Consider the following 144,179-nt stretch of genomic DNA (forward strand, 5'->3'; position numbering starts at 1 on the left):
TTGACGTCCAAAACACCTGGATTGAAGTTTGCCCATCCCTGCTCTAATGGTTCTGCTGCTCTCTTGCATTTGGTTTTGGACAGGTGCAAGTCCCATCAGCACCAGATTTGCCAGGGTTTCAACTCCCATCAGCCCCAGATCTGGCTGACTGCAATATACGGCTGTCCTCCTAACTAGTCAGATGCATCAGCTTTCTTGGGCTGCAACTCCCATCATCACCAGCTTACCTAGGAAAGGATAAGGATGTTGGGAGATGTATTCTGGGAAGTAGGTTGAGTCATCTGACTGGTTTAGAGGAGAGCTGCACTCTCAGTCATGGGTGGGAATGATGCAACTTTCTGAATGTGGGTGGACTACAACTCCCATATTCCTCTACCATGGCCCTTAAGGTGGGTTATGATGCGTATTTCTGCCAAATTCAATTTAGATCCATCATTGGTGAGATTCAGATAGCTCCCTGAATGTGGGTAGACTACAACTCCCATAATTCTTTGTCAATTCCTCCCACACCCTGCAGTATTTTTGTTGTACCAAATTTGGTCTAGATCCATTGTTTGTGGGGTTGACATGATTCTCCAGATGTAGGTGGATGCAGCTCCCATCATCTTCTGTCAATCCCCTTGAAATCCCATGAGTATTTAAAGTTGGTCATGATGGATATGTGTACCAAGTTTGGTCCAGATCCATCAAAACATGTAGGAACATTTGTGGTTCTAATATAAAAAGAATATAGAAACATATACATTTTTGACTTTTTATATATAAATGTACAAATTGACTGGTATAAATTTAAATTTTATGTACATATTTTTCTACATGCATTAGGATGCTCATGTTAGATATCTTGAATATTTGTTCACAAGATCAGCCAGTTCTTGTATGTATTGATGTATGTTTTAAGCTAATAATGGAGCATCCCAGAGAATTGTGAAGTTGGAAAGGATCTCAAGGACTCTAGTCTAATCCCCTCCTACCTAGAAATCCATCAGTGCCATATAATCCAGATTATCAAAGCAGGTACTCTCAAGGAGGGGAATTTTCCATCTTGTTTAAAAGAAGCAGTAATTAGATCATAGCTGACATTAATAATTACAGACTGATATCTAACCTCTCTTTTTTGGGCAAGGTGATTGAGAAGGCAGTTGCTCTCCAGCTCCAGGCAGTCTTGGATGACACACACTTCCTTAACTCATTTCAAACTGGCTTTAGAGCAGGATATGGAGTTGAGATGCTATGGTCGCCTTAGTGGATGATCTCTGTCCCAACACTGACAAGGGGTTTGTGTCCCTATTTGTGCTTCCCGACCTCTCAACAGCCTTCGATACCAATTAGTGTCTAGGCAAAGTATAAGATGTTGATTTTGACCTTTAAAACCCTACATGGTTTGGGTCCAGTTTACCTAAAGGATCGTCTTCTCCCACACAATGTGCCCTGAACACTTAGGTCCTCTGGTGGCATCTGCTGCAGCCTGCCAGAACCTGGCTGGCAACCATCACCCAGAGGACCTTTTCATCAACCACCCCACAACTGTGGAATGACCTGCCAGATCAGCTGTCAGAATTTAAGACACGAGTGAAGGCCTACCAGCAGGCCTACCCAGAGAGTTTTAATGATGAATTTTTAACTTCCACTCTATGTCTAACTTTTGTTTTGTGTATTTTAATATATATTTTATGGAAATATGTCTTAATATGTGTATTTTATGAAGTGTTTGAAATGATTATGTGTTTTGATTATGTGTTTTAGCAGTGTTGTAACCTGCCTCGAGCTGCGAGGAGAGGTGGGTGAGATATAAAATTATTATTATTATTATTATTATTATTATTATTATTAGAAGGGGCCTAAAGCATCCCTGAGAGATAACCATTTGACTTCTGTTTAAAACCACAAGTGAAGGAAAATCTGCCACTTTCCAATGAAGTTTATTCTACTACATTTTACTTGTGTGTGAATGTGAAACATTACTATTGAGTTAATCTAATTAGTTGTGATTCGTTCCCAATGAATTCCGGGGTATTAAAATCTTAGCTCATGTCTGTATCCAAGTTCAGCAAATGTAGTCTGGATCCAACTCTATGGATTCTGTTTTTTACTGATGATGGGAAATAAGTGAAGTTTGCATTAATTTGCTCAGTGCTTCAAAATGCTACACAAACTTTGTAGTGCCTTAGTGTTTCATTTCTGTATCACACGTGCACATAGTACCTATGCATATATAGTGCTTAATAGTGCCATGGATGTATCTTAGACTGCGGTTCCATAAAACCTGGCATTATGAGTCAGGAACTGGCAGGCAGACACAACAGATACTGCTCTTGCCCAGGCAAGTCCCATCCATACTTTGAAACATTTACAAGTTTTAAAGTTCTGAGAGGCAGTTGCTGGCTTGGATGTGTAGGGCCATCTTGAGGCTAAAAGAGTTTGGCAACACAAAAGCAAAACTGGATTGCTCTCAGCATAAGGCAACTGTGCTGTAAAGCACCACAGCTTCCAAGATTCCAGCAGCTCATTAAAATACTTCAAGTTTATCAATACATTGGGAATACAAACTGCACATAATCTATATTGCATTAAGGTAGCTTAAATGTTAAATATATTATGTCTGGTTAACAGCTTCATTCATCCAGACAGACTCCCATTGTTTCCCTTATGGGTCCATTGCCACCAATGAACATATATGTCAGAAAATACTTTTTATTATTTTGGGCATGGAATTATTTTCACATGTGGAAGGTGGTCTACATTAGGTAGGATAATATGGAGAAGCCTGGCTGAGTGTCAAAGTGTTTCTCCATACTCCGGCAAAACACAGGCTATTTTCCTTCCAACTATGGTGGTCCCCAAACTTTTGCATTTTTTGGGAGTGGTTGGTTGGCTTTGAAAAAAAAAGAGAAGCTTAAATTGTATGCAAAACATTGTGCACTTGGACATCTGGCCAAGAAATGAAAGTCAGGAATGTTTGGTTATATGTACTGTCAGATAATGCTGTGATCTTATGGCAAGTTATAACAGCTTCAGTCAAATAATAATAATAATAATAATAATAATAATAATAATAATAATAAAAATTGTATTTATATTCTACCCTATCTCCCCAAAGGGACTCAGGGTGGATTCCAAACACAAAAGGCAAAGATTCAATACCTGAACACAACAAAAATACACCCATAATAATGAAAATTGACAACCCAACATATAAAAGCAAATTATGACTTAACTAAAATTAAATAAAAACACAACCTGTTATATCAGATATAAAACAAATAATCAAACATCGAACAGAAGCACCAATTTCTCAGTTCCTTGGGAGCAAATAGATTGATCATTGCTCAAGATGTCTATTGAGCTGGTGGGGGCGAACAGGGCATGGATATGAGTAGTAGCTATTAAAGATATAATGGTAGTATTAACATCTACTACTACTCCTCCTCGTAAGCCAGTGAACAGAGGTACATCTTCAGCTGTTTCTTGAAGTCAGGGAGGGAGGGGGCCATATTTAACTCCTTAGGCTGGGAATTCCAGAGGTGGAGTGCAGACACGGAGAAGACCCTTTCTGTCGTTCCCACCAGCTACGTTTTGGACAGGGGTGGGATCGAGAGCAGGGCCTCCTCGGGTGACCGCAGTGTCTGAGTTGGTCTGTAGGGGGAGATGCAGTTCGTCAAATAGTCTGGATTGACTGCTGTTAATGCTTATAGCCAAGTAGAAAGGGGTGGTGGGGGATGGAAGCTTTATTGTTTTGGGAAATTTAGTCAAAGAAATGCAGAGGAATTTATCCTAGACTTGGGGTGCATCCACACTGCAGAATTAACACCACTTTATCTTTCATGACTCAATGCTATGGAATCCTGGGAGCTGTAGTTTGGTAAGGCAACTGCACTGTTAGCAAAGAAGGCTAAAGATCTTGTAAAACAACACTTTCCTTGATTCTATAGGATTGAACCATGGCAGTTAAAGTGGTGTTGAAGTGTATTCATGCTACAGTTTTCTCTAGCTGGGAAAAGAAGATGCAGGAAGGGGCATAAAAGAAAAGAAGTAGGAAGTAAAACCCAAGTTTAGCAACTACAAATTGATCTGGAAATCAAAATACAAAAGATTAGCTGTCTGGCTCTTACCTCTTTCACCTTTTTCTATCTCCCAGTATGAACTACAGCAGGGGTCCTCAAGCTTTTAAAGCAGAGAGCTGGTTCATGGTCCCTCATACTTTTAGCCGGGGTGGGGGGTGGGGGTATAGTTTGAAAAAAAAATGAACAAATTCCTATGCACACTGCACATGTGTTATTTATAGTGCAAAAACATGAAAAACAATATGATATTTAAAATGAAGAACAATGCTAACCCACATAAGCTTACCTGTATTTCAATGGAAAGTATGGGCCTGCTTTTGGCTGATGAGATAGTCAAGTTAATTAGGATTGTTGTCGTTGTGTGCCTTCAAATTATTTCAGACTTAGGGCAACCCTAAGACTAAAATTTATGGTTGGGCCTGGGTAAATGACATTGGAGGGCTGCATTTGGCCCACGGGCCTTAGTTTGGAGACCCCTGAACTACAGCATTAGTGTTTCAATTTCCAATATGGGAACATCAAGAAACATAATTTTATACACATTTTCATAATAGATAATGTTCTGTTTTAAAACACAATCTTGAAAATATTTTCCCTGCAGCCATTTTTACTAGTATTTAATTAATTCTGAATGGCCTTCTGGGTTATATGAGTGCGTTATATTAAAACTATTTATTTTGTAGCATTTCTTTTCACTCTCCAGAAAATCAAACAACCACTTTTCTATTCTCTTTTTATGACTGACAAGAGCCCAATAGTAACACATTTTATTCTGTTTGTTTTTGCTTAGAGTTATCACAAGCCTTGAGGCAATGATGCTGGTTTAAATAATATAACAATAAGGAAAGGCTTTGTGAATGTTTACAGCATTAAGTTATATTTGTAGTACTGACTAAGGAGTTGCTTGAATCTGAATCAATTCCTTTTTATGGATACTATTTTTGGGGGAAAGGCACCACTGACTAAAATATTTTGTGAATCCCAAATGCCTTTTGGCAGTTTAATACCGAAATGATTTTCTTTCTGGGCATTAGTCCATTTTTGCTGTTTTGTTTAAATAATATCATTGATCCCCAAAGAGAAGAATAACCAGAAAGAAATTATAAAGCAGAGACAGAAAATACCAGATAGCAACTGAAAATCAATATACCTCTCCATTTGCTTTCATGATTGGAAATGTCTGTTTTTCCAAACCACCTACCAAATTCACACAGTTGGATAGCCTTAAGTTCACTTCCACATTCTACTCAAAAAAGGAAAAAAAGTCTTTGCAGTCAACAAATAAGATTGATAGTAGCTGTGAAGATTTTTGATGGGACATTGTGGTTTCAAAACTAGACTTAAATTTAATTGTTAGTCTCAATTATAGTAGATTCACTGGATCAATTTATGTTAGATAACTATTGATTAACCAAGGGAGTTGCACCCACCTACACCATCTTAACACTGACCTTAACCAATATATCATGTTGGTCCTCATTTGGTAAGGTGTTTACTATTCTTGGTATCTATGCTATCTATAAATATCGAGTTTCCTCCTTCCTAATTTACTTATTTAAGCACCATTGTTCCTTTACTTGGTTCTTTTCTTTCTTGAGTTCATGAAATCATAGCATTACAGAGCTAAAAGAAATCTCAAGGGCATCTGGTGTATTTAGTTGCTGACCCAGTAATTGACCGCTATATCATACCAATGATAGCTGACAGCTATCGTCAGTAAGGTAATAAATCCACTTTAGCATTTGGCCAATAATTATAGAACAGTGGTTCTCAAGCTGGGGTCCTCAGATGTTATGGCCTACAACTCCCAGAAATCCCAGCCAGTTTACCAGCTGTTAGGATTTTTGGGCATTGAAGGCCAAAACATCTGGGGACCCACAGGTTGAGAACCACTGCCCTATACAATTGGGACTAAACCCTATAGTAGATTCATCAGAAACTGCTATTCTTACAGATGGCCATCCAACCTCAGTCTGATAAAATTTTCATATTTTCCTTAAGCTTAGTCAAATCTTGCAACTTGAATCCATTTCTATGTATTCTACTCTACAGAGCAAAAAGCACTGTAGCCCTTTTTAGTGCCAATCTTTAAGTGCTTATAGTAATCAGCTGCTTTGAAGACTGGGATAGAAAATCTGTGGAGAAAATGCTTTTAGTTCATAATGCAGCTGAGCACTGAGCTGTACATACTTGAAAATAGGACAGAATATTTCCTCAACACTTTCCAAGGTCACAATTTGTTTAACTACAAGGTGATCTTTTCACTGATATAGTTGGCCTTGACATACTAAAATATGCTAATGATTATCGCCCCCACATTATACAAAATAACATAAGTCAAGGGTTTCCAATTACTTCTGTATTTACTTTTTGGACAAATATTGTTGTTGTTTCATTACTTTATCCATTAAATGGAAAATGGAAAAGTAACCCCACTATACTTTAATGTAGGCCATTTGGTTTATTATGTTTTTCACTTCTAAATCCATGCTCAAGCAATTTCCCTTTACAAAATATAAAATATTTTCCTTTTTAGCTGCCCAGAATAATAAAGGATGCAAGTCTTTATCAGCTTTCAAAACTTAAAAAAAGTTTTATTACAGAATAAAGCTTGTTATGGGAAGTTTAGCCAAGTTGAGGGGTCAACTCATGCCATTTGCTTAAAAATTGTGGGCCCTCGCCATACTTGATACTTACACAAACCTCCATTACATGCCAGTGGATATTCTACTTGGTTTTGTGAAATTGCCAATTCCCATAGATTTTATTAGCCAAGCAAACCTCACTAGTGTTGTTCATCCCAACAAGAGATTCTTCTGGGCTGTGTGGCCAGCACCACATTTCTATTTCTTCTAAATGAGAGAAGGAGAATACTTGGCCAGACACAGTGTGAGAGCTTGCTATACTTAGAATGGCTTAGCCTGAAATATCAGAGGTTTAGACTCTGTTTTCTTTCCTCAGTATAGGAATGCACAGATATCTAATACAGACTCTAATTTCAATAAGAAAAAGCAATACATACATACACATTTGGAGCCATCATGGTTCCGTGATTTTAGTGTTTGATTAGGATCCTGTGCCACCAGGGTTCAAATCTCAATTCAGCCAGGGAAATTTATTTGATGACAGTGGGCAAATCACTTGAGGAAGGCTATGTCAAACATCTCCGGAATATATATTTGCCAAGGAACCCCTTCAATAGAGTTTATGTTGGTTGGAGACACACAATAATGACCCAAGAAGTTCTTAGGGTGCAACAGGGGTTCGTAACACTTTTTGTTCTACAGATCTCTTTTCTAGTCAGGTGAGAACCATGGACTACTTCTCAGAATGTAGCAGCAGATAGTTTTTATGAAACTCAACATTGTCATATCTTTAAATGAAATTTTAGGATTATTCAAAATTATGTTTTACAACTTTCCCACAATTTCAAAACCTGATAACCTAATACAGTGAAATGTCTGTTCAAATAATTTTTGAGAAATGCAACAATTGTAATGTGATATGAAAATATTACTATTGTAATTTATTGCATACATTGATAAGTAAAGGAAATCCTAGATTTCAGTTAGAGGTCAGACAAAATAAAGATAATAAGTTGATTTTCTGAAGTTCAAGGTCATGGAACCCCTGAAATCTTTCCATGGATCCTCAAGGTCTGTGGAAAGATTTTGGGGGTCCGTGAACTTGAATTGGAAAAAAAAATCATGCACAGACACACATCAAATTTAAAAACTAATGAACTTCCTATACTCAAGCAGCAGAGGGGGCTCCAAGTTAAGTGGTGTCATTTTTCTGTGAGCATTGAGTAAGCGGTGCCTCTCTCAACATGAGTCTCACACCAAGTTGACTTAACTATTATTTTCACTGTATGCCTAATTTTTATTTTGTGGAAATATGTTTTAATATATGTATTTTATTGAGTGTTTTAAAATGATTGTGTGTTTGTTTATGTTTTAGTAATGCTGTAACTTGCAATCCCGGCATGCAAGACACCCACACGCACATATTCTACACATTTCCCCCCATATTTTGTAACATCCTTTATTTTTCCCCTTTTTGTATTATATTTTTAAAAAATCATTTGAAATGAATTTTGAAAGGGATATATGGGCAACTGTGAGGAAATAGTGTTTCTCTTACTGAACAATAAGCCAGAGTACTTCAGATAGGACATTTTCATGCACAAATATACCTGTCATTGTTGCATATTGAGCAAGTCTTCAAACAGCTTTGTTCATAAATATGTTTCACATTATGTCCCAGGGAAGGGACAGTATAACATTCACAATGGAGAAGACAACAGTGTCAGTGAAGCTGTGCTATGTACTCAAATTTGGTTATAGCTGGAAATTAGAATGAAAGGATTCAGCAAACTATGGATCTGAGCAAGAAAGAATTGACAGAAAGGTGGCATCACACACATGTACATATGTAGAACTACCCATCCAGATTTGATCATGATTTTAAACTCACTGTATTTTAATCTTTGTTCTGTGCCTTTTAATATATGTATTTTACAGAAATACATTTTAATATGTGTATTTTATATAATAATTATGTGTTTTTATCTATGTTCTAACCTGCCTCGAGCCATGAGGAGAGGAGAGTAGGAAATAAAATAATAAATTTTTGATACACAACAAGATTAGTACACGGCAAACAAGATCACTATGATGGCTGTTGTATTGGATCACACGTCGAACACTTCTCAAGTGTCTAGAACTATGTGATGTATGAGCGAATAATGCATGCAGATCCAAGCAGGGAGGCCTTTTGCAGCTGACAGATGGTAATTTTGTTAGCACCAATTGTTTTTAAGTGCTGGCCAAGGCACTATACCTAGTGTGCCGATAACCACTGGTGCCACCTTTATTGGCTTGTGCCAGAATCTTTGCAGTTCGATCTTTAAATCCTTGTATCGTGTAAGCTTTTCCAGTTGCTTCTCGTTGATTCTGCTATCACCTGCAATAATAAGAATAAGAATAAGTTTGGCTATGCCTCAACAAAGTGCAAGCCCCAACATATATGCATGTTTCTGTGTAAAAATGTGTATTTGATCATTTATTTATTTCAGCAATTTCTATGCCACCTTTCTCCAGGTGGACCCAAGGCAGCTTACAATATCTTAAAATATACATCATGGATAAAACGGTTATCTAAAACGAATGGTAAAAGATCCATGAATGCTCCACAGCATCCAAATTATAAACAATAAAAGTATAAAATCAGAATTAAAATTCCTGTATGACCATAAAGTGCTGGATTCAGTTAAAGGCTCTTTCAAATAGGAAAGCCTTTACAGTTTTTCTAAATGATATCAGCATGGCTGCCAATTTGACTTCTTCTGGAGTGCATTCCATAACTTCGGAGCTACCCCCAAAAATGTGCCTTCTCTAGTGGCTTTAAGGTGCCAGTTGACCCTGAATTGAGTGGAGATGAGGGTCTCCTTCCTGAATCAGAAAAACTGCTAGTAGAAGAAGAGATATATGTGGGCTCCTCAATGAACTCTTGTGCAACCGTTAGCAAAATAAAAATAAAAAAATCCTCATTATATATTTTAAAACAGAAGGTATATGTTGAGAGGACAGTACCAGTAATAGCTTCCTACTATGTAAATAACCAGAAAAATAGGCATGCCTTGCACAAAGGATTGTGTACATATTTTGTACATACTTTTTCCTATATTGCAGTGATATTTGTGCTGGGATTAAAAATGCCACATGTGCAGCAATTCATTCAAGTTAGCTTCATACTCTTGGCTTGTTCAGAAACCAGCCACTATATTTCCTGGCTCATATATAGCAGACAGCTAGAGTTCAATTTACATCTTCCTGCTTTCTTTACTTCTATGCAAAAAGAGGAGTGAATTGGCAGCCAGATTCTTACTGTCCAAACGAGGTGTGTCATGGTGTTATTTAGCTGTGCTGTGAGATAATTGAATTTTAAATACAATCCAGTAAATTAATTTGAAGGATGATAAAATAGCAGTCGATAAATGAGGAAGACATAAAACATCTTGGAAATTGAAATCCAGAAGGCATTGCCAGTGAATGTAATTCAAATAAAGATTTTTCAGTATAACAAGACATTGTAGACATTTCCCTGAATGAAATTGTTTTCTTCTTACAACTGCACCACAGCTAGGGAATAATACATGAGTCAATTTTTTCACCTGTCAAGAATTGCTACGCATTCGCAATAGTGAAATGGCTCAAGCACAAGGATGTGGAAAATGCACCTCATTGGCCCCACGTAGTCTATGAAATCACTTTTGTAGCTACCAGACTCTGCTGATCATTGTACAAAGCCTCTCAATCACTTTTGGTGCATTTTGGGTGCCTGAAAACTTCCCAGTCCTATGCATAGATGCCCTTCCTCCCCTTGTTCAAAAACCTTTCTTTGCTGATATTTCAGCTGAAAATGGCACCAGAAAGTAACAGATTTCCACTGAACTGCTCCCAGGAACAAGAGAAGCAGAAATGTTGACCCTCTTTCTCGCCAGTAGTCAGGGATTCTGGGAGCTGAAGTCCAAAACACCTAGAAGACCAATTTCTGAAATAACTATCCCCTCAAATTATTAGATCTTATTCCATAAAACCAAGGAGCCCCTGGTGGCACAGTGTGTTAAAGCACTGAGCTGCTGAACTTGTGGACTGAAAGCGGAGTGAGCACCCACTTTTAGCCCCAGCTTCTGCCAACCTAGTAGTTCAAAAACATGCAAATGTGAGTAGATCAATAGGTACCACTCTGGCGGGAAGGTAATGGCACTCCATGCAGTCATGCTGGCCACATGACCTTGGAGACCTATGGACAACGCTAAATCTTTGGCTTAGAAATGGAGATGAGCACTAACCCCCAGAGTCGGACACGACTAGACTTAATGTCAGGGGAAAACCTTTACCTAACCTTTGATAAAACCATATTTCAGCAGTCTCCTCATTCCCTAGTATAATTGCCCTTAAAATAGTTTTTTTTCCTGATTTTTTACACTGTGTTCCTTGTTCTTATTTATTATAGTAAATGTTAATAACAAGGGCTAATACACAACTACTCATTTATTGAAAAACAGAATCTGCTGTATATTTTTCATATTCTGGAGCAAAGTAAATTATAAACATAGACAAAACACCTCTAACCCAAAAAGAATTAAAGAAAGAGGGAGAAGATTAGAACTCCAAAACTTCCTCCATCATCTCTAGTTAGCAGAAGTAAATACAAAAACCTTCAGAAAATCATTATTTATTTATGTCTGTTCAGTGTGAACTCATAACTGGATTACATAAATCACTTTATGATTACCATGTCTAAATCTTATGTTTGCTCTGTGTTTAGGGTGTTTCCAGAAGAAGGAGGTGGTTCATAACTGAACGGTCATTCCACTTTGTAACACTGTGATGTGAAAGTCCACACTGATATATGCTGCTGCTGCTCAGTCGTTTAGTCGTCTCCGACTCTTCGTAACCTCATGGACCAATCCACGCCAAAGCTCCCTGTCGGCTGTCACCACCCCCAGTTCCTTCAAGGTCAAGCCAGTCACTTCAAGGATACCGTCCATCCATCTTGCCCTTGGTCGGCCTCTCTTCCTTTTTCCTTCCATTTTCCCCAGCATCGTGATCTTTTCCAAGCTTTCCTGTTTCCTCATGATGTGGCCAAAATACTTCAGCTTTGCCTCTAATATCCTTCCCTCCAGTGAGCAGCCGGGCATTATTTCCTGGAGGATGGACTGGTTGGACCTTCTTGCGGTCCAAGGCACTCTCAGGATTTTCCTCCAGCACCAGAGTTCAAAAGCGTCTATTTTCCTTCGCTCAGCCTTCCTTATGGTCCAGCTCTTGCATCCATAGGTTACTATGGGAATACCATTGCTTTGACTAACACTGATATATACCCTGCTGTAAAACAACTTTTAAAGGAGTAGGGCAAATGTATCCCCCTTCTTTTGGCTTTGCACTTCCAACAACCATAGACAGCATACAAAATGGGGATGGCTGGTGGGAGCCATTGTTTAGTACTGTATATGGGTGTACAGCTTACTAATAAATGCATATATAGTGCTTGGGTGGAAAAGCAGTGCCATACCCCTTCGACATCAAAAGGCCAGAATGGGACCCCAGAAGAGCTTGATTTAGCCCCAAGGCTTAGGGTTTTCCATTTTTGGTCTAAAGTATAAGGATGGAGTAGGAACCAATCATTTATATCAATTAATATAGGGGGCCATGTAATATTCCATAAACATTTAATCCAACATTATTAGGAATGGTTATTTAAGGACTCAAGAAAGTAGTGATTTTCCACCAACTACTCATTGAATCTTTTAAATGGAGATGTTATCCAACATATTCTGTAATCATTGCAATAGCTTCTGTCTATGGAATCCTGGGGTTTGAAACTTCATGATGTATATGGAACTCTGTCCTATTCAGTTCTATTGCTGTAGTTCAAGGGAGTACATTAGAGAACTCTGGGTACTACACCAGACAACAAATCATAGGATTCCTTAAGAATGAGCCATTGCAATTAAAGAAGCATCAAATTGTTATAATTTGCAGTGTGGATACACACTATGTCACACCCAAATTCCTTTAGAGATTTCCTCCTGATTACTGCTGTTCCACCTTGGTAGCTGGATAAATGTACAGGCTTACTGAACTTGGGGGGGGGGGGTAGCTTTATTGCAGAAAGAAATATTGATTCTTAAAACTAACATTGAAATCCTTAAAACCCAGTGGGTGAAAACTCATGAAATTTTTTAATAAAAGCTACAGAGGAACTTTACTACATGTCATGAATCTCCCTGCATCCTATCAAGGACCTAATGGAGCCTCCAAATGAAAAAAACATAGCAGTTATTGCTTCTAAACCAATAGGTTTGTAAAAAAAAAAATTCAAACCTCACTGAAAATGTTCAAATCCAGTAAGAACATTCTGACTCATGGTGGTTAGATTAAAAGATTAATTACCCAGAGCTGGATTTTGGCAAACATGACTGATTACGTGGCTTCCAAAATAATTGCATTTAAAAAATATCTTTACACGTCCCTAAAGTTATTAATTTTAAAACTTGTGTTTGAATTATAAGACTCCTAAATGTGTGGAGTTGGGAAGTCACTGTTCAGTGCTCGAGAGAAGAACACTTGACATATGCCCAGAGACACGTGTTTTAGGTCATACAGTTGGAAATGAAAACAGATTCCAAATCCTTTATGACCCTTGGCACTAATTATGCCAAAAGCCTGGGGAAATTATTTTGGGGACTCTAGCATCTGAAACAACCTAGCCACATAGGCCTTTGGCATAATTAGATTAGAGGGCTGGGAATGAATGTTCCAAGCTTTGATTGTACCTCATTTTTAAAAAGTTGGCTTTTGCCTGCATATTAACACTTGTTAGCTATTTTCCATAACAGATCAGTGATATATTTTGAAGTTCAGACAGCGATCATGACAGCTGCATAGCAATGACCCAAAGGAGATCCAAAGAATGTGGGTAGCTGTGTTGATTCATGACAGCTAACCAGTTCTAATAGTTTTATGTCCATTGGGAACAGGGCATTTGTAAAGCTAATGATGCTTCAACTTTGCAAGTCCTAACCTGGCTTTTAAAAAGAGTGAAGACTCTAGTCTTCTCTAACTAATGAAATTGACCTTTTAAGCAAAGTTTAGAAAACACAAACAGAGCAATCTGTTGTGCCTATTCCTTGTTCATTTTCAATTGATCACACACATGGCATTTACTGAAATGAATGTTTCCTCAATGTAATTTAAATGCAGGCTTCAAAATTACTCCAGCATGACACATCAGCCTTACATGGTTATGGAAATGATGGAGTCAAGTAATGAACATTTGTTATATGAAATTTACTTGTAACAGAATATTTGTGAGATTTTTCTCTTTGGTGAAATGTGCAAGACGACAGCCATCTTAGTCCTCAGTGAATATGGAAATGTCATGATATTCATTTAAAAGTGTTCCTATTCTGGAGTTTTAGCAGTTTTGATGTTTGTTGTTATTACAAATAATCCCACCCCCTCCAACAATGCTTATCTGCTATGGACCAGTACTATATCTTATAGGGTTTTTGTTCCCTAAATACAAATTCTCTTTTGATGCTATAATTTTATATATTGTGAGATGGGTGGAGGGAAGAAATAGTAGATGTGTCATGTTTTTCCTTGCTGGCTTTTTCAACAATCACGTATTCAAGGGTAAAGTATCAGGAATTCCGTAGAAGCAAAATCTGCTTAAAAGGAGAGATGATGTAGGATGGAATAGCCATAGGCAAAGAGATGGGGACAGCAGATCAAAAGCTAGAGGGAAACTACATCCATCTTTGGCTTGTATCCTGGTCCCCTCCAAGGATTAATCCACAACATTTTGCTTTTTGACAAGTGAATCTTACCTTAACAACCAATGACATAACACCCTTCACCACACTCAAGGACTGCAGGCCAGTTTAGTTGGTGCACCTGAAGCCAAGTGATATATTTAGCCTTGTCTCCCAAAAGATTACAATACCCAAGGGCTTCAGGTATGCAAATTGTAATATGAAAGGACCCAATCCTATTTGCATAATTATTTGTGAATGTTCAGTTATTTTCAAGCAATGCTGAGCATTACATATTTAACATTAATATTCCTTGTAAATTCTTTGTTCAGCATTTGTATCATAATTTCATGCCAATCTTCATATCAGCATGCCTGCATCTGTCTCAAAAGAAATAATCAAATCACAAGAAAAATAATTACATTTAGCTTTTCCCTAAAGAAATAACTCCCCAAGAAGCATTTGCTGGCAGGACTGTACTGTTTTTCATTATCTGGCTATAGGACATAATGGCTATGTTTGATCAGAACATAAAGGGATGTTGTCCAGCTTTTTGATCCCAGCAAGTGTCCAAAGAAACAGATTATCTTGAGAAAAGCAGCTACAGAGAAGTCAGTCCAGTAGTGGAAATCCAAGTAAATAAAGAAAGGTTTGGGGATAAGGTCTCAGGCAGTCCAGAGGTCCTTGCTCTGAGGCTGAGAGAGTGTGACTTCATAGCTGTTCATAAGAGGCTGGATCTTATGCCTTTTAGGTGTAGTAAAGACTTTCTGTATATATTTCAGATTTCAATATGAATGTCAAAAATATGTAGTTTGATTTTACATAGGATTTGTGTTACATTAGAAAAGTAACAACAAATATCACTTAAGTAAAATAAACATTAAATATTAAATAACCCCAAAAATAAAATAAGGTGTATATAACCTGAGCAGGCAAAATCTGGAGGGACTCACAGAAACAATAGACAATCTAACCTCTTGTAAGAGCAGGCCTCCATTAGAAAGGGCCCAGCATAAGGGGAAAAAACATTATGGACCCAGCCCGGACTTCAACACCAGTTAAGATTTAGTGGAAACTAAAAATGATGGTCTCTTCAAATAGACTTTGAGGCTTCTTGTGGTAATATTACACGTTAAATCAGAGTGACTTGCAGTGTAATGAAAACTAGGCTCTGCTATATTTTGCAAGTTCCTCTCCCCCCCTCCCCAAAGTATGGTTGTTTGATCAAATCCAGATTCATCTGAGACATATTTATATACTTACAATTCAATGCAAGTAAATTGAATGTTTTATTGTTTTCCCATATCCATATGTGAACCCACATTTGCATGCATGTTTTTTTTAAAAAAGTAAAAAGCCTTTTTTATAGATTTTAAAATGTTCCAGATTGAGGCTTAGAAAAATAGATTTTAAAATATAGCTAAACAAAAACAAAACAGAAGAAAATGCCAAAGCTAATTACAAAATAAGATAAAAGGAAATGTCAGAGTTCAAACCTGCGTAGATTTGCCTTTAGTCCCTAATTTTAGATATGTATGCACAATGACCTGTATGGTACAATGAACTTTTATATCCCTACTAGCTGTGCTTGGCCGCACGTTGCTGTGGCTTATGGGAATCATTTGTTGACCAGATGGAATAGCAGTGAATAGCCTTGCAGCCTCAAAACCTGGCAGTTTTCTTCTTATGTGAATCCTTGTTTGGTGAGCTGGAATACAATGGAATAGGCTTGTTGCTTGGAAGACCGGGTACTTGCGTTCTAGAGGAATGTTTTTTTGGCCAATTTGAATTGCAAAGAATAGCCTCGCTGCTTCAAAGCCTGTCCGCTTTCTATATAGAGGCATCCTTCCTTGGGCAGGTTGAATGGAACGGAGTAGCTTTGATTTGTAAATAAGACACAGTGGGACACTCAAATTATTGCCATAAAAATAAACTATTTTATTAGATATATAAATAAAATGTTTAGCGTAGAGTTCTCTATGTTTGACTCTTCTCCCTGTTTCTTAAACATACATGAATTTTCTTCTGTAATAAAACCTGAGTGACTATAGAACCAAATAATCACTTTGGAGGCAAACACATAGTGGGAGAGAATAATTCTTCCTTTTACAGTTCTTGTTTGGATTTTACAGTACTTTGAGATAGCTACATAAAACACCATTCTTTTTGCCATAACAATGGACTAACGAACAGAAGCCACAGGAATAAAACATTCTTGGCATTCTATGACTTAAAATAAATTACAACATATGTTTATACAAGATGACCTCCTACTCTCTGTAATTAGTGTCTTCTTCAGTTGGGCATCCATTGCTCAAATGTCTTCAAAATGAGGAGTACTCAACGGAATTCAATAGATATTGATGCTATATGTGAATTAAGAAGTATTGGGAATGGGCCCAATCCCCTCCTTGCCATGTAATGGTCCTGCAGCAGCAGCCGCCAAAATGGCAAACTGTTGTTTTACTGAGACCCCTTCTGCACTGCCATACAAAATCCAAATTATCTGTTTTGAACTGGATTATATGGCAGTATAGATTCGGATAATCCAGTTCAAAGCATCTACTTTGGATTATCTACTTTTATAATCTGGATTATATGGCAGTGTAGAAGAGGCCTGAGATTAAGGACAAAATGCCCCCTTCTTACACAGGCAAACTAACTGGATTCACAGCAGAATGTTTTGTGCTCCTAGGACCTGACCAGAGGCAACAATGGGACTAGGCTACATGCCTGGTTCATTGGATTTTTGTCTTTGGCCTGATAACACTCCTGTTTTGTTAAGTCAACAGATTTCCTTTATGTATGTTCTTTTCTTAACCTCTACCTTTTAGTGGAAGAGTGGACCAAGTGTATCCCTGAGGCTACAAGAACCCCCAGGAATTTTTTTGCAACTCTTGACTCACCTCCTTTTTTCTGGATAAAAATAGTTTCTCTTGGAATTCACTTTTTAAACAAAAATTCTCTTTTAAACTAGACATAGCACAGTTCAACACAAAAAAGTCAAAGCTGACTTCAAGCTTCATCTGATGGGAGGCATTTGGGCAATTTGTATGGCTCCTGGAGGCCATAGGCAGAAAATTGTCCACTGAATATTTCATAGTTTACCAACTCTATGTTAGGATACAAAGACTTTCACATTCACCTAGAATCTCTCCTTTTTCATGTTAATGAAAATGAGATTCTGCCTAAACAACTAGGCAGGCAGACACAACTCGGGGCCCTTCCACACAGTCATATAACCCAGAATATCAAGGCAGAAAATCTCATAATATCTGCTTTGAAGTGGGTGATCTGCGGCCACACTGCCAGTTTAAAGCAGAAAATGTGGGATTTTATTCAGCTGTGTGGAAGAGGCCTAGGAAAAAACAGAGACCCGTGGGTCTGGAAAACATAGAAATCTCAAGCTACTCTCTGTATGGCTGTTCAATCTTTCAGTACTGGCAATGGAATGACCTTTGCAGTATGTGAAAGCATCATACTAATGTAGGGGTTCAGGGATCCCATTAATATGGCTGATTCTGCCTATAGCAAGGTTGTCCCTGCTGTTACATATTACAGGTATTACAGCTGTTCAGTTCCCCTTCTGGATGCTGGAATGAACAGAGTAGCAGTGCTTGGTGAATATCATTATATGGCTGCACTCTTTGCAGTTACATGTGGATAGAGTATGAATTTCAGAGAGATTGTGCACACATAGACTAGCACAGTATTTCAGGCTACAGCTTTCTATAATTATAGCGGTGTACTAGCCCTTTTGTGTGTGTGTGTGTGTATAGCTTGCTTTTATTGGAAGAGATTGTAGCCTGGCACATTCTGGGAAGGGGGATAAATCCTTTCCAGCTGAAAGCAAGGCAACATTTAATTAGAAACAGCTTTTTCACAACTAATTCAAGATATTCTAGTAGCCTAATAGTTGACTATGCTTCACTAAAACAGCTTGAGAGGCAGCTCAAGATCATGGTAACATTTTGTCCCGTTTTGTTTCTGTTTTCTTTGAAACATTTACCAATATATTTTTTCAATTCTCACCCTAAAATGCACCATCTTTTGTATAGTGTTTTAAGCACTGGTACAGTAGAGCCCTGCTTATCAGTGCCCCGCTTATCCGAGCGTCTGTATCATCTGAGGCATGGGGGCTTGCCAGGGCCACAGGGAAGATGCCTCAAGGGAGGAAGGCAGGCTCCAGAGGAAGTTTTAATGGAGCTGGTGGGAGCCTCTAAGCTCCTCAAAGGTGAAAAGGAAGGCGTGGGGAGAAGAAATACAGCATTAGAAATTTCTCCAGAGCCTGCCTCCCTCCCTCGAGGCACCTTCCCTGCGCTTGGATAATAGGTGCCCCCTATTATCCGAGATTTCTGGTATCCGAGATTGCGCCCGCCCGTTTAACTCGGATGAGCGGGGCTCTACTGTAATATGGTATATTTCCTCCACATGAAAAAGAAGGTGGTTCAGCCATAGAGTTACCCAGAAAGGAAGCAATGTGTACTGTACCTTAGACACCTTTCTGAACATGACAAGTGCTGTACTGGCAGTTCTACTGTACTGGTAATCTGAAAATTATGAATTTTGGGGAATATTTTTAGTTCAGCAATGACAAGCTATGCCTAAGCACATTTACCTGAACATTTGACTGCCACTGAAGTTTTTTTTGAGAGAGGACCAGAGACAATCTTTCTAGAAATATTGCAGCAAACGTCATGAACCAAAATTAGCCACCCATAAAGCAGCTCAAAGAATGTCCCTTTCTTTTGTTTGATTTCTTTCTGGATTTATTTTTCTTTTGTTTATTTTCTGCTTTGTTTTTATTTGATTTTTTCTTCTTTTTCTCCTCTTCCTTGAACCATGGCCCCCAGACTCCTCCATTAAAGTTGGGGTTACTCCTTGGGTCTTTAGGTGGATATCGAACCGGGACAGCTGTCTTATTGAATTGGGAAAGTCTTCGCAGCAACTGCTTTACTACATCAGGATATTTACTAGAAAGGTCCACTCGCTCATAGGGGTCAGCAGTGATGTTGAACAGCCAAACCGTTTTACCAGCGGTCCATGAAACCCGCTCATTGTGCCAACGGCTAGGACCTACATTGCTAAATGACTGAGGAGGGACCCAGTCACTGTACCCTGGATTTCCTGTCAGTAGTTTCCAGTGGTTCACACGGATGGCTGACTGAATTGCTGTGTTCCATATCCCAAATCCAGCTGCCCATGAACCATTTTTGGCCTTGGTATAGATGGGATCAATGTTGTGTAAAATATCCATTCTGGGAGAACGTCTACTCTCACTGATGGTCTCCCACACATCATAGCCATCCAATAGGGTGTCCTCATCAATCTGTCCTTCTGCTAAGGTGATCAAAGTAGGAAACCAATCCGTTATATGTATAAGCTCCTTGCATACACAACCCTTGTTTTTGAGTAGGGGACTATGAACAAAGCCAACCGCTCGTATCCCTCCTTCCCAGTAAGTTCCTTTGCTTCCTCGGAGAGGCCAGTTATTTCCTCCAGCTGTTGGCTGCCCTCCATTATCTGAAGAGTAAATGATAACACTGTTGTTATAATAACCATATCTCTTTAATGCAAGAGTCACATTGTTGATAGCTTCATCCAAGCATGCCAGCATAGCAGCATACCTGCGCCGGTTTATATTATTTATTGATCTGTAACGTTCATAATACATGCCTGGAGCCTGAAGTGGTGAGTGGACAGCTTGGTATGCAATGTATAAAAATATGGGTTTTCTGGGGTTATGGGAGGCTAAGATTTGTTGCACTTTTTGAGTGTACATCTGTGTGGAGTATATGCCATTGTCATGATCCCAAGCAGCATTGTCATTCTCATACAAGTCGTAGCCACACATTCGAGGGCTGTCACATTTGTAATGGGTATAATAATCGCCGCTGCCCAAGAGAGAGCCAAAAAAGGTATCAAACCCCCGTTGTGTGGGCATACATTCTTTGCGGTAAAAGCCCAAGTGCCATTTGCCAACCATGTGGGTTGAGTAGCCAGCTTCCTTCAGCTTCTGAGGTAGTGTTGCATTATCCAAAGGTAAACAGTTAGGCTGTGTGGGCCTTATGACAGAATGCTGAAGCCCTGTATGAATTTGGTATCTGGAAGAGACAAGGACAAAAAGAAAAAAGAAATCACATATTAGACATAAGGAGCAATATATTCAAGACAAGAAAAAAAGGAGAAAGTACATTTTACATCAAGAAGAAAGTGAAAGGAAAGAAAAATCTTTCAGGGCATAAATGCATAGTATATCATACAGCACAATCTCATATATGTTTAGGAATAAGGCTACTACTTTCAAAACGACCTGTTCATAGGTCTGCATCTTGAAGCTGATGGCCCTAAGCAACCTAGCCAAAAATCAACCACAATGCTGGGAAGGAAGCATCCTTCTAATAATAGATTAAAATAAATTGCATTTAATATTTTAAACTCCCAGAAAATTCTTAAGTTAGGTTTGTTTGCTGTTCTGGGCAACTAGAGAGCTTCTTTCTGTGGAGTTCTTTCATCACATATTTCCTTAAATTCTGCAATAACCCAAGGAAGCAAAGTCATCTCTCCACATTTGCGGTTTTGGCTTTTGATTATTCACAGATTTGATTAAAAATCTTCTCTTTAGGAATTTCTAGGTCCTCCAATGTGATTCTATGTGTAGCTTCTAATAGAAGCTGTCCATACAGACATGCTAGAAAACTTAGACATTCCTAAAGGTGTTCTTTCAGGTGATATACATAGCAATTTCTTTGTGGATTTGCACTTTCAACGGGGGGGGGGGGACTGTATACATCAGCAAATTTTGTCTGCCTTCCCTATTTACAAAAGCACAACTGTGGAAAAAGTGTTAGTGTTTGTATCAACCAATTTCTAGTTTCTCTATCTCAGTGTTTGAGAATGCTTGCCAAAAAGTCTGGTCCCTAACCTTACTCAACTAGTTTTTGATCAAATATATTTAGCATCTTAATTTACACACTACTGTTTCCAATCTTCCTGTCTAGAAACACACTGCAAGTATCTACAGTTTACAGAATGCCTTGCAATATAATCACGTATTTAAATTGCAAAATAAGAATGTCTGTTTCAAAAACATATGGTACCAACATGACAATAAAACAGATCCAGTATGGTATTAATAAGTAGTATTATGAAAGCCCTTAGTAAACAGCTTTTGGCTCAGAATATTAGTGATAAACATAGGACAATGAACTATGTAATAACATTAATTCTTATGACTATCCTGGATTTTGACTCTATTTTTGCACTAAATTCTTGATGTTTATCTTTTAAAATATCTTTGTTGCTAAGGAGATTTAAAAACCTCTCATGGATTCTTATAACAGCAATCACAAGGACATTAAGATATGTATCCGCTACTTCAAAGCTTCCATTTTATTCCAAACAGGGCTTTAAAAAATTGAGTATATCAAAAGATTCCTCTCTGACAGGTAATATTTGAATCCACTAACTCATCTGATGTGACATGAAGTGGTATAGTTTCCACGATAGAATAGCTGTCCCGCAATATCCTGTGTGATATTTGTAGCTTATGCAAATATGTTAATGTAGATTAAATTGTTATGTATCCTCTGCTAATGTCTGCCCAATCATTGTGTATGTTGCAGCACAATCTGTTCTAGTTCTATGAATTGCACTATGTGCAATGCAAAATACTATGAGGTCCAGTCTTACAGATATTTTCTTGGAAGTAAATGCCACTTATCTAAAGCATTGGTTATAAAAATAGTAATGTCTCCTAGAAATAAAATCCAACATATGCTATGTTCAGCGAAGGACAAGAGGGATCCTCTCACCTCTGCAGGAGTCTACCGTATACCATGAAGCTGTGGACAAGTCTACATAGGGACCACCAAATGCAGCATTGCCCAAACACGAATCAAGGAACATGATTCAACCAGAATAATTCAACCAGAGAAGTCAGCCATAACAGAGCACTTGATGAACCAACCTGGACACAGCATATTATTTGACAACACAGAAATACTGGACCTTTCTAACACGTCAGACTGAACAGAGAAGCCATTGAAATCCACAAGATGTGGACAATTGCAGCAGAAAGGAGAAAACTATGAAAATGAAAAAAAATCTGGCTACCAGTATTAAAAAACTCTAAAATCAGAACAGTAAATAAAGAACAACACTCTGAAAACAGACAAATTCCAGACATGAAACAATCAGGGACAGCTAACACCTCCCAACAAAGGATTCTCCCCAACAGGAAGAAGCCAGGCCTTGAGGCCACAAGAGCATAAAATGCTGATCAAAATGATTAATTACAACATCCACACCGGCCTCCAAGAGACAAGAGTTCTTTCTCTCACCCTGGACCTTGCACAGATATATAAACTTCCCTTGCCTAGTTTCAAACATAAACCTCTGAGGATGCCTGCCACAGATGTGGGAGAAATGTCAGTAGAGAAAGCTTCTGGAACATGGCCATGCAGCCCGAAAGACTCACAGCAACCCAGTGATTCCGGCCATGAAAGTCTTCGACAATACATTGAACAACAACGCTAATAACAGCATACTCTCCAACTATCCTGATTTGGCGGGGGGGGGGGGGGGGAATCTTGAATAATCCTTTGCCGTCCCATTTTTTCAGCTACTTTTAAAAAGTTCCCAGTTTCTTTCTCTTCCAATTTTTCTTCTTTGTCCTCATCTTACTTCAATTGCTCCAAACTGACCTCAAGAATCTTGCCCATCACTGTAGAATGATTAGATTTCTTTCTCTCCTTTTATTTCCTGCAGTTAAAAATCTTTTCCTAAGCCTAAAACAGAGAGGAGCTTACACAATGCTCTACACCTGCTAGTGAACATGGGGACATTTTTAGCTCAATTTTTAGTTCAATAAAGCCTGAAACCAATGTATTATGCTTAATAGATCAAATTTCTTAACAGAGTCAATGAGAAAAACTCATTTATTAAGCAGAAGCATTTCCTAGCCAAAGATATAGTCACACATTTTTAACAGTTGTGCTGGTTTTATTTAATCACCATTAAGTGTAACATTTATGCTGTTTCTGTAAAATACATCTTCAGTGTTATATTTAGTATTTATTTAGTTGATTCATTTCCTCTGACTCATCCAAAGGCTACCATCTCTTTTGGGCAGGCAGTTTAGCTGATTAGATTATTTATTCCAGCACCCTTCACCCAATATCAATTTAGATTAATCTAACATAAGAGAACTTATTCAGCAATATTAGAAACTTGTTTATGTGTTAAACTGTTTCCAGAATCAGTGTTGTAGCATTTCTTCCAGATGGATGGTGATGTTGCACTTTAGTTGCTTTTCACCAGTCATGACTGATTTTGATACACATGGAACTTCACTTAAAGAAGTTATGCAAGCAATTCCTAATTTATAACTGAACAACTTGTGCTATCTTTTTAACTGTTGTGATATCGTGTCTGTATTCAAAGCAATCCACTGACTTCTAGTGATCTAAGTATATACAACTAGCTACAGAAATGCTGTAACGGTGCTCAATGCAGTCATGCCAGCTACATGACCTTGGAGGTGTCTACGGACAACGCGGGCTCTTTGGCTTAGAAATGGAGATGAGAATCACTCGCCAGTGTCGGACTTGACTATACTTAATGTCAGGGGCAAATCTTTACCTTACAGAAATGCAGCCCTTAGTATAACCCAGAGAAAACAATGGAAGTTTCAGACATGTTATGCACATAATCAAAGAATTACTGAATTTGAAGAGGTCTCAAGAAGTAACTAGTCTGACCTCGTACCTCTGCAGAAATCAATAGCTAAAACATCCTGAAGAATCTGCTTTCCAAAGTCTGTTTCAAAAGTTTAGTAAAGGTAAAGGTTTTCCCCTGACATTAAGTCCAGTCGTGTCCAACTCTGGGGGTTGGTGCTCATCTCCATTTCTAAGTGAAAGAGCTGGTGTTGTCTGTAGACACCTCCAAGGTCATGTGGCCAGAATGACTGCATGAAGTGCCGTTACCTTTCCGCTGGAGCGGTACCTATTGATCTACTCACATTTGCATGTTTTCAAACTGCTACGTTGGCAGAAGCTGGGGCTAACAGCAGGTGCTCACTCCACTCTCTGGATTTGAACCTGCGACCTTTCGGTTCACAAGTTCAGCAGCTCAGTGCTTTAACATGCTGCGCCACTGGGGGCCCTTTCAAAAGTTTAGTGGAGGAAAATATGACACTTTCTGCAGGAGTCTATTTAATGTGCCTTGTCTACTTGACTTTATTTCCACAGCACTCTTAATCTATATAATATATTTCAGAAATCTTGATAAATTTACAATGGAACAATTTACCTTTGGAGGAGTAAAACCAAGAAACCCAAGAAGTGAAAATTAATATTCCTGTCCCTTTATTTAATTGAACAGAAAATACTAGAAATATGATGGGAAAGCAGGAAGGAGAGCCTCATGTGAATACTGCACCTTCACATTATCTCACCCTGAATTTCATCATTATTATTCCAAATCTTAAAGGGAAAATATCAAGTGTGCATGTATGTGTACCAGGTTAGTTCCCATGTTCTCACTTTGCAGTGCAGATAAGACTGGCAAACTAGTTCATCAGATACTTAATACAATAATCCAGGCAGTAAACCAGCCACATAGATAGCTTTAACATCTAGGTTTAGTGCCAAGAGAAGGTTAGGTGATAGCTGAACATGAAATAACCAATGAAAGCTTTTCCTCCAACATCTAACCCTCTCCTTGCTCCCTTCTTAACAACAATATGATTAATTTCTAATAAAAGGAGAAGCACAAACCAGTAACAGGACTCGCTTTATTAGTGAAAGTAAAATTCAATTTAGCTATTCTTTTTAAAATGCAATGAAATATTATTACCTTAACTTATTATGAAGAAGTGAAGATATCAAAACAAAAAATAAGAGAATAAGAAAAATGCCAGTCTTGATCTGGCTCTATGCATAAATTTCTTACTGATTACTATTGTTGCTGCATGATTTCAAGTTGTTTCAAACTTATGGTGACCCTAATGCAAACCTATCACAGGATTTCCTTGGCAATATTTGTTCAGAAGGTGGTGCCTTTGCTTTCCTGGGAGGCTGTGAGCTATACTCTGGGATAGGAATATCTCTTTGCTCGTGCCTGTTCCACACTGCTGCATCACTGAAAGTGCCTGGGCTACTTCTGTAGGTTTTTCCATGTGGATTATCCCCTGATCTGTCTGTGAAATAGTGTGTGTGTCTCAGGGAATTCTTTGGTTTCATTGTTAAAAGTGCACATTAACATTAATGTTTGTGCTCAGATTGTGGTGACAACCAACAGAGCTGTGGATATATGGGACAGAGATAGGATTAACACCTCACAACAGTTGGATGATACACCAGTGTGTATATGCGGCAGGGGCAGGAAACCCTACTCCTACCTCTACCCCGATATGGCTATGGATGGACGAAGTACTGAAAACCCAACCTATGCAGTGCATATAAACACTGCTCAGGTCTTGCCTTAGTCCTATTGCTGAAGATGTCAAACTAGGCATCTTTGATTTACATTGGCCCATATCTCAGTGGATCCACAGTATGTGGCCCATATAGAGACAGCCTGAGAGGGAGGTAGACAATTTTTGGTATGTCAGTGTGTGTACACACTCCCAGCATAAGATTTTACGAACTAGCTGCAGATTGGCAGATAAATGACAGCACTGCATATTTATGCTATTTGAATAACATGGGCCATTCTGCTTCTAACAGCCTACTTGGTTGCTAGTCTGAGTATGGAGCCTATATTTGACAGTCAATCTCAACTCAATTAAAAACACTAAATCAATGGTGGGAATCAGATGGCCACCCAGCTGTTGCCAGCATTCACGTAGCCAACATAGTCAATCGTGGGGAATGTTAAGAGTTGCAGTCCAACATCTTGAAGGTTTTGTAATTCCCAAGTCAGTATTCAATTAACACAGATGCAAATTCCATTAATTTATTACATTTATTCTAGTTGGATGTGAAGGTTGTATTTAGGCCAGATGCTATAGAAAACTCTCCATTTCTCTTTCCCACTTCTTCTGTTCAACTGGGAAAAGCTTGCAATTATAAAGCAATTCAAATATTGCAATCAATTATAAAAAAATTATTTCCAGATAAAATTTAAAGCAAATCAATGGACCCCAAGAGACTGAAACTGTTTATGCAGATGCTTTTTTAAATCTTGTCAGAAACAACTTGAGAACATACTGCAAGTCACTTCTGGTGTGAGAGAATTGGCCATCTACAGAGATCTTGCCCAGAGGACACCCAGATGTGTTATTGGGAGGCTTCTCTCATGTCCCTGCAAACTAGAGCTGACAGACAGGAGCTCACCCTGCCTCGTGGATTCAAACTAGCAACCTTCAGGTCAACAACCCAACCTTCAAGTCAGCAGTTCACAGGTCTGCTCCTGTCTGTCAGCTCTAGCTTGCAGGGACATGAGAGAAGCCTCCTAGCAACACATCCGGGTGTCCCCTGGGCAACGTCTCTGTAGACAGCCAATTCTCTCACACCAGAAGCATTTTGCAGTATGTTCTCAAGTTGCTTCTGACACGATTTTAAAAAAGCATCTGCATAAACAGTTTAAGTTTATTGGGGTTCATTGACCCCAGTTTTAGTCTACTGGGGTCTAGGGTTTAACCCATTGTGCCACCACGGCTCCCATGCAGATGCTTATTACTGGGGAGTGGGATATGTTCCATTTGTATCATTGAATAAAATAGTATGATAAATTAGGAATAATCAGCAATCAACCATTATAAAAAAGAAGAGAATTAAACATTCAATCAGCAATTATCTACAACTAACAACCAGCCATAAGAAACTATCCCTTTAGTTTTTTAAATCACCTTTGGGCTGTGCATTGCTCATAAATGGTTTCAAAACTCCCACTTTCTTCATCCATGCAGCAGTTGCAATGAATAAAGTATCTTCCAATGTAAACATGAAGCTTTGCTGTACAATTCATTTTAATGCCTTGCTGGGAAATCTCAACAATCACAGTCATGATAGCATATGAGCAGGCACCAACCTCTCATTGGCAATGCTGAGCTTCATGGAGCTTTGGATGGCTGCCTGTTTCTTTTGCTTTCACTGTGACTACATGAACAGTAATTATAGTGCAACAGGTGGAAAGCATGTGTGCGTGCCTATTGTTTTACATGCTATATGTTTGGTACAGCTGTGAAACTGGAGCTAATGTTCTCAGCTTTATCATTAATTTTGTGCATTCACATCCTGGAAGAAAAAATATTGATTGCATAATTCAGTTTCTTAATGTGTTTTAAATGCATACAGATGGGACACACACATACATATAGAAAAAGAGAAAGTTGGATGAAACTTAACACTTGTCGGGAAAAAAACAGAGCTCCCTTGAAATCTGAAAATCGGGAATAAAATCAGATCTTTTTTTTTTTTGGTGAAACACGTACAAACGCAACCTGAGAAAGAAAATGTTTCATTATGAAGTTCTTATACTGTAACTGAAGGTACAGGGAACTTCATAAAAGAAGGCTAGCATGTCTAAAGCAATTCAAAGGAATGCCTGTCTCCTTAAATTATCACTGTCTGCACCACCAGAAATACCACGTAAACAGATGCATGTCTAAAAGCAAAATGTTGTCATATTACTACCATATTCCAACTGACACACACGTAAGGATCTCTCTTGCATGCTCAGTATGGATGTCATACTGTGATACTGCTAAAGACACCAGAACTGTTCTTGATATCTAATACCGTGTTTCCTTGAAAATAAGACAGTGTCTTATATTAATTTTTGTTCCCAAAGATGTGCTAGGTCTTATTTTTAGGGGATGTCTGTCAGGACCCAGGCTGCAGAGCACCAATAACCATGCGCAGAGACCAGAATCTATCTAATATCTTTATTAAAGGATTATATAAAGTCAATAAAAATAAGTGAAGAATAAAGTTCAGAAATAGACCTTTCAGGAAAGGTCAAATATAGTCCAAGAAAATAATGTCCAATAGGAGATATTAAGGTCCAAAGTTATAATCCAATAACCGAAACACACACTCTGCCGAGCAAAGTGTGGGGAAATGACAAGGTCCTTTAGTCCATTGAAGCTTGACAACAGGGCTGGAAAACAAACTAGATTCTTGGCAAACAAGACTTGATACAAGGCTACAAAAGCAAGAACAAGGTCCGTGGCGAGGTCCGGGGAACAAGGCAGGCTTGGAACTAGAACAAGGTCTGTGGCGAGGTCCGGGGAACAAGGCAGGCTTGGAACTTGGTCCTGGAAACAAGGAACTGGAGTAGCGTAGTCCACACACGTTCTCACTCCTCAAGCTGACGAATTGACTCCGCAAGGATCTCCTTGCGGTAAAACACCTATATAGGATCTTGTTTTCCCGCCAAGGAACACTTTCCCTGGAGAACAAGAAGTGAAACCCAAACTGTGTCCAGATGCATGACTCCTTAGAATTTCCCAAGGGAAACAGGCTTAATCAGCTAATTGTCTGGCAGCGATTCTGGCGCTTCGGCGCTTCGCCTCCCTAGCACCTCTATCTCTATTATAATTATCCTTACGAGAGAACGGGGGAGAATTCTGCCCAAGGCTTGTTTGGCTGACTTCTTGAGGGCAAACATCCTGCAGGTGCAGGGGCTCCGATTCTGGCTGAATCGGTGGGAAACCCAAGTTTTCCTCTTCGTCTGCCACAATAGTACTAGGAACGGGACTACATGGCCCATGAGACATCACAATGTCTTATTTTTCCATGAAGAAGAATTCACATTTATTGTTAAACAAAAACATAAACATTTATTATATACTGTACAGTAGTTGTCATCATAAACCAGCATAACCAGACAAACTGTGAATCCTATAAAGAATTTCATGTTACTACCATTATTTCCATGTACAACTGGTATGTACATTTACTAATCCTGCATGCTCTGGTGTTCTGTTTGGCAGGCGCTGGGCATGCTTCCAAACAAAAACTTTGCTAGGTCTTACTTTCAAGGGAGGCCTTATATTTAGCAATTCAGCAAAACTTCTACTAGGTCTTATTTTTTGGGGATGTCTTATTTTCGGGGAAACAGGGTAATTCTTCAGCTTCTTGATCAACATTATACTACTATAGGCGATCACTTGTGACTAATTATGATTGTCTTCCAAGGGTAGAGTCTTGGCAGTGGGTCTGTAAGTGACTGTGGATACTTATTCTGGATCCATATGGTCTTTTACAATGTGAACATAGATTTTCAGATGGAAAGTGGTCATGACAAGGGTTTGCTTGACACACGTTTCTCTTGGTATGTTTCTCTTTTTCACAGTCTTTTCGTGCCTCTTCGAAATCTTCTACAATGCCAAAAATAAAACTTAATGGTATAATACTAGAAAATGTTGACAATTTCTGCTACCTATGCAGCCATCTCTCCACAAAAGTTGATATTGATGCCAAAATACACACTGTCTGATCAACATAGTCATTTATTAGAGTCAAAGGCTGCATTTATATGGTAGAATTAATGGAATTTGACACAACTTTAACTGCTCAATACTTTATGGCTCAATACTATGGTATCATGGGAGGGGTAATTTTATAAGTTCTTTAGCTTTCTCTGTCAAAAAGTGCTATTATTTCACCAAACTATAAATCCAAGGATTCCATAGCATTGCAGTTGGTACAGTGGTTTGAATGTTTGATTAGGACTCTAGGACACCAGAATTCAAATCTCCACTCAGCTATGAACACCTTCTGGGTGGCATTAAACAAGTTGCATTCCCAGCCTAAGATGATGATAAAACTTTCACAAGTAAATCTTATCAAGGAAATCCTGTTGTCATAGGCCAGTCAATGTGATGGCATACAAGAAGAAATCATTGCAAATATTTTCTACTGTCACTTGCAACAAAATAATCTAGTTCATCTTGTTTGTTGTTTTTATGCTTTTTTGTTGTTGTTGTTTTTTTTTTTGTTCACCCTTGTCACTTCAGAGCAAAATAGTGGTCCAGAAATGTATTTGACCAAGTCTATTCAATAAGAAAGCTGTGATTGTCTACCAAATGGAGATCTTAGCAACCATCCTGCTTTAATCAGGGTCCATTTTAATGAGTTCTGTGTAGCACAACTTCAAATATTAATGTTGGTTTTTATGCTCTGTCCTAGGAGTTGGTGAATTAATGGATTTAACAGGTTTTTAAACTTAATTTTATTAATTTTTCAGCAAACACAACTTAAATCCACCCCCCCACCCCCCTATTTTAATCACTCAAAATTGATTGAACAGTTCTTAAGGGGGAACCTTCACAATTTTTGTTTCAAATGCGATCTAGGGTGCACAATTTTTTCACCACAAAACCTGATTTTATTCTTTAGACGAGTCCCTCCAAGTGATCAATATTAAGCACTAAAATAGTCTCTTCCCCCATGCATCTGTCAAGATCTTTATCAGATATTCCCTAGTCATGGAAATTTGCTTTTTTCTTTAATCCAGTAAAATATGGGTAAAGAAATTTTCCACAAGTTATTTAAGACTTAATTCAGCCTGGTTTCTATTGCTGGAAAGTTGTATGGGAAAAATTAAGCTGTACATCTTAAATCTGTATTTTTAGCATATTTGCTATCATTAGCTATTAAGAGGATGTTGTTTTTATCCTAGGCCTAGGAAATCGGGCTAGTTAGAAATTTAAATTAATTCAAAAATGTCTCTGGAGGCATTCTGGCTGAAATAATGAAAGAGCCAATTACGACAGCTTCATAATTTATACAGACAAAATAAATGTAATTACACGCACATTTGTGAATGTTTTGCTGAATATCTCATGGGTGAAATCTGCAGCTTAATTAAGATGTTTTAAAAAGTTTTGAAAGACAACATGATACATTCTACATATAGTTAGGCTTACATAATCGATTTGAGTGTATGCTTTTGTACACCCATCTCTATATGGAATCATATATCTACTGTTTACAGATAAACACAAGCTTAGCATGATGGTGGCTGTTACCCAGGTTAAATTCTGGGCAATGCTAGTTGTTACAAAATGAACAGTAATGATGTTTGAAAGGCATTTGTCCAAGATCCTGAAAATTCAGCAGCTGATAACAGGTGTGAAATGGCAGTTGTTGTTTGTTGTTGTTTGTTGTTAACTGCTGTCAAGTTAACTCTGACTTATAGCAACACTATTAATGAGAGACTTCCAAGTCACCCTAACAGCTTTCTTTGGGTCTTGCAGACTATGGGCTGTGGCTCCTTTGACTGAAAGTATCTATCTGTAATGAGTCTTATTTTTTCCCTATTGCCTGCTACCTTACCAAGCCTTATTGCCTTTTCTAGTGTCATGTCTTCTCATATCTCAAGTATGACAATCTCACATCAACTAGCTCTGCTCCTAGGAAGCAGACAGGGCTGATTTGCTTTATAAACCTGTTTTATATGCAACTGGACTAGCCAATTTAATCCTGTTTAGATAGAATAACATTCACCTCTATTATGATTTCATCTCCAATAACAGAGTTCAATTCTTCATGGGAAATAAAGGTATGGTCCATTCTCAGTTTATGTGTCTACTGTCCAGTTATTTATTTATTTCGTGTCAAAAGCATTGGTACAGCAAATACATTTCAAATAATGGAAATAAAATAGAAAAGAAAAGAAATCACAAGCAACTAAATAGTTTTGGACCAAAAGCGGGCAACAGCAACCGCATTGTCTGTAGCTTTAAACAACTCCTCCTCCATACATGAGGCAGGGCATTGTGGGCAAGCATACATATGCGGAGTTGTTTGTTCAGCTCCACAGTCACACAAGGTGGAGGATTCCTCCAGGTAGTGCCACCTTGCCAAGTTGTCTTTTGATCTGCCCACTCCGCTTCTGAGTCTGTTCAGGGACTTCCAAGTTGCCCATTCCTGGTTTGCCCCTGGAGGAAGACCCTCTTGGGGGGCCATCCAGTTAGAATTGCCAGGTTTAGCTGCCCAGAGGGACACCCTTGCTGTTGCTGGAGGAACATCAAGAGGAGTGGTGGTTCTCATGAAGCCCTTCCTTGATTTGAGTCTGGTGGGAGGAGGCTGATAGCCATGCAGTGGGTGGCTTTCACAATGTTCGACCTTTTTTCTCTCACCGTTAGCAGCAACTTCCCGTTGCACGTCAGGAGGGGCAATGCCAGCTAACTTGTAGAATTTATCAACAGGTGTAGGTTTAAGGCATCCCGTGATGATTCTGCATGTTTCATTCAGTGCTATGTCCACCTGCTTTGCATGGGCAGACTTGTGCCAAACAGGACAGGCATACTCTGCAGTTGAGAAAGACAAGGCCAGGGCTGATGTTCTTATTACTTGTGGGTCTGCTCCCCATGCGCTGCCAGTCAGTTTCCGCAGGATGTTATTGCGTGCAGCTACTTTGTGCTTGGTGTTTATGCAGTGTCCAGTACAAACTGTCCAGTACAAATGCCTGAATACATGTGAAGAATTAGGTGCATTGCTCTTTAAAATATTCATAACCTTGAAAAAGATCAGATCACCACTTCTGTTTCAGAAGAAACATGCATCTACTGCACCCCCTTCAAATTAATGGGGAGATCATTTTTCATATATGGAGATAGATATATATATATATATATATATATATATATATATATATATATATAGACACACACACACACACACACTCAACTGCAAAGAGTAACAAGAACATTATACCTCTGGGAATTCAGAACTGATTAACTTGTTTTGAAGGTAACATAGGCCCATTGTTCTTTATTTCACTGTTAGAACCTATTAAACAGATTTCCCCCCTTCTCTCTTAAGGTTGGGTACTACTCACTGTATCCTAGCTGCTATAATGTTGTTCAGGATTCTGCCAGAATAGCCCACTGTGTAGAGACATTCAACTTGAAAAAGTTTAAGCTTAACATATTAGTAGGGTACACAACTTCACAATGTGTACTCGTCCTGGTTTTTCAGTTTAGGTTTTGCTGTGCTGGGTATCAGGGGTCTCGGTAGGATTTCTACTTGTGCTCCCAGTGCGATCAGAAACTCTAATCTCTCTCTGAAAGATCAGGATCCCAGATCATGCAAAGAACACAACTGTAAAAGATACTGAAAATTTACCAGAATGTCTACAATTTTTCTTGTCATGAGCTGTAACTTGAACTCGAAGCATTCAGTTCTGTTTGTGAGGAGAGCAGTCTAGAACATGTTCTTGACAGTGAATTATTTTTGGGCTGCAGAATAGATTTGCTCAGTTACACTGGGCATTAAGTCTTCCTGTATAGGAAGAACTACTACTGTAAACTTCCTGTTCAGACTGTAAACTTTGTTAATTCAGAAATCAAAAGAAAAATAAAATAAACTTCACTTGATACCACGGAGCTCCCGGTGGCACAGTGGGTTAAATCCTTGTGATGCCAGGCCTGATGACTTGAAGGTTGGGTTGCTGACCTGAAGGTTGCTGGTTCGAATCCAACCCGGGGAGAGCACGGATGAGCTCCCTCTATCACCTCTAGCTCCATGCAGGGACGTGAGAGAAGCCTCCCACAAGGATGTTTTAAAAAAACATCTGGGCATCCCCTGGGCAATGTCCTTGAGATGGCCAATTCTCTCATACCAGAAGCGACTTGCAGTTTCTCAAGTCACTACTGACACACAAAAAACACACAAACAAAAAAAAACTTGATACCACAGTGAAACAAGCATAAGAACTTTGGAAACTCATCCTACAGAAACTAAACTGACCTTCTCAATGATGTTTTTCTGGCAGCATGTGTAGACTTTCTCTTTTCAAACAGATCTTTAGGAAGTAAGAAATGTAATCTTAAACTAAAATGTTCAAAAGAATGTGCTGCATTATCTACTTTTTTCTTTTTAACCGATATATTCTTTAAGGTTACTAATGTAATTATGTTTTACTGTTTTCACATTTTTCTTAGTGATGTGAGCTTTTATATGGGTTGATTTCAACTTTTGTGAGAGGCCTTGAATCCCAAAGCTTGGAATAAGGTAGGATATGAATGAAAGAATGACATGTAGATATCTAGTGAAGTTGTAAAGAAGAAGTATCACAATGGAAACATCTCCTAGTTGCCTAGTGACACCTTTGATGATTATTTAAAATGAATAGGTGTGATTATTTAGTTTTAGAGATCATAATGGCAGCTATTTATATGTAGCTCAGAAACAGAACTTGTTTTGTCCCAAATCTTAGACCTCTCTTGATAGGTTGTGGTATTTTGCTAATAAAGAACACCATCTGTGTGCTTTCAGGACAAGCCATGGAGATATATGAGAACAGTATCACAAAATAATAATGGTTTATCTTAACTGAAGTGTCAACCAAACTTCTGTAGTTTCATTATTAAATGTTGACTACATTCTTGGCAAGACAATAAAGGAAGATGTCTTTCCATTGCACAATTGCAATAGCAGGTGCCCAAGCTTGGCTGTGTACCAGGAATTAGTTCATAAAAGTGTAAGAAAACTTAGGTTTGTTTCCAGGAACAGTCTCAACATGAAGACGAGGATTTAAAAAGAAAAAGAGAACAAAGCAAAACACTTCCATGTGACAAAAGGATAAGTTTGGATTCAAGCAAAACTTGATTCCACCTGCATGTTATTACACCAACAGATTCGTTCAAAGCTATGTAACTACACTGGACAGCTCTAAGCAAATCCATCTTTGCAAATCCATCTCCACATGAATGGAAACCTGGTAAACCAGTGTTGCCTAATGGTTTCCAGATAAGTGGGGTGCAGAATCCACTTCAGATTTTAGTCTGAACTGCAAAGGAACTATTCAAGGTGCTAAGCTTACTCCTCAAAACAGCTTCAAAGGACTGGTTAGGTTCTTTAAAGCTAAGTGCAAAACCTACAGTGCATTCATTACTGCCACACCAAGAATGGAATCAACAGTGGAGGACTGCCTTATATGTAGTAAGTTTTGTGAGATCTCTAATATATCCAATTGCATAGTATACTCTTGGGACTTCCTGAATGCAAAGCATGTCTCACTGATGTTCTCTCTCACTGAATTATATGATAGATTACACAGGCCAACAAAACAAGTTTTTTTTGGTGTTTTGGTTTTTAGGCCTGTTCCAGGGTTATTTGGGGTGCTGATTCAGAAAATTGCATTGGATAGACTGCATCAGCTCTAGTTTCTTAAATATTGTTATCATGATTTTCTATGGGTGAGCAGATGAAGACTGGTATATGGCATATATTCTGTATCTCAAAAACTGGAGCTAATAGAAGAAAATTGGTATCATTTTTGGAACCAGCAGGTCAAAAATTAGTCAAATACTGGGCTAACATTTGAGGCACCAAAATGTTTGTTGGTCAGTGTTATCATTAGCTATTTCTAACTTTCTCTGCTACAAAACTAATAATTATTATGTGCTTACAGCATTGGGTGAAAAGAAGTTAGGCACTGTTCATTTCAATTATGTTCATCACTATGGGGTGTGTGTGTGTGTGGGGGGGGATCCATCAACAAAGTGAATATTTCTACTAGTAAGTTTAGAAAGAGTGTATATTCAGAGACAGGTTCAAGGGCTTCATGCTGACAAATCAGTTTTCATCTAAGTCACATACGCTTCCATTTTCCTCCTTTGTTTATATAGTAGTACATAAATATTTTGTGAATTACATTTCTCTGTTCGACAAAATGAATATAGGCTTCCTTCTTCCAGAGTTGTGTCATTTTTGTTATTACAGACTCACTGGATCTTCTACTGTCAACGAAGAGTAATCCACAAAAGCATGTACCAGCAATAAGAAGTCCAGCCCATTGGCTCACATAAGCACAGCATCAAACCAACACTTCATATTGTTAAGATAAAATGCATTAAAAACAGAAATTATATTGTGTTGGCTAGAAATAGTTTATGATTTAGATTAGCCAGCTGAGTTATCCCTCAGGATTGTCATGGCCTAATGTGTGCTGACAGAATAGCTCCAAACCAGAGAAAGTTTCAAGAACAAAGTAAATCAAACGATTGCCTAGGCTCATCAAAAAGTCTTTGCATAATAATATTCCAGGAATTTCACACTCCAATACAGAAACTCCAGGTAATCTGTTGGACACAGTTTGAGCTCTGCAAGACACGAGTGGATGAGAACTCCAAATAAGCAAACATAGCTTCAAGGGCAAAGATTCCCCCCCTTCAGAAAAAGGAAGACCAATCTGGAAATGTATGCCAACAGCCCTATCATCACGAACCAGAACCTTTTGATGATATTTCAGCCTGGAACTCCAAGGAAATTTGCCACATAATCAGAACAATCATTTAGAGTGAAGATGGTTAACAGGCAAACATGCACTGCTACTGTGAACTTGAGGATGAGAAGGCCAACTTGAAAACTTATCTATCCTGCAGCCTATGAACGAATTTGAACAAGCTTACGTGGGTGCTAACTAGTTCTATAATGAAAAACACCCAAACTGCTTGAAAAACAGGGGACTTTAATACATCCATCTATGGTCAAAATATGAATGTTTATTTATTGATATGTATATTTGAATGTGGCTTGATGGATCAGGGTTTGGGAAGGATTGACAGAGGATGATGGGAGTTGAGAGCTCTTTGAATTTCACTGATGACAAATCAAGACCACACTGGGCTCGCATTCCAATCATGACCAACTTGCAATATACTACAGGGTTGTTGGTGGGTTTTTTTTGGGTTTTTTTGCGGGGGGGGGGGGGAGAGAATGACAGAGGATGATGGCAGTTATAGTCCACTCACATCTGCAGAGCCACATCATAGCCACTAATGATGGATCTGGACCAAATTTGGCACAAATGCACATCATGACCAACCTAAAATACTTGGGTTGTGGGCGAGAATTATAAAGGATTATGGGAGCTGTAGTCCATCCACATCCAGAGAGGCGTGTGAATCCTACTGATCTGAGCCACTGTTGGCACACATATCCATCATGGCCAACTTAAAATACTGATAGAGTTTTGGGGGAAATGACTGTGGGTGATGGGAGTTATTGTCCACCCGTATATGGAGAATCATATTAATCTCACTGAGGATGAATCTGGACCAAACCTGACTCATATATCCATCATTGTCCAACAAAAAATACTGTGAAGTTTGGGAGAGATTGATAGGAGACAATGAGAGTTTTAGGTCTCCCACTACCACAGAGCTGTATGAATCCCAGCAACAATGGACCTGGATTAAACATAGCATGCATACTCCTCATGACCAACTAATGTACTGGTGTGTTTTGGGAAGGATTAACAGAGGATTATACGAGTTGTAGTCCACCCATTTCTGGAGAGCAATGTTTTCCTCATCCACAGCTGAAGGCATGGCTCTCCATCAAACCAGTGAGAAAGTTTAGTCTATTTGCCATGATGCATCTCCCAACATCCTTAACCCTTCACTATGCACATTGGGGATGCTGGGAGTTGCAGCCCAAGAAGAAACCTGAGCTGTCTGAGAGAGAAAGAAAATGTTGCTTTATGATTCAGCATGGTGAATAATTATGTGTCTTTGTTAAGTGATGCGGTTTAATAATGCCTAAAACAGTGGTTTTCAACTTGTGGGTCTCCAAATGTTTTGGCCTTCAACTCTCAGAAATCCTAACAGCTGGTAAACTGGCTGGGATTTCTGGGAGATGTAGACCAAAACACCTGGGGACTCACAGGTGGTCTAAAACAAACCCAAGCAACAAGTGCCTCCAAAAGCAAAGAAAGTACAATTACTATGAGCAGGTGAGAGAAGCAAACAATGTGAGAAAATGTGTTGTCAAAGGCTTTCATGGCCGGGATCACAGGGTTCTTGTATGTCTTTCGGGCTGTGTGGCCATGCTCCAGAAGCATTCTCTCCTGACATTTCGCCCACATCTATGGCAGGCATCCTCAGAGGTTGTGAGGTATGGATAAACTAAGTAAGGAAAGGAAAGAATATATATATCTGTGTAGAGTCTGGGGTGTGGCAAGGGTCCTTTGTCACTGGGAGCCAGCATTAATGTTTCAGTTAATCACCCTAATCAGCATTGGAGATGTTTTTGTCTCTTGTCTGGGGGCATCCTTTGTCAGTCAAGCCCTCAGAGTTTTGGTTCCCATCTACTGTTTTGATTTTGGAGTTTTGTAATACTGGTAGCCAGATTTTGTTCATTGCCACACCCCAGACTCTACACAGATATATATATTCTTTCCTTTCCTTACTTAGTTTATCCATACCTCACAACCTCTGAGGATGCCTGCCATAGATGTGGGCGAAACGTCAGGAGAGAATGCTTCTGGAACATGGCCACACAGCCCGAAAGACATACAACAACCCAATGTGAGAAAAATTAATGGGAAAGAGCCAGCTGCAACCACAAGAGGCCACTCAAAGGTTGCCATGGAGACCTAAATTAGCCAGGTGTGGTCAGTACCTGAGGGAGAAAGAAAGTACTGCTTTGTGCTTCAGCTTTGTGAATAATTCTGTATCTTTTATCAAGTGAAGTTGCTGCAGAATGGCTTAAAAACCTGCACCTTTCACGGGACAAGTCCCTCCAAAAGCAAAGAAAATCAAATTACTGCAAGCATGTGAGACAAGTGAACAATGTGAACAATGACTTAGAAATGAACAGGAAAAAGCCAGTGTATCAAGGGTGTCAGAGACCTCGGAAGAACATGAGACCCTCAATTTCTAGTCACACAGATCTAGAATGGGAGTTCAATACTGGCCAGATCTGGAGCTTATGAGAATTGCACCCTATCAGATCTGGGGATAATGGGAGTTACATACTTTCAACTTTGTACCTGATGAGAATTGCAGCCTGACCAGGTGTTGGGCTGATGAGAGTTGTACAATGCTGTAAACAGCCCCATTATACAATTATGCATTTTCTGAAGGGGCCAGTCATAAAATTCAAAACCAAACAATGACTATTTCTAATACATAGTATTACAAAATACCCAACCTAGGCAACACCAGATACATAACCTAGTACAATGTCAGCATCACTCTCCTTGCCCTTGATTAATCTGATCCCTCTGGCTTATGCATGTATGTATGAGAGGTTTCTGTAATACGAGGCCTGCACATTATTTACTCTTGAAACATCAAGGTTGTTTTAATAAAGCTAATTATAGAAAAACCTATGTTCTCTTCTCTTTCCCAAATCTTTCTTTTGAAGGTTGTATTGTGCAACTATCATTGCACTCTGAAAAGTGATGATAAACAGAATGAATATCTTGAGTGTGCACCTTCATGACATTCAGTCACAGAAATGCTAGACAGATTTTAAAAAGCATATGCTGGATCAAAAGTGCTTTCCTCACAATCCCATTTGGTACATTATCATAGATCAAGATGTCTATCCTATTTCAGCTAGAGATCCGGAAAATATGGCTTTAGCATGGTGAACAAGGTGAAACATTATGAAAGAGCTCAGCTTCTATTATAATAATACCATGCATACATACACATATACATATGCTCTTTCCATGTTGCTAGACAAAATACTTCCTCTTCTTTAGGTCTTGAGGAATGTGTTTACAAGAAGTTTTAGAAACTCTGAGTCAGACTCATTCCAATTATAGAAATCTCTTCCGGTTGTTTCCTAAACCATGGTTTTTGGTCTCATGTATTTCAAATAAAGTAATTCCTGAAAAAAAGGTGTTGGTAGGCCAATTACTCTAGAGATAATGTAAGCATCAATATTTATTTATTTATTTCTGATATTTCTACCCCGCCATTCTCCCCGAGGGGACTCAGAGCCTTTTCCATAATGCTAAGGAGAAAGCCCCTCTTTTTTGGCTCTTACTACATCTTTAAACACTAATTTATGATCTTAGTATCCTTTCCAACACAGGAAAAACATTTTTCTAGCTTTATGGCTCCTTTTAGGGACTACAGAACTTGCATCTTCATAGTAAACTTCCATGCTGCATGGGTAACATCTGGAACAGCTCAGAACCATATAGGACGAGTCAGGTAATAATCAGCCACCCCTCCCCACAGTTCCCAGTTTCCAAATATTGTCAGGAAGGCATGGTACAAAGCCACAGAAAAATAATTTCCATATTGTTGGGGTAATAAATGAAGAGACCAGATGTCAAACTGATTCCTGGTATGTACAATATAAGACTGAACACTTACAATTAGGGGTGGGGGACTTTTGTTGGTCAACCTATCCATCCAAAGCACTATACTACTCTCAACATTTCAGGTGGCATGCTAAGACCTTATGATAAGAAATAGGTTGACTATTTGGGAAATGCAATGTTCAATTTGCATTTCCTTTGGCTCGTTTAGGGCTTGTTTTATGATCATCCACTTAAATAATTTCTTCATCAGAAAAAATACAGTAGCATGGTAGTAACATCTGAAATGCATGTTATTCATTACCGTAGCTATGGCATCCAAGGAGAACTGAAAAATGCAGGTAGATGTGTTGATCCATATCAATCAACCAATTCTATCAATTTATGGTTGTGAAAATTGGATGGTGAAAAAAGCTGATATGAAGGAAGTAAATTTGTTGGAAATATTAGTTAAGGACAAGCACTATTTTGTAGAGGAGACTAAAAGGCATGTAAGATGACAACTCCCATGATTCCACAGCATTGAGACATGGGAGTTTGTGGTGTCAGATTGCATTCTCCTGCATCCTATATTCTTTTTTGCTTAGCTCCCTCTCACCTTAAATACACAGACACACAGCTGTACAGTTAGCACAATATCAGCTGTTACCTTCCATGTAAACGGGGTGGTAAATCTGCTTTAGATTTTAGTTTGAATTTAAAGCAGCTGTCTAATTTTGCACCTAGCCCAGATTTGCAAATTAGAGAATTCTCAACCAGAGACCTCTAGTGCCTCACAAATTACACATTTGGGATTCACAGGATGCAACCATGGCAGTTAAAGTGGAATCATAGTGCTATAATTGCACAATGTGAAAGGGACCCTTGATAATGTGGCTGCTTCCAGATCTTGGAACCTGATTCCTAGATAGTCCTCAATGGTGTCCTTCCTTTGGGAAATGAAGCTTTTTTGTTTCTTCAGTCTTTCAGAAACTCTCCGATCACGGGGAAAGAGATTTTATCAACATGTATTATCTGTATTTGATGATTTTTAATGCATATGCCTCAAAATTGCATTTACTTTTACGGTACTTTAATTATATTCATCACTTTTAAATTTTTAGCAATGTGAACTTTCATCTGCATCCGATTTAATTTTTGTTAACCAGGAAATAACTGTATTCCAAGAGTGAGCAAGACCCAGATGCTGCACTAAGGGATGCTTGGATGAGAATATAGGCAATAATTCTGGATAACACGGACTTACCCTTGGAAAATATTTTGAACATGCCATTTTTGTTGTTGTTCCCATTACAGCTGAATCCATTTCCATATATGAGTTCTTTCAGATAGTTCATTCCATTAGCGGCAAAATATATCACTGAAAGCCCCCTGGAATGTACAGGATCAGTCTGAAACTAAGAACTATTCTGCAGAAAGTGGTTTGTGAACTGTATGCCACCTATGTGCTTGGTGTAAATGTGAGCACATTAGGCCCCACTGTGGCTTTTCAGTAATGTGAGGAGACTGTTAAAAGCTGGATTTTATAAGCAGGAAGTGCCTAAAAGATTAATTTGGTAGTAAAAACAGTTTATATAAGGAAATTATTTTAGTTGGGCTCAACATGACCTACATACATTTATGCCTAGTATTAGCAGCTGATAAGCAAATAGTGCAAGGCGTATGGGAAATATTTTAAGTCCACTGTTCCCTGGCTGATGTTATATCAGTACTACAATGATCATATTCATAAACAGCTTTGAATTTTGATAATAATTTCATTCTCCCCTGTGAAAAGCCATGTACAGTTATAAAGAACTTGCTACAAAACAGGATCACATTGCAATGCAGTATTGAACATATCTGGTCAGAAAACAGCACCCATCAAGTTCACCTTTTCTTACTGAGGCTCCTTCTACACTGCCATATGAAATCCAGACTATATTTGAACTGGATTATATGGCAATATAGACTCATATAATCCAGTTTGAAGTAGATAATGTGGATTATTTGATTTGATAATCTGAATGCCTCCACCACATGCCCTTTTAAGGAAGCTTTTAAGCAGAAGCTGGATGGCCATCTGTCAGGGGTGCTTTGAATGCTTCTTGACAAGTGGTTGGACTGGATGGCCCATGAGGTCTCTTCCAACTCTATGATTCTATAATTATATGATTATATGGCTGTGTAAAAGTGGGCTGAGTTAAATGGATATAAATCAGCCACTTCAAGTCTAAATTCCACTGAATGGCTTGAATTTAAATAAGCATTGACTTTCCATTCGGTAACTTGGGTAAACAGGTCTACCCTGGTTGGGACTGGCAATTAGCCACAGTTAAATATTAGTAGCCCTTTCACGCTAAACAATGTTAGCACTATGATTCTACTTTAATTATTTATATTCTATGGAATATTGAGGTTTGTAGTTTGGCAGAGAACTCTAAGTACCCCTTCTCCAAATTGCAAATCTCAGAATTCCCATCATATAGAACTGTTGCTGATAGAGAGACACAATGGTGGTATACAGTGGACCATTGGTATGTGATGGGATTTGGTTCTAGGATTCCCCAATGGATACAAAAATCTGTAGATGCCCAAATCCCATTATATACAACAGCATAGTAAAATAATGTCCTTTATATAAAACAGCAAAACCAAGGCTTGCTTTTGGGGTTTTTTTTAAACTCCAAGCTGTAAACAGATAAATTGGATCTTCTTATCTGTGGACTTGGCCTCATGTCCTAACTGAGGGCTTTTATAGGCTTCTGATTGGCCAATGAGGGAATAGGATTCTGGTCTAGATAATATGGACCTTTAGTTAGATTCAGCATGGGTCTTCTTACATTCTCACAATAATAACAAGATAATGCTTTGCCTGTAGAATAGGCAGTAATTCAGGAGTAATGGGGAACATATGCTCCCTACGCCTTGCCCATGTTAACAAACCACTGAGAGGTAGAAATAATAGCATGGATGAACAAGAAGAGTTTGCAATCACTTCAAACTCACACTTAAAACACAGCTCACCTCTTTGGCCTATTTATCTTAACTCCTACATTTCCTGCTGTATTCTGTAACTTTTTTTTCCAAACCACTACCCTGCTTTTCATGTTTCAGAACGCTGAATTAACTCCCTCCTCCCATTTGTAAACTTTCTATTGCCTGTGCTGGGCTTTTGGGAAAGTGAGAAATGCTAATGGAAATAAAACAAGCACTACCGTCCAAATAGACTTTACCCTAAAGGCATGATATTATTGGCTCATTTCCCAAAACACACTTGTTTCTCTTCCACTGTACTTTTTTGAAAAAGTGGAAAACACACAAGTGCAGAGATTGTAACACAAAGGAATTCCATGGTATGCTCAAATGGCTCCCTTGCTGTAAAACTAACATGTTCCACCCCGCTTAATGGAACTCTGGCCATGTCTAACAAGCGGAGTCCAACAAATCTACTCATTGTTTATAGATGGATTTGAATCTAGGATACTACACATGTGAATCAAACATCTGCTTTCTGAAAAACACCTCATTCTCATCTTGGATCAAGTTACAGAGCAAAGGGTACTGGATTACACCCTTATGGAAAAGACAAGTTTGCAGTAACCAAAGAACTGAATTCCAGGACTTGTAGTAAATCAGCCAAGCATAGATTGATTTGAAGAAAAGGTGACCCCGATTGAGTAACATCATCTGGCATTCCAGCCCCATAAGACAGATTAATTTTTATATTCTCCATTCTTTATATTATTTGATTAGATACTGCTGAACATTTTCCAGGTGTTTCAGAGTAATTGCCTGTTCCAAGGTTTAAGAAAGACAGCAAAAGGCTCCCTTTTCGTTTTATCACTTTTAAAAACTGAATGAAAAAGAATGAGAGAAAAGAAAAACAAGTGTAGAAGAAACTCATTTCTAATAAAGATTGTTGTACATTTATGAAGTATGTTTTCCTTTTCCTGACTACATTCAGTTATTCGGTGACTTTCATAGGTGGCGGTGACTTTCACAAAGATCCCACCTCCTGTTATATTTAAATTAAATTCATTTCCCCATTTTCTTCAATGAAAATCAAGACAACACTCCGAGAGCTATTATCAGATAACAACAAGTTTACTTTCAGGAAAAAATGCTACAGCACATGCCGTTTAATATTGGTTCTTCTTATGTTATGCTCTATTAGAAATGACTATATATTGTGTCAACTAAGCTATTTAGAAGCATCTTTCTATTATAAAAGAACCTACAGCTATTGACGTTATCAAAGAGATACTGTCATCAGTTTCATGATGTCCTGACTGTATTTTAACATTTTCCTCTTAAATTTCCAGTGTCTTCGTTGAATATAAACAAGTTGAATTCCTTGTGCTTGCTTTCTTAAGTCATCCAAGTGGATAAACATTCTTACTTTGTTTTGTGTTTGAGGAGAAATGACTCAAGAGGCTGGAAGCAGATTTGTTGACTAAGAAAATATTATTTTTAATCTAGTAAATTTTCACAATACAGCTACATTTATAAGGACTGGCACTGGAAAAGCTGTGTGGAGAGGGAAAAGAGGCATTTGAACTCAAAGTAAGCCAGTTGAGAATACAAGTGGAATAGCAGTAGGAAAAAGTATGGCATGTTTTGGCACTTTTCATAGAGTCACAGAATTGTATAATTGAAAGTGGACTCATGGCCATTGAGTTTCAACTTCCTGCTCAATGCATGATCTCCTGCTAAAGCAGCGTTTCCCAACCTGGGGGTCAGGAGTCCGGGGGAGTGACGAGGGGGCTTCAGAGGGGTCACTGAAGGCCATCAGAAAACATATTTCTGATAGTCTTAGGTGACCCTTTGGCAGAGAAGGCTAAATATTTCTCCACCTGTCTTTTGGCCCAATTCTATTGTTGTTGGGTTCAAGTGGCTCTTTTGATTGTAGGTGAACCATAAATCCCAGCAACTACAACTCCCAAATGTCAATTATTTACTATTTATTTATTTACTATATTTATACCCCGCTCTTCTCAACCCCGAAGGGGACTCAGAGCGGCTTACAGATTATGGCAAAATTCAATGCCGCATTATACAACAAATAATAAATATAACATATCAAATTATAAAACAATTAAAACATATACATGCAATAAAACATTAAAACATAGTTTTAAAGGAGCAGATGTTCCATCAGGCAATGAGACAAAACTGGTGTCGCAGTGCCAGCATTCACTCGAGAGGGCCCAGGTGAGTCAAGGACCATGGCCGGAAGAAAAAATGCCAGTATCTCTGTGCTGACCCCAGGATGCTGAAACGGAGGTGGGTCAAAATGGAGTCTGGCAGCACCAAGTGGCCAGAGTCCCCAGGAGCTGAGCCAGGGCAGCAAAGGAAACAAACACTGCCCCTTCCCTCCAAGCCCCTGGTGATGGTACCTTCACTTCTTGCTTTTGCCTGAGGCCCTGCAGGCGACGTCCTTTTTATGCTCCAGCCTCTGAGCAGCAGGTGTTACTTGCTGGCTTTGCAGAGTCAGGGACTCAGTTCTGCCAGGAGTGAGTCTCCAGGAGCTGAGCCAGGGGCAGCAAGGGAAACAAACACTGCCCCTTCCCTCCAAGCCCCTGGTGATGGTACCTTCACTTCTTGCTTTTGCCTGAGGCCCTGCAGGCGACGTCCTTTTTATGCTCCAGCCTCTGAGCAGCAGGTGTTGCTTGCTTGCTTTGCAGAGTCAGGGACTCAGTTCTGCCAGGAGTGAGTCTCCAGGAGCTGAGCCAGGGGCAGCAAGGGAAACAAACACTGCCCCTTCCCTCCAAGCCCCTGGTGATGGTACCTTCACTTCTTGCTTTTGCCTGAGGCCCTGCAGGCGACGTCCTTTTTATGCTCCAGCCTCTGACCAGCAGGTGTTACTTGCTGGCTTTGCAGAGTCAGGGACACAGTTCTGCCAGGAGTGAGTCCCCAGGAGCTGAGCCAGGGGCAGCAAGGGAAACAAACACTGCCCCTTCCTTCCAAGCCCCTGGTGATGGTACCTTCACTTCTTGCTTTGGAGTTTGGGGAAAGTCTATTTTCCCCAAACTCCACCAGTGTTCACATTTGGGCATATTGACTATTCATGCTAAGTTTGGTCCAGATCTATTATTGTTTGAGTCCACAGTGCTCTCTGGATGTAGGTGAACTACAACTCCCAAACCCAAGGCCCACCAAACCCTTCCAGTATTTTTGTTGGTCATGGGAGTTCTGTGTGCCAAGTCTGGTTCAATTCCATTGTTGGTGGATTTCAGAATGCTCTTTGATTCTAGGTGAACTATAAATCCTATCAACTACAACTCCCAAATGGCAAAATAAATCCCCACCCAACCCCACCAGTATTCAAATTTGGGCGTCTTGGGTATTTGTGCCAAATTTGGTCCAGTGAATGAAAATATATCTTGCATATCAGATATTTACATTATGATTCATAACAGTAGCAAAATTACAGTTGTGAAGTAGCAACAAAAATAATTCTATGATTGGGGGTCACCACAACATGAGGAACTGTATTAAGGGGTGGCAGCATTAGGAAGGTTGAGAACCACTGTGCTAAAGCATCCCAGCAAGTAGCTGTCAGACTCTTTTTGGAGTTGTCTGGAGATGGAGAACCCACCACTTTCCTAGACAGTTGGTTCTATTACCAAACTGATCTTACCATCAAGATGTTATTTTTAATGTTCAATTGAAATCTTATCTCCTGTAACTTCAGACCCTCAAGAGCAGCAGAGAATAGGTCTGCCCTCTCTTCTCTACGACAGTCGTTGAGGTATTTAAGGAGTACAATCATATCCATCTTTAGTCTTCTCTTTATGTCCAGCTCCTTCATACCTTTCTTTCATTATATGTTTTGTTCTCCACCTCTTTTTTGTTCTTGTTGCCTTTCTCTGAACTTGCTCCATCCAAGCTGACCACATCCTTTTTTAAAATGAGGCACCCAGAGCTGAATATAGTGCTTCATGAAAAGCATTTAGCAGCAAGAAGACAAATTCTTAGATTCTATAAAATTTATTTGGATTAATCTACCATGAGCTCAAAACATTCCTAACAGAATTAGCAAAAACAATGAATTAAATGACTCTTGCATAAACTAGGAAAATAGATTCTCTGCAGTGCTTGTGTGAGCCAATATAAAGAAATACTAATTCTTTATTTGTGTCAGTAATGACTATCCAAAATGCTATTACAGTCTATGTTATACAATGGCCAGGAACTGATAATAAAAAATAAAGTGACAGAATGTTGGATAAGAGACTGGAAAGAGAGATTCTAAATCTGAGAGGGAAAGCCCTGCTTTTTGATATAACACAAGGCTCTGTAAATGGTTCCAGATCATGGGTACATGATTCCATACAGTTCATGCCTCCTAGATAACTCAAACTGTGAATGTGTAATGCACGATGTTATTCAAGCTATTATTAAGAGTTGTGTATAAAGGGAATACTCTATAAAACCATTACTTGTGCACTCCCAAACAGGGTGTATCAATTGACCTTCCTTTTCTCTCCTCAGTTATCCCAGAATATCAAGGCAGGAAATCTCACAATATCTGCTTTGAACTGGAATATATGGCACTGCAGTTCAAGGCAAATATTGTGGGATTTCCTGCCTTGATATTCTGGGATATAGGGCTGTGTGGAAAGGCCCTCAGAAGGTCAATATGCTTTAAAATAGCTGATAGAATGTTTTGCACATTATATATCAGAATAATGTTGCATAGTTCTATTTTTTATTTATTTTTTAAATAGGAAAATCTGTGGGAATAATCTGGGCAGTGTTGAATCCCACATTTTTGTTAATTTTGTATAACAATGAATTGGTCTTTAACATACTTTATCATTACTTGCATGGTTAATAATCTCTGAACTGTATTGTTTAGTTAGTTTTAAATTAGTGTCCAATGAAGAGTTCTTTCACCATGATAAATGAAATTTCACGATGAGATTTTGACTATTTAAATAGTAAAATATCGACATACCTTTTGATCCAATGCATTCCCGCTTATACCATGAGAGAGTCATATATCTCAAAGAGCTGTGAAACCAGCAGGAATCTATTTTACACTTTTGAATATCAGTGAAAACTATTGAAAGTTTTGCTAGAGACAAAATGAAGAGGTGGTGAGAACTCTAGTAATATCCTATGTTAGAACCAGCTTCCCTGAAAATCTGGATTGTTCACTATTCAGCACGGGATCACTGAGCTTGACAGGCCATTGATCCCAAAAGAGAATTGAAGCAACTGTTTTACAAGAAACCAGACTTATTGCTACAAAAGAGGGAATCCCATGGCTGTTTAAAAGCAGTGACATATGAATGCAAACTTGGAATAAGCAGCACATGCTCTTGATGCACTTTTATGTTGTCCCAGCAGGGCTCAGACTCCTGCCAAATGACATAAAATTTCATCAAGATGAAGAAGGCTAATACTGCCAAATAATATCATACTGAGTATTTATCTTTCTAATAAAACCTAACATTATCCAGCATTAAAAATGACTTATAAGTCTACCACCTACTTCTGCCCACAATTAAGGAACCTTGTTGAACATACTCCTATATTATATTCAAATTCTTATCTTCCACAACAAATGTGGTGAAGCTAACTGCAACTTTAGGACACATTGTTGAAAGCGCTGGGTTGGATCTGCACTTAAGTCATGATTTGAGTATACACAGTGAAATTAAAGAGGCTTAAGTCAATCAGGATTAATTTTCTGAATGTATGATAAATCATCCATTTCAACAGGCCTACCCAAGTATGACTAAATCTGGATGTGATCCATTAGCTAGTGATCACAGTGTATTTTCCTGTTATGTTTAATTCACAAATGTCCATTTAAACAAGAACTGAATATTCATTTTCTTTAAAATATTGACTTTTTCCATCCTTTTGAGTTTCTCATGCTATGCAATACCACAACTGCATGTTCCAATAACTCCAATTAATGTTTCTGCTGAACTCTACCACGTTTGATGATCCTGGAACAGTTGAAATCCTATTAGTTTATAAGTGAAAGCGGGGATATCATTATTTTTTTCCTATTGTGTGCACTGAATCATATCTGCCATCTGGCTGCTTACTGCAGTAAGCAGCCAGATCTTGAAGCGGAAAGGCTATTCAATGCTAATCAAGGTGGCCAATCGAAACATTCACACCTTTCTCAAACTGATGAAGAGTTCTTTCTCCCACCCTGGACATTCCACAGATATATAAAACCCACTTGACTAGTCCAACATATCTCACAACCTCTGAGGATGCCTGCCACTGATGTAGGTGAAACATCAGGAAAGAATGCTTCTGAAACATGGCCATACAGCCTGGAAAACTCACAGCAACCCAAGTTTTCTTCAGCTTCTGATTGGCACACAAGAAAGATGATGTTTCTACTCCTCTCCTCTCAGGAACTAAGGATGTGGCACTGACTAATGATAGGGATCCTGCTTCTGCTGCTTGCCATCTCCCTTGATAGTAAAAGGAGTTGTTGGAAAACCCATCCTCTTTGATCTATGGCTGAATGGATCTCTTCCACTCAGTCTGGCTGCTGGCTCTTAGGGTGGGCTGGTGTCACATCTATATTTATTTACTTATTTATCGGAGTTATACTCTACCTTTCGTCCAGGGTGACTATGTAGTGTTAGTGGACTCTAAGTTACAAATCTGTAACTGCAATATTGAATTACAAACCAGTAATTATAAGATCTACTTATTCAATTCACTTCCCAACTTACTGTTTTCCTGATAAGAGTACTTGCCAACTTATCTCAGGACTGCTAACGTTTATCTGGTATCTTAGATATAGGGCTTGCCAAAAGTTGCACAAACGTCTGCTGATACAACAATGAACTACATATGTTTAGTTCATTTACAGTTTGAAGGAAGATTTGTGAGAATAACAAACATCTGAGCATCATGCTGGAAAGAAGCCCAATTCATGTAGTGCTGAGAAATCCCCAAACCAAACCAAACAGATGAACGATGGCCTTATTAAAATAGTGCTTCAATTCATTTGTCTTTCGGGGAGGAAATCATCTTGCAAAGAAATCAGCAGTCATTTCCTTGAGAATGCTGAGGAAGTATAACACTCTTATTTTAAAAATTATAATAAACTAATTGATTCAGGAAGAGCTTAATGAGAAATGAAGTTGAATGTAGACATGTCTTAACCATCATTAAATAAACCCAAAGGATTCAGATGCAATTATTTCCAGCATTAAAGGATACATCCCTGCATCACAGAATCTCCTCTGTCTTTATCACCCTTTACTTGTTGCACTGCAGTTGACCTTGGGCACATCTACACTGACTACCTATTGTGGTCTGAAGGGAACTTTAGAATGTGGTGCTTAAATGGCGCATGGTGTGGAGTTTAAACGACACAAGCAGCAACATACATTAAAGGCTTTAAACTGGAATAAGCAAAGTCAGGGGATGTTCCAAAATAGTGCCTGTAATGCACATCACTGCATCTAAACATAAAATAATATCGTATGGGGAAGCCAATTAAGGCAGAAGAGGTTGAAAACCCCACCCATTGCTCCATGGCCATGAACCTGGACACACTTTGGATCCTGGAACCAGTTTGAAGCCAACCTTTGTGCCGCATATAAGTATCATTCAGGCCTTAACCCAGTTCCAGGGCTACCCTTCCAAACAGTGTGACCACAAAATTGGTTACTCTTCTGCCAGTTTTACAGTGACCTAAGTGATCAGCATAGATGTGTCCTTACTCTTGAACCATGTACTGTACATAATTAGGATGTGGGATAAAAATATATTTACTATGGAGAGCTCTATTAGTGTAAAAATGTCCAATCTTTCTTTTTGTACATAGGCCTTTCTTCATAGCAAGGAGTGACACACAGACAAGGATAAAGCTTTTGTCTATGCAAAGCCATAAATAGGCATTACTATGCTTCTCCACCCACCCTCCCTCCCCTTGCATAAAAGGCTTTCAGAAAGAGGCATATATTGAAGAGCAAGTCATCTTTGGAATCTTTTTTGAAACCACCACACAATAGCAATTTCTAGTTTCTACATCATCATCACATCTTTTCTAGTGCATGTCTTATAACTCAGTGGTAGGAGCCAATTCCAACAGCAAGGTTCAAGATGCTATTCAAGTATGTTTAAATAATGTGCTTATTATTCATCTCAATTGTGTCATAGATGGAATCTAGTACAAGATCTATTCCATTAAACAGATTGTATCAGAAACAGACCTTGGATTTATATCAGTATTTTCAGTAATGCTAGAGATACTCAGAAATGTCTACAGAATGACCCCTATGGGTTACATATAAAACATATTTTCAAAGGGTATGTTATTAAGCCATAAAATGTTAGCCATTCAATTCTCTTAAAGTGGGGACAAGCACTTTCACAATTGTAAGCTGGCTTCAACTGTGAAACTTACATGATATCAGTATAACTAGAAATGCCAGTCATTTTCAGAAGCTCTACTAAAATTACTTCATTCCCTTTTACTAAATACTGAAAACACTGAAAGCAACACATTCTTCAAGAATTCATAAAAAAGTGAGATATGTCTCGTACCGTCAATAACGCAAGACCTTGCAGTCAGATTCTTCTGATGAATCATCCATGCCTGACTTCAAGGTGGTACATGACTTTTTTCCTTCAAAAGATTACCATGTCTAGCCAATATTGTGTTGCCCTTATGGTGTGACCACATTTGAACTAGTAGTTACAGTTAGGATCAGCACATCCTGAAAACGATACTGTAAAGCTGGAAAATGTCCAGGCCCCTGAATTGATCAAGAGACTGGCGCAACTAACCTGTTTGGAAATGATCTTCTGTTAAAGCACAGGGTGAAACTTTGAATACAGGACAGATGTCCACAAAATTATGAATGATGTAAAAAAAAAAAAAGGACACAGGCAGAAGCTCTTTTTCTTTCATAAAACTAGATGACACACATGTTCAGATCCCTTACCTTAAAATCCAAAATGTTCCAATACATTTGTCCATGTGGGTGGTTGAGGGAGTAAACACCTTTGCTTTCTGGTGGTTCAGTGTATACAAACTTTGTTTCATGCACTCAATTATTAAAAATGTTGTCTATAAAAATTACCTTCAGGCTATATATAAGATATACGGTATATGAAACATAAATGAATTTCATGTTTAGACTTGTATCCCATTTCTCAAGATATCTCATTATGTATATGCAGAAATAAATAAGCCCACATCACTTCTGGCTCCAAATATCTGGGATACTCAACCTGAGCTAGAACTCACACATTAGTCTTTTGTCTGTAGTTGCAATAAAAGCCATATATTTATGGTGCTGGAGAGTGAAAATTGTTTCTTTTAAATTATTTTGTTTTGTTCTAGTGAATGTATAGAATGTGACCATGAAAGCTGAAAGCACACCAAGAATAAAGCAAATTTATAATATATTGAAATTACAGGCAAGATGATGCTTAGGATCCCAGTCAATGCTCAAATCCAAAGATTAACTTACAAGGGAAATGGTATTTGATAAGGCAAGCAGCCAGCATCATGAACTGGAGAAAATCATATTCTATATCTTCAACTGTATCATTAATTCAGTGGATTTTCTAATCCAATGCTAGTCAAACTGGGGGCCTGTGGACTGGTACCAGTCTGTGAGGTATTGGCTGCTGCCTGGTCCACAGCAAATTTCCAGTGAAGAATGAAAGAATTGTGGGAAATTGGCATAAAATTGGCATAGGTCCCTGCCAGTCCACCACATTAGCTTAAGAAGCAATGTTTAATGAAGTGATCATGTCTGTAGGTATCCATAGTATGGCGTGATTATTTTGCTTGGTTTTGTTTATATATATATATATACCAAGCAATATATATATATTGTAGTTGGATGTATTTGTATGAATTTTATATGTTGTACACGGCTTTGAATCCCACCCATGGTAGAAAAGTGGGATAGAAATGAAATAAGAATAAGAATACACCCATATATATGGTTTGTAATATGTTTGTTTGGACTCTTTAAAATAAATATTTTGTCACTATGGGAAAATTACACAGAAAGCATTTTTCAATTATTATTTTTGTACATTCTCTACCCAGTAACCATACTTCAGAATAGATGGTTTTAATACTTCGGCAAACTAATTAATAATAAGTATACAAATATGAAATATGATTACTCTGCAAACATGTGCTTATATATGTGGCTCAGGTCATAAAAGCACTGAGCTTAGCCTTCTTATTAAATCCTTTATGGTTCTCATAAATGTTTGTCATGGCACATAATGCCTTCTGACAGCATTGCCACACAAGATCTTTCTGCTTTATTCCAGATAGCATTTTTACATTGCTTTAATTTAAACGACAAATATGGCAATGAGATGGGAAAGAGACTGGAATGAGCCTTCTTTGAGAAAAGCCACATGGCACTAGATAAGTCCAGCTAGGCAAAAGACAGTGGTGCAGGCTGGTGAGCAGTCAGCTGCTGCAGCCAGCTGCAACAAATCACTGACCAAGAGGTCATGAATTCGAGGCCAGCTCGGAGCTGCATTTGTCTCTGTCTTTGTTCTATGTTAAGGCATTGAATGTTTGCCTTATATGTGTAATGTGATTCGCCCTGAGTCCCCTTCGGGGTGAGAAGGGTGGAATATAAATACTGTAAATAAGTAATAATAAATAAAAGGGATGTGCTAATGATTCTGATATATTCAGAAGAAAAATAACTTTTTAATCTTGAGTTCAGAGACCAAGTAACTTGTATCCAGATTATTAGCAAGACTAGATCATAACATGGAAGGGTTATAAATATATGCATAAGCACAAGATGTTTCAAACCTGATCATAACTTAGCCACTGCACCAAGCAGAAAAGATTTTCCCCCAAACAATAATAGTTCCAAATAAAAAAACAGCTTTTTTGCACTAAAAATAACACTTCCATGCAGAAAATATTGTTTTCGGTGCAGAATTTAGTCTCAAACTAAATAGATTTCAAAAAGCTTTAACGGCTGTCTTCATTGTATAAGCTTCTTGGTGGAATATAAAACAAATAGATTAACCATATAATTCATTATAATGTGCCAGCAAATTACTTTTAAGATCTGGCAGGTATTTACTAAACGACTTCCCAATAGTTCCACCTTCTGATCTGGGTAGGAGCTATCATACAAAATAGGTGACTAATTAATATCTTCCAAAATCAAAAGATGACTATAGTTAAAAATCAGAAGAAGACTAAGACTTGGAATAGCCGTTATGAAAGATGTAGACACATTCTTCAATTATAGAGATAGGTCAGGAATGCCCATGATATAATATTCCTATTTCTGTGAAATCTGGGCAGTGAAAAAAAGCTGATAAGCAGAAAATCATGTGAAATGTGGTCCTGGAGAAAGTTTGAGGATACCATGGACTACCAAAAGGATAAATAAATGGGTTGAAGAGCAAATCAAGCCTGAACAATCGACAGAAGCCAAATAATTAGTCCAAAAATACTGAATTTTGCATATATTATAACACATGATTAATTAGAAAAGACAATTATGCTTCATAAAGTAGAAGGCAGTATTAAAAGAGGAGAACAGACTCAATCAAGTAAGCCATAGTCTTGACTCTCCAATGCCTGAATTGTGCTGTTGATAACAAGATGGCTTGGAGAATCATTAGTCATCAAAAGGTTAGGGTCACAATAAGCTGAAATGACTTGGTGACAGTTAACAACAAAGGATGGTGCCCAGGGAAACCTTCAAGAGTATTTTTCATCTTCAATATCATCATTCTTATTAATGTATCTAGGCCTTGGGGCAGTCAGGTTTTCTAATCATTTCTGGAGAATGGAATTGGACAGAGCAATCTGTATATTTCTGGTTTGAGAATAGGAATTCCCACCACTGGTCATGTTCATTCCCTTATCACAGAGATTGCAAGGTTCTGCAACTTTAGTATGCTTCTGGATCCACTGCTGTACCAACAACACAATCGTTCAGCAAACTATAAAGGATATGAAAAAAAAACTTCAGTTGTCTTCCTAGGAGAGAGGGCACAATTCCATTTATTTATATCATGCAAATCTATAACTTCATAGGACAACTGTAATGTGTTCTGTGCATGATTGCCCTAGATATTTGGTGGCAACAAACAGGATTTACTATTGACATCTCTTCTCTTTATCAGAAAGCGCATTACAACACTGCAGCATTTTAAATGATGTCTTCTCAAAGCATAATTAAAGGTGCTACTCATATTTTTTTTCTTTTAAAAAAACTTTGAAACAAATGCAAATTTCACTTTATTTTCCATAACTCTAAAAACTAATAAGGAACACTATCCACTGCATGAAAAAATTACTCTATGTGTTGTGGATTGTGTCTTGCTCTAAAACTAAAATGGCAAAGCAAATTAAGTTTGAATCATGCCAGTCCAGCACACTATAAAGAAAATCAGACCAAAAGGCAGGCAAATCTCAGTTTTCCTATAACAGCTTCCAAAAATAAAGCAATTGGATTTTTAGACTCATTGTTGGAACAGCCTGCTTTAATAAACTCGCACACTCCTCCTCACCCAATCGATTTGTTTTCATTCTCTCCTTGCCTAATTTAAACAATATGAGCTTTATAGTTAGCTATCAGGATTGGCAATCTACACTTCTTTGGATTTCAGTTCTCTTCTTAGCCATGATGAAGTTTCAATTTCTCCAAAGTTAATGGGGAAAGATCATCACCTGGACAAAAGCATTTCCCATGGCAAGATGAATGACACACTGCCATACAGCCCTGAAGAGTGTCTACCAGACGTCTGTGAACGATAGGTCTGGCTTGTAGAGGATTTACTGATGGCTCTGTAACTCTGGCTCTTACTGCGTTTCCAGCTGTTCAAAACAGTTTCCATTTTATTAAAACAATCTTGCTGATATCAATGTAAGTGAAAGATTTTTTTATATCCATGTAACATGCTAACTTAACAATTCATCACATAACTGGTTCCATACGTACAGAAATGCCAATCTTATTCAAAGTATCTTTTTTCCGTGATGAAGTATTTTGGTACCTCAAACAAGTACTTCAGATATGTCTGTATGCAGACAGAAAAATGTGGATTCAATCAAATAACAATTATTGAATCCACATTTTTCTATCTGAATACAGACATATCTGAAGTACTTGTTTGAGGTACCAAAATACTACATCACAGAAAAAAGATACTTTGAATAAGATTGACATTTCTGTACGTATGAAACCAGTTATGTGATGAATTGTTAAGTTAGAATTATTGAAGTAGCCACAAGGTGGGAAATTTCATTTGTGCATACGTTAGGAGACAATTTATTTGCAAATGGACCAAAATATGGGTGAAATTTCCTTATATGTCACATTTAATTATACTATAAATGTGTAAGACGGTATATTTTAAATTTTGATATGATTTTGGGCTACATGAAAGCAGATTATCAGAAAAAGAAGCCTTTAAACCCTGAAGCCTAACACACATAGAAAATGAGACTTGGATCAACAACAGACTTCATGCTCACTGTGTTGCAAACCTATGAAGTCAAAACAACTTCTGTATTTTCTATGATCAGGTGAAGCATAGTCTGCAGACTTCATTTTGGATTTGATCCTGAAAGCCTAAAGGTTAAAACCATGCTGTTATGAACTGTTAAATTGGAACCATATTGACCTATTGTACATCTTGTTCAGAATGGATGATCACAGTTTAAAAAAAGATTCTACACATTTGATACATAGTGATTGCCATAATATGAATGATTTTAGTTATTCCACTGATACTTGCAGTGCATTTCTCACTTTCTGTAAGTCCACCAACTTTCGTCTATAAAAAGGATATAAAGCTAATCTAATATAGTATATAAATGATATACAGCAGTTAACTATACACGATATATAAATAGCAATAAAGAGCTGTGGTGGCACAATGGGTTAAACCCTTGTGCCAGTTGAACTGCTGACATGAAGGTTGCTGGTTTGAATCTGTAAGATGGGTGAGCTCCCTCTGTCAGCTCTAGCTTGCGGGGACATGAGAGAAGCTCCCCAACTAACGCATCCTGGAGTCCCTGGGCAACGTCTCTGTAGACGGTCAATTCTCTCGCACCAGAAGCGACCTTGCAGTATGTTCTCAAGTTGCTTCTGACACGATAAAAAAAGGCTACCAAATCATTCGTTTGGATGAACTGGAGTACATTTTTAATACATACATTCAAAAGACATGTTTGAATTTTCTCTATGATATAAAATATAAAAATATTTTCAAGTGTTTCAGGGAACATAGTTTTGACACCAGAACATAGTATTCTAAAATGCACTTGTAATACACAGATATATAGGTGTGTTCAATTGAGTCTTTTAAAATTTATTATCACTTTCCCATATATCTGTTCTTTTTTGTTATCTAATATTTCTGTTGGGAGTCTGTTTATTTTGTTCAATGGGAATTTATTTTGCCATTTTACAGCATTCTAATGTTGAAGATACTATCAAGGTAACAGCAAATTTCTTGTCAAAAATGTTTGAGATTTTCTGTAAAATCAGCCCTCTTTGAACTATATGATTTTTAACTCAAATGCAGGGTTTTCTTTCTCTTTCTCTCTCTTTCTCAATCAAGGTGTTCAAGGCTGGCCAATTGAAGGCTGGGTGATTTTCAGATGACTTACAAGGAAAGATGAGACCTGCACACAACAAGCAACTGGAACAACTTGAACTCATTCACTTGCAACTTGTGCTTGACTTTGCAAATGAGAACCTTCTGTCACAAAGATTCACATACCCTTTTCTTCTCACATCAATTAACCGACTATCATAATATTATGAAATGAGTACTTTTCATTGCTAAATTCTTATCCAAAAAAGGATTTAAAACAATAAATACAGATTTGGATTTTATTATAATTAAACCACTACCTTCTTTAAGCCTCAGATAAGGAGAAACCTTTCAAGTTAAGTTAAATCCTTGAAGTTTATTTTCTGTCTATTACACATAAAAATACTGTTTGTTAGAAAGACTAATAAACGTCTTAATAAGCCTGTATGTCTAGTTGTCTACACTCAGTTTCCAGAGAATAAGTCCCAATGAGCTCTTTCTCAAAAAAATTGGATATTAAAACCCATGAGTGTATTGGACATCATGAGACTCTTTCCACGCCTGTGCCTTCAAGTGTCCTCTTGATTTATGGTGATCCCATGAATTTCATAGGGTTTCTTACAAAAGCAGTACTCTGAGGTGGTTTTGCCAATTCCTTCATCTCAAATACAACCAACAACACTTGGTACTCCTTAGTGGTCCCCTATCCAGCAAGGCTCACCCTGCTTAACTTCCAAGATAAAAAAAAGTAAGCAGAGATAAGAGATATGAGACATAGGGTTGTTCCTTCACATTTGCAGTTATGACTTTTACAGATCTCTTGCTCCTCTATAGAGAATCCAAGCTCTTCCATGCAGCCATATAGCTCAGAATATCAAGGCAGAAAAACCTGCTTTGAACTGGGTCATTTGAGTCACACTGACATATATTCCAGTTTAAAGCAGATAATGTAGGATTTTATTCAGCTGTGTGGAAGGGGCCTTTGTTTCCAACTTCTTCCAGACAAGTTCAAGGACTACAGAAGTCAATTGCTTTTTAAACAATTGGAGGATAAAACCCTTTATAGAGTTATTCTCTCTGGGGGAAAAACAATGTTTTTAAACATTTGTGAAGTTCCTGTGTCCCTAACCACAGTGAATGTGGAGTTGACCATGGACTTCATTCCACAAGTGGGACAAAAGCAGGGGCAAGCAGGGACAAAAGCAGGGGCAACCCATCTTCCCTCATCCTCTCCTGTTGAGGTTTCCACATAGAGGTCCATGTTTCCCTTGCTTTCTCCCATTTGGAATCAGGTTGGGGCTCTGTTTCTATGCACTTTGGAAACAGAGTCCCATGGAGTCCCACCAGAAGTGCCCTCACGTCATTTGGTGGCCTTTGTGAGTGTCCGTTTCTAAATCGCATGGAAACAGAGTCCTATGTTTGTGGGATGAAGTCCCGTACTAGAATTTTTAGATCACCAGGGTGATTCTGTGGTCAGCTTCCAGTCGACCTTGACCACAGAGTTGTGCCGGTAGGTAAAGGTTTCCCCCTGACATTCAGTCTAGTCGTGTTTGACTCTGGGGGTTGATGCTCATCTCCATTTCTAAGCCAAAGAGCCAGCGTTGTCCGTAGACGCCTCCAAAATCATGTGGCTGACACGACTGCATAGATCACCGTTAGCTTCCTGCCAGAGTGGTACCTATTGATCTACTCACATTTCCATGTTTCCAAACTGCTGGGTTGGCAGAAGCTGGGACTAACAGTAGGAGCTCACCCCACTCCCTGGATTCGAATAGCCAACCTTTTGGTCAGCAAGTTCAGCAGCTCAGTGGTTTCACCCACTGCGCCACCGGAATTTCTGGAAGACCTAGCAATTTCTTTAGAGCTGTTCCATCAGGCCAAAAGGAGCCTCCGGTGGCCTAGGGGATAAAAGCCTTGTAACTTGAAGATTGGGTTGCTGACCTGAAGGCTGCCAGGTTCGAATCCCACTCGGGGAGAGCGCAGATGAGCTTCCTCTATCAGCTCCAGCTCCATGCAGGGACATGAGCGAAGCCTCCCACAAGGATGGTAAAAACATCAAAAACATCTGGGCGTCCCCTAGGCAGCGTCCTTGCAGACGGCCAATTCTCTCACTCCAGAAGCAACTCCGGTTGCTCCTGACACGAAAAAAAAAAATCAGGCCAAAAAATAATAGTAGCGCTCTTTTTAGCCATGGTGTTTGACTTTCAAGGGAGGCCTGTGCCCCTAAACCGAGCGCATCTCTTTGGCGTTGAGAGGGAAAGATTGCGACCAGGACGAGGCCTCTCCACACCCCGGGCTCCTTACCTGCCGGTGATGAACTGGCTCCGGGAGGGCGTGCACATGGGCTGGACGTAGTAGTTCTCCAGCTTCACTCCCTCCGCGGCCAAGCGGTCCAAGGTGGGCGTCCGGATCTCGGAGCCATGGTAGCCCACGTCCCGGAAGCCCTGGTCGTCGGCCAGGATGAAGATGAGGTGCGGCGGGGAGGGGGCGAGGGCGGGCGGCGGGGGCTCGGCTCCAGCCTCGTTCGCGCCGTCCACAGGCGGGCTGCCGCAGGCGAGGAGGCTGAGCGCGGAGAAGCCGGCCAGCCAAGCCCCGGCTCGCATCTTCCACCGCGCGCGCCCCGCCTCGTCTGCCTGCCTGCCTGGCCCGGGAGCTCCTCTCGGGAAGCGGTCAGAGCGCGTCAGGAAGCCGGGGCTCCGCTCCCGTCGGGGGGCGCGCCCATGACCGCCTCCCGGGGCGCTTCAGGGGCTCCGAAAGCATCCTCTGGAGCCCGGGAGGCAGCCAGCAAGTCCTTTCTCCATCCTCTTCGGCTCCGAGGAGGAGGCGAGCCGCTCCGCCGACGCCCTCCTCCCCGTTGGAGGCAGAAGGGCAGCGAGAGCCCTCGCTCCTGGGGCGCCTCTGCGGCGGGACCCGTCCCAAGAAGTCCCCGTCGCTTCTGGAGGCGGGAAGGAGCGAGTCAGGAGGAGGAGGAGGAGGAGGAGGAGGACGCCGTCTGCCTGCTTGCCTGCCTTCCTTGCTTGCCTGCTCAGCGTCCCTCCCGCCTCCCGTGCTCTTGCTCCCACCCATCCCTTTGGCGAGCGAAGCCAAACAAAACGCTTCCCGCTTGGAAGGGACGGACAGGCGGGAAGGAAGGAAGGAAGGAAGGAAGGAAGGAAGGAAGGAAGGAATCACTGTGTTGTCGAAAGCTTTCGTGGCCGGAATCATAGGGTTGTTGGGTGTTTCCGGGCTGTATGGCCATGTTCCAGAAGCAAAAGGGACCCTTTCTAACCTCCGCAGGAGTCTACCGTATACCATTTAGCTGTGGACAAGTCTACACAGGGACCACCAAACGCAGCATTGCCCAAACAGGAATCAAGGGACATGAAAGATACTGCAGACTAACTCAACCAGAGAAGCCAGCCATAGCAGAGCACTTGGTGAACCAACCTGGACACAGCTTATTATTGGAGAACACAGAAATGCTGGACTACTCTCACAACCATCGTGTCAGACTACACAGAGAAGCCATTGAAATCCACAAGTATGTGGACAATTGAAACAGAAAGGAGGAAACCATGAAAATGAAGAAAATCTGGCTACCAGTATTAAAACAACTCTAAAATCAGGACAGTAGAATAATAGAATCATAGAGTTGAAAGAGACCTCACAGGCCATCCAGTCCAACCCCCTGCCAAGAAGCAGGAAAGTCACATTCAAAGCACCCCCCGACAGATGGCCATCCAGCCTCTGCTTAATAGCCTCCAAAGAAGGAACATCCACCACACTCCGGGGTGTGAAGAACTAAATTCAGAAAACAGGGAAATTCCAGGCATGAATTAATCAGGGCCAACTAACACCTCCCAAGAAAGGATTCCCCCAGGCAGGAAGCAGCCAGGCCTTGAAGCTGCAAGGTTTTTCAATGCTAATCAAGGTGATTAGTTACAACATTCACACTTGCCTCCAACAGTCAAGAGTTTTTTCTCCCACCCTGGACCTGCCACAGATATATAAACCTCCCTTGCTTAGTTTCCAATAGACCTCACAACTTCTGAGGAAGCCTGCCATAGATGTGGGCAAAAAGTCAGGGGAGAATGCTTCTGGAACAAGGCCATACAGCCTGGAAAATTCACAGCAACCCAAAGGAAGGAAGGCTGGGACCCAAAAAGAAGGTGCCTCAGCCTCTGAGGAAGCATCCCGACCGCAGGGCCAAGTTGTGGAGGGCCTCTGAGGATGTGCAGCGTGAAGCCCCCCTGTCTTCCTCAGGCTGGATCTACACTGCCACATGATGCAGTTTAACTGCATTGAGTTAACTACATAACAGTGTAGTTCAATGCAGTTCAACTGCATTCTGAAACCACATTATATGGCAGTGCTGATCCAGCCTCAATCTACACTGCCATATAATCTCAATCTCTGAGGGGGGCTCTGCAAAGATTTTTGGAATAAAGATGACTGACTACCAGAGCCAGAGCTCAATGGTGAACTGACAATAAAGGTGAACTAAGTTCTGAGCAAAACTAGAGTGAAAGTTAGTAAACAAATATATATCCTTAGTTCAAATCCACTTGGAGCTCAGCTGTTACAAATATATTAACTTTCCAGTAGATTAGAAGGAAAGAAACAGTGTTTCTCCTTTCGTTTTTAACCTTTTCATAGAGCCCTTCCACACAGCCATATAACCCAGAATATCAAGTCAGAAAATCTAAAACCAAGGTCACAACATCTGTTATAGAACTCCAATATGCCAATGACAATGTAGTCTGTGTGCATTCAGAACAAGACCTACAAGCCACTCTAAACGCCTTTGCAGAAACATATGAGAAGCTTGGCCTCTCATTGAACATCGAGAAAACCAAAATATTCTTCCAGTAGTCACCAGCCAACCCTTCTGCAATGCCAGAGATACAGCTTAATGGTGTAATGTTAGAAAATGTTGACCATTTCCGCTATCTTGGCAGCCATCTCTCCACAAAAGTCAACATTGACACTGAAATACAACACCACCTGAGCTCTGTGAGTGCAGCATTTTTCCGAATGAAGCAGAGAATCTTTGAGGATTGGGACATCCGCAGGGATACCAAGGTGCTTGTTCATAAAGCTATTATTCTCCCAACCCTGTTATATGCCTGCGAAACGTGGACTGTTTACAGATGTCACACTCAACTCCTGGAATGATTCCATCAGCGTTGCCTCTGAAAAATCCTTCAAATATCTTGGGAAGACAGGCAGATAAATGTCAGTGTGATAGAAGAAGCAAAGACCACCAGCATTGAAGCAATGCTCCTATGTCATTAACTCTTCTGGACTGGCCACGATGTCTGAATGCCCAATCACCATCTCCCAAAGCAGTTGTTCGGCTCCCAACTCAAGAACGGAAAATGGAATGTTGGTGGACAGGAAAAGAGATCTAAATATGGGCTTAAAGCCTTTAAAAACCTTAAAAACTGCGGCATAGATACCAAGAACTGGGAAGCCCTGGCCCTTGAGCACTCTAACTGGAGGTCAGCTGTGATGAGCAGTGCTGTGGAATTTGAAGAGGCACGAATGGAAAGTGAAAGAGAAAAATGTGCCAAGAGAATGGCATGTCAAGCCAACCCTGACCGTGACTGCCTTCCACCTGGAAACCAATGTCCTCACTGTGGAAGAACATGCGGATCCAGAATAGGGCTCCACAGTCACCTACGTACCCACCACCAAGACACTACACTTGGAAGGCCATCATGCTGGGATAAGGAGGGATCACCTAAAACAAACCAAAAAAATAGCTCTGCATTGAACTGGGTTATCTGAGTCCACACTGCCATACATCCCAGTTCAAAGCAGAAAATGTGGGATTTTATTCAGCTTTGTGGAAGGGGCCATAGTCTTGCTCAAAACCTGGTTAATTACACTTTGATAACACAATTACCAGTATCACTGCATGTGAGAATTCTAGTCCAAAAGCTGACAGGGTTTGCGCAGTGGTGTATGCCAAGGGCATCAGGTGATTTCTGCATTAGTAGGGCGCTGAATCTGCTCTGTATTTTAGTCTGAACTTTAAAAGATCCCCCTTCTCCCCTCCTCAGATACTACTTTAAAGTTCTGGGTGAAGCCCAGAGTGGGTTGACATGCCACAGATTGGAGAGTCACTGTCGCAGTTGGCCTATGCCAATAATAGACATGAGTAAATACCAGAGAATATAACGCTTGTGCACATATTTATAACTTAAAACTTTATTTATAATAGTATCCACCAACAAAAGATTTCTCTGGGGAATCCATAAATAAACCTACATCATGAAATATAAAAAGAAAGAACAGACATACCTCTAAAACACTCAAACCTAGCAACAGTCACTAGGGGGGGAAAAGATTTTTCTTGAATGTGAAAAACAACAATAGAAGCCACAAGCTTCTTTAAAGAGATAAGTAAGTAAGTAAGTAAGTAAGTAAGTAAAAGTTTATTTGTTTTCCGCCCTCTCTCCCAAAAGGGACTCAGGGTGGTTTCCAATATAAAATCAGCATAAAACATTGTACAATAAAACACTGAAAACACTATAAAACGCTATAAGAATTAGAAACGAAAACAAAACATAACAATTGACTAAAACAATCACATAAGCAGAAGGAATATAATCACTCAAATAATATGAATCCGCAAAGAAAGAGGGAAAAAAAAAAGACCACTGGGATGGAGGAGAGGATGGCCTGGAGGGACCACTAGAACTAAAATGCAATGTGATATTCTAAGATGCTTTGGGGCAGAGGAATAAAGTGCAGTGTTTCAAGTCAAAGAGGTGGCCTGTGCAACTGCTATAGCTATGGGCTCGGTTATCCAAAGGCGCAGCGGAAGAGCCAGGTTTTAAGCAGCCTTTTGAAGGAAGCCAGGGTGGGTGCTTGCCGGATCTCCTCCGGAAGGGAATTCCAGATCCGGGGAGCAACAATAGAAAAGGCCTGCTCCCTCGTCCCCGCCAACCGAGCCTGGGATGGTGGCGGGAGCGAAAGAAGTGCCCTACCGGATGAACGAAGAGGACGAGTGGGTTCATAGCGGGAGATGCGGTCACAAAGGTAGGCGGGTCCCACAATCATGGTGCCACTACTCAGAAGACTTTGTTAGCCATTCTCTACTGATGATCTTAGGATCTGGGCAGCTATATGAAAACATTTTTCTTGAGGTAACTCAACTTTAGAGCCATTTAGGGCTCTAAAGATTAATATTTTGAATTGCTTTGTGAAATGGAGCCAATGCAAATGACAAAGCACTTGCATAACATGATTTTATGAAATGATTCTTTTGAGACTAGTTGAAGTTTCTGGGCCATTTTCTGAAACAATCCCACAAATAATGCACTACATTAATTGAATACCTGTACATTATTATCTAACTCAGGCCATCTCTGTCCATTTGGGATTGCAGCTACCATAATATAAAAGTTGCTCCAGGCTACCTAAACTGAAGAGCACTCCACAACTACATACAGATCCCGTTTTATGAGGATTGCTACCCCCTTCTGACACTGCTTGAACACTATGCTACTTATTAGCCTAGTGTTCTTCTTAGGCACTGAAAATACTAGTATTGGGAATAATAACAGTAGTAATAAAGAATGTGTCAGTTCTGATTTTAATTCACCTCATTCCCCAATTCCGCACAACTCTAGGAAGTACTGTACCTCCATCCCAGGTAAATTGGATTTCCCTTTATTGGTCCTCCTCCAGTACATAGCTGAAACAAAAACTGGTTCTGACCATCAGAGGACAAGAAAGAGACACATTTATGTAATGTCACCCACCACTTTCATTCAGCTTATAAACAGCAGCAAACTGAAATCTTTAGAATGCCAAGCTTAAATTCCAAGAAGCAGAACAATAATCCCTCAGAACTACCTTCTGCAAAGGTGTAACTAATGCAATACAATTAGGCCAATTCCAGACTCAAGAGAGCCTATTTAAAAGCATATGGAAGAAAAAAACTTGGCAAGTATAGCTTGCTGGGGAAGGGAGAAAGACGCTGCATCTTTCATCTGCTTGGGCTCCCAATAGGAGTGGCCACACTGTCAAAAGAATGTCAGAAACCCAGTGTGCAATGGAATAAAAGCTTGCAGTCCATTATTTAAACTAGAGTTGATGGAACCACAAAACAGCAGGACACTATAAGAACACTGAAAACTGTACAAAGAAAAGGAACTCATCCGTTTCATTTTGTTAAGTGTAATGGGAAATGCTGGAGGTAGTGGTGGGAGCAATGAAAGAAAAAATTAAAAAATTTGAAATGATATTAAAACTTTCTCACCAACAAACAAAAAAGAATGTTTGAACATAAATAGTAAAAATGTATGTATGTATGTTAGAATATATAGCTTTTAGTATTCAAGTTCTGCTCAATACCCTTCTATTCTGCCTTGGTCAGACCACACCTGAAATACTGTGTCCAACTCTGGACACCACAATTGAAGGGAGATGTTGACTAGCTGGAATGTGTCCAGAGAAGGGCGACTAAAACGATCAGAGGTCTGGAGAACAAGCCCTATTTATTTATTTATTTATTTATTTATTTATTTACAGTATTTATATTCCTCCCTTCTCACCCCGAAGGGGACTCTGGGCGGATCACATTGTACACATATAAGGCAAATATTCAATGCCATATAACATAGAACAGAGACAGATGCAGAGGCAATTTAAACCTTCTCCAGCTTCCAGCTTCCTGAGGGTATGCTTGATTCCAGCCACAGGGAGAGCAGCTGCTTCATCATCCACTGTGACGGCACTTCCTCATTCCAACGGCGGCTGGATGATTTTTATGGTGTCATAAATTAGCCTCCCCACATATAAGTGGTACCTAAATTTCCTACTTGATAGATGCAACTATCTTTCGGGTTGCTTAGGTCAGCAATGAGCAGGGGCTATATTTTATTTTTAATTGTTGGGTGCTCACCCCAACACTGGCTGGCCTCAAACTCATGACCTCTTGGTCAGAGTGATTTATTGCAGCTGGCTGCTAACCAGCCTGCACTGCAGCCTGGCCCCTATGAGAAGTGGCTGAAAGAGCTGGGCATGTTTAGCCTGCAGAAGAGAAGGCTGTGAGGAGGCATGATAGCCATGTGAGGGGAAGTCATAGAGAGGAGGGAGCAGGGTTGTTTTCTGCTGCCCTGGACACTAGGATGTGGAACAATGGTTTCAAACTACAGGAAAGGAGATTCCACCTGAACATTAGGAAGAACTTCCTCACTGTGATAGCAATGGGACTCTCTATTGTGTTGGAGGCTCCTTCTTTGGAGGTTTTTAAACAGAGGCTGGATGGCCATCTGTTGGGGTTGCTTTGAATGTGGTTTTCTTGCTTCTTGGCAGGGGGTTCACTTGTTGCTTCACTTGTTGCTTTGCCATTGTTGCTAAAGATGGCAAATTGTATAAGAATCAAAAACAATATGTAGGATTTTTCTTTTAAGACTTTAAAAGAGATTTTCTTGGGATAAATCTGATTTTAGTTCCAACAAAGTAGAATCTCTGTGAGATCAGTATTCAGATCCCCATTCAGCAATGGAAAACCACTGGATGACCTTGGGCACATCATAGCTTCAGAGGAAAGCAATGGCAAACCTTTTCTGAACAAATCTTGCCAAGAAAATCCCATGACAGGTCTACCTTAGGATCACCATGAGTAGGAAATAATGTGAAAGAACACAACAAAAATCTACTGAAGTGATGGAGAGTTATGTAAACAATGCACAGTAAGTTCTGTACATGTTAGTGGGTCTACTCAGTAAAGTGGGTGACAGTAGGAAAAGGGGAGGAACACATTTCAAATGAATTGATTCAATAAAAGAAGCCATGGTCCCAAGTTTACAAGGCTTGACTAGAGTTGTTGGTGACCAGGGCACATGAAGACCTTTAATTTATGGGTTCACTATCAGTTGAAGTTCATATGATGACAATTAACAACAAAGGATAATCTAATCTCCTTTCTCAGAAACTCCTTTAAGGGTTCTAGCCTAATTCTCCACATTTCTTCTCTTCAGAGGGGTTGGATTTTGTTTCCTTTATGACTCTCTGTGGGCCCTTCCACACAACCATGTAGCCCAGAATATCAAGGCAATACCCCCAATATCTGCTTTGAACTGGAATATCTGAGTCCACACTGTCATATATCCCAGTTCAAAGCAGATAATGTGGGATTTTATGCAGGTGTGTCTAACTACACAGGAACAATATGCACATTGCTCAAGTCCACTTATGGGCTTGCTTCTGTCTGGTGGTGATGGAAAATGGGTAAGTACCATTGATGCAAATTAAAAAAACAACAACAATCAGATCTCCCTGAAGCCAATGGAGTAAACGATGCATAGAAACAATGGCTCGTTGAAAAGTAAGGGCATTCCCTCAGCATGTGGGGACAGGAATTCTTGCATTTTCAGAAATTTAAAAAAAAATCCCTCTGGATTCTACAAATGACTGGACGTATTTTTTTTAGATGAAGAGGAAATGGTGATATAGTTACAAAGGAAATAAAGTGAAAAGGATAGCCATCTGGATTTCCTCTTTATCTGCTTTTCCATGTCTAATGTATCACCTCCTTTTCCCTTGCATAGCTCTGCATCTGTTGAATCATGCTGACGTTGTCAACAGCTGAATCACTATTACTTTTTTGCTTTATGAGAATCATGTACATAATTTATAGCTCAACTCTTTCTGCACCCATTGCCAATTTTATTCCCATTATTTTTAAATGTAATACTGAGGTGGCAGTCCTTAAATGAGGGAGCCCAATGGAACAGCATTCTTAGACACACATAATTTCTAGTACAACTCTACATTCATTGCCAATTTTATTCTCATTATTTTAAAAGGTCACGCTGAGGTGGCAGTCCTGAAATGAGGGAGCCCCATTGAACACCATGGCTTAGATTCAAATTTAGGCACATGAAGCAGATCCTTCTCAAGAAGTGGTTCACTGAAATATGGAAGGTGATTGGGGTGGGTTTTGGAAATAGCATGAAAGGAATAAATCCCTGGAAATACAGCAAAGGCATCTTCAGTTAGTGGAATTTTTCAGTCTAAGAAAGGGAAATCATGGATCCACCCTGATGTGTTGCTTCCAAGGTTTGCACTGCCCATATATCTGCATTTTTTTTAAAAAAAAGTTATTTCTAATTTAGTTCATTACTGTATATCCATATTCCAAACCCTCAAGCCACAATTTATTTCCTCTTCATGGGTTTCATTTTTCTTTAGTCTGCCTAGTATGTGTTGATGGTGCCATGTCTCTTGACAGACTGTTTTAGCATCCCTTTGTAGAGGTTTCTTACACTGCAAATATATTTTTTCAGTATTTCAAATATTGCCACAAAATCTGGAAAATCTGAATGCACAGGATTTATTTTCAACCACAACCCACTTGATTGCTGCCACCCATTCTGGTGCCGTTGAAGAATATGCCTGGAAAATGTAACTTTAAATGTTAACAACATGGCTTCTTACATTTCTTTTAAATGTTATATACAGTGATTATTTTTTATTGAACCAAAGTTCCTTAATGTAATAATATGAGTCTGAATGAACTAAGTGATTTTTCACAACATGATCTACGCAAATTTTATCTAAATTGCTTTACTGAGTCAGGCAGGTCCTAACATAAAATATCAAGGTTAAGAGCATGAGTTATAAGATGAAAGTATCTGGTTTGAATGTGAGGTTAGCCATGAACTGTACTGTCTGGTCTTATATGACCCACTGTCTTTCAGATTTAGACTGTCTCTAAGCACAGAGACACTTTTATAAAGATAATAATTCTGGTCTGTCAGAAAAAAAAACAGTTCCAAGGCACTGTGGGTATTTCAGATGAAAGTGCTATGCTGTGGCACCTTTACAGATAAATAAATTTGTTATAGTATAAGCTTTTGTGAATTAGAGTCCACTCAAAAGCTTATGCCATAATAAATTTGTTTGTCTTCAAGGTACCACAAGACTCTGGCTTGGTTCCAGACTGCAATAATTAAAGTAGACCTATTAAAATCAACAGCACTTAGATAGTTGTGGTTTCCATAGATTCACTCTGTGACTAATCTGTATCTATTTTTTAAAACAACATATTGAGATGGTTGTGTTGGGAAAAGGATTACGAAGATGCCAAAGCAAACAACATCAAGAATCACTGCACTTCTAAAGCATTATTACCTCATCTTCTCATTGCATTTCCCCCCCCCAGGGGATGAGTTAACCAGTAGTCACAGTGGAGTTTTTAGATTGGTGTTTTTTCTCCAAAAGATATTAATATAGTGCATCATATGGGCTAGTGTTCTGTAGGGCTTTGCATATAAAAGATCTATATCTCTAGCATTTCTAATTAAAAATATTGGGTAGAAGGGATGTGAAGACTTCAGGCTTAGATCCCTAGAGAGGCACTGCCAATCAGAATAGATAATAATATGACTCATACAGCTACCTAGCTTTATGCCCATAATTTGGGATAAAGTATGCATTTGGCTTTTCTCTATTATCATAATTAAGCAGCATGTAGTATTTACTGATAGTAATTAAACACTACAAAATTATGAAATTTCTTTCCATTATTTGGTTTTAAGAGTAAACATTTTAAAGGTGTATTAACATGCATTTTTCTATAACATGTTAATAATGTACCATGAGCTACTACTTGAAAGTAGTTACCATGATCTTCTCCCCACCCTGACACATAAAAAAGTTCTAATATGACTTTAGTGTCCAAATAAATATTTATTTTGATTATTGTTGCTGTTTGTAGTTGTTTTGCAGGTAAATACAAGAAAGCGCTGTCATGGAGAATGAGTTGGGAGATTTCCAAAATACACATGAGAAATTATTTGGCTTACAGGCTGTAGTATATCTCATGGGCAAAGAAAGATGGAAAATTTATGTCAACCCATAGTATAAAAATAAAGCAAAGGTTATTACTTTAACAAATATTGTGGCAAATATTCATAAAATAAAATGTAAGTGTTGCCATAATCACTTTCATTAAGTGAAGCTAACTATTGCGTTCTCAATCAGCATCTTAAAAATGTAATTCATTTTTGTACTATATTTACATATAGTGTGACTGCAAAGTTTTCAATGAATTTTTTAAGGCCAAGTAAATGGTCACTTGTGTTATACTGGCTTATGGCATGACTGATTGATTGCACTTTATAGACTGCCCAATAACTGGAGTTCTTTGTGATACACACACACACACACACACACACACACACACACAAAATAAATTGGGAGGAAACTATATTTTGCTTCCATATATGACAACTCTCTTTTTCCGTTGCATGTGACCTGATATTCTGTAGCAGCCTTAAAACAAGAATATAAGAATAAGAATAAGATATGCTTAGAAGTTGTATATGGAGTTAGTGTAGTCATGAACAAACACAAAATCTCAACACACATGCGGGATTTTGACCAAATGTGATTTTCTGCTTTTTGATCAGGCGCAAAGAAAAGTCAATTGTGAAATGAAGAATGTAATGCCTTATTGTAGTGGCTTCTTTTGTACTACATCATTTTGGATTCATTCTGTGGAAGTCACTGTCAAAGATCTTAATGACTAGTTGACTATCAATTCCCATTAAATTGATTTTAAAAAGGAGAAAAGAAAACAGGCTTGTTAATATGGCAACACAGTCTTGATATCAGGGAAAATAAGCTGTAGTTATCCAAGAAAAGTTTAAAAATTAGAGCCATCAACTGTGCTAAAGAATGATTTATGAAATAAATTCAGCATGACACACAATAAACGTGATTAACAGATGTAAGGGAACGTTTTCTCTCTCTTACTGGAGAAGACTTATATTTTCATGAAATTTAGTACAATTATCATTAAAAGCAAAGATGAGGGAACTGACATGTTTGACACTTTATACATAGAACATAGATATACTGGGCATAACAAAAAACCTAATGGATATGATTAATATTAGACATAAAATCTATAGAAAGACCAGGAAAGGGCATACTGAAAGTGGTTCACAATCTATCAAAGGGTGTTTAAAGTAGACACTAGTCCTTTTCACTGAATCATGAAAATGCCAGGCTCAGAAGGTAATATAAAACTGAAGACATACTATCGTCCTGGGACTGAAACTCATGAGAATATGATCTTGAAAAGAAATCAAGGAAGCAGCCATGGAGGGAAAAATAAAGTAATGGGTGATTTGAACTATTCTCACTGATGGGGACAATTCATGTATAAATTATGAGTCAAAAGCTCAAGTTCTATATATTCTTCAATATGGGCAAATTTTCTAAGCATCTGAGTGTTCTAAACTTTCATAGTTTAGATGCTAAGATCATTTATGTAAGCCTTCTTTGTTTAAGTAAATTTAATGGATCACATATAGAGCATGCAGCATATTAAATTGGGTCTTTTGCATTTGTGTACTTTGTGTTTTATTGATGTACTGAAATTTCCAAATATGTATAAATATTTATAAATAAGTACACATAATGGACAAATAAATAAGTGTGGTAATATGGTACTTTAGAACACTTCAGTGCTATTATTGCATTCTCTAAGGGTAAGAATAAGCTTTTGAGTAGTCAGATTGTAATGTCTCTGCCTATTCATTTGTCTCTAAACATGAAGAGCCTCCTTTGCCTGTGAAGTTGATCTCACAAATTTTGAATGCTCTGTTTTCAAATGTCTGAGTAATGTGAACATTGTTCATGGATAGAGACAACCCGCCTCTGTAAAAAGCTTCCTCCCCCCTCTTCCAAGAATGGAAGGTGGTATTAAAAAATGATGGAGGGAGTTGATTGTGCCACACGTGCCACGGAAGATGTCTCAGATCGCCGTTCCTACCGACAGTCGCACAGGGAGCGTGGGGACTTGTCGCCCCACACAGCATTCTGTTATGGCTTCCCACCTTGCTCGTCACGTGGGGGAAGCCCTTTTTGGGCAGCTTGGCCCATATTTCCTTATGGAAAGACAGGAAGCCTGCTGTTGCCTGCCATTGCCATTTTTTCGATGGCGGCAGCACTTCAGCTCCGGAACTGCTCTGGAAGTAATTATTCAGAGTGTGATAGGAGCCATTGGGCTCCCTTGTTGAACCCTAAAAATCCAGCTGCTGCTGCCAATAAAATGTGTGAAGAGGTCACTTTTTCTTTCCTGAAATTTATTCTCCACATTTACAGGATAAATGCCTGAATACAGTTTTGGTTTTAGAACTACTCAGAGGGCAGAGGAGTCCAAAATGAGGTCAGACTGGAGCTGAACACATCTTTCACCCAATTATGAGACTTGCCAGTTGCTGCTTGTTAGAGTAGAAATCTCTATTTTTGGGTATGTTTTTTTTGTGTGTGTGTCCCTCTAAGGAAATGCAGGACTTTGTAAAGTTAACTCTTTCAAGTTCTGGGAGAAGCCAGAGGAGAAAACCCAACAATAAATATGTGCTCATCAGTAACCTCTAAATATGTGTTTTAGAGATACCCAGCAAAATTCTAATTTCCTCTGTTTGCAGGTACTGCCTATTTGTCAGAGATTAATGATAACCAATGTGAAGATGACAGAAGAGACAGCATTCCTGTTATGTATAGCAGTGCAATATCAAGCTTGAATATAATAATTAAATTTCTCATTTTGAGAAGAACCAGAACACAACTGGTTTCAAAGGGAAACTACATTCATGGGAACTGAAGATGTCACTTTTTCTTTTTGCTCAAAACAATTTTTGGATAAGCTAAAAAAATCAATTTCACAAGATGAGTACATTTGACTGACATTTTCTGATAATTTCTCAAAAAACACTCTAAAAAGTGGATTATTTTATAATTTGGGTGGATACATTTTGGCTATCAGTGCAATGCATTAGGCTTACTATTTCTAAGCTTTCAGCCTCAGCTCCTTGAGCTTTTCCACTGAAATGAATGAACACTGGGTAGCAGTAATCTCAGATCAGGTTTGAAAAAATATTAGAAACAGGAACAATGCTTTTTGATTTTTCTTTACTTCATTTCACAAAATACACCTTTTGTATTAATTACTGCACACCATATCACTGTGATCTTTCTTTACATAGAAACAGAAATTAGATCCCTGTGCTTTGGTAAGAAGCCTGCTTCCCAAGTGGTTTTTTTTTATGCTAGACCATCATTGCAGGAAACACTGTATTACAAGTATGAATAAAAATCTGATGATTCATGGGAGTGACTTCATTCTTTTTGCTGTCATTGATGAAGCCTAGTAATTAATTCATAGAAGAGATATTCATGAATTACCAAGTTCCACCAGTGAATTACTCTGTGGTTTATGACATAACCCATACGTGGGCTGTTATTTTGTTTAATATTATACTGCATTTTTCTTCAATCCCCAATAAGACTTTATAGGCACAAAGCCAAAGATTGATGTAAGTATCATAGAAAGACCTAAATCTGGACAAACTCAATATACATCTTTTGGATTTCCTTCTGTGTTTTATGACTCAAAGACTTAAAATCAAAGTGCAGATTTTTTTTGTTGCATTTAATCATGAAATATTTATTTAGTTATTAAGACTGCAATCATATACTCAGTTCGTTGGGCATAAGCCCTATTAAAATTAATGAGATTTGAGTAGATATCTATACTTTGGGGTATATATATACACACACACACACACACACACACACACACACACACAGAGTATATATATAGTTGTGCAGTTAATATCATTATGACCCATTTTCCAGCCAAGATTGACTCCCAAAGTGATTCATAACCAGTATAGAAAAACTTGCAATATATAAATTTTATTTATTTATTTATTTATTTATTTATTTACAGTATTTATATTCTGCCCTTCTCACCCCAAAGGGGACTCAGGGCAGATCATAATGTACACATACATGGCAAACATTCAATGCTATTAGACATACAGACAAAGATGAAGACACAGAGGCTATTTAACTTTCTCTAGCTTCCGGGCTTCATGAGGGTATGCTTGATTCCGGCCATAGGAGGATCTGTTGCTTCATCATCCACTGTGACACCGAGTCCTTGATGGATTGCTTCCTCATTCCTTTCTGCATGCTGCTGGATGATTTTTATGGTGTTGTAAATTAGTTAAATTAGCCTCCCCGCATAAGCAATACTTAAATTTTTCTACTTGATAGATGCCACTATCTTAGAGGTTGCTTAGGTCAACAACGAGCTGGGCTATTTTAATGGTTGAGCGCTCAATCTGACATGGGCTGGCTTCTAACTCATGACCTCTCAGTCAGTAGTGATTTATTTGCAGCTAGCTACTAACCAGCTGCGCCATATTAAGGTTACATGAAGGTATTTGTGGTAACTTGTTGTGGCACCCAAGTAGTTGATGTCCAGGTTTCAGGCTGTGATGGCATGCCTGAGCCTTTGGAAAAAACTATAGTGTCCGGTTTTACTTGGGGGCTATCTGTATACTTTCTGTTAATATCAAGACCCTTAACATACACAGGCACTTTAGCCAAGGTGAAAAGATAACCAAAATGAGTTTACTGAAAACAAGATGAATAAAGGGTTAACTCCACCCAGGACTATTTTAAGATAGCTTAGGACAATACATTACAAAAGATGATTTTGCTGGTTGCAGTCATCTCTCTGGAGTCCTTGAAAATCTTGCCTCTGATGAAAAGTGACGGTTTACAAGCTGGTGCTCATAAACTGTCTCAATCTTCATTCTTGTGAAGCTTAAGCTGGCCAAAACCTCCTGTTGTCTCTTGGACTGGTGGTATATGAATACTGGCTAAATGCAGGTGCTAAGGATGCCTGTTTTGGATTGCTTGAGCCTAGGATTACCAGACAATATCCAAGCCTCTAGTAACTGTAGCTCTGCTGCAGAAAGAGGAGGAGTCTAGCAATAGAGCTCGGTACAGGCAAATGGAATAGACCAACTCAGGCTGGCCTCTAGGGGCTTTTTATGCTCCACCCAAAACTAGTACAAAGATAGGCATCTACACTATTGGGAAAACCTATAAGCAGGGGAACTAAAGCAAAGGAGAGGAAAAGGCAAAGCCAAGACTTCACACAGGCTCCTCCCTGCAGAGGAAGAGGATGAACTTCTCAAATTATCCCAGAATCAAAGATTTGGAAGGGACTACAAGGATCATCTGGTCCAACATGCAGCCATCAGAGAGACACAGCTAAAATACTTGTGCAAAACGGCTACCCAGCCTCTCTTCAAAACACAAAAAAGAATGTGTCACCTTCTAAATCAGTCTATTTAACTGTTAAACAGCACTTACCATAAGGATATTCTTCTAATGTTTAGATGGAATCTAATTGCCTTTAATTTTAAACCTTTGGTTTGTGTTATGCTCTTTGGAGCTACTGTATCGCCTGCATGATATCCTTCCAGGTATTAAATATTTGACTCTATTGCTCTTTCTAATTTTATATTTTGGCTTTAAATGTGTTACTGGTTTTTAATGTTGATATACTATATTTTATATGTTGTGTGGCACCATGGTGTGCTATTTGGAAGCCGCCCTGAGTCCCTATGGGAGATGGTGGCAGGGTATAAATAAAAGATTATTATTATTATTATTATTATTATTATTATTATTATTATTATTAATTCTAAAATGTAGATGCACTCGTAGAGTTCATGAATATTGATCAGTTATATCATACTGAATTCCAACCCACATTATTTTTAACACATTACTTCTAAGCTCTTATTATATGTATGGAGACATATATTAGATGTTCATGACTGAAACACCCACCTATAACAGTGCTACTAAATGTGGTAGTCCATGATCTGCTGGCCCATAGGAGGTTTCCAGGAAATAAGCAATTGCAGTCAACGGGGAACAATATGGCACGGGTCCCTGGTACATTAAGGGAAAAAAGATTGCCATTTCCCACACATCAGCAAACTACAATGATATATAGTTTGGATATGAGATTGAAAAAGATTGTTATTGTGTTCCCTTGGAAATAAATCCTCTCTAGTTAGCATTGCAGGCATAGCAGCTTAATCCTTCTTAACCACTAGCTAAAACCTTCATGTGGTCATCACCATGCCAGTGACCATGAATAGAGCTCTATTGTCCTCTCCTCAAGTCCTTAATCTTGCATGGAATGATACCTACCTTCGCCAGGCAACATAGATTTTAGTTGAACATTTTAAAGAACAGGGATTCTGGATGTTATAATGCTACTACTTATATTTTAACAGTGACAATTATATTAGTGGGAATAATGTTGCGTCTTGTTCAGTATTTGCATTGGATCTGCATCTGCTCATTTGTTATTGTAAAGGATATGGGAAATAATAAAACTTATTCATTTTTACAGATAGTATTTGAATGGTAACTGAATTAAATTATTGCCTGATAGCAAAAATATGAGAAATAGTATATTGGCTTCCAGGAATTCTTCATATTTCCTAGAAAACCTATTGATGGATTCTTAGCACCTTTATGTCTTTATATGCGTGTCAAAGATTGTAAGGAAATGATTGGCTCTAGTAGCTTAAGTACTTCCAAGAACCAACGTATACCTTCATTTCACAATTCTTTAATGATTATGCTTCTTTCCAGAAATCCTGAAAGTCATCAGTTAAGGACAAATTCTTTTAGAGATCTTTAAATTACTTGTCAGTAAGAAAAGCACTTCATGTGGTCTTTAGAAAAAATAGAATAATTCGATTTGGGATTGAACCAAGGCATTTTGTTGCTTGAGGTAGGGGATGAAATTGCACACCTGAATCCTACTTCAGCCCTTGCATTGGTCAGGGTCCTTCACTGTACCTAAGGGCAAAAGAATAGCCGGTGCGTCTGTGTGGCAGGGGGTGGTGCAGTGGGTTAAACCGCTGAGCTCCTGAACTTGCTCATCCATTTTATTTCATTTCATTTGACAGACCATTCCTTGCATTGGATTGGGGCTTTAGCAAAACAGCTCCAAAACAGAAAATAGCTTCCACAAAATTCTAATTTGTGAAAAGTGCTTCTTTCTACAGATTACTACTTTCAGTTAAAGGGCGGTTTTACTCTTAATGAGCAAAAGAGGTCTTTTATAATTGAAATTCCCCCAGTAAACAGGACAACATGGGCATATAGATAAGACAAGCAAGTCTGCCACTGTGTAATTAGTTTTCACTAACTAGTAATTAGCTACTAATTAATTTTGTTTCTGTTCTTCCAGTGGACTGAATGGTTCTTTGGTTCCCATTCTCCATGTATATGTCTAAACTGTTTAAACTAGAATAATTTCTTCAGCTTTTGTTAGATGCAAGGACAGGATTGCAACTTAGGTTGCTTTGAGCAGAAGCATTACCATTAAGGAAGTGTGTTATATGGATTGCAGAAGCTCTGTGGATTTCAGTGAGTCCACTGGTAGAAGAGAATTCCTTGTCTGATCATTTGAAAACCATAATTTATTTCACCTCATAAACATACACACTTGTTTGTACCTGCCATGTTAACATTCCACTAACATTCTCAGTAAATTCTCTTTTTGACAGAATTAGTAACTAGCTAATCATCAGTCAAAGAGTTGGCTCTGCTACTTCCTGTGTAACATTTCTTTTTCAACAAAAAAAATATCAGCTGTATAATTACATTTAAAGGCTACTCAAGAAGTGCCTTTGTTATTATCTGTCAGCTCCAGCTTCCCATGCAGGGACATGAGAGGAGGATGGTAAAACATCAAACATCTAGGCATTCCCTGGGCAATGTCCTTGCAGATGGCCAATTCTCTCACACCGGAAGCGACTTGCAGTTTCTCAAGTTGCTCCTGACAAAGAAAAAAAAACCCTAAAATTTTTAAAGTTCTAAATGTCCTCTATAGGAAAGAGCAGCATTTGAGTTAAGAGCTAGCACCAGAGGAAGGGCTAGCGCAAGAGTACAGGGCTTTAGGGCCTCTAGGGAGCAGCCTCTATATCTCTTGTCTGCTTTGAGGAACTTTGGGTTAGTTGATTTTATGTGGTTTTTTATTCCTGGTATGCTAGGCTTCATGAAGAGAGAGAGGGAAAGAGAGGAAGGGAGGCTGGAATGAATACAGTATGAAGAAAACCTCTGTGCTTTGTGCTTCCTTGCAACAATTTTGTGCTTCTACCATTGTGCCACAACTTTGTGCTTCTACAATTTTAAAGTTGATCTTTTTTTTGTATTGTTCCCTGTGAATGTGCATTTATACATTACTTTTTATTTATAAAGTATATTTTTTATTTTAAAACTTGTAACAAAAATGGGGGGGGGGAGTTGGGGGGCCAGAACGGATTAATAGCATTTCAATGCATTTCATTGGGAAAATTTGCTTTGAGATGAGTTCAGTCACGGAAAAAGCCAAACTCTTAAGTCAAGGTATCACCCTCAAATAAGCCCTTTATTTAATCTTGTCACTCCTACAGTAACTGTTTGTGTTAAGGTATATAAATCTATCCTATAACAAAAGCCTGTTGTAGCAATACCTTAGAGAGTTTAGAAAATCTGTTTCTAATGTAATACATTGATATAGTCTGTAGGAGCAATGCTATTTAGGGCAAATGTGAACATACATAATACCAATTGACTATAAAAGGATTTACTGCCAGGTAAGTATGCCTAGGTTTGTCTCATTAGTATCTTTCCTTTGATCACAGTTTCTCAAGGTTTCCAAAAATTCTCCAGCTGGGCACTAGAGATGTGATCATGGTAAGAACAACTTTTATACCCACTTAACCATTGAAAATTCCTGATGGTTGGATAGGTTTACAATTTCAAAAGCTTGGGAAAATACTTTTGGATTACAAATTCAAAATTGCCCAATTTCTTTCCAAAGTAATGTATATGTGTATTTTCCATGGTTTTCATTAATATCCAGAGTGTAGAAAATCAGTTTGATGGGCTAGAATTTGCTGAGTTATCAAACTAGTATGGCAACTGACTTGCTATACTGGCTAGGAGATTTTATTAATTCTCCCTTTTATCAATGTGTCCTGACAGTTGTGCAGCTAGCTTACACACAGACATACTTCTGGCAATCATGAACCAGTTTTAAGAGCAGCATCTTCCATTCCTGGTATGAGTGCCTTAAAACAACAGTGCCTTTTTTTGGTAAGATCTTTGCATCACCGGGAACAGTGGTTCCCAGCCTTTGGGCCTCAGCTCCCACAGTTCCCAACAGCTGGTAAGGAGTTTCTGGGAGTTGAAGTCCAAAACACCCAGAGGTCCAAAGATTGGGAACCACTGATCTAGAAGGTGGGGTGAATAATTTTATGAGAATCCCCCCCCCCCCCCCACATACACACACATGCCAAACAACAGCCCACACAACAAATATGGGAATGTTGGGAGAAAAAAAGGAGAAGAATGGACTATGACTGCAATGAAAGGGCTATGTTTGCTAGGGAGACTCATTGCTTCTAAACAACATTTTGGACTTATTGGCTTAGTTTTCACCTGATAGCTCTCCGTTCAAGGTAAGTGTTGGGTTCTTCATTCTAGTTTTGGTCTTAACCAGTCAATATATACTCATTGTGAAATACGATTTTCTCCCTGTTATCTTTCTTCACTGTCCAGCTTTCACAACCACACATAGAAAGTGGAAATATAGTGGCAATCCTATCTTTAATTTTTGATTATATCTCTTTAGACTTGAAGGCTTACAAACACTGCCTGAAAATATGCAAGTTAGTTCATTAAAATGCAGTTGGGATGCTTCCAGTGTAGCTTTTATATAAAGTGTTTCCATTACCTTTTTTTCCTAAATATTTTCCCTCAACCTTCATACAGACAAAAGAAGAGAGCTTTAAAATTGTGATCTTGCTGCCCAAAAGGAACACAAATGTCTTGGGTTTTGGGAAGTCTGTTTGCATTGGTGTGTGGTTAGCCACTCTGTTTGATTCAACCTGCATTTTAAAAGAAATGCTAGTTTCTCTCCCTCTGTGGTTAGAATTCCTAGTTATTTCCTGCATAATCTGGTTGTTTAAGTTGGACATATAGTTCCAAACTGCTTTTCTTAGGGTTACAGTCTACTGATACCAATTTAAAGTACTTTCAACTTCTGTCACTGAGTGACAAAAAGTTAGAAATGATCTTGTATACAAGGAAGGGTTACATTCAACTGCTAGTCCTAACTAGAGTAGACCCATTGAATCAATTTCTGAATAGAAAGTCAATGCTTTCAGAAATACTCATGATTCAATACCAGGATTGCCTTATCCATTAGATACTTTAGGTACAGTGCTTAGTCCTACAAACATTTAAGGGCCAATTTTTTTACAGGAATTGGGAATAAAACAAATTCAAAATAAAGGCATTTTCAAATTCTGATATTGAACAGATACATATGTTTGAGATCCATGGGAGAGTTTTTGGTATGATGTCTGTCTGTCCCTAGTGGTTCATTGAGACAAAGCAGAGAGACAAATACAAGAGTACTGGGTGGGCATGTAAAAAAATGTAGCCCTGTTCAATGAGTTAGTTATTGGATTTAGTGGAATAATCTGGGTTCAGCAATTGAATTCAGGGTGGGAAAACATAGCAACTTTCAGCAAGTCAACATTTGTAAAGCACTATGCTCTTATAAATAAAAATTACACTAGTGTTGGATTAAGACAGAGTTGAGGCCCTAAAAATTGTGCTTGGATTGGGATCCTGTTATTGACATAGTAAACTTATACTTGTATATGCTTTGACATGGTCATTATAATGGATGATATTTACAATGATCAACCACCACCCCCATACTCATTGTTTTGCTGTAATATCCCTACTGAATGGCTATGACACGGATAGTGGGGGAACAAAGATCAGAGAAATGTCTGGCTCTATCCTCATAATCAGACATGGAATGTTTGCAATATCAATTGAGATCGCTGGTGGATGCCATTAGTCTATATCTCACTATGGGCAAATCAACTGTTTCTCTGACCCCTTCCCCACTCTCTAGTAGTCATGGCCATTTGTCGGGAAGCTATCAAAGCAAACCCATGAGAATGGGGGATAGTGAATAGAGAAATACAGGGGAACTCTGGCTGTAAAACTCTTACTTTATGCTGTACAATATAGGATCCTGGCCAAATGTTTAAGATGCTCGATAGCATTCATAACAACCCAGTGTATATTGTTATAGCAATTTCATGAAACATAAACTATAGGGAGAAAATGTATTTTGAGCTTGTGAATAAATCAATCACTGGTTCTTTCATTTTTGCTGGAATACTAATAACAAATTTAGACAATCTGTCTCTCAAATGTATTAAAAGATGGTCTCAAAGTATGAAATAAGCAAGGTTACAGTGTAAAAGAGTTTTCTATTTTTGCCAACACTTATCTCATCTGAGTACTCATTCTACTGTCCAGAGAGCTATTTAAAATAAATCACAGTTGAAAAGTAATTGCGCCCCACCCTTTCCTGCAAAGAGACTCATAATGAGACTGGGACTGAGGTGAGCAAGATAGAAAACTTCAGAGGAAGACTGTTCTGAACCCAATACAAGTTTTCTACTGAGTTAAAAATTCAAGACAGATGTACCAAACACAGCAGTAGCTATGCTTTTTTTTAAGTGCATGGTTTTAAAGTAACCAACCACTAGTAAATGCAGCAATGAAAAAAAAATCAGAATGCGGGGTGGAGAAAAGGTCACCAGTTTTACAGGAAAATTGTTACAGGATTTTATGCAATTAGGAATACTTTGTGATTGAAGACTGGAGGCAGGGGACAGTTGATTATGAAAGTTGGAGTGGAACTTGGAATAGTTGAATATAAGTAGTTGTCCCTTTTTGGACTCCAATTCACAGAAACCTGTAGCCAATATGGTCACAGCTTCCCTAGGACTAGTATGAAAAATGTCATTATCCTTTGAATTATGAACATATAATGCATAATTGTCCCAAGCAGAGCTGGCCCTAGGTATTTTTCAAGTGTAGGCGAACAGAATTTTGGTGCCCCCCCCCAAACCAATAACTGAAAAATAAAAGCGTTGGATAAGCGAAAATGTTGGATAATAAGGATTAAGGAAAAGCCTATTAAACATCAAATTACATAAAGATTTTACAAATTAAGCACCAAAACATCATGTTTTACAACAAATCAACAGAAAAAGCAGTCTCGACTACGCCCCCATATGTTTTGCGCCTGAAGCGACCACTTAATTCGCCTCATTGTTGGACCGGCTCTGGTCCCAAGTAAATAGGTCTAGCAGGTTTTTTGTAGCACTTTCACATCCTGTCAATCCAGTCTAACACCACAAGTTACAAAACTGGTGTACATTGTAGGCATCAGTGACTTTGCCATGAAATCAAGGATGAAGGATTGCTAGTCCAACTCAAAATGTCTTTGCCAGACCATTAAACAAAATACAGGAAGCTGTGGAGGCTGCCATCTACGAAGGAGGTGATTGTACAATGAAAATAAAAAAATTAACACACGCATGTCTTGGTCACTTCTTATGTAAGGTAACCATAAAAACTTTCTGAATCCTACCTGTGAAAATTTATCTTGGAACATTTTCTTTCTGGCAGCCGTTTCTTTTCTAACAAATTGAAAGAAAATAGTTTTTAAAACATAGAGAACATTTGGCACAGCATTGAAATGAATGTAAAATACACTGACATTGTGTCTCAGGTTTGGGTTGAAGGCAAATACAGTTGTCAGGCACAAATAAGAAATCTGTACACAGCTATATATTCCAAATATTTAGGCTTTTAAAAATATATAGCCCAAATGCCATAAATTATGGTGAGATGTGAAATGTGGCCACTGGGATTCTGTTCAAGGTGGTGATAACCAAGTACTTCATTTGTGTAAGTACAGTCATAAGTCAGAAATGTCTGGGGGCCTCTTACAGCAATATACAGTTTCAAGACATTACATGCATAGTGATGTGCTTTTCCTCTTCTTTTTAGTGGCTTTCATTCCATCATCCAACTCCACCTTGCCTACGCCCCATTTCTGTTTGCCAAGTTGGCGGATTACACTTTTTAAAAAAGTATTGCATGCATTATATGAGATAGCCGCATTCTGACATACCTGTGGTTGAAGTAAAATGAAATTCTACACGTTAGGGGTATGAAGAATGCGACAACAGAATTATCTTATGGTTACAGAAACAGTACATGTCAGCTCCATCCACCAGTCCTTTTATGACATAAACCTTGTTTTAGCTGGTTCTCATCTCAAAAATTCTGTTTTTGGGTGGGACTAAAGAAAAAAAAAAAGACCAAATAAAGCTCATGAGAGAGGAAAAAAGACTGAACAAACTTGGTTTTCTCTCTCTGCTTGGCTTGATTTATTTTTTTAAAAACTGCTTTGATAAGGAAAATATCTACAATCTTTCATTCAAGCAGCATGATGGCAAGCTATAACTAAGCTCAGCAAGCTGGTTTTGAAAGGCAATCCTATGGGCTTGTCTACATTAGCCCCAAACCCCAATTTCAACCAGAAGTCAAACCTGGATTTCCAGACAACATCCAAGGGCATCTGCTCCATAGCATGGGGCAAAATTAGTCTAACCAGTTTTACCACATTACGAGAAATTGGGGAATTCTATGGAATTCTATAGCATCCTGACAAAACTCTGAAGTTGCCCCGCATTTCGAGGTGAATCAGCCTGCTGTCCACATGGGCTGGCACCACCTCCCACTTTATCCTACCCTGTTTCCCCTAAAATAAGACATCCCCAGAAAATAAGACCTAGTAGAGGTTTTGCTGAATTGCTAAATATAAGGCCTCCCCCGAAAGTAAGACCTAGCAAAGTTTTTGTTTGGAAGCATGCCCAACGAACAGAACACCAGAGCATGCAGGATCGGTAAATGTACCTACCATAGAGTGTTGTACATGGAAATATTGGTAGTAACAAGACATTCTTGATAGGATTCAGTTTCTCTGGTTATGCTGCTTCGTGAAAACAACTACTGTACAGTATATAATAAATGTTCATTTTTTGTTCAACAATAAATGTGAATTCTTCTTCATGGAAAAATAAGACATCCCCTGAAAATAAGACCTAGCGCATCTTTGGAAGCAAAAATTAATATAAGACACTGCCTTATTTTCAGGGAAACACGGTATGCAAGGCATGCTTATGTTGCCTTCTCATTGCTGCAGCAGAGGCCATTGAACCACCACCAGGAACCATCACTAGGAACCTTAGTGGACATCAGCAAAGACACCTGTGCAACTACATTAATAGTAGAGGTAATGAGACCAGTTCTTTTACTAAACAGGAAATGCACCTTGAAATTAGCAATAATCTCTAGCCCCATCTACATTGCCATATTATGCAGTTTGAACCTGCATTATATGGTCAGTGTATACTCATATAATGTAGTTCAGCGCAGTTAAACTGCATTATATCAGTGTATCATTTTATGATAGTGTTGATAGAGTTTCTGTTTCTAGAATTTAAACTACATAAGACATCTTTTTGTTGAATGTCTAACCCATTATACAGAGTTTGAATTACATCTAAAATAGCTACCAACAACAATATCTGTTTATTCTCTAGGGTTTTATTTTACTTAATTTTTTTTTTAAAAAAAAATCTAGATCCATCATGTTATTCCTTGGGCATTGCTGACTTCCTTTTTTCAGAAGGAGCATTTCTTTTACTCAAAAAACGCTTAGAACTTTTTCAAACTATTGTTCCAATCATACTAAGATGGCAGAAACCCTATCTATCATATATTAAAAATAAGGCAAAGAACTCTTGAGTTTGAGATGCAAACCCACCTTCTTCACACAATTTTACAAAATGTTGGATTCATCAGGAGAAGTTTGCTATTTTTCTCTGCTTGACCTATACTATACCTTTCTTTTTATCTACCCTGTATTGAGCCCACAGTCTCCATCTCAAAATTCAACACTACAGAGTGCATATTTATGTACAAGCCAATTCCCCAGGGTGGGGGTTAGATAGAGCTAGTCATGCAATAAAACCAGTCTTCCCAGGCGGAGTAGTATTTCCTTCGATATGGATAGGTAGTAATTGAAATGAAAACCTCCTGTCGCCTCATTTCCCCATTTGGGATGAATTACCCACATAAATACTTCACTGCCAACTCTGTGTTACTAACAGTGTCATTAAGTGAGCCCCACTTGGGACAAATCCTTTTACACACTGAACAGTGGTACTTTTATGCTGCAAAATGCATTTGGTGGTATCCCTAACACTGCGTGTTGTGTTGGGGAGGTGGGCATCTTGCCTGTGCAGAACTTTCAAAGCTTTATTGTTAGGAGCCAGTATATGATTGCACATAGTAACATGTTCATTGCACATAGTAATCTGTTATTTTTCTTTTTCTACAATTTACAAAAGAGGCTTAAAAGAAATGCCTCTCACCCTTTTTCCTTTTACTTAAAAACATTGCTATACATTCTGTTTATTCGGACATGGGGCATAAATCAACATGGAAACAAAAATTTACGTATATCTGGACTTACAGTAAGATTTTGGGAACACTCTAAATTTTTATGCAAATTTTCATAGATGTAAGGAGAAACAGGGATAATTTAAATAAATGAATGTGTATGATGTGATGTACCATTTCAAGCCCTCGGTGCTATCTAGTACATTAAAACTTCTATATCTGTCAGGGGTGTCAAACTCCTTTTCATGAAGGGCCACATTGACTTTATGGTTACCTTCAAAGGGCACTGAATTCATGAACAGAGAATCTGTGGATACAGAGGGCCAACTATATATTTTTAATATAGTGGGTCAGCACGCTTTTGATTTTACCCATTTTGGATCCCCAGATATTATTGAAGAACAGCTCTCATCACTTTTGATTATCCACCATGCAGACTGGGCATAATGGGAATTGCATCCCAATAGCACTTGTGGCTCTGAGGTTGAGGAAGAGTTAAAGAACATTTTAAAGTCAGACATCATATCCACAAGCTTTGTATCTAAATTCAAACCCCACAGATGTTACAGTATCACAACTCCCATCAGGTCTAAACATAAGGACTACAGGAGTTTTAGTACTGCACCTGGAGGGTGCAATAAAATGACATTGCGGGTCAGTTTTGGCTCGCGGTCTGTAGGTGATATTTTCCAGGACTTCCTGCAGATATGTGAAACCACAAGTAATAGAGAAGTATGTTAAAGCGCTGAGCTGCTGAACTTGCAGACCAAAAGGTCCCAGGTTCAAATCAGGGGAGTGGAGTGAGCACCCGGTGTTAGCTCCAGCTTCTGCCAACCTAGCAGTTTGAAAACATGCAAGTGTGGGTAGATCAATAGGTACTGCTCCGGCAGGAAGGTAACAGCATTCCATGCTGTCATGCTGGCCACATGACCTTGGAGGTGTCTGTGGACAATGCTGGCTCTTCGGCTTAGAAATGGAGATGAGCACCAACCCCCAGAGTCGGACATGACTGGACTTAACGTCAGGGGAAACCTTTACCTTTACCTTTTAGACATTCCTCCATGCAGTCATGCTGGCCACATGACCTTGGAGGTGTCTACGGACAACGCTGGCTCTTCGGCTTAGAAATGGAGATGAGCACCAACCCCCAGAGTCAGATATGACTGGACATAACGTCAGGGGAAACCTTTACCTTTACCTTTTTAGACATTCCTTTATGAAGGATGAGGATTATAGGCTAACAATATGCCTACATAGGCACTTTAACCTGAAGCAGGCAAAAGTTGTCTCCATGACATTTACATGATATGGAGCCATGACACATGGAGCCATGGTTGTGCCCCACATTATATAAAGTTGGGGGATGTTTCGGGGGAGCCTTGGAGCAGCCCTGCACTTCAAGCTATGTGTAAACAATTGGGCTGGCACAGATTTGGCATGGACAAAATAGAGTGGCAATTACCAGTGTCATTGTTTGTCACCATTGCTTGCCATCTGAGCCAATATAAGCAAAGATGCCCAAGCAACTTGGGAGGGGAAAGAAAAAACTAATCTCCCTGCATCTCTAAATAATATGGGCACCTTTGCTTACATCCCCAAGGGTGCCAAGTTATGGTCACGAGCTTTCTGAAGTTTTGAGGCTGGCACTACGGCAACAATTACACAAGTAAGAATTACTGTCCCTCAGAGCTAAACTGGGTTTGACCATTGTATAGTGAAGACCTCGCTCCCATACCTGATTAGTTTGGGGACACAGTGGGGTGAACACCACCACAGAATCCAATACTCGTCTGAAGCAGCAATGCATAGGACCAGCCCCAGATTTTGTTGCCCATATTTTTACACTAAACTGAGATTCACTGAGAAATACAATCTTTTCTGTCTAAGAAAGAAACAGTTAGTTCCACACAGGACAGAGTCAACTAGATCTCAAGTTGCTTTTATGTTGCCAATGGAGTTGATATTTAATAATCTGTCTTTTATCTCTCTATGATGCGTCCTCCAATAGTCAATAAAGGGTAATGGCCCCTGCTCGCACTGAAATCCCACAATGCCATCTTAACTGACAACATCACATACAGAACATAGACCTGTGGCTCTAACATCACAATTTTTTCTTGCATGGTTTTTAACATCTTTGTTTTCCCAGAAGTGCTCGCAGCAGAGGTAAAAATTGTTTTGGTGGGAGTTGCTAGTTCACAGCAGAGGCTAAACCTCATATGAATGTGTGTAAATCTTTCCGATCCTGCATTCTGAGATGTGTGTGAATCTCCACATGACTCTGAATTATGTGTTCATGTGACTACTTACATATGTGTAAGTGTACAGACATGGGGACCTTCAGGCACCGGCTGACACTAAATGTAGTTTTTAGGTCTAAAACAGTCATGCACTCTTGAGTGAGACCAACAAATATGCCAAGTCTTTTTGTGTTTCTTGGAGTGTATGTATAGAAACATTTTCCACACTGTATGGTGGAATGCTCAGGAACAAAGATACTTGAACTTTAGCCAAAGTAGGTGCAATAAGAGACAGCACAAGGTAAGAAGAAAACTTTCCAAAACCTAAATAAAATAACAAGGTTTCATTTATTAGTCAGCACTGACATGAAATCAGATAATGTTACTGTGAGATTACGTACCGTATGTATAAACCAACCCCCAGAGTCAGACATGACTAGACTTAATGTCAAGGGAAACCTTTACCTTTACTAATCACACTTCTTATGCTGTATTATGACTCAGCTTTACTGTATTCAGATGAGTGATGCCTTGCTAACCAGTAGGAAACAACAAAAAGATGTAAGAAATTGACAGTGAGGGTTGTTGTATGTCTTTCGGGCTGTGTGGCCATGTTCCAGAAGCATTCTCTCCTGACGTTTCGCCCACATCTATGGCAGGCATCCTCAGAGGTTGTGAGGTATGGAGAAAACTAAGCTTAGTTTTCTCCATACCTCACAACCTCTGAGGATGCCTGCCATAGATGTGGGCGAAACGTCAGGAGAGAATGCTTCTGGAACATGGCCACACAGCCCGAAAGACATACAACAACCCTGTGATCCCGGCCATGAAAGCCTTCGACAACAAATTGACAGTGAATTTCATGTCTTGTTCAGTTTAATATCCATTAGAGAAATCTGAGGTTGTTCCTACGCAATATGCTTTATTGAAATCCTTCTTTTGTCAGGCTCATCCAACAGTCTTTCTTTTTACTCACCCTTCTCATCAGCTTGAGCAAATGCATCTCTAGTTTGTATAGGCCTCTTTCTTTGCTGATTCTTCTATAGCTTACTTTATTAATACCTACCTTGTTGTACCTGTTTTGGCTGACTGGGAATTAGGTCTATAACCACCACCCCAAATTTTGCTTTCTGTTACTTAAAAGACTTTAAAATGGCAGGTACTTCTTTTTGTATTTACTCAGCTAAGAAATGATGTACACACCACTTTATTTTATGTTTTGTTCTAAATTACAAAAGGAAGGCAGATTTTGATAAAACAAGGTTGTAGGCAAACTGTAAAAAAACAAGGCTGCAGGCAAACTGTAATAATGTAATAATGAAGCTCTCAAAACATTCTAGCCAAACCTTAAAATGAGCAATAACTTATAACTTTTTTTTCTAGTTAAGAACTCTAAATGGCTAACACTACATTAAAAAAACAGAACAAGAAGAATAACCCACACAATCCAAAGAATAATGAACAGTTTCTAGGCTTAACAACCAACCGTGTTTTCAGAGCTAATTGGGAAAACTTTTTAATGTAAGTATGGCATAAAAGGGAGAAGACTGGCACTATCACAGTATTTTCTTGGGAAGATTTAGTGAGAGGAGATTTACCACTGCCTTCTAAGACTGGGAAAGCATGACTTGCCCAAGGTCATCCAGTGGGTTTCCATGGTTGAATAGAGTCTCTTCTGCAATTACATTTCATCTTATGCTTTTTTCACTCAGTAGAGCATTCTTCCTGTCCAGATTTAGCAATTTCAAAGGCTTTTAAGTATCAGAAAGGAAATGTCATTTCTTGATGATAAGAAAAAGCAGCTCTCAGCTGATGCAAAAATTTGGGGTGGTGGCATGATGGAATTAATGTATTGCCCCATAATTTGTTCCTTATATACAAATCAAGCACAGAATTAAACAGGAGTTAGCATCTGATCAAAAAACCCTCTACTATAAAATGTGCCAGGGCCAATACTGTGGAGCTGCCCAAAATATCTGGAAAAGGCACTAATAGACAACCTGCTACATTCTGACCAAGGCAATAGGCCCACAATTTGTTTTTAACCACTATCAAGCAAAAGTGAAGACTGGCATAAATTTACCAATAAGTAGCCTCCAGTGGTGCAGTAGGTTAAACCCTTGTGCCAGCAGGACTGATGACTTGAAGGCTGTGTTGCTGACCTGAAGATTGCCGGTTTGACTCCAACCCAGGGAGAGTGCTGATGGGCTCCCTCTATCAGCTCCCGCTCCATGCGGGGACATGAGAAAAGCCTCCCACAAGGATAGTAAAAACATCAAAACATCGGGGAATCCTCTGGGCAACGTCCTTACAGATGGCCAATTCTCTCACACCAGAAGCTACTTGCAGTTTCTCAAGTTGCTCCTGATACAAAAAACAAAAACAAAAACAAAACAATACGTAATGCGTAGATTGTCTCTTCATACAATTCCCTCTTCAATTTGTGCAGAAAGTGGTTGTTCCTGCTGGGAGATTACACTCAAATAAATTTTAAGTTATTCTGCTGGTTGTACTTTTTATATGAGGGTGTTAAGGAGGCATTTTGTATCACCTGACATTCTTGCCTGCTGCACGAGCTCAGGAAGAACAACTTCACAACCCCATGACCAGGAACAGCAGCTGAAATGGCTCCCATATTTTTGAGTAATTTGTATCAGTAAAGGGGACCTTGGCCATAATCTATACAAAATGTGGGAACTATGGGGAAAACTACTGTTCAGAACAGATTGAAAATACTCTAGCTTCCCTAGCTTAGTTTTTCCCTAACAGGACTTATGAGTGTAATGTATTAAAATGGAATCATGCCATTCAACCCCCACCCCCAACAAATGCCCTAAATTAATTCTGCATAAAAGGTTTTGTGTAGAAGGGGAAAAAACAGTTTTGTACTCCTTTGAAGTCAGATAATATAGTTTGTGAACATGGTTGGTTCTGGATACCTTAGAAACAGACTGTTTCTACTTCTACCCACAAACAACTCTGACAATCTCTTCTTAGGGTGCTTATTTAATAATGGTGATAAAAGTTTTCCCCTTTACTTCATTTTATTGGTATATTCTGATGGATTCTTTAAAAAAAGATTTCAAATTGTTTCCGACACTTGGGTGCCAAAGCAAAGAGGCATGGACAAGGTCCATTAGACTGGGGACCTGTAGAGAAAATAGCTCTGCATAATTCAGACAAGTAGACAAGCCACACAATGAAAACTGAGAGGGAATAATTTTCAGATTTTCATAGTGGAAGCTTGCTATAAAGCTTAATGTAAACACTTTAGGGAATTTGTTTTCTGCATTGTCTAGTTCTGGTGTTTTAAGATGACACACACATCTTGGTTCTTTTCCATTTCACCCTTATGATATGATTGCAATTGAATGAATTATATAATTTCTCTCTCTCTCCCTCCCTCCTTTTCTCTCAGTCTCTCTCAATTTCTCATTCTCTCTCCATCTATAGGCTACTGTGTCTGGATTTGAGCAAGTGTCTGGAACTGATTAAAAATTAGTATGAGCAAAACAGGACATAGTAGGAGGAATTCTTGCAATCGCTTTACTAAATGTTTGTTCCTCCAAAAGCATTAGCATTCAGAAAGCATCCATAGAATCAAAACCAGACCAACAGAACATATGGCACTTAGATTTCTACTAGATGAGGTCATTACAAACTGTGATCTCTCCAAGAAGAGTTTTCTCCCCCTACAGACATTTACACACCATCCTCAGACTTCAGTCATGATATATAGAATGAAATTATTACTCTCCAAGCTCTTTGTACAGTCTCAAACCTCTTCCCTCTATTCTGTCCTGGGAAAGTTTTCATGGCATTCTAGAATCATGAACACATTGTAGTCTGGATTCAAGCCAAAACCATGTGTTGTGACTGCTTTTCACAGTTGTCTGAAATAATTCATGCCTTGCATTCACAGTATTCCTGAAATAATAATAATAATAACAATAACAATAATAATAATTTTGTTGGTTTTGTTGTTGTTGTTGTTGTTATTATTATTATTATTTCAGGAATACTGTGAAAAAAATCAGTACAAGAAAACCGCATTACAAACTAGAGCTGACAGCTGGCACAACAAAACATTGCATGGAAAGTTCTTTGACAAAATTGAAGGAAAACCTGATAAGGAGAAGACCTGGCTATGGCTCACGAATGGGACCCTGAAGAAGGAGACAGAAGGCCTGATCCTTGCAGCCCAGGAGCAAGCCATCAGGACAAATGCAATTAAGGCCAAGATCGAAAAATCATCTGATGACCCAAAATGCAGACTCTGCAAGGAAACCGACGAAACCATTGATCATATCCTCAGCTGCTGTAAGAAAATCGCACAGACAGACTACAAACAGAGGCACAACTATGTGGCCCAAATGATTCATTGGAACTTATGCCTCAAGTACCACCTCCCAGCAGCAAAGAACTGGTGGGATCACAAACCTGCAAAAGTATTGAAAAATGAGCACGCAAAGATACTGTGGGACTTCCGAATCCAGACTGACAAAGTTCTGGAACACAACACACCGGACATCACAGTTGTGGAAAAGAAAAAGGTTTGGATCATTGATGTTGCCATCCCAGGTGACAGTCGCATTGACAAAAAACAATAGGAAAAACTCAGCTGCTATCAGGACCTCAAGATTGAACTTCAAAGACTCTGGCAGAAACCAGTGCAGGTGGTCCCGGTGATGATGGTCACACTGGGTGCTGTGCCAAAAGATCTCAGCTGGCATTTGGAAACAATAGACATTGACAAAATTACGATCTGTCAACTGCAAAAGGCCACCCTACTGGGATCTGCACACATCATTTGAAAATACATCACACAGTCCTAGACACTTGGGAAGTGTTCAACTTGTGATTTTGTGAAATGAAATCCAGCATATCTATTCTGTTTGCTGTGTCATACAATATAATAATAATAATAATAATAATAATAATAATAATAATAATAATAATAATAACAACAACAACATGGAATGCTAGTTATTGCTAGTTATCATTATAGGTGGCATTCCACCCACTCTGCTAAAAGACCAGCTGAATCTGATTCCTTTCTTAGCAGTTGTCTGGCATCAAACTCAGGCACTGCAGAGGAACATAACAATCTGGCTATTGCAACTGTTCTGCATTCGCAGGAAAACTATATCTTAAAAATATGGGTGGTCAAAATGTGGATGGCATGTATCCCACATGGACTCCTAGACACATACACCCCCTCCACAGGAAAAGAGCTAAAAGTTTCTAAATATGTACGATGTGGCCACTTAAAATCTATTTCAGACCCAAAACAGATTCTGTGGTTTTTTTAAAAAAAGCTTTAAATGACCAATATAAATATAACATCAGCCATACTTTACATGTCATATGCAACAATTCTGAATCTGTTATCGAGCCACGGCAAGCCCCCCACTCCCAATAATATATAGTTCACCAAGAAACTCCAAGAAATATATGATTTTTTTTAAAAAAATAAATCTTTTCTGAAGATCTGGAGATGTGAAATTCCAAACGGCTAGAGGTTCCAAAATTGACCTAGCAGCAGCTATACTCTGCTATAAATTCTAACCCTTTAATAAAATGTAACAGTTTGATGATTATGTATAACTTGTTTCTTTAATATTTTGTGTACTGTGTCTATTCCTACTAGATGAAGTGTATAAATTATTTCTAATATATGTATCCAAATGTAACTTGAAGGTAGTCACTAGTCCATACCCCTTGGGAAAGGGGACCATGGCCAGGATTCCTCCAGCCATTTCCCAAGCCAGTTAACTTTGTGTTTATATGAAGATATATGACACCCTTTGTCAACAAAATAAGCTCATGATGTTTGTTAATTTAGCTTGAGGGGGCTTAGTAGATACAGATCCATTCATTTCTCAGTGCTGGTAGCCAAGCTCTTAATTGTCTGGAAACAACACCTTTGTCTTTTGGGCCTTGCACCTTTGTCTTGCACGGAACTGGACACTTGAGTTAATCATGAACTCATCAACATACCTACACCATTATTTCCTCATGGACTGTGTCCTCTCAGGGACATCTCTTCCCACCACAGCAATCTCCTCTTAAAGGCTGTGATGTCAAGGGAATCCCTAGCCAATCCTACCATGGATCCTAGCCTGCCTCTATTTCAGCCAATCAGGGGAAGGAGCAGGAAATCTCAATAGCTGTCAGAGCTGTATGAATGCATGTATTTCACTGTGAGTTTATGCTTGTACCTCTTGAAGCAAATTGCTTGAAAATGCATCCTTTTGGCTGAATCATAATAAATGGCTGAATGCCTTGCCTTCAACCTGGGGAGTGTGTTTCTCTGTCCTGACTGCTCTGGTTTAGCAGATGCTCAACAGACACTGAACTCTTAACCGCAGTCCTAGCTGAAATCATTACAAACCCATGTAACCAACAAAATGAGGAGAAAGCTCATCAGCTCTGTCCTCTTTCTCATTTTTATCACCTTCATTGCATGGAGATATTGAATCTCCCTATGATGGTTTCCTCTGTGAATAGAGGTCAACAGGAAGTGGTACATAGGGCTGAGCTAGTGCATTTGTACCTGCTCCCCTTCATCACATATAGACCTTACACACTTTTAGAAAGACCCATTCATAGTTCCAATTTAAATTAGATCAGCAAAAATACTATCTGATTGATGGTTATGAATGGTTTCCATGGGTCCTTTCTGACAACACAAGTATAGCACTATGGTTTTATTTTAATTTCCATAATTGTATCCTAAGGGATACTAGGATTTGTCATTGGGCAAGGCTCTAGAGTTCTCCAGCAGAAAATTCTAAATACAACCCACACAAAATGAAATCAAAGTGTTACAACTGCATCATGCAAAAAAGGCAAAATGTACTTGCGTATGCATATAAAGGTGGGGCACTTCATGTCCTAGGTCTGAATCTGGCACGCTTGGAGTTCCAATCTGTCCCTCTCAGGCTCCACATTGCCATTGTTTTTTTAAAAAAAAATTGTGTGTGTCTCTGTCCCCTCCTAAAGGTCAGAAATGCATCTCCTAAGGCTTAGTTATCAGCAGTAACAGCATAAACTTAAAATATGCTAAGATTTCTTTTGTTCCATAGATTTTTCTTTGGTCTACTGAACTTTATAGAATTTACTTCTGAGTAAAGACTGCACTGTAGGAACTATTGTGCAGCACAGCTTTCTAAAATGATCTAATATCTGATGCTTAGATAAGTTAAATGATAGAAATTAAACTATAACTATAGTGAAATCTCATGTTCATACTGTATTGACGTGACAGTTTTACATTTGTATAGTAAGGAAGACAGCAATGTGGTGGATAAAGAAGAAAGCTGAGAGATGGATCATGGGAATTCTATTCCCTGCTCTGCCACAAACTTCCTCTGTACTTAATACTTCCCATCTGTACAATTCAAGTGTCCTGCCCATAGCTGATGTGAGACTAAATTAATTCATGCTTGTACAGTACATATGGATATATTTGGATTCCCAAAGCAAATGCAAGAAATGAATATTATTATTTCCATAGCAACAGGCAGTGTTATCAAAAGTACAATTTTATGGTTTCATCATGGGATATCACAGATGGACTGGGTGGCTGAAAAAGTCTTAAATGAAAAAACCTACCAGCAAGACAGAAAGCAGTTTTCTAAATTTTATTTGCAAGTAAAATAAATTTTCCTTTAGGTTCAGCTAGTGCCATCTTTATAGGCTTTTTTAAAATGTCAGTATTTCTGCAATAAATATGTTCAGCAATAGACTCACAGCCTCAAACATATAGACAATTCCCCATTTGTCCTACATTTTACACATCATCTCAGCAATGTGGAAGCCAGCTGAACAAATGTATGCAATTTCTTCATGCTGCTACTATGGATTGGAGCATGACCTGCTTTGTGTGGATTTCCTATTTTATGGAGTGACAGGATGGAAATTTTCAATGGCATGCTGGGATCCACATCTTGAGCCACATTACCATTGCCTTTCTAATAGGTAATAGTAGGTTCAGATACAGTTGCAAAGCTAGGCTGTGTCAATATTGGGTAAACAACTCCAGTATAAACCTATCCCAGGTGCAGCACATCAATGTAGAATCTGAGGGTACTATCCAGTTGAGCTGGGATTACATTTGTTGGGTTGTCACCTTGTCCTCCATGTCACCACAGCTGTTCCCATCAGTCATGGAGCTCCATGTGAGTGCCTGACCATCGCCTGTCACATCTGCTGCCGTTAGGACAGAACACTCATGTGATCAGCAAGGACCCCTTATACACTGGCTATTTAATGCAGTATAATGCTAGCTTCAAACTGTGATAGCTCTACAACAAACTCTCATGAAAGCATGTGAAAGAAATACCTTAATGTGTATCTGTGCTCTGTACTTTGTATAATCACTATCCTGGCATCAAAATGCTTTCAGGATTTTCCATGTAATGATCTCCACAGCGAAACCACTTTCTTCAATACCAATTTGAAACTGATTAAAATGGTTAGTTTAGATATGCCCAAGAAAGGGGGGGGGGGTCAATTGACCAACAGAGAAGACTGGAAGATTGGGGAAGGAAACTAGTCACATCTAACATTTATTTAGAGAAAGTAGAGCAGTATGTAAGAAAATATAGGATAAGAGTGCTGTTTTTGGAGGGCATGAAAGCATTCTATTGCCATTCCACTCTAGAAGACTGCTTAGACCACATACCAAGAGCGTGTTTGCTTATTTCTGTCTAAGAATTCTTACTTGTAGAACTGGCAGTTCCATACTTCATGGGAGTTGTTATGTTTATGAACACTACTTAAATTAAGTCCCATATGTGGCCAAATATTGAGACTAAGCTTTAAAAGAAGATACAATGAAGCACATGACGATTGAAAGACAATTTGCTTCAGTTACAACAGCTTGATGCTAGTGGCTTGTGCCAATGGAATGTACTGAGAGCTGCAGATATAAATCCTATATTCTTTACTGTTCTTTTGAGGTAATTTTTCTTAGAAATGTGTTGCTAGTATTCTCAATTTGGTTTTTGATCAAGCCTTCAAATGGCCATACATCACAGCCTACCATGTACATAACAAGTTTACTTGGTTCCTTTATTTATTGGTTTCTTTATTTATTGGATTGACTGATAAATATCTCATCATTTCCCCAATGCAGGGTCCATGGTGGCTTACAAGGCAAGTTAAAATAATATTCAGCCAAAACCAATTCATTATCAAGTTTGAAAATAACTAATGATTGATGGTTCAAAGTGCTTCTGTAGAATTTGGGGGTTGATACAGTAACTGGAAGCAACTGAGGATGAGATACAAATAGGAGTTAATGAATTAACATAGTTAACTGTGTTGCATTAGCCGTCTCCTCAGGCAACAAGTGCATCTGAAAAGCATTAAGCGTTCTAGTCTAGTGAATAATGCATTTTAGTTACCTTTATGATTATTTGATTTTTTTCTTTAAAAATCATTTTGACAAGACATTTTCTCATTTTTTCTGTCATTCTATCTATAGCCATGGTGAGTGAATAAAATGCATAGTTCTGGGAATAGGAAGGAAAACAAGATAACAAAAACATGCTGAAAAGATGTCAATCTTTGTTTAACATTTTTCATAGGTAAAAGCAAAGAATATCAAAACTTTCCTCTCTACCACATTATGATTTTCTGAATTTTCAATTGTTTTGCTCATTCTCCCCATCTCTCAAAAAAATCCATCTGTGAAAAAGAGCCAATTTTGTGAAAACAAAATTGAATAGAAAATATGTTTTTTTTGGGGAAAAACAGTATTTGCATAAACTTGTTTTTGTTGTGCTCAAAAGTTCTTATATGCAAAAACAACAATGAAAAACCCAACAATAACAATCGCAGTTACACAGAATTCAATTTATTGTGCTACTGCTTTCAATGTATTGAGGCATATTTTTGTGAACATTCTCAACATGCCTAACATGGTTAGATGTATGGTTTAGGAGAGCCTTCTACAACCAGACATGTTCCAGATGGGTTGGACCATGAATTTCATGACCTTCCAGCAGTCAGATTGTGGAGTTTGTACATATCTGGAAAGTGCCTTACTGTGGAAGTCAAAAAACGTTGGAAGAAACCGACAACAAAATCTTCCACATCCAACAGTGGTGTCAACCAAGATATGATATATCATTTCCAACTTTTCCAATCAAACTTATAGCTCCTAATGCTAGCATTAACACAAAGGCTATGTTTTTCACTAGCCAATGAAACAATACTGATTTTTTAAAAAGGTGACTAATGATTAATGAAACCTGCTGAGCCTTTTCTACAAATGTTCTAGTCTCTGATCTGTGAGAAATAATTAGCCCAAACCTTTGTTTAACAGAAGATGTAAATGCATAAAAAATATACAGCTGACCTCTGTACAGAATGAGTAATAGGAAATATATGACATTGTACTGACCTGGTGATATTTGTATTAGATGCGCCTATAGTGAAAATAGTGCATGTATAATTTTACTTCCATGAAGGTATCTTAATCATTGTGACAATTCAAGCATCCTTAATCCTAATCAGTGTAGGCAACAGTTAGAGCTGAAATAAAAAATTACCTAGATTACTACATAGGAAACACTATATTTAACCAGAAAAATAAACACGATCATCACAGGGTTGTTGTATGTTTTCCAGGCTGTTCATGTTCCATCACATGTTTTGGCCTCAAATATGGAGAATTGGGTCAAAGCCATTAAACTCAATATGAATGTGTCTTCACACAAGCAATGAGCTAGCTCAACTCTGATACCTCAATAGTGTGTGTATGGGAAGCACATGGGGCATTGAACCATTCCTTTCTGAGTGTAAAAATACTATCTAAGACTGTGAATGAAGTGCTTTTAATAGCACTTAACAAATAGGAGAATCATTTGTTCATGGCTTAACAAAAGTAAGTATGGTCTGGTTTTGAAAGTGTGCTGACTAACCAAATTTCTAGTTGATTTGGTGGTCCATTAGGACTTTGAAAGTTCTCTTTTCAAAGTATATAGTGTTCTTAAAGCCTAACCTACGGTGTTTTACATGACCTATAAAATTATAAAGACGACTAAGTACATTTTTCTCATATTTTATAAAAAGAAACACACCCCATGCATTGGGTTCCTTTGCCAAGTTTCAAGCTGGAATGAATTTTTACAGCTGAGTTTGAAACCTCACAAAAAGTGTTTTATATAATGGAAAAGCTGACACAATCTTCATTACAGCACTAAGTATGGTACCACCGTATTTCCCCCTCTATATTAAACGACATATTGAACACTTTTTAAAAAACATAATAGAACGTAAAGCAAAGATCACCTGGTTTATGCAGATCCCGCCATTTCTTTTCATGCAATATGATTCTAAGACAAATATGGATGTAGTCTAAGACTTTAAAAACTGCTCTCTGTGGTCTATTTTACCTTTCTACCAAACACATGTTTCTCTGCATAAAATGTCCTTTTCCTCTGGATGAAAGTAAAAGGGAAATACCCTCTCTGAGTCTGTTGCAAAGGCCTGCTATGGAGATATGGGAATCATAAACCTTGTTGTGAAATATTTGGTCTTTCTGTTAACATTAAAGTTAGGCTGAAACGTTCCATTAGTACAACTGAAGTAGACGCGTTGAACTATATATATATATATATATATATATATATATATATATATATATATGCTTTATTTTTACCCCGCCCTATCTCACCCCAAGGGGAACTCAGAGCGGCTTGCAATTTCGGCAAACATTCAATGCCACAAGTAAACAAGATCGACAAAACATACATATTAACCATTAAAATCAATTGAGCATATAAAATACAAATAAAAACATGTGAAACTTATAAATCATAGCATGGCATAGCATAGCACCAATCCAATCCAAATGGAAATTAGTTAAGTGTTGACTGACTATTCAGCAGTTATGCAGCTCTAGACCTTTGATTCCACATTTTGAATTGATTGCAGAGGTCTGTCAGACAATGTGTGAACCCTATATCTGCGCTGTATCCCAGGATCTGATCCCAGATTGTCTGCTCATCCCAGATTATCTGGTAGTGTAGACTCATATAATCCAGTTCGAAGTGGATAATCTGGGATCAAATCCTGGGATATAAGGCAGTACGGATCTAACCACAGTTGGACATTCAAGGGGAGACTATTCCACGACTCAGGTTCCAAAGCAAAGTCGGCCTTCTCTCATGTCATCCACTATCCACTTCATGCTGTCCCCACTAGTAGGACACGGCAAAGAGTCTGCAGGCCTCCATTCTTGGTCTTATATATAAAGGGAGATATACTCCTGCAAGTATTGAAGTTCCCAGCACTTTGAACTGGCAATCAGTCCACCTCGTTTAAAACCTGTGTTGTATACTGTCTATCCACATTTAAAAGAAACATCATAGTCTCTCCCTCAGTTTCACATGACATCCACAAGGTCACATTCTGTGACTGTCGTGGTTTGGCCTTGTGCTCCTTATTTATTAGTCTTCTTGATTATTTTTCAGCTTACCTCTATGAGTTGCTAGCTAGCAGGAATAATCTATAGATCCATTATCATGGGATAAATAAATCCATATCTACAGTTACTCTAGACCAGGGGTCCCCAAACTAAGGCCCGGGGGCCAGATGCGGCCCTCCAAGGTCATTTACCTGGCCCCCGCCCTCAGTTTTATAATATAATATTTTTATATCAGTTTTATAATATAATATATTCTATATACGTATAATATTGATAATAATCTTATGTTATACAATATAATACTAATAGTAATACCATATAATAATATTAATTATATGTTATATATTACATATTATATAATAGTATAGTGGTATAGTTCAATATAGTAATATATAATGCTAATATTGTGCTATGCTAATAATATAATATATTGTATGTACATACAGCTGATCTGAGTCCCCTTCGGGGTGAGAAGGGTGGGATATAAATGTAGTAAATAAATGCAGTAAATAAATAATTAATTTTAGACTTGGGCTCGGCCAAAGTCTGACATGACTTGAAGGCACACAACAACAACAACAACAATCCTAATTAACTTGACTATCTCATTGGCCAGTAGCAGGCCCTCACTTTCCATTGAAATCCTAATAGGTTTATGTTGGTTAAAATTGTTTTCAATTTTAAATATTGTATTGTTCTTTCGTTGTTGTTGTTGCACTACAAATAAGACATGTGCAGTATGCATAGGAATTTGTTTGTATTTTTTTTTCAAATGATAATTCGGCCCCTCAACAGTCTGAAAGATTGTGGACTGGCCCTCTGCTTAAAAAGTTTGGGGACCCCTGCTCTAGACTGTATGGGAGGTGTCTGGATGTTGATTTCTATCACTGACAGACTTCTAGTACTGAGAAAAATGCAATACAAGCTCACACAGTTCTAAAACTGAGCGTGGATTTCCTGCTCTCCATCATCTTGGTTGCTGTTGGTAGCAGTGGTACAGCTGTTGTAGTCTTATCAAAACTTTGTAAATGCCTCACTCTTAATCCCCCCCCCCCTTTCTCTATAGTGTGATTTGAAAATGCACCACCACCACATTAGTAATCAATGATGTTGTCATACTATGTTGGTGCATTATTTCATCACACTACTGTGTGTTAAGCATTTGGTATGATGCATCACTTCACTAATACTCATGGGAGTACATAAACTTAAGTTATATGGTTAACCACCATCCTGTGGTGGTTTGAGGGTTGGACTGGTGCCTTAGGATACTACAGTTTGAATCCCTGCTCAGTTGTAGAAACCCACATGATGGCCCTTGGCAAGCCATACACTCTCAAGCTACAGTATAGGCAACAGCAAATGTTTAATGAATAAATCTTGCAAAGAAAACTTTATGAGAGGGTTATATATTCAGTCATGGGTGCATAACAATAATAACAATAACAACTGCAACAACAGAAAAGCTGAGAAACAGATGACAGTAGCAGCAAGAGTGCAACTCCAACAGTAGAAACAATGCTGGTGAGAAAACCATAGCCATGGTGAGGATCTGGGATCTCACCCCTACAGTCCCATAAAGAAGGAGAGGACTGAGATAGGAGGAGAACATACCATGATGGTATTGATGATGAGGATCTTGGATTAATGGATTTAAATCTATATATGATTTTAAATTTTGTATAATGTGTTTTTACTTGTATTGCTATTTGATTTGTATGAGCTGTTGTTTTTAGTGTATTGTTCTGGGCATTGCATTTTTGCCAATTTATGTAAGCCGCCTTGAGTCCCCTCGAGTGAGAAAGGTAGGGTAAAAATGTTGTAAATAAATAAATAAATAAATAAATAAATATTACTTCTTTTGTATTAAGATAAGCCGTCAGATTCAGTTATTTTCTTTATTTAGTTGTATGGAAGAACAGATTTTCAGAGTTGGCATTTTCTTCAGCCTGTAGCACACTGATGTGACAAGCTGAATCTGTTCAAATCCTCGCTTCTCCACATTTAACGATATAAAAAATATATCCCTTGTCACTAGTCATGAGAAAATGGCACCACACCCACTATTAGAGGGAACTAATTGAATGGATATATCTCATAAATTCCCCAGGTGTCTTTGTTTTATCTGGAACTCCAAATTTGAAGCCAGAATATGAACCAAACAGATTCTTTTGTGCAACACTAAGGAGGCAGGGGTACAGCAAATGAATTCTATGTCACAATTCCTCCTCTCTTTTGAGTTAATCTCTTGATAATCCAGTGGTAAGACCATGAGTCATGTTTTTCACCACATTCCTTAGCAAAATCGCCTTGAAACATTTGCCCACAAAAATAGGAGATCTCTTGGATATTGTTGCAGCTGTGTTTAAGCAGTTTTGTGGGTAACTAATATTACTTCCGAGTCTCTCTTTTAAACCATGGGTGGATTTGAAGGACAGCTTCAACTTAATCACACTAACATTTTTAAAAACTAAAATATACTATTTCAAACAAAGAGCAGACTGGTCTTGAACATTACTGAAATATCTGGCAAGAAAAACAACAATTATAAGAGATATATGTGGGTAATGAAAGGGTAGTAGTTTAAGCAGGTCAAAAAATGAATGTTTAAAACTTCATTTGGCTGTTCTTACTATGAGTATATTTTTGTAGTTGAGAAGCAAAGCATGGCTATTCAAATGTAAAGTGTCCATTTCTATATATTCAAACAATAACCTAGATATCTAGAATATCTATATCTGTACAATTAACTGGCTTGGAAAGCAAGCAAACAACAAAAAACAATAAAACAAAATATTACATTAGGCACTGAAATCTTAAAGAGCATTTCTTTGATAGCTAAATTGTGTTTCTAAATGCTCAGTTGCAGTGCTAGAAACTAGGGGACTGAAAGGAAAATTAATGGGGAGGAGAGAGTTCTTATTTGGAGAGAGAATATCCTCATTTTACAGTGCCACATCAAAGACATCTAGTCTGTTGCTTAATGCAGAAAATCCAGATCTATAACTTCAGTTACTTTCCAAGATGATTTCTGAGGCAGCAGAGAATAGATCTTTATCCTTTTCTTCCTGACTACTGTTAAAATATATTTAGAATCCTATTGTATCCCATCCAGCAATGCTGATTCCTCCTATATCGGTGCGGTTCCATACAGCGGCAAAATGCAGGTTTAAAAAGTGGAGCAAAACGTCCCAGGGCCTGACAAACAAGTCCACATCCAGATCTGTCAGTCCCGGGAAATGCTCCCCTGCTGTCCTCATGCCTTCCTTTGAAGCGTATTTCACAAGTCTGCAAGATGGAGTGGTGGGGCGTGGCGGACATTTGTTGACAGTTTTTTTAAAAATTCTCTACAAGATGTGCTGGATCTCATATGCACTCATGCAGAGATCCTAATGTACACACAAGCAGATTTCTTATTCTCTTTCTTCTCTCAATTATAAATTCAAGCTCTGTTTAGTATTATAATCATTAGAAAAAATGAATGGTTGCAGAAAGTTCTAGTTGTTTTCCAGCTGGGCTTAGATTGAGCTACCTGTTTGTCCGTGGCTCCATTTTTTGACAGCCCAATCAGCTGTTTTCAGCTTTTAAAATGTACACATGCACTGAAGCAGTATACACCAGGGGACTGAAAGGAAGTCATGTATTTTCCATGACTGCAAAGATATACACTCATGTGAAGGTGCACATTTTTTGACCAGAATCAAGTTTTAAGCACACCTTTTAAACACGTGTTTTTCAGCTGTTAACCTGATTCTGCACAGACAGGTTGAGAACCACTGCTCTAAATGGTGATGGTTAAATCCAAAGAAAATAATTGCAGCAATATCAAGTTAAAACACATTATTCTTAGTCTTAATTCAAAATGATTCCCAGATAGTTTTCTATTCCTACTCTAGTGCTTTGCCTTTGGCAGATTAGAGTAACCTGGAAGTTTTTGAAAAACCCCAGACTGTTAGAAAAAACAATCCCTGGAGGCTACAGCAATTTTACAGAAATGTTTTTCAGCTGCAGTCTTTAGTAAAACAAGCAAGGTAATAAATTCTTTCCGATTATGGGGGCTATTTTAAATAATTTGATTTTGAATAATGGGCAACAATTTCTGCATATCCCTTGTGATGTAATGCTTCATTGTATATAGGAAATGAGAAATACCCTTGAAAATGTTATTTCAGTTTTTTCTAGATGGCACAAACTCATTTTTACATAAACACAGCCATTGCTATCTGAATGGATATGATCATTGGTGACGATTGCTTATTTAAACTCTTACATGGAGTGTTAAAAATATCAGTTTACACTCGATTAAAATTCTCACACATAGTAATGCACACAGTTGCTGATAATCCAGCCCAAAGATGTTGAAACTGCTTTGAGATCAAGACACTGAAAGAGTAATGGTCCTGTTTTTCACATTACTTTCTAATATTGGTCCTTTCTTTTTAAATCCCAGACTGTGCAATAAAAACCTACATGAAGTCATTGCTGAAGCATGAAAATAAACACTTTTTAGGCTGCATACCAGTACTTTAAAGGATACACTTTTGCTTAAGAAATTGCTCCATGCTTAGATAAAGAGCAGTCTGTGTATTTTGACACATCAAATTGCCACATTATATTGTATACTGGGTATTTTTTCCAAAAAAATTGCATTATTGCAGTTTTCCTAATGAGAAATGCACATTTTGCATAATCAGAATGGTTAACTGTTATGATTGAGCCTCATGGCTCTGTTACTGGCAGACGTGGGCGTAAGACTCCTCGAGAGTCAGATACTCTCGAGGAGCGAGAAAGAAAGAGACTGCGAGATATCTTTGCAGCACCATCTGACGAAGAGTCTTTTGAGGGGTTTACGGAGAGAATGGAGGAGGGGCTGGTTAGCTCGGAGGAGGATGAGATGGATTGGACTCGGGTGAGGGAGGAATTGGGTGCCACTGGCAATGATGGGATGGAAGATGAATGGGGACCTTCAGGATTAGACCCATGGACAAGCTGGAGGGATGGGACGGGATCCACAGCTGGGGATGCTGTGGGGCGTAGTCAGAGGTGTTCCAGCTCTGATGAGGAAAGTGATGAGGAAATGCCCGGGTTAAGGAGGGCAGCTGATAGTGATGAGGATTTGTAACTGGCATAAAATGAGGCTTGGGAGCAATTGCAAATTGCGTTGGGCAAGGTAATCTGGACGAACGCTTGGGATCTGTGTGGGACGCTTTCCTGAAGACTGGTGTGTTTTCGTGTGCTGATACGTAAGTTGTTTTGGAATTTGGGGTCAGACGGCGGGAGGAATTGTGTGGGCTTTTGTTTGTGCAAACTTGTGCTTAATCTCATTAGCTTTGACCTTCCATCGTCTTCTTGACGGACGCCATCTCCTGCTTTGGATTTCGGACTGAACTGACCACGGCTTGACTTCCCCCTACTCGGACTTGGTGAAACTACAAACGTTCTGCTTCTGGCTTGAACTACGGAAAGGAACTGGGTCTACTCTACTGCTTCAATCCTCGGCTGATCTGTGTGTATTGGAAATCTTGCCTGCTGTGTGGAGGAGTGACTCAAGTTACTCAAAGCACAGTGCTGGCAGCAGAGAGGAATCTGCTGCCAATTAATTGCATTCTTTTGAACACTTTGTTCCCCGGCTTCTGTTTTGTTTATCCCCAGGCTGAAGCAAGCTGTTTTGTTTTTACCCGGATTAAACTCCGGTTTAATCCGGTTTATCTATTGAACGTTTTTCCTTGCCCCTTTTTGCTTTTAAAGGCTAATACTGCCTGGCCCTTGTATTTTACGGGCATTTTGAGTTCTGTTATCCAATAAACTCTGTTATCTTTGATCTTGTGGCGTTCTGTCCTTGACATTAACAGTTAAAGCATTTTTGAGGAAAAATTAATAAAAAGAAGGGTGTGTTCTCCACAGAAGTTTACTGCTTGAACTTGCCTCTGCTAGAGCAGGCTAGAATCCAAAGAATCCTACATGTACCAAAAGGTGCTTTGGGGCTTTCATTTCTGTTTCTTGAATGGCAATCTCTTGTGGTACCCAGGAAAGCATTTTATGAACCAAAGTGGCCTTTCAGAAGTAATTTATGATACAGTGTGCATGTCTGCTGTTCAAAGCAGTCAAAGGAAGCTAACAATTCCACATGGCATGCCCAAGCTTGAAAAAGTTCTTGAACCACAGCCACAGAAGAGATGTTTGTTTTGTGCCAGTGTGTTGTTGTATTTCTTGAAGAATCAGAAATGGATTGCTTTTATTTTGTCTTGAAATATATAGTGTGGACAGTTTTGGAGGGACCATAACTCTTTCTACCTTCCTGAGCAAAAACTGAAGGAACAAGCCTCCCCTTTGTCTTCAAATATGTCCAACCATGCTTTTGAGCATCCCTGTCTCTCACAGTCTTAGAACCCTGAGTCCTGTAATCATGCTGAATTGTGGGAGATTTCAGAGGACAGATAAAATAAGTACTTATTCACACAGCACATAATTAAACTGTAAAATTTGCTAACTCCAAGATTTAGTGATGGCTATCAACACTGATGGCATTACAATGTGGTTAAACATTAGGGTTGATAAAGTTCAGTGACTACAAGTCATGATGTCAATATATTGCCTTCAATTTGTTCTGACTACCTACTTCTGAAAATATGAGGAGGTTTTAGGCTGTTAGTAGAAATCTGGATGGCTCCTATGGGAACACTCCATTAGATTAGACAGGATTTTCCACCATTGCACCTTTACAGAATTGGTGTCCTACTGCAGAACTCAGTGAATATAGTCACACACTTCACCATGGTGCTACCTTTCTGTGATGGTGGAATTGTACAATCCTGTGAGATACAAATCTATGCTGAAGGCAGCAGTGCTGTTGGCATGCTCCCATGTCAGACAGGCTTTTGTTGAGGAACCAGATCAATAGAATGAACAGCTACTGGGCAGCAACAAAAGCGGGGCTTGACACTGGCAGACACTCTCAGAGACAATGGCAGTGGCACCATAGTTAACACTTGTTAGTACTGTGCAAAAACATCTTGCCCTATGATAAAATAATCCAAAATGAAATATGAGGTAATGCCAGAAGATGGAACTCTGAGACTGGAGGCACTCAACAAGCTACTAGGGTATGGTGGAGGGCAACTATGAGTGCAATAGTGGCTAATGATGCAAATGGACTCAAGTTGAAAGCTTTTAGGTCAGCTACATAATGAGATAACAAAAATAATGAGAAGTTGGAGGGAAGTTTTGTAAGAAAATTAGGTGTAAATGGTTGGAGATTTCTGGGTTGTTGTGCATTGGGTTTTCCAATATACCTCACAACCTTGGAGGATGCCTGCCATAGATGTGGGCGAAATGTCAGGAGAGAATGCTTCTGGAACATGGTCATACAGCCCAGAAAATGCACAACAACCCAGTAATTTTATCCATGAAAGCCTTTGACAACACATTGGAGATTTCAGTTGGAAATATGATTTTGAGATGGACTAGAGAAAGAAGACAGACAATGTAGGATTTGTGGAGGGGCATTGAGCAACCTGTTGAGATCAAGGGAGTTTGTTGTTTACATTATAGAATAAGAGCACATGGCCAAAGGCAAACAAAAGCCTTCAACCAAGCACTAAAAACAGTAAAAAAAGTCAAGGATGATCCCAAAACACCAGTCACCTATCTTAAAAAGCAATTTGAAAAATGTCTATGAGATGAGCTAGGTAAAAACCAGATCAATACATGTGAAAGAAGATTAATGGTAGTTGTATAAAACTTTAGTTGGTAGATAGATTGGAACAGTAGCTAATCAGAAGTATTACCTAGGTTATAAAGAGATAGGAGGGCTGCCTTGTTATAAAGAAGAAATAACTTATCTGAGATTTTTATTAGGACAGATTGCCTCTAAAATTGGAGAGCCAGCCTTTGATAAAATGTGTCCATTGATAAGATTATGAAGACTAATAGTGGATTTGATAAAGATTCTAACACTTACATTTTCTGGAAAATAGCTAGATGCCTTAAGGTCTTGATTTAGATTATAGGAAATGGAGTTTAGAGTGAGAAGGTTAGTAATTACTAAATAAGAGGGGTATAAATAGACCATATATTTATCTTTTCTGCTCTTTCCTCTTTTGCTTTTATCTCCTTTTTGTCCCCCCCCCCTTGTTTTACATATACATACTTGAAAATCTACAAGGAAATTTTTGGTTGAATTCTATTTTATGGCAGTTAATAATAGAAGCACACACCCTTTTGAAAAAGGTGGAGATAGAATTTTGCATACTTCATTAATCTAAAAGAGATCACTGTGCATTTGTTTTGTACATTTGGCTTTGTTCCGGTAAAGTGCATAACCACTAGGGTTACAGAGTTTGGAAGCAATTAGTCCTCTCTCTTGCTCATTACAGACTGAAATGCAAAATACAGCTACAAAATTCTTAACAAATGTCTGGTTAACCTTTGCTTATAATGTAGGAGACCCAGCACCTTCTGAAACAACATGTTTCACTGCCAAATGACCTATGCTTATGAATTTTCTCCTAAAGCTGAAATCTATTTCTCTTCAGTTTCTACCCACAGATTCTATTTCTGTACCCTCCACTAGCTTGTGCAATTCAGCTGGAGGACAATCTGGTTTTGGCATCCAAATTTTGTTGGGGTCCCAGATCTGTTTTTCGGGAGCTTCCCGAAAATTGGCTAATGGAAATATCAGTTGGCTAATGGAATATCAGCAGAAAGATGTGGGAAGATTCCTTTCTTGCCTTCAAGAGAGTCTGGGTTTCAGCAACGAAGTTAAGGGAGCACCATTTTGTCAAAGTGTATTGACAAAGTGTATTTTCAAGTGTTTCCAACATGCATTGTGGTATTCTTTTGTAACCACTAAAATACCAATTGAAAGTCATTTTCAGATTTTATTACTTTTTAGCTCAAGTAGAAATTTGATTTAATTATGTCTGTATAAAACTATAGAATGAGTCTTAGAATTTCAAATTTTTGTGACCTATTCTTCATAATTTGCTAAAAATAATAATTGTTTCAACCCCCCCCCCCATTTTTTTTCTAGCATGTGCCTATTTATTCTAGCAGTGAACATATGTATCACATGTTCCTGGCAACTGTGGAAACAGCTAGAAGATCTAAACTCCTGCTGACTGTTCCATGTATAAAGATAGATCTCGAGTCCTGGCGGAAAAATTCAGGCATTGTCCAAGTTCTCTGACTTGCCAAGGAAAAAGGAGCAAACATTTTCTGGGAAGGTTGAAGACACTCACAGTGTGCCTCTCACAAAAATAATCTTGCAATTCTGATTAAAGCAAAGAAGACGTGACTTGCAAATGGAATTGCCTTGAAAATATTATTGATATGGTGATGATTATACTCATGTTTTGTTTTATTTTTAGTCCTTTGAATCCACCCTTTCCCCCCAAATAATGGGAAATTATTAATATACCCAAGTATTAGAAAATAATTAAATCCCAAATTATTAAAACAGTACAGATGAAAAAATAGACTTTTTTTTTTTAAAAAAGAATGGAATAATTTGTAAAATTAAGCTATTCTTCAAAAGACACAATATAAAAAGTAAAAAAAAACATATATCATTATGCTATGATGCTGTGATACAGGAGTCATCAAACAGATTGGTCAGACTCTATTATGCTTGCTATAAAAACTTTCTATTAATAGCCCTTTTTTTAAAAAAAAATACAATGATAGTTCCAAGAATCTTCCAATTTGTAGAGAAAAGCCACTCACAAAACTCCTTACCTGCTACTTTTCCAAACTTATCTTCTGTTACTATGATCTAAATATCTTTTCAATGTTTACTCCACATAACATTGTTGCATAGTCTTCCACGGCAATTAAAACAAGGCAGATATGGGCCTGTGCTTTTTTTATATGGGAAACTCTACAGATAAAACCACTACTGCATTAGGATTGCAATTTCTTTTTCCCTGAGTAAGAGGCAGGCACAACACTTCAAATTCTATTTTAGTTTAGCTTGAATGAGAGTTTCAGGCTGGATTTACACTGCTTCATATCCCAGGAACTGATCCCAGGTTATCTAATCCTTATCCCAGATTATCTGTCAGTGTAGACTCACAACATTCAGTTCAAAGCAGATAATCTGGGATTAGATCCTGGGATATGAAGCAGTGTAGATCCAACCTAAAACTCTCATTCAAAGTCTGAACAGGCTCAAAAGGAGGGATATAAATGAAATAATTTTGGGATACTAGGTCTTCCAACAGCATAGCCAATAGCAGGATTTAATTATTTATGACTATTGTCATCAGCTCTATCGTTGAGAAAAAGAAGGCCCATGGGGTAAATGAGAAGGAGAGAATGAAACCTAAAAACTAGGATCATTTTTTAAAAATTAGATGAGAGTTTTTCTAGCTTTGTTGTATATCCAAATGTTTATCTGTCTTTCCATATAGAAATATTTAAAAATGGAAATAGTTGTAAATGAATTAGGAGGTGTAATTTTATAAGTCATAAGTGTCAACATCAATTCATGGTGAATGATATACAAGGCTTTCAAGCCTCTAGCAAATCAGCCTTAACCAAACTGATAAAGGATTCTGGCCCCAATATTAACCAGTGAGGATGTTGTTCCCTTTACATTATTAGAAGCTCAAGACCACACAATGCTCTTTCTTAGAAAGTGACGGAGTAAAGACAGGCTAAGATTTTTCCTTGTTGGAAAAAAAGGCTGCTGACTTTGTTGCATCTGACTGGAAGAAATTCACAAACCACTGTGGTGATGTTAATCACAGTGGTTGCCCATCCATCATCAAAGCCCACAAGGATTCCTTGATGCTTTCTCCAAGTCTCCTTCATGTCTTCCAAGAGCTCAGTCAAACTTACATCCACAGAACCAGGAAAGAGATGATAAAATAATATTGTGCCTATGTCTCTTTAGCATGAGAGTAGGGAATAAGAAGATGACAGAATGCCATCTCTGACAAAAAAAAAAAAATGCCTGCCTCTGATTTCCAGGAAACGATATATATGCTAGTTGCCCTCCCAGCTCAATTCAGACAACTTTTGAATGCTAATATAGTTAATGCTGGCTTCATTTGGGCATGCATCAAAGTTTGAGCATATCACTGTATAATCATTTCACTATGCCTCTATTCATAAAGTATGGACCAACATATTCACCATACAATGATTAAAGAATGCATATGCATAAAGTGAGTTACAGACTCCAAGACTTATCCTTTAGTGCTAAATATACTAGAATACTAGAATGCACAGATGCACTGTTGAGATAATTGGGTACTGCTTACAACAACCAGTCCAAGCTGAATGGTTAATAAAATATGTACATATAAATAAACAGCCTCTATTACAGATGTTTTAAAAACAATTGGGGAGCCCTTGGTGGTGCAGTGAATTAAACTGCTGAGCTGTTGAACTTGTTGTTGAAAGGTTGGCGATTCGAATCCAGGGAGTCGGGTGAGCACCCGCTGTTAGCCCAGCTTCTGCCAACATAACAGTTTGAAACCATGCAAATGTGAGTAGATCAATAGGTACTGCTCTGATAGGAAGGTAATGATGCTCCATGCAGTCATGCCGGCCACATGACCTTGGAGGTGTCTACGGACAACGCCAGCTCTTTGGCTTAGAAATGGAGATGAGCACCAATCCCCAGAGTCAGACATGACTAGAATTAGCGTCAGGGGAAGCCTTTACCTTTACTAAAAACAATTGCCAAAATTCTGCTGTTAGTCCTAACTAGAGATTTACCTACATATTGACTCACCATTTACCACTTGATTTCAGAAGTCTATTCTGATTTAAGTTAGCTAGCAGGATGTCAATTTAAATATTTTAAATTACTAAGGGCTTTTTTTTACTCCAAGTAGTTATCATTGTATACATCTGCCCCATTGAAGACTGATTCAGCATATTCATGTTGAATCTGGGGGTTTTATCTAGAATCTAGATGGCTACAATACATCTTCTCTACTGCACTGTCAATTATGCAATTCCCCCTTCCTTCTTGTTGGTCTTGAAAGCCCCCTGTTGTAATCTCAACCAAGGTCCATGGTGGCCAGGAGCTTAGAAGGAGTTGTTGTTGTTGTTATTATTATTATTATTATTATTATTATTATTATTATTATTATTATTATTATTATTAATTATCTATACCCCACCTTGCCAAAGGAAGACGTGTTTTTCCCTATAAAAATGAAGTTGTCAACCCAAATTGCACCAGTGTTTAGTGCTAAGTGTCTCTGATCAAAATTACCATTAATTTATCCAATGCTGTGTTGATTAGTTAAAAACAACCAAGCCATCCCATTAGGAGCACATCTCATTAAAATCACACACACTGTAGTTGGCAATGTTTAAATTAAATGGGGAAACAATATGCACAACAGTTGCTAGCCACTCCCTTAACAGCTGTGGTTTAAAGGGATGAGACAAATAGAAGTGGTGTGATAATGCCTTACATATTTAAGTGGCATCCAGAAATCCCAAAACTTAAACCAGAGGTTCCTTTGAGAGTAAACTAACTACTTTGCATTCTCATGAACACAAGACCATCAGGTTGCCTGTGACTAATTTATGCATTCTGTAGAGAGATTATTTCATGTAACATTGAAATCCATGTCTCCAGAGTAGAAAAACAGCCACTATTCTGTTCCAGTAGCTAACTCTATAGGGGAGAGTAGAAGATTTGGTTAATATTTTATTGCATAGACTCTTTATTTTGTAGGTTTCCCTCAACTCCAACCCTGTATATCATTTGGTTTAGTCAGGGGAGGCTTCCCCAGAGAGCTTTTATAAAATAAAGGCTGGACATTTTTGGTACCTTGGAGTACCATCAGTTGACATATGAAAATAAAAAGCATGACAGCTCAGCTAGTAATTCAAAGATGTATTTGTGTTAGTCTGGAATATCAGTACGCAAAGGGGTCTTGTAGCACCTCTAAATAAGCTATGAGGAAGAAATATCAGCATAAGCTCAGTTAAGTGAATTTGCCAATTTCTTGTGGTTAACAATTTGATATTTAGCAGACTGACACAAAATTAGGGGCTATCTCAGCTGGGGAGTTCTGGGTATTACATTCTAAAAAGTAACTTTTCCAAGCTCTACAGGCAGAGCCGGACCTAGGTATTTTTTAATTGTAGGCGAACAGAAATTTGGCGCCCCCCCCCAAACCAATCACTGAAAAATAAAAGCGTTGGATAAGCGAAAATGTTGGATAATAAGGAGGGATTAAGGAAAAGCCTATTAAACATCAAATTACATTAAGATTTTACAAATTAAGCACCAAAACATCATGTTTTACAACAAATCAACAGAAAAAGCAGTCTCGACTATGCTCCCCTGTATGTTTTGTGCCCAAAGCGACCGCTTAATTTGCCTCATTGTTGGACCGGCTCTGTCTACAGGACTACAGAAATATTAAAGGATGAATTAAGTAATACACATACCCCAAACCTGAGCAACAATTAAACATAATTGACTGTTTATTGCCTATGTTTTGTTCCCCACTTGTATTTTGTATTCTGGGTCACACCTTGAGTGTTTTGTGAGCTATCCCAAGTACCTCTGGGAGATGGTGGTGGGATATAAATAAAGTTTTATCATCATCACCACCACCACCACCACCATCACCACCACCATGGTTGAGATAGGAAAGAAAGGGGAAGGAAATTCAGAGGAGGGAGATATTTTATTTATTTACAGTATTTATATTCCGCCCTTCTCACCCCGATCACATTACACATATAAGGCAAACATTCAATGCCTTAACATAGAACAAAGACAAAGACAAACGCAGGTTCCGAGCTGGCCTCAAACTCATGACCTCTTGGTCAGAGTGATTTGTCGCAGGTGGCTGCAGCTGGCTGCTCAACAGCCTGCGCCACAGCCCGGGCCCAGATATGTCTGGTCTCTGCTGATAGGGGAAAGAACTAAGGGTGCAACCTTAACAAAGAGTACTCTCTTACTCTCAGTTTAGACCTATATTTTCCTCATCATTTTCCCTTCCTTTTCCTACACATTAGTGGTGATGGAGGTGGTGGCAGCAGAAATGCCCACCCTGCCATATTGAGAGCTGCAGGGGAAGGGAAATTTTGAGTAAGATGCAAAAATCTAGAAACTAGCCCATTGTGCCCCATCCAAAAGGAGACAGCCAAAACAATGGCTTCCTTACCACACCATTGAATTGACTTATGGGATACAGAAGCATCTCTGGAAAATTGGACTGAGCTGATCTCTAGTACAGGTGTACCAGATTGGCCAAATAACTCTCCCACCTGAAAAATCATGTGGGTTTGGAATGATTTCAATAGTGTTTTAATCACATAGAGTTGGGTGCATGGTTGCAATCTTAGCTCTTGTTAAGAGTGGAGACATTGGCTGCCACCCGACACACAGCTGCATATAATTATGATGGATTGAAAGACCAAACAGGATCATAGCCTTACTTCTCCTTTCAGAAAAATCCAGACCAGCTGCTTAACATTACATGTGTTTTCATTTAAGCATACAGTGCTAGAACTCATGCATGGATCCATGTGGGATAATTATAGTTCTAGTAACAAAGGTGAATGTGTTCAATTCTGGAACTGAAAGTAGTTGCAGGCCTCCCCAAAACTATTTGGTGCTGAATATTGACACACATTACTGCATAAGATGAGCTGTATGCCCTCTCTGATACAATAGATGGCATACAGCAAGAAGCATTCCATCTATTTCAACAATGGGGTCCATCATCTCTTTTCAGCCAATGGTAAAACCTGGCCTCTAAACAACTAATTCTACCCAGGCTATTGACCCCATGACTGGCTATGAGGAGCCTCTCGGTTGGGATATGCGTCCTGGGGAGCAGATGGAAGAAGAATGTCTAATGGTTATATAATACTGAAGCGAACAAAGCGAACTCTGCAAATACGAACGATCATCCTTATGCCGGGAGGAAGGTGGGACACACGGCGAGTGCCCCAATCCTTCTCCCCCGATCCTCGGGCTGCCCTCTTGGCATTATGCTGGGAGGAAGGTGAGACAGGAGGTGGCTGAGAGTGCTCCGCGGGATGTTCAGCCATTGCATGCCTTCCTTGAGCCATCCTTATGCCGGGAGGATGGCGAGACACACAGTGGCTGAGAGCACTCTTATAGGTATGAGACCTACTCAAACAGACTAGTAACAGAAAAAACTTCTATTTCTTAATTATTTCTATATTATTGGACTACTAATAACGCTTGGCTAAGGTGCTAATAATGACTCCAAAACTCATCTGCCTGGTACCACAGCCCTAACACATTACAATGCATAAAAGCAGTAAATATTAGGAAAACGTTTTAAGAGCCTTAGAAACTGCTCAGGCTCCTATTTTTTGGATAGTTACAGCCAAATGCACAAAGAGACAAAACCCAAAACTGTTTCTGTGCTTATTTTTTTCTCCCCATTATTGTTTGCTACAAGTCTTCTTCTAATAGCACTGGTGGAGTTTATTTGTTTTGTAGTACTACAGTATTTGCTTTTTAATGGCTAGCCCAAGGTATTTTGCTACTTGAGGAAGAATGGCAAATGCCTCTCCGCATGTAAAGGTGTTTAGTACTGAAAGCAATCAAAACTATTTTTTCTCATATGCAAAAAATCCCCACAAGTGGGCCTCCCCAACACTGATAGTAAAAATACAATCAAAAACAAATTATACAATGAACAATTCACAGCCTTTTTATGTTATCCAAAATCCTCTGCCTCAGGCAGTCCCTTCATTCTGTCTAATGGTAATGCTTTCCCTGGTTGATATCAAAACTATCTAATAAACTCCAGCTTGGTCCAAAATAAATGAACATGTGCACAAACACACACACACACACACACACACAAGAAGGGTGATTTTAACAGGGAAAGCAGTATCAATGGGTATAAAAAGCAGGTGTTACTATGGCACTCCCTGCAGTGACTATTATCACTGTAACAGTCAAGGAAATGTGACTTAAGGTAGTACTGTGAGTCTTGTATAAGCACTGCTGTACTTAGTTTCCAAGGAAGACTGGGATGCTAGTAAACTTTGGAAAACCTACAATACAATACACTAACCAGAATCCCTCAGTCAACATAGGCTGGATCTACACTGTTCTATATCCCAGGATCTGATCCTAGATCAGGGGTCCCCAAGCTAAGGCCCGTGGGCCAGATGTGGCCCTCCAAGGTCATTTACCTGGCCCCTGTCCTAAACTTTAAACTTAGGGTTGACCTAAGTCTGAAACAATTTGAAGGCACACTAGAAAGACACTCCTAATTTTGGACTATTTCATCATAGTCTGCCCACCCCAACAGTCTGAGGGACCGTGAACTGGCCCTCCACTTGAGGACTCCTGTCCTAGATTATCTTATCCCAGATTATTTGGCAGTGTAGACTCATATAATCCAATTCAAAGTAGATAATCTGCAATCAGATCATAGGATATGCGGCAGTGTACATCCAGCCATATTCACTGGCTGAGCATGCTGGCCAAGAAATAACGTGTATTCTAGTCCACTCTAGTGATTTTTCCAAGTTTGGCTCTTCATTAAAACTATGAAAGGAGAAAATTCCCACACATTTCTTTTAAAGAGAAAATCACTCCAAGTGGGACAATGTCACGACTGGGTGTGACTGATTAATTTTAAATAATGGAATTCGATGTCTTTATTTCTGTCCTGAGTCTGGAAGCTGATGTTACTTAAGCTTCTCTTTTATGAAAGCATTTTTGTTCCCTCAGCCGCTCCTCCTTTTGCTGATCCTCACAGAAAATGCTACGTGTCTTTGGCTGAGCCTCTGTTCCCCATCAGACTATGTCTTCGCCAGCTGGAAGCCTACACACAAAGTGAAAATGTGAGTCAAAGAGCAGAATTTGAACAGCTGTCTAAATACCATGTAGATGTTTTTCTTCATACTGTTGCAAAAGAGTATTATGTGAGTTATGCATACAATGTCCAAATCAAATTTTATGACCCATGATCTAAGTAATAAATTGGACATTTCCTTGTTCTAAAATTATATTTCTGGATGCCATCCTTAAATCTACTGATCAGGAGTAAGATCTGATGAAAGCAATGCAACTTACTTTGAGTATTCATAGGACTGCAGTTAGTTCCAATATTTTGAGAAGACCAATCTATCCACTTTGCAAATACATTCCTACTTTGACAGCATACCATGGTCATAATAGAACAGATCTTGGCTCACCATGTGGAATATTGTGGTTGTGTCACACAGATATCTGTACAAACATCAGAGGAATTGAACAGAGTGCACTTAACATGAGCCAGCCAAAAGTTAAGCACAAGCTGACCTTTTACCCATTAAAATGAACCAAGTCCTCAACCCTGAGCTGTGTCCAGAGTTTTTGTCCTTCCAATAAAACGATTCAGTGTCATCACTCTGCTTGGAAACTACTGATCCATGGCATGCCTGAAATGTTTTTAAGAAATGTTCTTGATCGCCTATGCTTATACAAGTGTTATTTTCAACTGTTTCTTACAAAGTCTTCAATATAGATGTTAAAGATGAGGAAGCTTTAACACTATTAAAGATGAGAATCTTAAAAAATTTAAATCAGCACTGGCATTATCAAACATACAAGGATTGAAACTCTGACTTTTAAGAGTTAATGTCTATGGATGTTATGTCTATGGATGTTCATCTTCTAGAACAGATTATCCCAGGGTAAGCACGTCTTGGCTGAGACAGGAGCATGCCTGCCTAGCCCCTCTTATTACTGCACAAATCCCTTTTGCAGGAACTTTGGGTTTGTTGATTTTACCATACATGGCTCCTCCCCATTAGTGCCATCCACATTTTTTAAAGATAAGAACTGCACTACTTATATAAGAACTGCACAACTTGGAGAGTTCATAGGTTTGAAATTTGCATCCCCTGAACTTTCCAATTTTCACAGCTTTGAAGCTCCAGTGATGCACATCATAAGATTTTTTTAAATTAATACTTTTAGTATTGTAATTATTTGGTAATTGAGATGTGTATTTTAAAGGTTTTTTTTAGCTTTTGTAACAAGCTAAAAGCATGAATAAGTTGGAAGATTTGCCAAATGTTTTTGCCTTGAAAGAAAAGAAAACATTCAATTGGTAGGGGCAAATGACTTGCTGCCAGCAAGGACTATTCCAGTTCCTTCATTTACTTTTTTTTTTACAAGTAAAGAAAGGGTTGCTTTTTCCTTTGCAGCTTAGCAGGAGAGAAATCATGATCAAGGGGAGAAAGAGTTATGTTTGCTGGCAGGATGGACAGCCCATAATGGACGTCACATCATTCCAAATTAAAAATGTGTGAACGTTAGTAAATACTTTAAAAAATGAACTGCTTTTCCCTAGAAAACAGCATGGAAAGTTCTTTAGCAGTGTGCTTGTGTGTAGTTGTCATGCTTCAGAAGTTATCCTTGATTTTAAGACATATAGAAATTTCCCTGTTTTCATTGGTTGAATATTGAGTGATAGCTTTTTGTCAGCAGCAGCAAAGATGCAACTTCTTTTCATACTCCCAATGTATGAATCAGCTTTTGTAATCTGATCAGCATCACACTGCTGATTTTGTTGGAAAACTGATTGCTTGATTTTTTTTAAAAAGCAATTTAACTACAAATTATAGTATCAACACTGGTGCAATCAGTGATGGAGATACTGCATTTCTATGTAACTGGTAATGATATCATTTTGTCCACTCTTTTGCTTTTCTTTTCTTTTGCTTAGAATGTGTCTCATAGACCTCTTACATTCTATTCATTGTAGGAACTGGGGATGTGACCTTCCAGATGTTGCTGATCCTCAGCTACCAACAGCTTCACACAGCATGGTCAATGGCAAAATATTATGGGATCTGATGATTCAAACATCTGGGGTGCCAAATCTTTCCCTAACCATCTTAGAGGTGTTACAGAACACTAGAGAATGCAGACATGACATAAGTTGGGGTCAATTCCTAATCTCTATTTTTTCCTATGAAATGCTTAAGGCAAGAAGAGGCCTCTCTTTGTAATGAGAATTAATCCTAGAGCTTTGTTTCTCAACCTCTGGGTCCCCAGATGTTTTGGCCTTCAACTCCCAGAAATCCTAACAGCTGGTAAACTGGCTGGGATTTCTGGGAGTTGTAGGCCAAAACCCACAGGTTGAGAACCACTGTCCTAGAGGCCTTCAAATACAATTTCTGAGCATGCAATATTGTGTTGCAATTTTGAGAGGGTGGTGAAGGCCTTGGTGTATCATTGGGATTACATGTGGCCCATAGGATACACTTTGCCCACCCTTTATAGAAATTTATTTTTTTTAGTCAGTCAGTGAAAATGCATTTGGCATGTGTTGTGCCCTGTAGGTGGGGACAGAAAAGAATCTAATTTCAATAAAAGAAATTTAATAAAAATGATCAAGCTCTTCATATTGAGGCTAGAAAAGGAGAACCAGATAATGTAACAGCCTTGGGACATATATTGTCAATGGAGTAAACTCAAAGGCCAGAAATGGTACTGTCTTTGAACTACAAACTAGATTTTGCTTTCTAAGATATATTGTAACTTGTAGTACAAGGGGGAAAGACAATTTCTTCATGACATTCATGACAACAACTTTCTGGAATAACTTTATTTCAGAATATTGGTTAGATAGAACTTTTACTGTTGTAGAAAAAAGCTTGCTTTAGCACCTCAGTGGTAATGTGTGTGCAATTTAATGCAAATTGATTTATTGGAATCTCTTTCAGCATTTATTTCTTCTTGAGGTAGACATTTAAGTACCAAATCTCTTGTCAACTTTTGTCTTCCTAGCTGTAGATTCCTACAGCTGTGTCTTGCTTTAGGTCATAGTTGGTTTTAAAGTAATAAATAAGCAGCACACAAACATCCTGTCATATCTGCATGATCCATTCCAGCTGTAAATACTCCCATTTCTATATGTAATTTCCTTCTGTAATTTCAGCACATGCTTACTGGGATTTTGTTTTTCATGGGATGATCCCTTTTGCTTGTTCACAATGTATTGCTAATCTTGTGTTCTGCATTTTTGCCCATATAACTATGGAACAATTGCATTTTCACAGTCAAATAGTTTAATGCAATTCTTTGAAGGCTGCAAAGTTATTCACACCACATATTCCTTTCTTTATGGTGTTTTAATCCTATCATCATATTGCATAAATAGAATATATAGCCTCTCCCATTCAAAATTTTCACTACAATCCTATATAAAAAGTAGAGTTTGCTGATTTAACAAGGGCCATTTCTGCCACCTTGATATTGGTTGTTTTATTTAAGTTACATGGGAGAGACAGTTTGAAGTTATAATAGTTAAATAACACACACACACTTACTGAGCTGGGGAGTGGTTCCTTGAAGTATGACCTTCATTTTTAAATATCTCTATCTGGGTGTTAATCCAGTGATCTAGGATGAGCTTCCTAAGACAACGACAAGACAATAGCAACACCTCCTTCTGCTCAATTTTACATACAGAAGGTGAGTGGACTTGCGACTGAATTTGACTTTGATACCAACAACACCATTTTATTTTCTCTTACAGGAGAGATACAAGGAAGTGCTTGAAGAGCTGTGTGGTGCCTCCAAATCTGTTGCCCACCAGCAAAGGGAAATATCTGAAAGGCTGCTCAACAGGAACAACTGGGTGCAGCCACTACTAGATTACAGCCTTTGCCACTTGAAATAGTTGCATCACCTTTCCTAATGATTAGACTGGCCCTGAAATGGGTATTACCTAATTTAGGATTGCATCATCATAAACTGACATTGTACATGTTTACACAAAGTCTCCTTAACTCAACTGTAGTCATTTTCAAGAAAACACGCTTAAGGTTGAGTTGCATGTTTGACCTCACCATGACACTTTCCTACATGGTGAAAACCTCAACATAGTCATGAAAATGTGAAACATGTGGCAGTTGTTTTGCTCTAGACTTATACGCTATTTCTTGGATCCACAATGCAACAGGATTCAAATATAGTATTACTTTGAATGAATCTAGTGTTATTAATTAAGTCCCACTGATTTTTAGGGGTTTTCTCCAAGTATTAACATTGGATCCAATATTCAACATAACTTTATAGGTACAGACATGAAACTTGTGTTAAGAAACATTATGCAAAGTATTCCCAAGATTTTCAACTTCTTTTTTGTTCAAGATTAAACCTAGCTATTATCGAGAACTGAAAGAGACAGCAGCAGCTGTTGCTAATGCACTCTGTACAACTGAAATCTGTTATGGGATAGATTCCAGTTAAAACTGTTCCCAAGGACCCTGATCTAACAAGAACTCTGACTATTGTATATGGAAATTCTTAGACTGAGCAGCTGGAAGACCATTTCCCATGTTCCATATGGCATGCTTATGAGAGAAGAGTTCAGAAGTTCATGACAACAAACTATATACTAAACTGAAGAGAGACCACAAGTCAAATTAAGGGACAATTATGCTGTAAAAGTTATTAGCTTAACTAAACTTTGTGAAATAAGTCTCTTTTTTACTCTTTCCACACGTTCTTTCATCTTCCTTTTATAATTTCAAATTTAAATGAATAAAGCTCAATTAAAGCCAGTAGACATGCACAATAGCTTGTAAATCTCATATTTTACTCGAATTAAATATTCATTGTTTACAACAATGTCTATTGTATTGTTAAAATGGAGAGAAGAAAGGTAGGGACAAATATGATCTAATATAATATGACTTGATTTACTAGTGTATTTTACAGTTTGATTCTACATAAACAGCAAATAATTCTAATATAGGTTACTAATTCAGAAAACATTTTGTTTAGCACATAAGATACTTATGGCTTTCCTATCTATGTGTATATATGTGGTTTTCCTCCAAGAACCACCATGTGTCATGCATGATTCTCTGCTGTTGTTATCTTTAGGACAGTAACATTGGGGAGTAGGACACAGTGGTAAGACATTGGAAAGTGCTTTCTCTGCTGTGGCACCAAAGGAAAAATTACTTTAAAAAAAATAAAAGACTGGCATACCTCACAACCTCTGAGGATGCCTGCCATAGATGTGGGCGAAACATCAGGAGAGAATACTTCTGGAACATGGCCACACAGCCCGAAAGACATACAACAACCCTATGATCCCGGCCATGAAAGCCTTCGACAACACATTCTTTAATTTTGTTTTACATATAATGGTTTTAATCTTTTAATCAGTTTTAAATCATTGGATTGTTTAATGTGTTTAAATACGTTGAAATAAGTATTTTACTTACATTTTTAAATTATCTTGAATTGTTTATATAGGTTTTATATCTATACTGCCCCAAGAGCCCGTGAAATAGGGTTGGATATAAATCTGCGAATACATTTATAAATGAGAGTTAAGTTGTGAACTAATGAACACCTCAACATGACCCAGTTAACTTTGAAGGATTTTGAAGCTATCTTTCTAGCCATACTGCACCAGACAGTAGAAATATTTTTGGATTATATCTTCTATAATCAGCCACTGTGGGGCTACATGTTTGCCATGTAGTTAGAGCAAAATGAAAAGTGTATACAAAGCATTTTCCTTGTCATACATAGAAATACATCTCTATTTGTGTGCCTTCACATCATTTCTGACTTATGGTGACCCTAAGAGAAACATATTATGGGCTTTTCTATGCAGAATTTGTTTAGATAGGATTTATTTTTGCCTTTCTCTGAGGCCGAGAGAGTGTGATTTGCCTAAAGTTACCCAATAAATTTCTGTGATTGGATAGGGATTTGAACTATGCTCTCCTAAGGTCATAGTTCAGGGTTCAAACAACTATACCATGCTGGTTCTGTTTGAATACACTACAGACCAACATATCTAATTCATTTCTGAACACCAAGATACTTGCAGGGAAGAAACTCATGATGGCCTCCATGGATAGAGACCAATGGGCTGTGTGCTCAGGCCTAAGCAACAAAACCCAACATTATTTAAGCCCTGGCCACCCATCATATTTCTCTTCAATATTCTAACCCAATGCACCCTCCTACCCTCAATGCAGCATGGGTTTGTGTTTTTGCTTTGATGCTAGGTAGGAATCCTCCATCTTAACATAGTGGGGTTTTTTTGCCTAACCTATAACGTATCTGCAGGACATTGACAACTGGCTGGGGTAGTACCTGTATGTAGGATGTCATCTGGCAGGTAATGAAGAGAGTATTGATGATATCAGTGTTGGCATGCATTTTGTTGTAGGGTATAGCTCTGGAACAGGCTCCACACATTATGGGGCTTTGAGGGTTTGGAAAGGGGTGTCAAATTCATTTTCATCGAGGGCTACATCAGCCTTATGGTAGTCTTCTCCATGGATATAGAAGGCCAGCTCATGACTAATGCTGATGGTCATGTAACTGTAGTCCAGCATTTGGGGAGCAACATAAAATGACACGGTGGGCTGGATGGGCTTTGAGGTAAATCTGGTGATTTCAGTCTCTTTTGTAGCTTGTGTGGCTTTGTTGGGAGGGCCCAAGGTTTTCTTTCCACTAAATAGCTGTCTGGAGAGCAAGTCAAATGGTTGAACTGTACTCAGGGGACTGGTGATTCACCCAAGGGAAGGCTGCGGAGATGTCTTAGGTGGACATCTTTCCGCACTTGGACCTGCATCAGATGGCTCTCTCCTTCCAGCTTGCTCTTTTCAGTGCAAAGCAAATAAATAGGGCATAGGCTGAATAAAGTGGCCCTTATTTCAATCCAGTCCCTGTGTCTGGTCTTGTTATTTCATGGTTGGTCATCTGTTATTAGAAACATGCAGCATACATTAAACCTTGGCAGTGTTGATTCTGCTTCTGCTGCTAGGGGAAGATAATTTCATGTTCATTTCATTGTGTGTACATTTTTTCCTTCTTCCTGTCTCTATATTCCACAGATGGAGGGAAAGTCATTTAAATCATGAACCTCAATGCTTTCAGAAAATTAAGGGGCCTGATGGTCTAGAAATAATAAGAAACACATTATTAAAATAAAGCACTAGAAACTGCATACTCAGGCAAATACTATTTCAAATGGGCATACTGCATTTTACATTTGAAATAATTTGTGGCAATTTTATTTTAGAATAATGCAGCACATTTTATATCATTCTGAAATGTGTCATCTGTTGAAAGGCACAGTGGCAACATTAAGAACTAGTTATTTAATTTATCTGTGTGACACTCAAATAAAATATGTATCGTTATGGCATTATGATGCAACTATCAGGAGTGCTTACCATTAGCTCCGACTGATATGCTAGCTGCACCTTTTCCTAGAATCCAAGGACCTAAAGATGGTAGTGCATGGTAACCTCAAGGTTAGACTTCTGCAATGTGCTTTCATTGGATTACCTCTGTATCAAGGTCAGAAACTCTAATTAGTTCAAAATTCAGCAGCCAGATAGGTCACAGGAACATCCAGGAATTAACATTTTACACCTATACTAAATTCACTCCATTACCTAAAGGATCACTTTCTCCCGTACAATCTGTCCACTTAAGTCTTCTGGAGGGCATCTACTCCACCCTGCCAGAACCTGACTAGTAACTGTTACCCAGAAAACCTTTTCATCAGCTGCCTCAAGATTGTGGAATTACCCGTTAGATCATCTGTTGGAATTTAAGACACAATTGAAGACCCATCTCTTCCAGTAGGCCTACCTGGTCAATTTTAAGTTGTGCATTTTAATCTGCATTTCATCCTTTGATTTTAACTTGTATTTTAACTCTGTGTATCTTGTTGTATATCTTTTATATCTTGTTTTAGTGATGTTGTATAACACCTTGTTTTAATGATGTATCCGCCTTGGGCCACAGGGAGAGGTGGGTAATACATTTATTTATTTATTTATTTATTTATTTATTATTATTATTATTATTATTATTACTTCATATTGGAATAGGAGAAAAATCCCTCATTTCAAGGGGTCTGAAATATCATATGATGTCTTTGTCGACAATTGGTATGACCATATCAAAGGCTGGACACTTAAAAGCTTAATGTAAGCTTTGGATTGCCACCACTCCAATGATACTAGCAATGGTCAGTGAATTAAGATGTATCAGAAGTTTCAGTTGTTCCATTTTGTATGGGACATACCATATTTGGAGACCTGAAGCTTGGTTCTGTGATGAGGTCATGTGGGATACCGCAAATTTTGTATTGCTTGATTCTAGAAATGGACACCAGCCCTACAAATGTACTTATGAAATAAAAACTGGGGGTCTGCATTTTCTGGATTTGTGGCTTGTATAGTGGTGCTCTTTTTGCTCTTATATAGTCATCAAGATAGAACAGCCCCAAATTATGATTCACACAATACTTTCTCAGTTGGTGTAAAGCTTAGAGTAGAAAAAGATGTTTTGGATGTACCCTGGAATAGTTGGTATACAACAAAATGGTTTCAGATAGGGGCCCATCTGTTGTACATGTGGCAACCTTCTCCTTCTACTTCCAACTCAACAGGGGTCTGACAGGCTTCTTTCATGAGAACCCACACAGAGTTTTGTGTTGAAAATTTGCAACATTTTGGGATGACTGGATATTGGGAGAATATTGCACAAAAATGTTTGCTAGTCTATCATTATTCCCAATTTGGCCTGAGAATGGAGAATAAAATATTATTTCTAGCAATATGGTATGATTCCTGCCAATATGAGTACATCACAAGAAACATGGGGAAATGCAAAGGGAATGGAATGAAAATAGTGTAACAAATAATGGAGAGGATTTTGACTGTCTTGGCTAATGAAAACTTACCATTTTGTGATGTTTTGCTTGGTCTAATAAATCTATTGCCTACATACAAACAACAGAATAGACACAGTGATTAGAAACTCTCTGATAAAACATGCCCTAGAGTTGAACAGTGGACTTGGAAACCATTCACCTCTCATCCTCCGCATGTCTCCCCACCCAAAAGACAGACTAATGATTATTTTTCCAAAACCAAAATTGTGCAATATGTTTTCATTAAGGGCACAACTTGCGATTTAATTTGAGATTTAAAGCTACAGACAATGCGGTTGCTGTTGCCCACTTTTGGTCCAAAACTATTTAGTTGCTTGTGATTTCTTTTTTTCTTTTTCTTTTTTTTTCCATTATTTGAAATGTATTTGTTGCACAATGCTTTTGACACGAAATAAATTTGAGATTTGGTTAAATCCTATGATGGAGTTGGGCATGTGTCATCATAGGCAGTTCTCCAGATATTAGCAACACATTAAGAATATGTGTACCTGTCCATGAAAAATAGTTACAAATCAAAACCTAAAAGGCATCAATATAACAAGAAGCGATGGACTCCTGCCAATGGTGGAGTATTACTGTAAATTCACAATTCCCTTCAAAAGCATCAGCATTACAAACTTAATAATAATACAATTTAAAAATCCAGGATTGTCAAAGACAAATGTGATTGTTACACTGGTAGAAAAGGAACCTTACCAGATAGTAAAATGGCACCATCTGGTGATTCCTTTCTTATTTGTTTATTATATATTTGCCTATGTATGCATATATTTATTGACTGAAATAATTGAAATAATTGTATAGTATCAGCCCACATTTGTGGATTTGATATCCATGCTTACACTTACCCATACTTCCAAAAGAATTCCCTTCTGGAGCAGCTTACAGAGATTGGCATGTTTAGCCTGCAGAAGAGAAGACTGAGAGGAGACATGACAACCATGCATAAATGGGTGAGAGGAGGTCATAGGGAGGAGGGAGCAAGCTTGTTTTCTGCTGCCCTGGAGACTAGGACGCGGAACAATGGATTCAAACTACAGGAAAGGAGATTCCACCTGAACATTAGGAAGAACTTCCTCACTGTGAGAGTGGTTCAGCACTGGAACTCTCTGCCCAGGAGTGTGGTGGAGCTCCTTCTTTGGATACTCTAAAGCAGAGGCTGGATGGCCATTTGTCGGTGGTGCTTTGAATGTGATTTTCCTGCTTCTTGGCGGGGGTTGGACTGGATGGCCCATGTGGTCTCTTCTAACTCTCTTCTAACTATGATTCTATGGAAGTGTTTGTGGGCCTCGCTAGATCCTCCAGTGAGGTTCTATGTTATGTTTCTGACCCAAGTATAGTCAAAATATAGGTTTCACTATTATTCATGGTTTCAAGTATCAAGTGTGTGGAACTTACTTTCCATGGATATGGATGTCTGGTTGTATTAAAAATTCAGAGGTAAAAAGGTGGTTTGAATAAGAATTTTAAACAGCAGGGCCAAATGAACAGCAGTTAAAAACTCATCTGAATAAAAAGCATCTCAAAGCCCTCTTAAACAGACCAAGCACTCCTTTCAAACAGATTTATTCTAATGATGATGCCACCAAAATGCATACATTTTACTTTGGGAATGCAAATCTTGATGGGCGTAGATATTCAACTGGATAAAAAGCCAGCATTATGACCTCAAAAATTCTTCCCTGCTCAGATTAAAATCTAAACTAGAGATAATCTAATCCATTATTTTCCCAGTGGACCTCATCTACCCACTCATGTCCCCTTTTCATTTATATTTGTAATGGCTCCAAAAACAGTGGGAAAATGGCAGGGGAAAGTTTTTCTAATTGAAAAGGGTATTTGCAGCAAATGTCCATTGCTAGATCTCAGTGAGTAAAAGTGCTATGGAAGAAGAATAAATGTCCTGTTAATATCCCATCCTTGCAGACGGCCAATTCTCTCACACCAGAAGCAGCTTGCAGTTTCCCAAGTTGCTCCTGACACGTTAAAAAAAATAATCCCACATCTAACTCTTAAAGAGCTCTAGAGATATACAAGGCAATCCAGAAGTGAAACTTAAGATAACAGAGATCCTTATGTCCAGCACAAAATCACTTTTCAAATGCAGACCTAAGCAGAATGCATAGCAGTGAATTAAAGATTCCCAGGTTTGTGGTCCAACCCTTTTCCTCATTTAGCAAAGATCAAAGTTAGGGTGCATCTGCACTGGATAATGCATGGAGTTTGACACTACTTCCATGGCTCAATGCTATGAAATCATAGGTGTTATAGTTTTACAAGGTTTTTAGACTTCTCTGTCAGAGAGTACCTAATGCCTCACCAAACTACAAATCCCAAGATTCCATAGCACTGAGCCATAGCAGTTAAAATGATGTCAAACTACATTAAGTCTGTAGTGTGTTTCAACCAAAATGGGCAGGCAATTTGTTTTCTGACCAATCCAACCTGTAGATTCAGGAGAATTCCCTTGTGTAAAAACATTTGCAAATTGATTAATTCATTCAATTTATACATTGCCCTTCATGCACCAAAGGGACCCAAGGCTGCAATAAACAGGTGGAGTGAAGATCAGGATCATGTCTACAGATGTGACTAAATTTCCACACATAGGATCAGAAGGAATCAAGCAAAAAAGTAGATCGCCAAAGTTCAATGCTCAAACGGCTATACCATGCTGGTACTCAATGGATCTACTTCTAAATAAATGTGCATAAAATTCTGCAGTAAATGTGGTAAAAGAACTGTCAATCATTGATCTTTTCCTAATGTAGATATACAGCATGAAATGTAATTGAAAAAAACAACTCATTTAATGCCAACTGCTCACGGTGCATTCTGGCAAAACATATTCAGAACTGTTGACTGATGGGGTATTTCTGATGCTCAGCATTTCTCCAGCTAGATATATCTTTCAAATGAGTTGCAGAATTTTAAACACCTCATCACTCCACAGACCACAGAATATTTGTCTCATTAGTAGCCTTCAATTTACAAGGGTGGCATTAAACACAGAGCTGATTGACAGAGGGATGAAATTTCATAGGCAGGAGCTGTTAGATGTAACATGTGGATTGTTGATAAAAGTTTTGCAACCAGTCTGAATGAAATTGGGATTAAATCATATTGCATGTGTTGTATTGTGGTGCTTGTATGTGAGCAGATCTTATATTTTATATGAAGCTTCAGCTGAGTCCACTGCTGCTGGAATATCAGCGTTGTCAATTTGATTTACATGGTTAGCACCTGATATGGTTTACCTAGTTCACAATAGTATTAAACAAGACCCCAGAGTGGCAGAATCTGAATGGTGACAACTACCAATGTATTAATAACACCACTAATTGTGGCATACTCTTGGTTTTGCTGGATTGCAAGTCCCATCAACCGTAGTGAGCATGAGTAGTGTTGGGAGTGAAGCTCAACAATCCATGATACCTTGGGTCTAATTCATGTGTGGTTCCTTGACACTGCCTCTGATGATCCTGCTATTGCCAAACAGCTAATGCAGGATGTTGGGGGTAAAGCTAGAGTCATCACCATAATGGCACTGGCCAGTACAGAGCCAGGAGCTCTGTGTGACACTATATCTTGCCTATTAGTCAGTGATAAGCACTTGGAGCATAGCAGCTACTATTGGGAGGCGTGCCCAGATCTTTCTTCTCGACCTGTAATTGGTCTCAAATTTGAGCTAAAAGCTGGGATGGAAAATCTGGAGTTAGTTGTGACCTCTCTAGATTGCAGCATTTTCTGACTTGCCTCTCCATATGAAGTATTGCAGATAATCACGACAGCTTAGATTTCAGGGTGGTTTTACAGATATTGAAAGCTCCTTTAGCCCTATGGGAGTGAAAATGACATACATGCAAAAGTTATTAATATTAAATGAGTCATTACAGCCAGCATGGTGCACTGGATGGAGTGTTGGACTTGAACTCTGGGTGACCAGGGTTAGAATCTGTACTTGGTCTCAGAAACCCACTGCGTCATCTTTGGGAAGTCAAGTTCTCTCAACCTCAAAGGAAAGCAAAGGCAATCCCCATTAAGCAAATCTTGCCATAAAACCTATTATGGTTACTATCATTCTGAAACATCTTCAAGATACACAACAATAAATTATTAACACTTAGTTTACTGTCTATTCTTAATAATAAGCAGGTTTTGAGAGGCCTCTACTACCACAGAATATTCCATATGTTATATTTCATAATCCAGTTTAAAACATGGCTATTCAGTTAGCTATTTTGCTTGAGAATAACCCAGTGTCTTATTTTATAAATTTTTATTCTCACAGTTGTCTTCTGCAAATGTATTTATTTACTCCTCTTTTTAATTGTATTGTGCTAAACGCAGTGGGAGTCTTACAGTATATGAGCCACACCAGAAACATAAATTAAACTGTGCAAATAAGACATTGTTCATCTTGTCTAAAGAGCATGTGTGGTCATTCATCTGCCTCTGAGGAATTGGCTAATGTCTTTAATACTCAGAGTGGAAAATGCTCCACCTCCGCCCTTTTATTTCTACACAGAAGCGATTCTGTACATTCGATGAATGGAGGCACTTTGAAACTTTTAAGACTTCTGTTTTGCAATATAGAACTGTAACCTAGCCTTGGGCTGTACCTCACTGAATTCTGTGCAACTTGTATGCACATAAGTGTGGCCTTTTCTACAACAATTGGCCAAGTTCCAGAAAAATGTTTCTGCATACAGAACTGATTAACTGGACACAGCTTGATTTTTTCCTATGTCTGGCAGAAAAATGAAAAATAGCAATTTATTCATGAAGAAGCTCATTCTCACATGCAGAGATTGTATTTGGGTTTTGTATCAAGAGATCAGCTTCTTGATATATGGAGTATCTATTTTCCAGTGAATTTGGAAATATGGCACATTGTGACAGTCAAATGAATCTAGTTAAAATCCACTCTGCAAGCTAGCCATATGGTACATCTTGTAAGAACAAAACACTCCCTTCTCAGCAGATGGAGATGATAATCTGCATGAAGAATATTATCCCTGGAAATCCAAGGAAGGTTAAGAAGAGAAATGCTTCCTTCGTATCCTCACACTTTGGATTGCTTGGTTATTATAAATTTATTTGAAAAGAGTTTACTTTTTAAGCTCTGTCTGAGCAATAGAATCTTTGACTTGGAGCCTGAATCCAGCCTACAAATGCTCTTATCAATACAGTCTGCAAGGACTTTTGTCAAACAGTGCCACTTTCTTTTAGGTCCACCTCTTAAACAGGTATGGAAATATCTGTCATTTCATTTTTGCAGGGATAAACTGCAGTTTAGAACTGCTTTCCCTCAGAGCGATTTTTTGGCAACTTATACAAAAATAAAATAGGGTTGGCATTTAGTAGTACAATTATGGGTTTGTAACTGCTATGTATTCAGAAATACTATGTAGTTTTACTGAAAACTATACAAATGCCACACCAGTCCACCTTAAAGTCTAGCAGCCAGATCAGATAAAAGGAGTCCATTCATTCTTCCAGTCAGAGGCGGTTCAACCACCAGGCCAACTAGGCAGTTGCCTGTGGCGCCATCTTGTTGGGGGCGCCATCGAGGCAACTCCTGTCTCCTGCGGTCTGCCTCCGCAAGGAATTGAACTGTTTTTTCTGTTGATTTGTTGTAAAACATGATGTTTTGGTGCTTAATTTGTAAAAATCTCAATGTAATTTGATGTTTAATAGGCTTTTCCTTAATCCCTCCTTATTATTAAACATTTTCGCTTATCCAAAGCTTTAATTTTTCAGTGATTGGTTTTGGGGGGGGGGGGGGCGCCAACATTCTGTTCGCCTACACTTGAAAAATACCTAGGGCCAGCTCTGCTTCCAGTGTAAAGAAGATGTTTACATCCTTCTCTTGCTAATGAGTAAGGCTGTGACAATCAGGAGAAGCCCTGTTGCAAGTCCTTGTTGTAGCTTCACTCCCTGATAGGATGGTGGAAACCTCCTCTTCCTTGGGTCTGTACTGTAGAATCAATGCAGTATGACATCACTTTAACTGTCATGGCTCAGTATAATGGAATAATCAGAGTCATTTGATGAGACAGAGAAAGCTAAAGACCTCGTAAAACTACAATGCCCATGATTCCACAGCATTGAACCATGGCAGTTAAAGTGGTAACAAACTGCATTAATTCTACAGTGTAAATTTGTGCCCCAGTCACAAGATGACCAGACCTTCTTCGCCCAGTCTGGCTGCTGGCAGGCTGGGAGTGGGGCAGATATTAGTTATGCAAAGCTAGTCGAATTTTGGGCTTTGCATAAAAATAAGCTCAACATTTATGCAAACAAAACTGTATTTTGAAGCAAAATACCATGAGAGTTGTCCTTTTTCTCAATGAGGTATATTGAAGAGTCGGGACAAATTTTCTTGTTGAGAAGAATACTTGGGGATAGTTTTTAATCAGCTGCTTTTCCTCTGGTCTCCTAGAGAAAGTGGTAGAAAATGTGAAAGTGGAAAAGTCTGTCAAGAAACAGAAAGTGAAAGAGCCCAAGGACAGCTGGTCAGAAGAGGACAGAAACCAAAGGAGTGACGACTGACTACATGGTTGTCTTCTGTTTCCCCAGCCTAAGTTAACGTAGGATGCATCAATACTGTAGAATTAATGCAGTTTGACACCACTTTAACTGCCATGGCTCAATGTTATGGAATCCTGGGATTTCTAGTTTGATGAGGCACCAGAATTCTTTGGCAGAGTAGCTTACGGACTTTGTAAAATAACTCTGATGATTCCATAGCATTGTGCCATGTCAGCCAAAGCAGTGTCAAACCTCATTTTTTTAAGTGAACATATTGCAAGCCACTTATACTGTGAAAGAATTAGCTGTCTACAAAGATATTGCCCAGGGGATGCCCAGATGTGTTACCATCCTCCTGGGAGACTTCTTTCATGAGTAGGAAAAGGTGACATAGAGGCATTAAACCTAATGCTTACCTAATGCACCTGTGCTGTGGCCAGACTCTAGACAGATTTGCACAGCTTACTTATGCAAAAAGAAAAGATCTAGTTGTAGTTTTAAATACATTTTCTTCTTGAAAGAAGCAGTGAGTAATTTTAGCAATTTTCTCTCTGCTGCCTGAAAGTCTTTAAAAACCCACACAGTTTCCAAAGCCTATTGGAATTCAGGACTTATTCTGCATAAAATTTGCCCATGGTTGAATTCCATTATTGGTCTATGTGCTCCTTTTATTTGGTATAACACTAAATCAGTTTAGAGCTTTGAAAAATTAGCTTTATGGACTACAATTTCCAGGATATGCTAGGAGTTGTACTCCGCATAAATGTATTTTTCCAAGTCCTGATTACTGTAACAAATGGGAACATGGCAGAGTGAGGGAAACACAAATGCCTCAGGTTTTGCATTCTGCAGGAAATGAGTTCCTCGAGAAGGAGAGAAAGAATATCTCACAAACCTAGTTCTTTTCCATTTTTATCGGAATCATTTTTGTCATCAGAACACTAGGTTTGTCCTTAGATTGCTTCTCAGATTCCTGCCACTTGGGATTTTACCCAGAAGCAGAAAATGTATTGCATGCAACAATTTTCTGTACCTTTTAAGGTGCAATTGAAAAGATTGGATTGGATTGTGTGGGTATATTTGCTTACTAAAACTACTGCAGTTAGAAAGTGCCAGCAGCACTAGGCTCTGCCTTCTAATCCCCCAGGATGCGATTATCTGCAATAACACAATTTGTAAATTGATGGGGAAATGTCTATATTAAATAAATTTAGAATTCTTGGTACCTGATCATATTAAAATATAGTTATTTAAAATTGACCACAGAATGATTTCCCCTGGATAACTTGGGTCTAAAAATAGGGTGATTGTTACCATACGCAGTGAAAAATATATATCACAGCAGTCTTTTTTTGGATCATGTATAATCTCCAAGAAGATCATTAGCCATGCTAATCATCAGCTGAAAATATGTATACCTTGTTTGATGCTTTGCACTCAAATTGATTGGAAAGGAACTATGCAGACTGAAATACTGTTTTGTGATTACTAAAATAAGGAGAAGAGAAAGTAAAAAAAATCTGCCAATGATGTGTGAGGGAAAATATTGGGTTTTAAGAATTCAATGATATATGAAATTATACATTGATACCAAACATTGATGGTCTGTTTTTAGCACATTGTGCAGCAAAATTGACTCATTTATCCTATCTGACATTAATTGTTCACATCCATATCCTAGTTGGAAAACTGATTTTACTTTGCTTTTTCTATCAGGACAGTTCCTTCCAACTCTTTTCAAATGTGAGCCACCATATCAAAGTCTTATTCAAAGTCACTGTCTTGTGACTTCACCACATCATGCACTAGTGAAAACACCATCAAGATGAAGTGAATCAACACATGTGTGTATGTGTGTGTGTGTGTGTGTGTGTGTATATATATATATATATATATATATATATATAGAGAGAGAGAGAGAGAGAGAGAGAGAGAGAGAGAGAGAGAGAGAGAGTTGCTTATTTGTTCTGTTGCTTCCAACTCTTCATAACCACATGGACCAGTCCACACCAGAGCTCCCTGTCGGCCGTCACCGCCCCCAGTTCCTTCAAGGTCAAGCCAGTCACTTTAAGGATACCATCCATCCATCTTGCCCTTGGTCGGCCCCTCTTCCTTGTTCCTTCCATTTTCCCAAGCATCATTATCTAATCCAAGCTTTCATGTCTTCTCATTATGTGGCCAAAATACTTCATCTTTGCTTCTAATATTCTTCCCTCCAGAAAGGGGCATTATTTCCTGGAGTATGGACTGGTTTGATCTTCTTGCAGTCCAAGGCACTCTCAGAATTTTCCTCCAACACCACAGTTCAAAAGCGCCTGTCTTCCTTTGCTCAGCCTTTCTTATGATCCAACTCTCGCATCCATAGCTTTAACTATGCTGGTCCTTTGTTGCCAGTGTGATATCTCTCCTCTTCACTATTTTATCGAGATTGGTCATTGCTTTCTTTTCAAGAAGTAAACGTCTTCTGATTTCCTGGCTGCAGTCTGCATCTGCAGTAATCTTCATGCCTAGAAATATAAAGTATGTCACTGTCTCCCTGTTTTCTCCCACTCTTTGCCAGTTATCATTCAGTTTGGTTTCCATCATCTTGGTTTTTTTTTAATGTTTAACTGCAACCTAGTTTTTGCACTTTCTTCTCTCACCTTGGTTAGAAGGCTCCTCAGCCCCTCCTCGCTTTCAGCCATCAAAATGGTATCATCTGCATATCTGAGGTTGTTAATATTTCTTCCAGCAATTTTAACTCCAGCCTTGGATTCATCAAGTACCGCACATCACATGATGTGTTCTGCACATCATGTGACATGAAGCTAAAACATCTGTAAAACATATGCTAAAACATATGTAGCTCCTTAGAAACTGCAAAAAAAATAATAAAATAAACAAAGCTTTGTAATTTCTGGAAAGCTAGAAAAATGAGATCCAAGATTGTTGGGGATCTATGTGTTGCCGAAAATCTAATGAAATGCGAAGAATTCTGGTAACTCAAACCACATGGCTCATTCTTTAAGAAATACTCATTTTTTTAACTGACAAATAAATAGGATGAGTCACCAATAAGTGTTTTAGTCATTCTTTTCCTCTGCCCCCAAATGTATTACTTCTTAAGCAGGAGAAGCAGTAGTAACAGAAAGTTTTGTCTGGTCAATTTCTTCACCAGCTATCAGTAATCCTATTGTGACAAATCAAATTTGAGAGAGAGACGTGGTTCTTATATTCAGAATGATATTTAGAAAAAAGCCATGTAGGTGTCTGTCCTATTCCAGATTGACACGATGTCACAGTGACACCATTTGGACAGCAGTGGTTATTTCTAGGTGGATTTGGATATTATATGTTTGCATGCTCAGTGGATAGAACTGCGGTGAAATATCCTGAGTTTCAAGGAGAATTTTATCAAACTCCAGAATTTGCACCAATATGTAAAAATAGGTTTGTTTTGATTTGAACTTCTAGCATTGCAACTACACTGTAGAATTAATGCAGTTTGAAACCAGTTTAACTGCTATGGCACAATGCTATGGAATCATCAGAGTTGTAGTTTTACATAGTCTATGACCTTTTCTGCCATAAATTCTGGTGTTTCATCAAACTAGAAATCTCTAGATGTGTGGCTGTTTTTCTTTCAAAAACCTGTCCTGTCCACAAAACAAAAACTTATGTGTATCCCTATCTTACATTTTTTTATTATGGCTTTCCTTTTCTTAAAAACAAAAGGTCTTCTCTATGTTTCCAACTCCCAAAAGCTATTATCCTCCAGATTTACTTATTTTTCTTATTTGTATATTTTCTGCAGCTCATTTTTTTCTCATGTTTAGAATTCTGGGAGCATGATGGGCAACATCTATACTGCTGGTGACAGGTAAATAAAGATCAGCAATAGCTATAGTAGCTGGCAGATGGCAAAGAGGAATGTTCTTATACATACTAATTGCACTTCTTAACTCAGTAACCCATTGGCATCAAGCTGATAATCCCAGAACAATTCCCCCACTGGCTGTCACCTAAATAAATACCCTTTGGCAGTTCTGCAGTCAGGTATTCCATAAGTAGAAGGTTACTGTTAAGTGCTGTTCTGAGCAGATATGAAGATATGATTTATATTGGTGTTAAATAGGAGGACATTCTTTCATAAAACTTCAGGGAAGGCTCTTGCCTATTCACAGACAAGCCAACAAATGACAGAAGAGTGTTGAGTGGAAAGCGAGATATAACACTTAGTCACAGCTTTACAAGGACAGATTCAGAAGTTGTAGCTTTACAAGGACAGATTCAGGAAAGAACAGATTGGAACAGTTCTGTCTTCTAGAAGGGACATAGCAGTTTAATATCTTAAACTGGCTCTGGGGCATCCTAACCAGAGAAGTGTGGTAGAAAGGAGAGCTTACATATTGTGCATTATCTTTTCTGAACACTAGATCTCTTGAGTTAATTTATCATTGTCACTACATTTCCACAACAACAGACCCAAGACATTTTGTTGTCTGAAATAAAGGAAAAAATGACAGCCTGCCTCATTTCATTTGCAAAAGCTGGCTGTAATACCAGTTCAACAATTGACAATGGCAAAAAAGAGCTAAAGGGAACAGAAAAGTTTAGAGAATATAGGATAGGATGTGGTACACACAACCGTATCCTCCAAAAGACGGAGGGTTCAACAGAAGGAGCCTGAGGCTCTGCAATTCTTCTCCTTCCAGAATTTATCATCCAAGTCAAGTGTCTTATTCTGGGATTGTCTACATCAGCCAAAAAAACCAAAAACAAAACAAAACCTGTACTTGCCTTTATGTCAGCACTGTAGCAACAAAAAACATACAACCATTTTAAAGGAGAAACTGCTTCATTTCAGTTTTAATGTAGTGTTTAAAAATTCACTTTTTCCTTGGAGTTTCTAAAAGAAAACATGTTATTGCTCTGTGTCCATCTGGATCCAGGTGGCATAGTGGTACTGCATGTGGGTGACAGATTGGTAGGTAGCAAGCATTGCAATTAAAAATGTCCAGTGTTATTTGCTTGTATTGGTATATGTAACATTAATTGATCCAATTTGTTTGTTTTTTATTAATAATAAAGGGTGCTGGAGACACCAATCACTCCCCAGCCAAGCCCAGGAATGAGGGGTTGTTTTGGGACCCTCATCACTGCAAAACAAAGTAAAACAAATGTTTCTTTCCCCCATAGGGCTGCCACCACTGCCTTTCCACACAAACACCTCTCTGGTAGAGCCCTGCTTATAAAGTTGTTTTCTCTGAGGTTAGAATGGGGTGTCTATATGAGAGATCAATTGGGTATCACTTCACCATTGATTACATGGCTGAGTGGCTTAATCTAACCTCAGAGCAAGCAATTACACCAGTGATACGCTGCCAGGGAGATATTTGGCCAGTAGAAATGGTGCTAATGGGGTGAATTTGGGGCAGAATACTCTGAATTGAAGCTGGATTATTTTGCTGGTGTTAGATAACTCCTCTGTCCACTAGCAGGTCTGGTTCAGATTATTTCCACTTGAGTAAATTCTGCTTTATCACAAAAGGGCTACTTAAATCCAAATGCCTGTATCCTCTACTTATAACCAATGTTATAATTCATTGAGATTTTTTAAAAAGTCTTATTTACCACAAACAGCTGGTGTGAAGATATAACTGAATAATTCATAGACTGGTGTGCCAGTAGAAATGAGAAGTTGTCAGGACTTACATTTAGGGTGTGGTGAATATGTATGTACTTGATATTCTCCTACAGGCACTGCTTCCAGAAGGCATCTGGCAATCACAGTCCACCAACCTGTCATGGTTTGAAGGCGCCAGTTGAATAAATAGCTTCATTACTGTCTTTCAATCTCTCACACATGTCTCCGGGTCACTGTTTTTGGAATAATATTTCATAAACTGTCGAAGCCCAAAACAAGATTGCTCAGGCATGGCAGTCACTCTTTGGAGACACACTGATGTAAGCAATAACATAAACCAACGCAAGAGTAATAAAGCAAGGAGGTCGCTCAAGGCTTTTTGTGTTTGTAAACCAGAAGCTGAGGTGCACTGAACTGCGGGCAGAACCTGGCAATATTGATTAAAAGTATTGATGGATTCAAATAAAAACAGTTCATATGAAAGGGAAGAAGTCATTGTGGGTGCAACACTGCTTAGGAGAAATGTTGCTTTCACATTAGTGCCCATGAACATTTATTTTCAATAGTTAGCTGAATTAAAATGGTTATCATAGTGAATCCTTCTCAATAGCCTGGGCCTAGACACCTTATCTCACCCCCCCCCCCCAAGTTTTAAAAGAGTTAGTACCTATTTATGTAATGGAAAGTGATGGAGCCCATCTCATGACCAAGGAGACTTCCTGTCTACACCCATCATGATTTCTCATGTAAAGGTTAGACCCCAAAAAAGGGAGGAGGGAGAAAACAGTCTGGGATCATCTCGGGAGCTTAGAATCTGTGATATTCATCCCTAAAGTACCAAAAAATACATGGGATGGGAACTGTTGGAATAGCCTGCACTGAATCGAATAGGATCATGTGGGCAGTCTCCGAACCAGCAATGAGTCTCTGGTACTCTGTCATAATGCAGCCACCCAATCCTTTTCAGTAATTTATTTTTAAAAGTAACAAGTATAGCAACTTTGTTAGATTGCTGTTTTTGTTAGCCTTTGTGTTCAGTCCTTTGTGATGTCGAAAGTAGATACTTTTTTTAAAAGGGAGAGGGTGGGGAATCCACTTGCTCATGAGATAAGGATGAAAATGTATAGTGATGGGTAAACCAGCAAATTCAAACAACATGCGATAAGTTATGAATACAGAACACAGTGATTTGCAACACTATAGGACTAAACTCCATGCTTAGATGAGGTTAAGCCCCCCCCCCCCCAACATGAGATAAGGCCATAGATCGGTATCTGTTTATTCATTAGCAGGGTCTGTTCAGGAAAGAACTTCTTCTATAACAAATATGGCAATCATGAGGTCATCCTTGGTGTCATGAATTTTTCTGCTGTTGCAGAAACATTAGAGCATTCCATGCCAGTTTTGAGGCCAGAAAAAGATATATGTAAATGTCTGGACATCTGCAAGCCTAGCATGAGAAAGGACTGATAAGAAAGGAGTGAAGTGAGCACTGGTTCAAACTGACTGGGGTACTGGCACACAAACTTTAATGAACTCAAAAGGGGAGAGGATTCAAGGGGTAGAAAAATTAGAGTTTTCATGCACATTCCACAGTAGTGATTTTGCAGAGCTGTAGTAACCGGGCATTAAAGTTGTTACTTCCAAGAATTGTTGTGAGTGACTTCAATTTGCTAGAGGGGTCCTGCAATCCATCACACACAAGTCACTTAATTGCAACTCCCAGCAGTCCTAACCAACATAGTTAATAGTAAGGAATGTTAAAAGTTGTAGTCCAACAACATCTAAAGGGTTGCATGATTCTCACTTCTACTCTATAGCACTCATTAAATACTCCTTATTTGCAGTTTTAGAACATTTTATTTCTTCCTTCTCAGCTGCCCTAAGAAATGTCATGATTAATTGTTTCTGAACAGTTTCTTCATCAGTCAAGTTTTGCTCCCCCTCATGGGTGTGGGTGGATGAGAATTTGTTTCTCCTTTCCCCCCTTCTTTGGTAAAAAGTGCTGTTCTTCTGCAAGAGGAAAAAAACATAGGAAAATTGGTAATTAAACCCTTTGCTATTCATGGGGAACAGAAGTGGCTAATTCAGCTGCAATTCATTACTAATCTTCCAAATTCACTGCATAGGAGACAATAACACAGCCTTTTCATTAAAAACACAGTGGACCTTAAAAGCTTCCAGAGCATTTGGCCATATTGGATGGTATGGTGCTGCATTTATATTTAATTACACTTGCCCTCCACTCATAGTTAGAATATCCCACTGAACTAATATATTCTAATTTGCGTACAGCATTATTAAATCTTTTAGTATTAGAGGTCTTTCATCTCTAGCTTGTACATTGGCATCCTAGGCATGTTTATGATATGACTTCATGAAAGGTAGTCAATCCTTAAAATATTTTAAGCACCCTTTCTTAATACCTGTTGAGTGTTTTAACAATCAGTTTAAACAGAGTACAACCCTACTGAACAGGGTTGTACTCTGTGCTTGTGTAAATTGAACCAGGAGGTATCATTTATTCCACATTATATCTAAGAGCTGAAATTAGCACTTTTCCCTGCAGCACTAGTGATAATTCAGGGGCGGGGATGATTCTAAAACACACCATTCAATGCCAAGAAAAATCAGATGAACCTCTTCTAATAGGCAGAAAACATTGAAATGTTCTACCACTGAATTTTAGTACCATTTGGCATCTGTTTTAAACAATATTTTCGTTCTCTTTTCATTCTGTTGTGATTTGATTGTAGAGTTACCATATTCTGAAAAGCTAAAAAAAGGGACATTTACATAAATGCTGTATAAGTTCCAAGTATTTGTAAGAGGAGCTATTGCAACACATTAGTTAAATTTTCCTTGCAGACAGGCACTATCCCAGTGATGGTGGTGGCCCCTTAGTCATCTCTATTGTCTTGTTCCCTGAAGGGCCTTCTCTTCAGGATGGAGGAAAATAGAGTCCAATAATGGTAGTGACCCCAAACCAGCTGTACCTGGTATACCACTCAGTGACCCTCATGCGGTTAAGGCTGGTTGCTTTGGGGGTTCCTTTGCCTTGCTTTAACCTGACATGTCTCTCTTCTCCTTCATGTGTTCTATTACATGCTCACCTGCTTCCTCTAATCCAAGCCTTATAAGAAAACCTGACACTTTAAAAATCTGACTGGACAGGAATTTTAGCTCTGAAAAAGAAAACATGTCCAGGAAATTGGAGAATGGGAATTTTCATTGTGGAAAAGAGGACATTTCCTTGATTGTATGTTAACTCTATTAGACTGTGTCATTTCAGGCAAGTTCACAGACGCAGAAAGCCACATTCCTCCTGAGGTATAACAAAATGGTACACATAACAAAGGTTACTGTCATTACTGCACTTGCTGTCAAATTTTGATGACAATTACAATATCTCTCTATGATATAACATTATTCTAGAATACCCTTCAGCTCCACAGAGGCCTTCAAAATGACAAGGCATGATGTGACACTTTCCGGAAGGAAAGAAAAGGAGAAAATGAGTAGGCTTTGGTGATTGTGTGTGTGTGTGTTTGTGTGCTATGCCAAATTTCAGGGTAGCATTTTTATTGGGAGCTCATTTGATTGTGGGTACATGTGGCAACAAGATGTCTATTGTATTTTTAATGTTGCTTTAACAGGGAAAAAGTGACTTATAAATACTTTAAATCAATAAATATGTAATAATCATGTATCTTTCAGCAGGTATTTCTGTGATCCTTCCAGATAGGCTTGTGATCAAAGAAATCCTAAAATCATATCCATGCCTGTACCAAATGAATATTGGAAAGCAAAGCTGAATACTTGCACATTGAGCATAATGTGTACTTTGGGACCGAGAAAACAAAGCAAGAGAACATTTGGAAGCTATTCAGTCTTTGTTAGTTAGGAGAGACTGGAGAAATCCAGAAAAAAGCCTATCCGGAGAGGGGACAGATCTTGAATATAGATGGAAGATAGATGATTTACCTCATCAGACATGGTGATTTCAGCATCCTAGGATGTTTTCTCCCATCTGGGGGAATGGGGACCGATGCCAGGCAGCACACAATGTTGTGTGATATCCAGGGGAGGCACAGCTGGGGTGAAAGTGTTGATGGATGCTGCCAACCCAACATGGGAGGCTTCCCTTGTTGTGCTGGCTCCAATGGAGCTAGCACGGGGCCTCCCCACAAGGGTGATGCTTTCCTCCCGTGATGGGCAAAATGTTGCAGAGAGGGAACTGCTCTTGGGGTGAAAGATTCTCCCCACTGTTCCCTCTTTCCTCACAGAAGCCCAGCAAAGCAGGATGCTTCACTTGGGCTTTCCGATGAGGTCCTTAGTCCCCTTGACACTTTCTGAAATAATAGAAATAGGGTGCTTGATTAAAGATAAAAAGGGCACATCCTTTTTTATGCCAAGATTGGGATGTGCATACATTAATACACATCTAGGGCTGTTAATCGTTTTAAAAAATTATTTCAGTACTGGATTGCCATTCCTATAATTCTTCAACATGTTCTATTAGCCAGAAGCAATGTGAATTGTAAGCAAAAAGACATGGAAAATCACAGCTGGCTAACTTGTAATATACCATTCTGACTTTTCAGACAGATAATGAATTGCCATAAGTATAACCTAGTTATACCTTTGGTACTGTAAATAACTGGATATTCGTAACTAACTACTGACTTCCAATTTCTGTTTAGTACTGTCTACACTGGCAGGCAAAAGCTTCCCAGATTTCAGAGAGGTATTTTTTTGAGCTCTGCCTCAAGATGCCAGGGATCAGATGTTAAATCTTTTCCTGCAGAAAATGTGCTTTGCCACTGAGCTAAGCTGTGATCTTGTCCCAAAGGAAATAATGTCTTAATTTATGATGAACCAGGAAAAGGAATGTTTCACTTGTCACACACTTAAGAGTGTTGCTAAGATCAGTAGAAAGAATCTGCCATGCATCAGTGCCCAGCTAGGAGCTTGTTACAAGGCAGACTGATATAACATGAACTAAAATCCTCCTTGGCTCAATGTATCTTTCGGACTTCACTCTTTAGTTCTTGAGGCAATGAAGTAGCAAATCCCTTAAATGCTTGGAAACACTGTGTGTATGTTTTACTGAATCAAAAGACTTGAATTCAGTAGTCCTTCCATGCAGCATTCCATCATAAATCATTGCTGCTACTGAAAAATGGAGCAAGGCACAAACTTATTTCACAGGAGCAACTGTATAGTGTAGTTTTGATTTTCATTTTAAAAGTGACTGTTATTAAAAGCGGAAAGCCACTATAGTATAACTGCCTGTGATATTCATTGCAATTATTGGAATAGTCTTACGTCATGTAACTTTTGCAAAGGGGTAATGCCATGGGGAAACAATGCAAACAGCTGGTGTAATTTTTATCTGCATATATCTGAGAGGCTGGTATCAACAGTGAAAATAGAGGTCTCTTGAGGCTGTC

The 144,179-nt window shown here is 38.6% G+C and overlaps 1 protein-coding gene across 2 annotated transcripts; it reads right to left on the minus strand.

The window, feature by feature from the left end:
• Positions 1-7,569: 7,569 nt before the first annotated feature.
• On the minus strand, positions 7,570-60,909 carry arsj (arylsulfatase family member J). 2 transcript variants are annotated; one of them, XR_010006369.1, is made up of 3 exons: positions 60,250-60,909; positions 19,007-20,492; positions 7,570-9,029 (listed from the first exon to the last, which is right to left on the minus strand). XR_010006369.1 is itself a non-coding variant. In XM_003221779.4 (2 exons), the coding sequence occupies exons 1-2, from the start codon at positions 60,546-60,548 to the stop codon at positions 19,097-19,099; spliced, it is 1,695 nt and encodes a 564-aa protein (XP_003221827.1). In that variant the 5' UTR covers positions 60,549-60,908; the 3' UTR covers positions 16,303-19,096. The 2 variants fall into 2 exon arrangements, 1 of the variants encoding a protein (XP_003221827.1); XM_003221779.4 differs by lacking the exon at positions 7,570-9,029 and having other exon boundaries at positions 16,303-20,492; positions 60,250-60,908.
• Between the last annotated feature and the right edge of the window lie 83,270 nt (positions 60,910-144,179).

This window comes from Anolis carolinensis, chromosome 5 (genome assembly GCF_035594765.1).
Source record: "Anolis carolinensis isolate JA03-04 chromosome 5, rAnoCar3.1.pri, whole genome shotgun sequence".
Taxonomy (NCBI): domain Eukaryota; kingdom Metazoa; phylum Chordata; class Lepidosauria; order Squamata; family Dactyloidae; genus Anolis; species Anolis carolinensis.

Excerpts from the sequence above, each read along its gene's own strand:
- arsj (XM_003221779.4), bottom strand. The coding sequence starts at position 60,548 with ATGCGAGCCGGGGCTTGGCTGGCCGGCTTCTCCGCGCTCAGCCTCCTC. Across the intron at positions 20,493-60,249 it reads AGCCAGTTCATCACCGGCAG|ATACCAAATTCATACAGGGC; the intron begins GTAAGGAGCCCG and ends TGTCTCTTCCAG.